We start from the raw sequence: 144,179 nt of genomic DNA, 5'->3' as shown, positions 1-144,179 counted from the left end.
TTCCGTGCTCAGCTTTCTTCATAGTACAACTCTCACATCCATATATGACTACTAGAAAAACCATAGCTTTGACTAGATGGACCTTTGTTGGCCAAGTAATGTCTCTGCTTTTTAATATGCTGTCTAGGCAACCCACTCCAGTGTTCTTGCCTGGAGAATCCCAGGGATGGTGGAGCCTGGTGGGCTGCCGTCTATGCGGTTGCACAGTCAGACATGACTGAAGTGACTCAGCAGCAGCAGCAGCAGCAGCAGGTTGACCATAGTTTTTCTTCCAAGGAGCAAGGGTCTCTTAATTTCATGGCTAGAGTCACCATCTGCAGTGATTTTGAAGCCCCCCAAAATAAAGTCTCTCACTATTTCCATTGTTTCCCCATCTATTTGCTATGAAGTGATAAGATTGAATGTCATGATCTTCACTTTCTGAATGTTGAGTTTTAAGCCAACTTTTTCACTCTCCTCTTTCACTTTCATCAAGAGGCTCTAGTTCTTCTTCACTTTCTGCCATAAGGGTGGTACCATCTGCGTAGCTGAGGTTACTGATATTTCTCCTGCTAATCTTGATTCCAGCTTGTGCTTCATCCTGCCCATCACTTCTCATGATATACTCTGCATATAAGTTAAATAAGCAGGGTGACAATACACAGCCTTGACGTACTCCTTTTCCTATCTGGAACCAGTCTGTTGTTCTATGTCCAGTTCTAATTGTTGCTTCCTGACCTGCATACAGATTTCTCAGGAGTCAGGTTAGGTGGTCTGGTTTTCCCATCTCTTGAAGAATTTCCACAGTTTGTTATGATCCACACAGTCAAAGGCTTTGGTGTAATTAATAAAGCAGAAATAGATGTTTTTCTGGAACTCTCTTGGTTTTTTGATGATCCAACAGATGTTGGCAATTTGATCTCTTGTTCCTCTGCCTTTTCTAAATCCAACTTGAACATCTGGAAGTTCACAGTTCACATATTACTAAAGCCTGGCTTGGAGAATTTTGAGCATTACTTTGCTAGCGTGTGAGATGAGTGCAATTGTGCGGTAGTTTGAGCATTCTTTGGCATTGCCTTTCTTTGGGATTGAAATGAAAACTGACCTTTTCCAGTCCTGTGGCCACTGCTGAGTTTTCCAAATTTGCTGGCATATTGAGTGCAGCACTTTCACAGCATCATCTTTTAGGATTTGAAATAGCTCAACTGGAATTCCATCACCTCCACTAGCACTGTTTGTAGTGATGCTTCCTAAGGCCCACTTGACTTCACCTTCCAGGATGTCTGGCTCTAAGTGAGTGATCACAACATCGTGGTTATCTGGGTCATAAAGATCTTTTTTGTATAGTTCTTCTGTGTATTCTTGCCACCTCTTCGTAATATCTTCTGCTTCCATTATGTCCATGCCATTTCTGTCCTTTATTGTGCCCATCTTTGCATGAAATATTCCTTCGGTATCTCTAATTTTCTTGAAGAGATCTATAGTCTTTCTCATTCTATTGTTTTCCTCTATTTCTTTGCATTGATCACTGAGGAAGGCTTTCTTATCTCTCTCTCCTTGCTATTCTTTGGAATTCTGCATTCAAATGGTTATCTTTCCTTTTCTCCTTTGCCTTTAGTTTCTCTTCTTTTCTTTTCTCAGCTATTTATAAGGCCTCTTCAGACAACCATTTTGCCTTTTTGTATTTCCTTTTCTTGGGGGTGGTCTTGATTCCTGCCTCCTGTACAATGTCATGAACCTCCATCCATATTTCTTCAGGGACTCTATCAGATCTACTCCCTTGAATCTATTTGTCACTTCCACTGTATAATCGTAAGGGATTTGATTCAGGTCATACCTGAATGTTGTAGTGGTTTTCCCTGCTTTCTTCAATTTAAGCCTGAATTTGGCAATAAGGAGTTCATGATCTGAGCCACAGTCAGCTCCTGTTCTTATGTTTGCTGACTGTATAGAGCTTCTCCATCTTCAGCTGCAAAGAATGTAATCAATCTGATTTCGTTATTGACCATCTGGTGATGCCCAGGCGTAGAGTCTTTTCTTGAATGAGGAGAGTGAAAGTAAAAAGAAAAGTGTCCTCTTTGATTACTTTCACTAGTGTTTTATAGTTTTCTATGTACAAGTCTTTTGTTTCCTTAGGTAGATATATTCCTAAGTATTTAATTCTTTTCGTTGCAACAGTGAATGGAATAGTTTCCTTAATTTCTCTATTTTTTCATTATTAGTGTATAGGAATGCAAGGGATTTCTGTGTGTTGATTTTATATCCTGCAACTTTACTGTATTCATTGATTAGCTCTAGTAGTTTTCTGGTAGAGTCTTTAAGGTTTTCTGTGTAGAGGATCATGTCATCAGCGAACAGTGAAAGTTTTACTTCTTCTTTTCCAATTTGTATTCCTTTTATGTCTTTTTCTGCTCTGATTGCTGTAGCCAAAACTTCCAGAACTATGTTGAATAGTATGCGGGATGACCCAGAGGGAGGATAAGGGGAGGAGGGAGGTGGGAGGGGGGTTCGAGAGGGGGAACTCATGTACATTCAGGGCGGATTCGTGTCAATGTATGACAAAACCAACTAATATAATATTGTAAAATAATTAGCCTCCAATAAAAATAAAAATTAAAAAATTAATAAATAAATAGAAATTAAAAAAAATAAAAATGCCAAAAAAGAAAAGTGAGCGTCCCTCAGTCATGCCTTACTCTTTGTGATCCGATGGACTGTAGCCCACCAGGCTCCTCTGTCCATGGGATTCTCCAGGCAAGAATGCTGAATTGGGTTGCCATTCTATTCCCCAGGGGATCATCCCAACCCAGGGATCGAACCTAGGTCTCCTGCATTGCAGATGCATTCTTTACCATCTGAGCCACTAGGGAAGCCTGAAGAGAATGAAAGAGGCCAGAAAATAGAGAGCACAGAAAGGCCAGAAAGAATAAAAGAGGAGAGATCATTGCATGAATCATTATGACTGTAGGTAACAAAGGTCCATCTAGTCAAGGCTATGGTTTTTCCAGTGGTCATGTATGAATGTGAGAGTTGGACTGTGAAGAAAGCTAATTGCCGAAGAATTGATGCTTTTGAACTGTGGTGTTGGAGAAGACTCTTGAGAGTCCCTTGGACTGCAAGGAGATCCAACCAGTCCATTCTAAAGGAGATCAGTCCTGGGTGTTCATTGGAAGGACTGATGCTAAAGCTGAAACTCCAATACTTTGGCCACCTCAGGTAAAGAGTTGACTCACTGGAAAAGACTCTGATGCTGGGAGGGATTGAGGGTGGGAGAAGGGGACGACAGAGAATGAGATGGCTGGATGGCATCACCAACTCGATGGACATGAGTTTGAGTGAACTCCGGGAGTTGGTGATGGACAGGGAGGCCTGGCGTGCTGTGATTCATGGGGTCGCGGAGAGTCGGACACGACTGAGCGACTGAACTGAACTGAATGAACTGTGTATCTCCTAATTCTGACCCCTAATAAGGCCAGAATTTGTCGTATTTATTATTCAGCAAACATTTATTGAATATGCTATATGCAGTGCATTGTGTTTGATGTGAGGCATAAAAAAACAACACACACTCTTTCAGGAAACTTGGAATTTCATTACATTCCCTAGAAGCCCACATGTCTCACACAGACATCCCTATAATCTTACCAAGTCTAACTGGTACACTGAGGAGGAGAGTGGCCCCTGACTTTCTGACTTTCTCTCATTTTCTTCAGCTCCAGGAAGATGCTCGGACTCGAGGTAAGGAGCAATATTTCAAGGTTTGGTTAAACCAAGGGTGAGCGGAGGGAATAAGGAGGAGTTCATATCAAAATCTCAACATGGGAGCTTCTATTTGGCTGAAAGCTGGAGTCTGGGCCCCGCTAATCTCTCCTCTTTCTGGTCCAGTTATCTGGACAGGAATAGCAGGATCCCTTTCTCCCTTGGAAGGGCTGTTGAGGGCCAGAGGACACTCTCAGCCCTGTCAGACATGGCACTTGTCAGGAGAGGAGAGACAACAGTCGGAGGGAAGCTTCCCAGCTCTGTGTTTAGGGTTTAGGAGGCACTGAAGAGTAGAGTGCTAGGAGGATTGGGGGTGGGAGGAGACAGGGACAACAGAGAATGAGATGGCTGGATGGCATCACCGACTTGATGGACGTGAGTTTGAGTGAACTCCGGGAGTTGGTGATGGACAGGGAGGCCTGGCGTGCTGTGATTCACAGGGTCGCAAAGGGTCGGACACGACTGAGCGACTGAACTGAACTGAACTGAAGAGTAGGGAAGCCAAAATGGAATGACTATTTAGGGTGGTCAAATTATAGTACTCAAATGACCATATGCAGCTTTTAAGTTTCAAATTAAAACATGCAGGTGCTGTGCTTTGTTGCTCAGTCATGTCCAACACTTTGCAACCCCATGGACTGTAGCGCACCAGGCTCCTCTATCCATGGGGATTTTCCAAGCAAGAATACTGGAGTGTGTTGCCATGCCCTCCTCCAGGAGCCTAGAATTAAAGCATAAATTTAGCCATAGTTGGAGTTCCTTCCTTTCCAAAAAGTAACTTATAAATCAGGGCTTTTCAAACATTTGAATGTATACAAATTACCTTGGTACTTAATTCAATAGGCCTGAGACTCAGTTTCTTTATTTCTAAGAAGCTGTCATGTGATGCCGGAACCTGTGGTTCATGAATCAGACTTTGAATACCAAGGATATAAATGAGTTCACTGAAATATCCTCTAATGTCAAAAACACACACTACTATATATAAAACAGATAACCAACAAGGACTTACTGTATAGCACAGGGAACTCCACTCAAAATTCTGTAATAACCCATATGGGAAAAGAATCTGAAAAATAATGAATATATGTATACATATAACTGAATCACTTTGCTGTACATCTAAAACTGACACAACATTGGAAATCAACTACTTTTTTCATTTTTAATTCTATGTATATTATTTTAATATTTGTCCATAAGAACATTTATAACTGATCATCTAATTTGGGTTAAATGTATCACTGTGCTTAGTCGCTCAGTCATATCTGACTTTTTGTGATCCCATGGACTATAGCCCACTAGGCTCCTCTGCCCATGGGATTCTCCAGGCAAGAATACTGGAGTAGGGTTCCATTGCCTACTCCAAGAGATCTTCCTGGTCCAGGGATCAAACCCATGTCTCTTATGTCTCCTGCACTGGCTTGTGGATTCTTTACCACTAGTGACACCTGGGAAGCCCCAAAGTATCACTACTCAGTTTTGTCTTTTGAAGTGTTCTCCAAACAGGACTTGCTCAGTGATGTAAGCTATTTTGTTATCATTCTGTAGCATATGATATCTCTGTACAGTTTGGAGGTGATCTTAGCTTTGGAGGTGCACATAAGATTAATAGCATTCAGTGAGTGGTATACTGGAAGTATCCATAAGTTACCACCCAGGAATCTCTGCTGAATTCTGAGTATCAGTTTCCATTCCTGGGGCCCATGCAGGGCAGCAGACAGGACCAAAAATACAGAAATATGGCCAAGGAGAAATCATGAGGTACAGGGAAAACTTCTCTTGGCTGCTGAGCCCTAAGGGTCAACAGGTCAAAAGGGTTAAGTTTATCTAAGCTTGAAAGATGTTCTCCTTTATTCAAGGAAGGCTGTTTTCCAAATAGGTCACTACAGGCCCTGGAATACCTGCTTGATGACCCAATGTAAAAAACATGGATTTAGGATCTTGATTGTTGTTGTGGTTGTTTTCTGCTTCCTAAAAGGTGGGTGGGTGTGGGAATTCAGAATAAGATGAGAAGAATTCATCTCATTGTATTTTCCATACTAAAAGAGGAGACAAGGACCTAATCTAGTGTCAGTGCCCTGGGACTGAGGAATTGGACTAATTCCAAATGCCCAGATCTGGTTAAACAGGGATCTGGTGGCCATGATTCGATATATACTTTGTAAGTGACCAGATGTCCAGTGTCACGTTCTGCAACTGCCTCTCTGACAGGCCTATAGTTCTTTAGCTTCTCCACAAATTTTCGTCTCTCCCACTTTGACTGGCCATACTCCAAACTAAGGATATGAGCAGGGCTCAAGGCTCCTAAGGAGATACTTTCAGAGCCCTGCAATGAAATGATTCGTTCTTGTGTCCCACTCAGGGATGAGCTCCACGACACCCACATCATCTGCATCCAAGACTGGGTAAGTGACCCTCTTTTGAGAGTCCCTAAGGGAGATAGCATCCACCTGGATATGGGTGTAGTGACTAGGAATACTGCCGTCTCTGAGCCTTGAGTCTTCAGAACACTGTACTTTCAACATATCTCTCAGGAGATGGTCCCCCACCACTCTCAATTCATGGTGAAATACAGAGCCAGGGCTTCCTCTTTCATCCTCAGCCTCAACAGAAATCTCTGGAATTTCAGGATCAGTCTGTACCTCACCATACAGGTTTTGGGAGATTCTATTCACTCAATTTAAGGGGAACAAAGGAGATGCAGAAAGAATGACAGATAAGAAAGGAAAGCCACACACACACAAAAAAAAGTAAAATGAGGAACTTAGAAAGAGAAGGACTTAGAAAAAGAAAATTTTAGAAACTTCAAAGTCCAATGCCTCAACATCGGGAGATGTCCATTTATTTTCCATCCAAAAATAAAAGACTAGGAGAGAAAACATCAGGCTATACCACCAGAGATTTAATTTAGACACTAGGAAAAACTTCATGATAGTGAAAACTGAAAAGCAGAGTACTAGGTAGTGAGATTGCAGCAGCATGTTCTGCACGGGACTTCGGAAATACTTTTAAAAACCACTTTGACCTGTTTCAGATATGGTTCCACCGGAACCAGGAAATGGATAAGGTGAACTTTCTAGATCCCTGTTTCAACCCAATTTGATCCTATTCTAGAGAGTTGACCCTAGTGAAGTAAAAAAAGCATTCCTCTTAAAAAGATATATCACTATAGTTTAAATTGACCATTGCTGAAACCATGAAAGGAATAATGGACTGGCGGTCTCATATTTACATAAATCTTAAATGTAATTATTATAAACCTTTATATATGAGGAGTACTTTTGATTGGTCAAAACCATATTGGATCAATGATTTTACTTTATTTCAGTATTCCTCTCTGAGGCAAACATGAGAAATTTACCTGACTTTCCTGATTAAAACATAGGCTCTGATAACTTAAGACACATCTCCTAATCCCATTAAGGGCACTCTCTTATAGGACACAAGATCATCAGGGAATTGCAATTCCCAGAGCTAGTGATGCCCATTCCTGGTGGAGTCTGACAACAAAATAAATCCTTAAGGACAGTGGAGGCCAGGGAGAGGGCCCCAGGGATGGGATCTCTCTCCCTCATACATTCACAGCCTCCTCTTATTTGGTATAGAAGCACCAAGACTTCAGATGCTGCAACGACCCCAAAGTTGGGAAGGCTGCTGCCAGGCACTGGAGAGCAGCCATCAGGGATCCAGGCCCAAAACCTGAGAGGACAGTCCTCTGATCAGTCAGCTTGCTACCCTAGACCCTAATCCAACAATCCATGAAGAAGACCACCTTCAGGTATTTCATCGAGGTCTTTCCCCTGAACTCCACCCTTCATATCCTCAGGAACCCAGGCCTCATCAAGTCCTCACTCCAATATGGCAGAGTAGCAAACTCCATCCCCTCTTCAAAGCTGGGGTTACCTGAGGAACAATCAATTGAGAAGGTAGAAGCCTGAGGGCAGGGCCCAGCTGGAATCTTTCAGTTTCTTGATTGAGGAAGAGCCAGACAGAGTGTCAGGTACAGATAGTTCTGTATAGGGAGGAGTGTTCAGAAATCGAGAGAGACAATTATGGGATCCGTTCCGTTCCGTTCTGTCGCTCAGTCGTGTCCGACTCTTTGCGACCCCGTGGACTGTAGCCTACCAGGCTTCTCCATCCATGGGATTCTCCAGGCAAGAATACTGAAGTGGGTTACCGTTTCCTTCTCCAGGGGATCTTCCCGACCCAGGGATCGAACCCGGGTCTCCCGCATTGGAGGCAGAGGCTTTAACCTCTGAGCCACCAGGGAAGCCCAATTATGGGATAGAGAAATGGAAAGACAGAAAGTTTAAAAACACACTAAGAAACATGAGGCCCATTATCCGCTTCAGCAAAGTGCTCTGGAAATCTACGTTATTTTGAGGGCTTAATTCAGAATCAAGAGTCAAACACTGTAGGTCCACAATAGACTCCAATGTCAGGAGTTTCATTAATAAAGCAGTTAAGTAAACTGCCCTCAAAGGAACTGCTTAAGTGATAGACCATTTCCTCAACCTTTCAAACTCCCTGACTCTTTAGTTTCATCTGATACCTAATCTCATATGGAGAAAAAGACCATTCTCAGATATTTATCTGTTTCACAGACTAAGCTAGCGATACCCTCCCTATAGCCCTATATAAGGCTTACTGGGAATTCCTGAAAACAGAATCTGAGTGATGAATGACAGAGAAACTCAGGTTCATCTGCATGTGTCTAAGTACAGTGACTCTGTGTATTTTCCTGAATAGTCCCATTTCAAATATTTTATCTCATTTCCCCCATATAGGATCAAAATACAAAATGCCCCAATATTTTGGCAATAAGATCACACCTTTCTGAAAGAATATATACACTCACAAAACCTCTGTCATCATTCAAAACTCACTTTTGACTCAGAAATTAAGGCAGAAAATTTCCTTTCTCCTCAGTACAGCATAGGCAGCAAGTGTAGGGCAGCAAAGCGTGGGCACCTACACAGAAAGAAAATGGTGTGCAACCGGTGGGTCTCCTCCCTTAGTGTGTGTTTGATATCCTGGGGAATAGTCATGAGGGCAGAAGTATCATCTGTAGGACTGATTTTAGTTTCAGTGCCATCTTCCTCATAAACTAAATTTATTTTATTCTCATCCATATGACTGCGACATCTAGGGCACAGCTTTGGTTGCCTGAAAAACAAAGTTATTGGGCAGGCATCACCACTGATCTGGAAGAGGGAGTGATACCCATGGGCAGAGATGCCAAGGTCTATGTCTACAATTGGGAACCTGGAAATCAAGTGAGACCCACACACATCAGAACCGCCAAGCAAAGAAACCAGCAAACAACAGCTGATAAAAATAAATGTGGTGTAAAAGACGTCTATCCTATTGGCTCTTACTGGGTAGTGGAGTGTAGTGCTTGAATGTCCAAGTATGGTCTTGCATTTGGCTCAGAGAACAACAGCACAGATTAGGAGAAGATCTGGATTATAAAGTCACAAACCCATTTTAACTTTACCCAACTTATGGACCTATAGGTCTCAGTTTCCTACCCTATAAATAAGGAAACATAACTACAAAATGCTGAAGCCTTCTTTCATTTCTAATATCTTGTGATCTGACTGGCCTCACAGTCTATGACTCCAACATGGCTATCCCCCGAAACTATAGAAAAAGTCAACTAGTCCAAAAATACTTCCTTCAAGAAAAAAACTACTTAGGATATTTATCAAAGATGTTGCAAACACATATAAAGCATATATCATGACATAAAAGGTGGAGTTTTTAATTCTTACTTGTTCTTTTCCCAACAAAAATTTAGACAAAAAGAAAATAGCATATTAAAAAATGATACAACATAGAATTTAAAACCAGTGGTGAGAATTTGTCACAATACCAGTAAAATAATAAATAAAAATCCATTATAACAATAAAATAAGTTTTAAAAAGCATCACCTCATTAGATACTGACTTGGTATTTGTTGAGAGACAAATGTTGAGTCTTTAAACTGAGACTACAAAAGTAATGGAAATTTTTTCACATGATAGAGAGACCCCATAATTTCAGGGTTGTATTGAAAACAGAAACTACACAAGGATCCCTTATATTTTCACGCTAATTCAGAAGTATTTAAAATGTTTTCAGTGGTTTTCCAGTTCCCAGAGCAGATAAATATAAATCCCTGTAAGACATTTTATAGAAGTTGACAGACAGCAAAATTCATCAAGAAAAATAGGCAAAAAAAAATCTTAAAGAGTATTGATAAAGTTACCTTCAAAATTTTACTTCTAAAAGTCAAGAGAATGAGAAGACAGATTGGCAGAAAATATTTGCAAAAGACACATCAGATAAACAAAAATATACCAAAAAATAATTAAAACTCAAGAGAATGAGAAGACAGATTGGCAGAAAATATTTGCAAAAGACACATCAGATAAACAAAAATATACCAAAAAATAATTAAAACTCAACAATAAGAAAATAAACAACTCAGTTTAAAAATTGAGAACAGACTGCTCGCTAAAGAAGATATACAGATAGAAAACAAGCATATAAAAAGACACTCAACATCAATGTCATTAGGGAACTTATAACAATTAGATACCATGAGACACCTATCACAATGGCCTAAATCTAAAAACTGACAATAAATAGCTGGTTAGAATGTAGAACAACAAGAGCTCTCAGTCACTGCTAGTGGGAATGCAAAATGGTATAGCCACTTTGAAAGACAATTTGGCAGTTTCTTAGAAAATTAAACTTGCTTTTACCATATAATTCAGCAATCATGCTCCTTCGAATTCCCCAAATGAGTTGAAAAGTTATATCCACACAAAAATGTACACATTGATGTTCACAGCAGCTTTATTCATAATTCCCTGAACTTGGAAGCAAACAAGATTTCCTTCAATAGGTTAATGGAAAAATTAAGCTACATTCAGACAATGGAACATTCAGTTCAGTTCAGTCGCTTATTCAGCCCTAAAAAGCAATGAGCTATCAACTCATGGAAAGACATGAAGGAAATGCATATTACTAAGTGCAAGAAGCCAATCTGAAAAGGCAGCATACTGTATGATTCCAAGAATATGGCATTCTGGAAAAGACAAAACTACAGAGATGGTAGAAAGATAACTTTGGTGTGGGGTGTTGATAGGAGAGGAAGTTGTGCATGAGTCAGGGAAGGAGTATAAGGCCTGTACTTTGTGCTCAATTTGGCTTTGTATCTAAAACTTGTCTTAAGAATATTTTTAAAAGTATAGTGGACCACATTGTCATGAGGCTGAAGACCAAAAGAATGCTACCCAGGGTGAGGAAAATGCTAAACCCTCTTGGCTAGCTGACTCACATTTCAAAAGGTAATACAACATCAAAAATGTTAAATTTGCAGGTGATAGTTTCTGAAGACCACGAGGCTGTAGAAGAAGTTTTTTTAATACCTATTAAGTGTTACACAGGGAAAGGGTTATGTGGAAGAGAAAGTTTTCAACACTGATGAGACTGACTTGTTTTACAAGGATGTTGGCAAATTAACATATATAATAAAAATAAACTCCAAAGCCCCTGGTTTAAAATCATTTAAGACTGTGCAATTAATTATTTGTAAGTGTATATAAGGTGTCTTTAGGCAGAAACACATAAAACAAAGTTATGTACTGATCATCTGGTGAAAATGTGGACTAAAGGTTTACAGGAATCTAATCCTGTATTTCCCCTAGGAGCAAAAAGTCTGTATTCACTAATTCAGTGTTCACAGTGACTTTACAGAACTATCATGAATAATTAGAAGTGATTGTGCTTACAGTTGTATAAAAACCAGAAGCAACCAAGATGTTCTTCAGTAGTTGAATGGATAAACTAGGGTACATTCAGACAGGGATGTAATTCAGTGATAAAAATAAATGAGCTATCAAATCACAGGGTCTTCCCTTGTGGCTCAGCTGGTAAAGAATCTGCCTGCAATGTGGGAGACCTGGGTTCAATCACTGGGTTGAGAAGATCCCCTGGAAAAGGAAAAGGTTACCCACTCCAGTATTCTGGCCTGGAGAATTCCATAGACCATATAGTATATGGAGTCATAAAGAGTTGGACACAACTGAACAACTTTCACACACTTTATCAAACCACAGAGGGGGAAAAAAAACACAAATCTTAAATACATATTGGTAAGTGAAAAAAGTCAGTCTGAAATGTATGGATGTGAGAGTTGGACTGTGAAGAAAGCTGATAGCCGAAGAATTGATGCTTTTGAACTGTGGTGTTGGAGAAGACTCTTGAGAGTTCCTTGTACCTCAAGGAGATCCAACCAGTCCATTCTAAGGGAGATCGATCCTGGGTGTTCATTGGAAGGACTGATGCTAAAGCTGAAACTGCAATACTTTGGCCACCTCATGCGACGAGTTGACTCACTGGAAAAGACTCTGATGCTGGGAGGGATTGGGGGCGGGAGGAGACGGGGACGACAGAGAATGAGATGGCTGGATGGCATCACCGACTCTGTGGACTTGAGTCTGAGTGAGCTCCAGGAGTTGGTGATGGACAGGGAGGCCTGGCGTGCTGTGATTCATGGGGTCGCGGAGAGTCGGACATGACTGAGCGACTGAACTGAACTGAACTGAACTCTATTTTCTATTTTTATAATCTTTTAGAAAAGGCAAAACTATACAGGCAGTAGATATTAGTAGTCATTAGTTTAGGGGAAAGTGGTAGGGGGCTGAATAAGTGAGGCACAGGACTTTTAGGGCAGTGAAACTATTCTGTATGGTACTATAATTGTGGATACATCACACTAGGCATCTGACAAGGCCCTCTGAACTTTACAGCAAAAAAAAAACGGAAACTAATATATACCAATTTAAAAATATATCATTAGCATGATGGAAAGCAGAATATAATCAAGCAATTTAACTATATTATAAATGTATGAAACAAGTTCACTGAACTTGTTATGGGGAAAAGGGGCTGATCTAAATAGCTCTGGAAATTAGTAGAATCTATAAGATGTATGACTAAAGACAAAAGCAACTATACATAAGCACACAGTACCTTAACTGACAAACTTGTTTCCCACAGTGGAAATGGGTTAACAATTCTGATGCTGCTATTCATGTATACTGGAATTAAATAAATAAACAGCAGGTGGTAGGAACCAAGATTCTCACAGTTGAAATGGGAGATTGCAGATAAGCAGGGAAGACTAGAATGATCCATATGATAATAGAGTTGGAAACACCAATATGAACTCATGTTTAGCTTAATACAGTTGCAAATGGTTTCATATAAAAATATTTATAGGTATGTTTATACAGATGGGTTAGAATGCACACATTTATTTTTTTGCTATCAACTGATAGGGCCCGAACATATTAGAAGCAACAAATCACATCGACCTCTCAGATCTTGGTTTCTAGTATCAGCAGCCATTGCAAAGAACCAGGGCTCCTTGAAGAAATGGCTTATTCTAGGGATAAAACAGGGAATATATATACAAGATGAATTTGAAGCATCTTATGGGAAATAGATGGAAAAACAGTGGAAACAGTGTCAGACTTTATTTTTTTGGGCTCCAAAATCACTGCAGATGCTGATTGCAGCCATGAAATTAAAAGACGCTTGCTCCTTGGAAGGAAAGTTATGACCAACCTTGATAGTATATTAAAAAGCAGAGACATTACTTTGCCAACCAAGGTCCGTCTAGTCAAGGCAATGGTTTTTCCCGTGGTCATGTATGGATGTGAGAGTTGGACTGTGAAGAAGGCTGATCGCCGAAGAATCGAAGCTTTTGAACTGTGGTGTTGGAGAAGACTCTTGAGAGTCCCTTATACTGCAAGGAGATCCAACCAGTCCATTTTAAAGGAGATCAACCCTGGATGTTCATTGGAGGGACTGATGCTAAAGCTGAAACTCCAATACTTTGGCCACCTCATGCGACGAGTTGACTCACTGGAAAAGACTCTGATGCTGGGAAAGGTTGGGGGCGGGAGGAGAAGGGGACGACGGAGAATGAGATGGCTGGATGGCATCACCGACTCTGTGGACATGAATTTGAGTGTACTCCGGGGGTTGGTGATGGACAGGGAGGCCTGGCGTGCTGTGATTCATGGGGTCGCGGAGAGTCGGACACGACTGAGCAACTGAACTGAACTGAACTGATAGTACCAAAGAGTATGAAAATGCTAAAAAACACAAAGACACACACACAAATAAATAATGGGTGTTTGTCAAAGGATCACAGGAAGCAACTGAAAGAGGTCTCAATGACCAAAGCCAGAACAATTTGAGCAAAAAATAAAATAGTACTGGATTAAAACACAAAATATGTGATCACAGTGATGTAAATACTGAACAGATAAATGGTGAAGAAGAAACAAATCTCCCATGCGTAATTTCAAATAATTTATGCAAATACATCACCCTCAAGGAGCTGAAGAATAACCTCATTCCATAATTATAAGGTGTGCATAGTAACTTCCTTCCAAAGAGAATCATATGGGGGCGGGGGAAGCCAACTTGGAGGAAATAAGAGTAACTACAAGGTGTAAATTTCAAAAGCGCTAGCTGAGACACATGAGCTAGGTAACCTTCAGCAGTGATAAGGTTTGTTGGCTGTGTGTACTCTTGATATGACATGATGAAAATGGTACTTTACCTCTGTGATCTTCCTCCCTAAAACCTTTAACCCCAGTCTAATCATGAGGAAAACATCAGACAAGCTCAAATTTAGGGATAGTCTTCAAAATATCTGACCAGTATTCATTGGAAGGACTGATGCTGAAGCTGAAGCTCCAATACTTTGGCCACCTGATGCGAAGAATCAACTCATTTGAAAAGACCTGATGCCGGGAAAGATTAAAGGCGGGTGGAGAAGGGGATGACAGAGGATGAGATGTTGGATGGCATCACCGACTCAACGGACATGGGTTTGAGTAAGCTCCAGGAGTTGGTGATGGACAGGGAAGCCTGGCGTGTTGCAGTCCATGGGGTCGCAAAGGGTTGGACATGACTGAGCAACTGAACTGAACTGAACTACTTAGAACTGTCAAGATCATAACAACAAAAAAAGCCTAAAAATCTGTCACAACCAAGTAAGTCTTATGGCAACATGACAACTCAATATAATAAGGTATCCCTGGATAGGACCCTAAGGCGACCAAAAAAGAGGACATTATGTAAAATCTAAATAAATCTGAACTTTTAAACTATGGAGCTCAATGAATAATTTTCAATATTGTTTCATTAATTCTAACGTATACTGTATTAATGTAAGATGTTAATAGGTGAAACTGGATTCAGGGAATATGAAAAATATACTATCTTTTCAATTTTTCTGTAAATAGTTACTTCAAAAATAACTCTTCCGAAAAATAAAGTTAATTTAAATATTAAAAGAATAATATTGACAGTTAATAGGTTTCTCACTGTAAATTCTGAAATGTATTTTAGAATTTTTTGTATACATTTTTACATTTTACATTGTAAAATGTATTTTTCTATAGATTTTACAAATGTATTTCTAAAATACATTTTTTATGTATTTTAGAATTTTACAAAGGATGTGGAGACAAATAGGAGCCAAGGTTCTCACTATTAGAAAGGAGAATACCAAATACAGAAAGGCCGAGACAAATCTGTATGTTTATATAATACATTTACATAAATGTGTTTATAATTATACACAAACACATTTTTCCTAGTTCTATCTGCTAAGAGTCTAGAGGCAATGATATAACAGTGACATAATTATGACTCACCTAGGATCCAGATCTTATTTTCTAAATATATTTTCCCTTTAAGAAACCAGGGTATCTTGGAATAAAGACTGATCCAAGGCTAGGGCAAGAAAAGTACAAGATGAATCTTTCTGTGATCCAAAAGGAACTGATTAAGTAATGATAAGCTTGTTAGTCACCCAATCATGTCCAACTCTTTTGCGACCCCATGGACCATAATCCACCTGGCTCCTCTGTCCATGGAATTCTCCAGGCAAGAAGTGGAGTGGGTTGCTATTTCCTTCTCCACAAGTAATGATGGGACACAACAAAAGGAAAGAGAAGCCAACTTGGAGGGAAACCCACTGGGCATATCCAGGCAAGAACACTGGAGTGGGCTGCCATTTCCTTCTCCAATGCATGAAAGTGAAAAGTGAAAGTGAAGTCGCTCAGTCGTATCCGACTCTTAGCGACCCCCTGGACTGCAGCCTACCAGGCTCCTCCATCCACAGGATTTTCCAGGCAAGAGTACTGGAGTGGGGTGTCATTGCCTTCTCCATATCTGAGATAACTTTAGCATAACAATAAATAATAATAGTAATTGATTATAATCTATGAATAAAATAAGAACCCATGAGTATGTACTGAGAAAATGAGAAAAGAGACAGAGATAGGAAGAAAGACTACAATTGCAGAAGAATATAAACTAATAAAGAAGGAATGAAGAAGTTAGGAAGTTATTAAACTATTTATCTATGGGGTAAAAGTTTAATGGGACTTCCCAGGTGGCACTAGTGGTAAAGAACCCACCTGCCAATGCAGGAGACATAAGAGACACAGGTTCTCGTATAGGTTCAATGCATGATACAGGATGCTCGGGGCTGGTGCACTGGGATGAACCAGAGGGATGGGATGGGGAGGTTGGTGGGAGGGGGGTTCAAGATGGGGAACACATGTACACCCGGGGCAGATTCATGTCATGTATGGCAAAACCAACACAATAATGTAAAGTAATTAGCCTCCAATTAAAATGAATAAATTTTAAAAAATAATAAATAAAAATAAAAAAAAGAGAGAGAGACACGGGTTTGATCCCTGGGTCAGGAAGATACCCTGGAGGAGGGCATGGCTACCAAAGAACAAGATATTTATATAGTTTCAAAATACCTCTCCGCAAATTAATTACAAAAGAAAAGGCTACTTTACAGTGAAGAAACTATGTAACACCATACTATACATTTTTAGGTTTTATACACACACACACACACACACAAAGGGGCTTCACTGGTGGCTCAGATGGTAAACAATCCACCTGCAATGCAGGTGACCTGGAAGATCCCCTGGAGAAGGGAATGGCAACCCACTCCAGTATTCTTGCCTGGAAAATTCCATGGACAGAGGAGCCTGGCAGGCTACAGTCCATGGGGTCACAAAGAGTTGGACACAACTGAGCAATTAACACTTTCATTTTTCATATATAAATACACACAAATATATATCTAACATATGTATGTAATACTTATATATATTTTATACATAACATATATATTCTAATTTACAATAAAAACACTTTTATAAAACAAGCAGGATAACTTGAAGAAAATAAGTGCTAATACTTTATGTGCCTGAAATGAATTAACGAACCTGATTACAAGTTGTGAAAATTAAAGGAAAAAATTAAAACATATCTAGATTATTTTTTTACATTTTATCTTTATGGTATACACATATTTTCTACCATAATTATATTAATCCCATTATATATAAATTTGACATGTAGGTCATTTAGATTACACTCTATGTTAATTAGAGAGAATAGAAATAAGACTAATCTAGAGAGTTTGAGGGATCCAATTTGGGGTCAATATTAGAATTTTTCGATAACAAAATGCTCTGCCTTAACTAGAAAACCAGTGGAAGGGATGCAAAAACAAAGCATAACTCTATAGAGAGTGATCTTTCCAAAATGAAATATATTTAACACCCCAGCTTACTGCACTTCAGTGATGCTCCATCACCCACATAACCAAGTCCATGTTTCTTTCTTTTTTTTTTTTACATAGATAAAGAACACTTGATTACCATGTGGTCCAGTCTAAATTTCTACGCTCATAATATTCCTCACCACTCTGTCAAAAATTCCCACTGCAGGCATGACAGGTTACTCTCTGTTCTTAGAAGAGGTCACATTTTTCATCTTGGGACAATGTATATAGAGTGCTATTACTCTATCCTCACTTGGAATTTAGTTCAGTTTTCTAAACCTTGGCATAACTCCTACTTATCCTTCTAGTCTATCTCACATATCACTTTCTCAAAGAAGCACTTCCTTATCTGCCAAATTGGAATACAATTCCTAAAATACACCCTACTTACAGTGATATATTTCTTATGAAGTTATGTTTTGTAGTGCTTGTATCTATGGGCTCTGGATAAGGCTGCCTTGATTTGAATTTTAGCTTTCCTTTTTAACAGCTGTGTAATGTAGTGCAACCAAGGTCCGTCTAGTCAAGGCTATGGTTTTTCCCGTGGTCATGTATGGATGTGAGAGTTGGACTGTGAAGACAGCTGATCGCCGAAGAATTGATGCTTTTGAACTGTGGTGCTGGAGAAGACTCTTGAGAGTCCCTTGGACTGCAAGGAGATCCAACCAGTCCATTCTAAAGGAGATCAATCCTGGGTGTTCATTGGAAGGACTGATGCTACAGCTGAAACGCCAATACTTTGGCCACCTCATGCGACGAGTTGACTCACTGGAAAAGACTCTGATGCTGGGAAAGGTTGGGGACGGGAGGAGAAGGGGACGACAGAGAATGAGATGGCTGGATGGCATCACCGACTCTGTGGACATGAGTTTGAGTGAACTCCGGGAGTTGGTGATGGACAGGGAGGCCTGGTGTGCTGTGATTCATGGGGTTGTGGAGAGTCGGACACGACTGAGCGACTGAACTGAACTGAACTGAACTGAATGTAGTGCAAGGTAGCTTGGCATTTCTCGTCTTAAGCTTCCTCACCTAAAAAACATAATTATTATAGTCCTTATAGTCATACTGTAATATATAGTACATATTCCTCATATTTTGGCCACCTAATGTGAAGAGCCAACTCACTGGAAAAGATCCTGATGCTGGGAAAGATTGAAGGCAGGAAGAGAAGGGGACAACAGAGGATGGATCGCATCACCAACTCAATGGGAACTGGAGCAAACTCTGGGAGATAAACAACAGGGAAGCCTGGCGTGCTGCAGTTCATGGGGTCGCAAACAGTCAGACACCACTTAGTGACTGAACAACTCCTCATATTAGACTCCTCATAAAGAGTACTGAAATAATACATGTACATGTAATAAGTGATAATCATAGTTCATAAGAGGATGCCATTCTATTTTAATATCCATAAAAGTAGATATAAATAACTTTTGGACCCCTGACACTGCTGTGATGAAACAATCTAGCCTAACACGGCAGCTCAGCTGGTAAAGAATCTGCCTGCAATACAGGAGACCCCAGTTTCATTCCTGGGTTGGGAAGATCCTTGGAGAAGAGATAGGCTACCCATTCCAGTATTCTTGGATTTCCCTAGTGGCTCAGATGGTAGAGAATTTACCTGCAATATGGGAGACCTGGGTTTGATCCCTAGGTTGGGAAGATCCCCTGGAGGAGGGCATGGTAACCCACTCCAGTATTCATTATGGGTTCCTGGTGGCTCAGACAGTAAAGAGTCTGCAAATCTGCATGCAATGCAGGAGACCTGGGTTTAATCCCTGTGTCGGGAAGATGCCAATCTTAAGTGAAATCTCAATGAAATTTAACATGGTAAGAGAGTTTCCTTAAGATTAAAGATCTTGGTGGCTCAGATGGTAAAGAATCTGCCTGCAATGCAAGAAACCTGAGTTCTGTTTCTGGGTTGGGAAGATTCCCTGGAGAAGGGAATGGCAATCTACTCCAGTATTCTTACCTGTAGAATTCCATAGACAGAGGAGCCTGGTGGGCTACAGTCCATGGAGTTGCAAAGAGTTAGACACATCTGAGCAACTGCATTTTCACTTTGAAACATTCAAAATCATCTTATAGTTTCTTTAAAGTCAATGTTTTTAATAGAATTTTAGGGTTTTTTTAAATGTTATTAGAATAGTATAAAATGAATGCATTGGGTAAAATTACACACAAGGGTGTTTAAATAACAGTTCTTGACAGTCTGGGGTTTAGATAATTCTCTTTTCTAACCAATCAATACTTTATAATGGAATTCAATTGAACTTGGCAGTCTTTGGCTAAATTGTAATAGTGTACCTGGACATTCAGTATATAAAACAGAAAACACTTCTGTTTTCATTTTTTATAAGTAAAAGAAAATGAGAAATTGTCAAGGATTTCTTTCCCCCCTTCACCATTTTTTTTTGTATTGCTGAACTGTAGAAAGTATTTTTACATTTATGATCTGCAGAAAATTTATAAACCCGTATGTGATGCTTTTAAAAAACCTATAAATAGAAGTCTGCTTTTCCAGATCATGGATTTAATACAATGTGGTTCTCTAGGATACATTCTGCATAAAAGTCTTACAATCCTTGGGGCAAACATAGCACCAGTTTCGTAACAGTGAAGAGCAAATCTGACTCCATATGAGATCTGTTTCTTTTACTTTAACCTTTGTATTCTATTGCCTTTGCTGCCAGATAAGAATGCTGCCTATATCCTGAAATATATAGGATATCCCATTCTCAAGATTCTGACCTTTTATTTTTCCATTCATCCAGAGATAAAAAGTTGCAAAATAAAGGATAATATTAGTCTTGCTGAAAGTTTACAAGTACATTATGACCTGACCTGTGGGGGTAGCTGTAAGAACAAGGGATTCCCCCACCAAGAAGTTTACAACAACCAACCCTCCTTCTCCTTGCTTTTAAAAAATGTTTTGCTGAAACCCTTTTGGGTGTTCAAGGTTTTGAGGGACATGAGCCACCAATTCTCCTTGTATGGCCCTGCACTAAACCTTTCTCTATTTCAAACTCCAATATTTTAGTTTGTTTGGCCTCACTATGGATTGAGCACATGAATTTGTGTTTAGTAAGATTTTTCAAATCAGAAATAGGAAGTTGGAAATGTGTCGTTATTGTTAACAGAAAATATTTAAAATATTGCAAGTATGCAAAAAAAGATACAGAATCTGAATAGCCACAGTCCAACAGTTATCTTGGCAGCAACTGTGTAGTACTTGTGCACACTAGAACAAATGCCTTAGGACTGTCTTTTGCTGAACAGTTCAGTTCAGTTCAGTTGCTCAGTCGTGTCCAACTCTTTGCCACCCCATGAATCACAGCACTCCAGGCCTCCCTGTCCATCACCAACTCCCGGAGTTCACTCAAACTCATGTCCATCGAGTCGGTGATGCCATCCAACCATCTCATTCTCTGTCGTCCCCGTCTCCTCCTGCCCCCAATCCCTTCCAGCATCAGAGTCTTTTCCAGTGAGTCAACTCTTCACATGAGGTGGCCAAAGTATTGGAGTTTCAGCTTTAGCATCGATCCTTCCAATGAACACCCAGGACTGATCTCCTTTAGAATGGACTGGTTGGATCTTCTTGCAGTCCAAGGGACTCTCAAGAGTCTTCTCGAACACCACAGTTCAAAAGCATCAATTCTTCAGCAAGCCTCAACTATATACACACAGAGAGTTGAATATTTATGAGAGAAATTAATAGAAGCAATCACTCAAATGTCATCTCTGAATAGGAAGTGGTACTTATCCTGAAATTCCTAAAGGACTTTGTTGAAAGATTTAGAAACCTGGGATATGAATACTAGGAACACTATCAATGCATTTAATTTTTCTGGGCATAAGAGAAAGGTGCAGAGGTGGACAGAGTGTGGTTTCCCAGATCCTTTCAAACCAGATTTTTTCGTCTTTCTTTCTCCTTCCCCCACCCAAATATCTGAAAAATGAAAAGATTTAGACTTTCCACTTTAAGTCACCTCACACTGCCCAATTATCACAGAGGTGAAGGTGGAGCATCCAGAGAAAAGCAACTAAGAGCCGAATGGTAGAGAAACAGAAGACAGCCCAAACTGAGACTTTGGGGGAAGTCAAGGCTTTCATTTAAAAGTTAGGCCATCATTCTAGAAATCTCTCATTTTCTGAGTTATACAGAATGTAGACACCTTACTTCTGATCATGCAGGGACAGCTTTATCTGATCAACATTCCCTTTGAGAACTAGAGAAAGATAAATGAAAAGGAAAATGCATTTGTTTGAAAGTACTGGAAAGTCTAACAAATCTGTCAAGAGTCAGAGAATAAGACCTCACTGGGAAGAGAAGAACACTGAGATGAGCTTGATATTCTGCATTAACTGTCTCCTCCAGGCCTTTGTCTATTTGTAAGTGGTACATAGCCAAGAGATGAGAAGCCTAGCAGAAACTGATAGCTAAGAGGCTGAGAACATTAGCTGAGCTTTTGGCAGTTCATGGGTATATGGACACAAAACCTGAAGTTCAGGGATACCAAAGCAGCCAGGATTTATTGGGCCAATATTCCCAAAAGAAGCAAAATGTTTGAAGGTGAGCCCAACATTCTGCATCAATTTTCCGCAGGAGATACGTTTGTGCCATATGCAGCACATGATAAGAGGATAATAAGCTGAACAGAAAGCAAAGGCCATGAGGCTGAGAAGCCAAGCAGATCTATCTGTAGAGCTGAGGACCCATCAAGAAGGGGTGAGTGGTAATTATTCCTTTAGTTAGAACCATGGAAGGTCATGGAAACACTATACCATAAGAGTAATAATGAAAGTGAAGTCACTCAGTCGTGTCCGACTCTTTGTGACCCCGTAGACTGTAGCCTACCATGCTCCTCCATCCGTGGGATTCCCCAGGCAGGAGTAGTGGAGTGGGTTGCCATTTCCTTCTCCAGGGATCTTCCCAACCCAGGGATCGAACCCGGGTCTCCCGCAAACACGAAATAGAACAAAGCAAAAGTCATTCTTTTCTGTACTAAGATAACATAAGAAAGAGTCTCAATTTTATTTCTAAAAATGTCAGATATTCCTTAAGGCAGGACTCAGTTCAGTTCAGTTCAGTTGCTTAGTCGTGACCGACTCTTTGCGACCCCATGAATCACAGCACGCCAGGCCTCCCTGTCCATCACCAACTCCCGGAGTTCACTCAAACTCATGTCCATCGAGCTGGTGATGCCATCCAGCCATCTCATTCTCTGTCGTCCCCGTCTCCTCCCACCCCCAATCCCTCCCAGCATCAGAGTCTTTTCCAGTGAGTCAACTCGTCGCATGAGGTGGCCAAAGTATTGGAGTTTCAGTCTCAGCATCAGTCTTTCCAATGAACACCCAGGATTGATCTCTAGAATGGACTGGTTGGATCTCCTTGCAGTCCAAGGGACTCTCAAGAGTCTCCTCCAGCACCACAGTTCAAAAGCATCAATTCTTCAGCGATCAGCTTTCTTCACAGTCCAACTCTCACATCCATACATGACCATGGGAAAAATGGGTCAAAAAAAGAAAAAGACCATGGGAACAGACTCACTGGAGATGTCAGGAGTTATTAGACATGCATTTTATTTTTTTCATATTAATTCATCCATTTGTTTGTTCAATAAACATTTGCCTTTTTTCCTGCCTTTATATAATTGACAAAGAACATAGTGTGAGTATAAAGCACACAGCAGGATGATTTGATACACGTGTATATTGTGAAATAATTACCACAATAACGGTTCCGTCCCTGGGTTAGGAAGAATCCCTGGAGTAGGAAATGGCAACACACTCCACTATTCTTGCCTGGAAAATTCCATGGACAGCAAAGCCTGGTAGGCTACAGTCTATGGTGTTGGAAAGAGTCAAACATGATCAAGCGAATGAGCACAGCAAGGTTAATTAACACATTCATCACGTCAGGTAATTACCATTTTGTGGATATATGCTGAGGACATGTAAGACCTACTCTGTTAGAAAATTTAAAGAATGTAATACAATGTTAACTGGTCACCATGCTGTACATTAGATTCCCAGAATTTATTCATCTTATAATTCGAAGTTCATACCCTCTGACCAGCAACTCATTTCCCCCGATCCTCAGCCCCGGCAACCACCAATCTGCTCTCTGTTTCTAAGAGTTTAGACTTTTTAGATTATATGAGTAAGATTATACAGTATTTTTCTTTCCCTTTTTGACTTATTTCACCTAGCTTACTGCCCTCCAGGTCCATCCATTTTGTCACAGATGGTAGGATTTCCTTTTTGTGGCTGAATAATATTTCATTCTATAGATATACCACATTTTCTCTAACCATTCATCCACTGGCATAAACTTAGATTGTTTCCATGTCTTGGCTCTTGTGAATAATCTGCAGTGAACATAGTAATGCAGATATCTCTTCAATTAATTATTTCTCTTCCTTTGGGAATATACACAGAAGTAGGATGCTGAATCATACATCAGTCCTATTTTTTTCATTTTTTGAGGACCCTCCATATCGTTTCCTATAATGGCTATATTAATTTATATTCCCAACAACAGTGCACAAGGGTTCCTTTTTCTCCACATCCTTGGCAACACTTGTTATCTATTCATACATGCATTTTTTAATGACTTTGACTAATATGTTCAAAAAAATATATGACAAAATGGAGAATGTCTCTAGAGGACTGGATTCTATAAAATATAACCAACAGTAAACTCTAGAATTGAAAAATATAATAACCAAAATTAAACAGATTAGAAACAGAAGATAATAAAACTAGAAGGTGGGTCAACAGAAAATATCCTAACTGAAAGAGATTTTTTAAAAGAGAAATATAGCATAAAATCATCAAAGTCTTGTGGGAAATAGCAAAGATCCAACATATTTAGAGTTATAGAAAGAGGACAGAATGGGACAGAGCAATGTAATTTAATATGGAAACATAGTTAAATAGAAGTTGAGAAATTAGAAAAGTGAAAAGGAACATTATGGTAATACAGAGTAATCATAGGAACTGGGGCTAAGGGAACAAAGATAAGAGGTTGGATCATCAGCAACTTCAAGTCTGCAAGAGATTCTCTGTGAGCTGGGACTCAGATCCCTAACAGGGATGCTGTCCATCTGTGCTGCCATCTCAGGAGCTCAGAGAAGAGGGTGTCTTATGGAGCTGGGAAGGGGTGCTTTCTTGCTGCTGCTATGTCTGAGAGGGCATGGGGAGACTAGTTCCAGGAGTGCTGATAAAAGCTAAGCTGGGACCCCAGCTATTGCTGTGGTGGGCACGGGAGGTGATGTTAGTAGAAACATCAAGTAATCTGCCTTTAGTGCCACAACCTAAGAGGAGTGGTATGTCCAAGAAGAAATATACTTTCCATATTCTGCACATCACAAAGCATAAGAGTGGATTTAGAGACAAGAGTAGTTCAGTAACCACTATGAATCTCCAGAAAGATCAATACAACAGAAACCACATCTAGGCATTCGTAATAAAATACTGAAAACCAAAGACACAAAGAACAATTTTAAAACAGCCTGAGACAAAAGACAAATTGCCTTTAAACAGTACAGAGACAGGCTGCGACCTGGGGACCTTTGCTGCAGTGTTTGCACCTGGACAAACATCTCCGCCAGTGACAGAATACATCAAGGACTGAAATTAACTGCAAGCATGTGCAGCTGGGGCAAATCAAGAGCAACAAGATACAAAAAGACCAAAACCCAACTGCTACATCTGAAGTGTCAGTAGCAAAACCAGGGTATGACCTAGGACCCCTGCAAACAGCACCATCAAGGGAGTGGGCAGACCATCTAAGTCACCCACTGGCCTGAGCCATGTGTCTGCCCCTGCCCTCAGCCCATTTAAGGGACTAGGTCACCCCACCATCTCATGAAGCGAGCAAGGGCCCCTGTTACTTGTTTTCACTTCCTCCAGCTGCAGCGAGTCCCAGTAAAGCCTTGCCTGAATTTCTTGTCTGACCTCGCATCAATTTGTATTGATTAAACAAAGAGTTTAAGAACCCAGGCCGGTAAGGGTACCACCTTTAGACGTGGGGTGACTGTGGTCCAGGCCTGAAACTGTGTTTTAGGACTTGTTTGACCTCCTTCCCCGCCTGTTATTCTTCACAGGGTGAGGGTCTTGCAGAGTTAAGTGGATACAGCCAACCACAACCAGCACACTCTGGCTCGTGCTCCAAAGATCTGGGCCTCAGAAATCTCTGCCCAAACAACCACAGGTCGCTTCTGGGTCTCAGGGCCCTCTTTCCACAGAAGCGCACACACCAGGCCAGAGGAGTGATTATCGAGCTCGATGGTGTGTGCTGAATTATGCAACCATGTACAGACTCCCTCACTTCATGAATGACCCAAGGGCCTCCATCTGTACCTTTTACTCGGGAAATAAGTAAATATGAGCCTGCCTTCCAAGGAGCCAACATTAGACTGAAACTGATTTCTGCCCACCTGGCGGCACCATGGCAACCGTGATGAAACTTAAAGCTGGTTTCTTCAAGCTGGTTCCTTCGGCATGGCACTAGCATAATGGAGGACAAGCTGATGGGAGTGGTGAGACCTGGGAGAGTGAGGAGCAGAAGTGGTGCGTGGCATCCTGAGAATCATCAAACCCCGCAACCAAGTGCTTATCCCATCCATCCCCATCCTGCGCCAGTGCGGCTCCTGGGAGGTCACTGAGGGCTACTGGGTCCAGCAGAGTTTAGCATTGCACGCCCTGCAAAGTAAGTAATGGTTAGTGAGAAGATGTGAGTGTAGATAAAGTAAAAGCTTTGGTTTGCCTGAAGACGTATAAATGTGTTGTGTTGATGTGCCATTTGGCGGTGCTAAAGCTGATGTTAAGATCAATCTCAGGAACCATACAGATAATAAAGTGGAAAAGATCACAAGGAGGTTCACCATGGAGCTGGAAAAACAGAGCTTTATTGGTCCTGGAATTGATGTGCCTTCCCCAGTCAGGGCCACAGGTAAGCGAGAAAATGTCCTGGATTGCTGACACTGTGCCAGCACCGTTGGGCCCTGAGATATTAATGTACATGCCTGCTATTACTGGTAAATCCATCAGTCAGAGTGGCATCCACAGAGGTATCTCTGCCACTGGTCATGGTGTTTGCCATGGGATTGAAAATTTCCTCAATGAAGTTTCCTACACAGGCATTTTACGAATGACACCGAGGTTTGGAGATAAAACATTTTTTCAGAGATTTGGCAATGTGGACCTATACTGCAAGGCATATTTACATCATATTGGTGCTAAATGTGTTGATGGTGGCGAAGTCGATGGGAGCATATGAAATTCAGATGGCACTGACCCAAAGGAACTAGAAGACTTCAGATTGCAAGATGAATCAATTCTGGACTTTCCCAAGGCAAAACCCTTGGAAGGAAGCATCTTGGAAGCAGACTGTGACATACCAGTCCCTGCAGCCAATGAGAAGCAGTTGACCAAATCCAGTACACTGAAAGCAAGGATCATTGCTGAAGCTGCCAGTGGGTCAACAACTCCAGAACCTTAGGTTTTTCTGGGAAAGAACAGTATAGTTATTTTTGATCTCTACTTGAATGCTAAGGGCTTCCCTGGTGACTCAGACAGTAAAGAATCTGCCCACAATGCAGGAGACCAGGGTTCAATCCCTGGGTCAGGGAGATCCCCTGGAGAAGGGAATGGCAACCCACTCCAGTATTCTTGCCTGGAGAATCCCGTGGACAGAGGAGCCTGGCAGGCTACAGTTCATGGGGTCTCAAGAGTTGGACACAACTGAGCGACTAACACACACTTGAATGCTAAGGGAGTGGCTGAGGAATATAATCATGTCAGCTATGGCCATTTGACCTTCAAATATGACAGATTCTAACCACCACTTGCTCACGTTTTTTCAAGAGAATTTAGAAAGAAAATTTGGAAGGTGCGGTGGAAATATTCCCATTGTACCCACAGCAGATTCTAAAACAGAGTACCAGGTACATCCAAGAAAGATATTGTATAGTTTGGTTTAGCCTACACTATGGAATTTTCTGCCAGGCAAATCATGCCCACAGCCACAAAGTATAACCTAGGATTGGCTGCCTATGTCAGTGCCATTGAGAAAGTCTTTGGGGTATACAATGAAGCTGGTTAACTTCTTCACTACCCTATTTATCTATAACTTCTGCTAAACTATCATAAGTTCTATAACCACAGATATCTTTTTCTGTTACAGACATTATTCTCAACAAGTCAACCCAAATCAGCCCTTTAAGAAAGAAGTTAAGGTTTAGAATATCATCGACAGGTTGAAGAGTGTGAAAGTATTACAGAAATTAACGGTGCCAGAGGGCTGTTTGGGATATTATACCTTTAAATAAAAAGACTCTTTTCATCTAGTCACGCTCCCTTGCTCCATAGCTTATTCTCAATATGTTGGTTACCTGTTGTTTGACCTCAGTAATCAGTTGATTGCAATATTTTGCTCTGGCCAAGTCTGAGATGGGACTGTAACTCTGCATTTAAGAAGCGAGTGTGTAGCATTTACAGAAAGTGGTATGGTCCTTAAGTGAGTTTTATTACTTCACGTCAGCAAAATAACTCAATTTCACAGGTTGCAAGAACAGTTGTTTCTCTTTATGCAATCTATTATTTTAGAATGAAATAAGGACACTATGCTGTAATAAAATTGCCTTTAATCACTTAAGCCTATACTGAAAGCAATGAATGCTTATGAACATGAATTTAGAAAGCTAGCATTTTTATGATATCAGCAGTATTATTTGTAGCTCATCAGTTCTATATTGTTATCCTGCAAACATAAAAAGATAGATGGATAATTGCTACATTTTTGAATATAACAACTATCCATCTATAGAGAATAGATGGTGGAAGCTGTTTTTGTTATGGCTCTTTGAATTTGCTAAATGCAAATATGACATGCAGACAAATAATGCAGTAATCTCTTTATCATGTTAATTAGCTTTTCATTTCTCTAATTATCTATTGAATTCAAATAAAGTATAATAATTCAAGTAGAGTAACCCAGAAAAATACTGCTTAGTCTCCTTGTCTGGAGTCTGCCTGGCAGCTCTAAGCATTGCCAATGCCCCAGCCCTGCCTGATTTTGTATCCCTTTTCTTTAGAGGCGTCATATGTACACACAAACTTAATTAACACAGTGGAGCTTAAAACATTGAGTTGAGTGTTTTGTTTGAGATTTTTTGGTTAAGGCTTTTTGAACAGCAGAATATCAGTGAAATACTAGACGTTATTTATGTAATGAGTGAGTCATGTTTTAAAAACAGTCATTCTCTTTCAGAAATTTCTAATTACTTTGTCACTATATGACTTAACCTGGTAATAAAAATAACTGTTTAAAATTTACCTTTTCAAAACAAAACAAAAAATGAAAGGGAAATATTTTCAGACAAGAAATAGCTGAAGACATTTGGCACCAGTATACTTTCCCAAAATTCTCCAAGCCAGGCTTCAGCAGTATGTGAACAGTGAACTTCCAGATGTTCAAGCAGGTTTTAGAAAAGGCAGAGGAACCACAGATCAAATTGCCAACATCCGCTGGATCATGGAGAGAGCAAGAGAGTTCCAGAAAAACATCTATTTCTGCTTCATTGACTATGCCAAAGCCTTTGACTGTGTGGATCACAATAAACTGTGGAACATTCTGAAAGAGATGGGAATCCCAGACCACCTGACCTGCCTCTTGAGAAACCTGTATGCAGGTCAGGAAGCAACAGTTCGAACTGGACATAGAACAACAGACTGGTTCCAAATAGGAAAAGGAGTACGTCAAGGTTGTATCTTGTCACCCTGCTTATTTAACTTATATGCAGAGTACATCATGAGGAACGTTGGGCTGGAAGAAGCACAAGCTGGAATCAAGATTGCCAGGAGAAATATCAATAACCTCAGATATGCAGATGACACCACCCTTATGGCAGAAAGTGAAGAGGAACTCAAAAGCCTCTTGATGAAAGTGAAAGAGGAGAGTGAAAAGGTTGGCTTGAAGCTCAACATTCAGAAAACAAAGATCATGGCATCTGGTCCCATCACTTCATGGCAAATAGATGGGGAAACAGTGGAAACAGTGTCAGACTATTTCTTTGGGCTCCAAAATCACTGCAGATGCTAATTGCAGCCAGGAAATTGAAAGACGCTTACTCCTTGGAAGGAAAGTTATGACCAATCTAGATAGCATATTAAAAAGCAGAGACATTACTTTGCCAACAAAGGTCCGTCTAGTCAAGGCTATGGTTTTTCCAATGGTCATGTATGGATGTGAGAGTTGGACTGTGAAGCAAGCTGATCGCCAAAGAATTGATGCTTTTGAACTGTGGTGCTGGAGAAGACTCTTGGGAGTCCCTTGGACTGCAAGGAAATCCAACCAGTCCATTCTAAAGGAGATCAGTCCTGGGTGTTCATTGGAAGGACTGATGCTAAAGCTGAAACTCCAATACTTTGGCCACCTCATGCGATGAGTTGACTCACTGGAAAAGAGTCTGATGCTGGGAAGGATTGGGGGTGGGAGGAGACGGGGACGACAGAGAATGAGATGGCTGGATGGCATCACCGACTCTGTGGACATGAGTTTGAGTGAACTCCGGGAGTTGGTGATGGACAGGGAGGCCTGGCGTGCTGTGTTTCATGGGGTCGCAAAGAGTCGGACACGACTGAGCGACTGAACTGAACTGAACTGATACTTTCCCAACAGAAATAACTGAAAGTATTTATTTATACAGAAGGAATAAGTTCCTAAATGGAAACATTTTGAAATAGAGGAATGAATTTAGAGCAGCTGAAAGTTTGAACATGTAGGTAAATCTAAATGGCTATTGATCTCATAATAACAATAATGTCTTGAGGCATTATACACACATGTACATATGTATACATACATACACACATAATCAAAATACATGATAACTTTACAAAAGACTGGAGAGGGGCAAAAGTTTAAAACTATGCTGAGATCCTTGTGGGATTTTCTTTTTTGCAGTGATTAAAATAGTCTGAAGAGATCAGGCAAATTCAGGGTAGTATGTCCATAGACAAGTGATTAAAATATTCTGAAATCGGATAGTGATGATGGTTATACAACTTTATGAAAATACTAAAAATCACTGAATCATATACTCTTAAATGGTGGATATTATAAAATGTAAATTAAATCTCAATAAACTGTCAAAAAAAAAATAAAACTATGCTGAGATCTTTATATTGTCCCCAAAATACTATAAAGTATTCATTACGGGATGCATATGCCAATATGGGACTTCCTAGGTGGCTCAGTAGTAAAGAAAATGCCTGCCAAGCAGCAGACACAGGTTTTATCCTTGGGTCAGAATTATCCCCTGGAGAAGGAAATGGAAACCCACTCCAATATTCTTGCCTGGGAAATCCCGTGGACAGAGGAGCCTGGTGGGCTACAGCCCATGGGGTCACAAACAGTCGGACATGATTTAGTGAAACAACATCAACATATGCTAATATCCAGGGTAACAACTAAAAGAAGCGTAAAATTTGGTCTCTTAACAGAAAGAAATTTTCTCTTTAATCTTTTTAAAGATTGTTTTTGAAAAACAAAGGTTAATCCAAAAGAAAGTAATAGAGAAAAAGGATATCAAACAGGTATGACAGTAGTAAGGTGAGAAGTTAAGTATATTAAATGTGATGGACTAAATACTGACTAAAAGAGATTATCAACCAAATTCTGCTTTAAAGAGTTACATCTAAAATATCAGATACAGAAAGTTTGACAACAAAAGCACAAAAAAATGCTACATCTTCCAAATTAAAAAAAAAAAGCTTGTAAGGCAACAATAGGGGCTACCCCTGTGATTCAGCTGGTAAAGAACGTACCTGCCAATGCAGGAGATGCAAGAGACTCAGATTCATCCCTGGATAAGGGAATGGCAACCCACTCCAGTATTCTTGCCTGGAAAATTCCACAAACAAAGGAGCCCTTGGGGTTGAAGAGTCCAGCATGATTGAGCATACACACACCACCACCACCAAGGCAGCAATAAGAACTTGGTCAAAGGCTCTCCTTTGTCTTTTTCCAAGGAGAGATGTTAGAGTCAGAGAGGTAAATCTGAGATTATTGAAGTGGGGTGGCACTTACAATCAATTCTAGCTTGTACACATGAGGCAATATCAATAACCTACCCAGAGGTGCTTTTGGAAAATATGCAGTCTAATTCAAAAGAATAGCTGTTGTTCAGTTGGTAAGTCATGTCCAACTCTTTGCAACCCCATGAACTACAGCATGCCAGGCTTCCCTGTCCTTCACTATGTCCCCAAGTTTGCTCAAACTCATGTCCATTGAGTTGGTGATACCATCCAACCATTTCATCTCCTGTTGCCCACTTCTCATCCTGCCCTCAATCTTTTCCAGAATCAGGGTCTCTTACAAAGAGTTACCTCTTCACATCAGGTGGCCAAAGTATTGGATCTTCAGTTTCAGCATCAGTCTTTCCAATGAATATTTTATGTTGATTTCCTTTAAGATTGGCTGGTTTGATCTCCTTGCTGTCCAAGGGACTCTCAAGGGTCTTCTTCAGCACCACAGTTCGAAAGCATCAGTTCTTTGGTGCTCGGCCTTCTTTACGGTCCAAAAAAATAGAGATAGTAGCATTTGAAAAGCAATATTCTCTTTAGCTCAAACATACAGATATAGTCCTGGGCCTGGGATCACTGGAGCTGCTAAAAATAAAATTAAATGTTTTTAAAAGCCCAGTGTCCAAAAATCTGTTTTAAAAGGCTCCACATTTACCACTCCTCATTTTCAGCTCAGACACACAATGACTTAACTGAGTTAGGAAGCCTTTTATGATCCTATCATGTCTTTAATTAAAATGTCTGAATTTCATATTCTAATTGTTCAATTAAGTCACTGCTTTATGGATTTTAATGGGTCCTTAAAATACCTGTTTCCAGGACCTTGATAGTATTTCAGCTGCTGTTTCAGTTAAAGAGTAAGCAAAGTACCAAGGAGAAATAAGTGTCTATTTTTACTGAAATCTTTTTTGAATCTTCCATAAACATTGGGAGTGGCCCTATGTCAACTACCTTTTAGCACTATGTCATTCTTTGTTCTTGGGAGATTCTCTCCTAGGCCAATTTTGAGTAGTTTTTCCTCCTGTTAACATCCGGGATATTGCATTAGTAACTTCCACAGCAGAGACTTTGGTGAGTGACAGGAGAGTATGTTTTTGTAACAGGCATTGTTGCATGGCTTGGACACTTCCATTCCTATTTATAGCATGTATCCAACTCGCTGCCTTCAGAAAGCAGAGACATCACCTTGGTATGCCAGTTCTCTGAGCCAGTAATTGGGTTATTTTGCTGAGTATCTATGTGATCTACTCTAATTTTCTTTCTAAAATTCCATAGGTCTTCCACAACTGTTCTTTACACACAGCATTCTTTAATTGTTCATCCATCAAACGTTTATTAGCTAGACCATTGGGTCACTGGCAATGGCCTAAGTCTGTGATAACCTGACTTTTTATGTACCATTTTACCAATTAGGACTTTGTTCTAGAGCAAAATTATTTTTGTACTGCTAGTGAACTGCTTTCAGTTCAGTACATTGTGCAGAATACTTTTACCTTTTCAACTAGGGATGTACTCCACTGGGCACATAGCTGGAGAAGGAAATGGCAACCCACTCTAGTATTCTTGCCTGGAAAATCCCATGGACAGAGGAGCCTGGCAGGCTACAGTCCTTGGGGTTGCAAAGAGTCAGAAAAAAATAGCCACTGAGCAGGCATGCATGGCCACATAGCAGCAGGCTTCTATAAGAAATGTCATTTTTCAATACAGGAGCTCCCACTGGTGGAGCAAGCAGACCATTACACTTCAATGAGAAGGGGATCATAAAAGTCAGATCATTCATATCCTACCAATAGGGAGGCTACCTACTCATGAATATGAAACCATGTACAAGCCACTGTGTCCTTGTCTTTTGAAGTAAAATGCTGATTCAAGAATTAATGATTGGGAAATGTGAAGATACAGAAACAGAATAGTTGTTGGACTAGGGAACTGATAACAATTTAAACTAGAATTCTGCCACATAATAGTATTAACAAACACCCAGTTCCCTGAAAGATAGAAAGGCCTGACACACATTCCTAAGTTGTTTTACAGAAAGCAGACTCCCCTCCAGATGAAAACTGCTGACCACAAGAACATACACCCTAGACTGGTTGAAACCAGGAGGCTGATGATGCTTGAAACTTCACCTCAATGCCAACCAATCCCAGAACTGTCCACGAGCTGATCACGCCCTGCTCCCTGGACATTATAAAACTATTCGCTACCTCCTCCGGGGTGGGTCAGATGGTCTTCAGGGAATTAGCCCACTGCAGCCCCTTTTCCCTGGCAAAGCAATAAAAGCTACTCTTTTCTATTTCACCCAGAACTCTGTCTCCATTTCTATTTGCCACCGGTGAATAGAGGCTGAGTTTCAGCAACAAACAAGGTACACTAACTCCATTTCAGCATATTCCTAAGTAGAGCATTTACATTTTTTCAAAGAATTTTGTTGTACAGTGCTCTCTTTATATGAATGTCTTCCTTAAATCACTCATATCTTGATAATTGCTTGTCCTTCAGCCAAATGGGTTGTTTTCACCAGAGCTTAAAACCATGCTAGGAGTTGTGTGTGAAGTGGGTTGTACTTAGTCACAGCATAATTTTCTAATTGAAAACACCACAAACTGCCATTGGGTGGCAGAATTAGACTTTTGCTAATAACTTCAGTCTGCCTGAATGTTAATACTAGACACCTGTAAAATCATTGGTCCATTAGTATTATATAGTCACAGAGGTGAAACTTGCCTTTGAATATCCTCAAAGATATCCTTTGTTCCAGTTTATTCATATTTAGTCTTTTTCCCTAGTTAACTCTATGAGAGATGACAGGATACCCAAATGTGGTGTGTGTCCACTAGAACCTATAGCTCCACAAGACCTTGTCCCTTTTCTTGTTACTAGGACCGACTACAGATAACAATTCATTCCTTACTATTTATGAAATGTCACTAGAGGCCTCAACTTGGTATATCTCCAAATATTTGATTTGTTTCAGCCCTAAATCTGTCACCTTGACTACTCCTTCACACGGTAATTTCCAAATTCTCTTAGCTTCCTTTTCCAAAGAGGAAATTTTATTAGCAATAATATTAATAATAATAATATTATTATATTAATATATTAATGATATATTAATTAATAGTATTATATTGATAATAATATTGAGGATATTATCAATATCATGAACCAACTTACTTTTGGAAGTGGTCATATCTAAATCTCATCAGGTTGTGACAGTGACAGCACGATGCATAATTCAGGTACCCTTGTAGAAGGGCAGTAATTGAATAATGAACTCCATCTTGCAGGAAGAGGAACTGCATTTGACCTGCTTTACAGAATGAGGTATAAAAAAACCAAGTCACTTTAAGCAAAGCATTTGACCTTTAACCTGCTGAACTATCCCCATATCTAGCATAGCCAAGGTTGTGGATAGAAGCACTTAAAAATTCAATAGTCAATAGTCAGCTGTTCTATGTTTTCCATAAGCCATACAGTAATATTACAGAGAGAGTTAGAGGAGACTTGCACTTCTATTCTAATGCTTCTTAATAAGGGCTGAGGTTCGCTGTTCTCTTGTACTCAGGTATTGACTAGTAATTACTATAAAAGAGGGTGCAGGCAGTGCTAATGGATCCCACTTAGCATGTAATTGGAACCAAGCAAAAGGTGAACTTTCCCAACATTTGGCTACAAGCTGATAATAGCAAGGCCCTCTACTTAAGTACCTCCTCTCTTCAACACATCTGGGCCAATGTGATGTCACCTCGAGATGTACATCTCTCACTTCTCATTTCCTATCTACACTTCTACTTGACCTTGGTACCTCCTGCCACAAAATCAGCATACCACCTCAAGGTTTATTTTGGGTCCCTGGACATTGCTTTCTGATTTCCCTGTAAATACAACAGACATCATGTAGCAGAATTCCTAGAGAAGTTACTATGTTTTCAGTGTTAAAAAGCATGGAGGTTATGATAATACTAATTTGGGGATGATCATGGACAAATTTAAAAGATGAGATCAGAAAGACTGGAAATGAGGTTATAATGCATATACACAGAACTGCCAGAGCCAAGTATCTTCAACAGCCATATGGTTTTCAATTTTTAAAAAAAAAATTTTTTTTGCTTAATAAGCTGAGATTTGGAGAATTGATATTCTTTTCCACACTGTAGCAGCTAATGGTGCAATGTACTGTGTTCAGTCACATGTGTCTGACTCTGAAACCCCATGGACTGCAGCCTGCCAGGCTCCTCTGTCCATGGGATTTTCCAGTCAAGAATACAGGGTAGAGTGGGTTGCCATTTCCTTCTTGAGGGGATCTTCCTGACCCACAGTTAGAATCTGCATCTCCTGCATTGCAGGCAGATTCTTTACCACTGAGAAGCCCAGTCACCTGGGAAGCCCTCTATTTCTTATGCTTATATACAAAACTGACAGAGGGAGAATGAAAATCACTAGGAAACACTGCAGTCTGAATGATAACATTACAACACATCATAATCTATTATGACTCAACACATGATCCATTCAACAAGTAAATACTTCTTTAAATAAAATCTTAATCACTAAGCCTTGAAATTGTTCTATAGCTATTGCAAGGCCTGAGTATATATAGATTCATCATACTACAAAAAGTTTACTGGGAAGTTTAAGCAAATGACTGTTTAGTGAGTTTTTCTCCTTCAAGTTTGTCATAATTTTCTACTCATTTTATCTTCAACTCACACGTACTTTGGAGTAGGAAATGGCAACCTACTCCAGTATTCTTGTCTGAAAAATCCCATGAACAGATGAGTCTGGTGGGCTACGGTCCATGGCGTTGCAAAGAGTTAGACATGACTGAGCATGCACACACACACACACACGCATGCACCTGTTCTAAGTCACTTCAGCCATGTCTGACTCTTTGCAACCCCATTGGCCAGAGCCCGCCAGGCTCCTCTGTCCTTGGGATTCTCCAGGTAAGAATACTGGAGTGTGCTGCCATGCCCTCCTTTAGGGGATCTTCCTGACCCAGGAATAGAATCATGTCTGTTACATCTCCTTCATTGGCAGTCTGGTTCTTTACCACCAGTGCCACTTGGGAGACCCACACACACATATACATAGTGTCAACTGAAAAATATTTTTTATAAGGAAAATAGTTAAATACCCTCTGCCTCCTCTTTTCCTATGAAATCCTTAGCAAGAGTTCACATTTTGTAGTTCTGGTCATTGCTTCTACTTAGAAATTCCAAATGCCACATTTAAGGGAGTCCCATTGACACTACTGACTACAAAGTCTTAACTCAAGTTCTCACCACAGGGAATAACTGGCTCTGCTTCAGCCATCCTCTGGGCAACTGATGCCTTGGAGTCAAACTCCTACTACCTAAGCACAGCTGAGGATCAATTAGACTGATATATTCTATAAATGGTTGAGACTAACCATTTAGAAAAACAGGTACAAATGAAGAAGTGGCAGGATGATGGTGTCTCGGACAATCTGAGAGAATTGCCCTATATTATTTCACTTTAACAATGAAGAATACAAGAAAACATTATCAGTAGAATTTTATAACGTCAGTCATAAAGCCAGATGTAAAGCAAATATTTTCTCCAGACTATTTTCATTCTTAGCAGGTGAATCAAACATAAGCCCTGCAGCCACACTGGGGAACAGACTGTCTTCTGAAGCAGATGTACAGGTAACATACATTTGGGTACTGGGAAAGGACTTGGGATGTGTTCATGACTGAACAGCTGAAAAGTAAGGACTCAAAGTCCCCCTTAGATGGGTTATGAGTTTATTGGGAAGAGGGCAGTAAAGGAATGGCCAGGGACAGAAAAATAGACTCAGCCACTATGACAAGTCATACAAATGACCCAAAGGTTCAATTCTAGCACATCAGACCAAAGCTGGAACTCACAGATAACATCCAGTGTTCAAATAGAGTATTCTGTATATCAGACCTGAGTGAGTAAAAACCAAGTCAAGGGACACAGAAAGGTCTTGGTACTGGAATATTGAGAAAAGTATATTACAATGAAAGTCAAAGGATAAATCCAAATATCTGCACAATTGAGATATATAGGATTGAATGCTCGCTCTATTTCCCTCCTTAGGAAGCCTTCTTAGGGGAATTAACATATACACACTATTATTTTTAAAATAAGCAACAAGACCTACTGTATAATACTCCAGTGCATGCATGCTCAATCATGTCCAACCCTTTGCGACCCTGCAGACTGAAGCCCGCCAGGGTCCTCTGCCATGGAATTTTGCAGACAAGAATACTGGAGTGGGTTGCCATTTCCTCTTCCAGGGGATCTTCCCAACCCAGGAATTGAACCCACGTCTCCGAAGGAAATGGCAACCCACTCCAGTATTCTTGCCTGGAGAATCCCATGGACGGAGGAGCCTGTTGGGCTATAGTCCACGGGGTCGCAAAGAGTCGGATACGACTGAGCGACTTCACTTCACTCACTCCTGCACTGCAGATGAATTCTTTACTGGATGTACTGTATAGTACAGGGAACTATATTCAATTTCTTATAATAATTTATTATAGAAAAGAATCTGAATATATGTATATATCACTGTATATCACTGAATCACTTTGCTATATACCCAAAACCAACACACTGAATTAACTGTAGTTAAAAAAAAATACATAAAATGTTTATAAAGAAGCCTTAGAATGAGCACAGAAATATTATTTAGTAAGGATTTCATCTTGTGCCACAGGAAACAGCCACAGTTGGTGATTCCAAAATAATTTAGGTGTCCTGGCAAGCTCTCAAAGTTCTAGGAACATGGGACCCTGCCCTGAATGCCTGCTCAGTCATGTCCAACTCTTTGCAATCCCATGGACTGTAGCCTGCCAGGCTCCTCTGTCCATGGGATTTCCCAGGCAAGAATACTAGAAAGGGTAGCCATTTCTTTCTCTAGGAGATCTTCCCGAGCCAGGGGTCAAACCAACGTTTCCTACATTGCAGGCAGCCGCTTTACCACTGAGCCACCAGGGAAGCCCACTTGGGTCCCTACTTTACTACCGTGCCCAAGTGAGTGGTCCACACCATGGACCCTGGCACAGTACTCCTTTAAATCACCTCTTCCTTATTCGAGTGGAGGCCTGACACTTCATGGAAAACACATCCACCCCAGAAAGTAATTTTAGGATGGGAGCCAAGGATCAATGTTCTCTTTTCCTTGTCATTTCTTGAGTCTGGCTGCCCTTTCCTTCTAAACAATGCTGCCCTCAGTGACTTCAAGTTATTTGATACTTGGACATATCAGTGTGATTCCAAATGCCAGACTGTCTTCCAGTTGGGAGATGGGAAAAGGAGAACAGCTATGTTTAATGATTTTTTAATGACTTTATTACACCCCCTGTGGTAAGGAAGAGGATCAAAAGTGGAAAGAACAGCTATAACTCTGATAGGGGATCATCCCACCTGAGGATATTATTTTTGTAGGCTAAATTATAATTACAAATAATAATGATTATTACATTGAGTAATACTATATAGAGTTTTTAACACACTTCATGTGTTATCACACTTAACTCTCATAACAACTCTAACAGAGTAGTCTATTGTTACCCCAATTTTCAGCAAGGAAACAGAAATCTAGGAAAATTATGTAACATGCACAGGGTGGAGCTGGGATGTGATCCTAGTCTAATGCAAAAGCCTATATCTTTAGTCATTGTATGAGGTTTTTGACCCATATTCTGAGCTCTAGCTATTAAGAAATGTCCATGTTTTACCAAATATATCTTGCTGCTTCTCAACCCTAAACCTCCTAGTACACAGCTTTGCTGTTGTTCAGTTGCTTAGTGGTGTCTGACTCTTTGCAACTCCATGGACTGCAGCCTGTCAGGCTTCCCTGTCCTTTGCCATCACTCAGAGCTTGCTCAAACTCATGTCCATTGAGTCAGTGAGCCCATCCAACCATCTCATCCTCTGTCATCCCCTTCTCCTCTTGCTTTCAATCTTCCCCAGCATCAGGGTCTTTTCTAATTAGTCTGCTCTTCACATCAGGTGGTTAAATTATTGAAGCTTCAGCTTCAGCATCAGTCCTTCCAACGACTATTCAGTACTGATTTCCTTTAGGATTGACTGATTTGATCTCTCTGCAGTCCAAGGGACTCTCAAGAGTCTTCTCCAACACCACAGTTCAAAAGCATCAATTCTTCAGCACTCAGCCTTCTTTATGGTCCATCATCCATACATGACTATTGGAAAAACCATAGCTTTGACTAGACAGACTTTTGTTGGCAAAGTAATGTCTCTGCTTTTTAATACGCTGTTTAAGTTTCTCATAGCTTTTCTTTCAAGGAGCAAGTGTCTTTAATTTCATGGCTGCAGTCACCATCTGCAGTGATTTTGGAGCCCAAGAAAATAAAGTCTCTCACTATTTCCATTGTTTCCCCATATATTTGTCATGAAGTGATGGGACCAGATGCCGTATTCTTAGTTTTTTTGAATGTTGAGTTACTACAGCATCTAGAATGCAGTAGTTTTAAGCCAGGTATTTCACTATCCTCTTTCACCTTCATCAAGAGGCTCTTTAGGTCCTCTTCACTTTCTGCCTTAAGGGTGGTGTCATCTGCATATCTGAGACTGCTGCTATTTCTCCCAGCAATCTTGATTTCAGTTTCTGCTTCATCCAACCCGGCATTTTGTATGATGTACTCTGCATTTAAGTTGAATAAGCAGGGTGACAATATATATCCTTGACGTACTCCTTTCCTAATTTGGAACCAGTCCGTTTTTCCATATCTGGTTCTAACTTGCTTCTTGACCTGCATACAGGTTTCGCGGGAGGCATGTCAGGTGGTCTGGTATTCCCAACTCTTTAAAAATTTTCCAGTTTGTTGTGACCCACACAGTCAAAGGCTTTAGCCGAGTCAATGAAGCAGAAGTAGATGCTTTTCTGGAATTCTCTTGCTTTTTCTATGATCCAACAGATGTTGGCAAATTTACCTCTGGTTCCTCTGCCTTTTCTAAATCCAGCTTGAACATCTGAGAGTTCTTGGTTCACATACTGTTGAAGCCTAACTTGGAGAATTTTGAGCATTATTTTGTTAGCTTGTGAAATGAGTGCAATTGTGCAATAGTTTGAACATTTTTTGGCATTGCCTTTCTTTGGGATTGGAATGAAAACTGACCTTTTCCAGTCCTGTGGCCACTGCTGAGTTTTCCAAGTTTGCTGGCATATTGAGTGCAGCATTTTCACAACATCATCTTTTAGGATTTGAAATATCTCAGCTGGAATTCCATCACATCACCTCCACTAGCCTTGTTCATAGTGATACTTCCTAAGGCCTACTTGACTTTTTCCAGGATGTCTGGCTTTAGGTGAATAATCACACCACCATGTTATCCGAGTCATTAAGATCTTTTTTGGTTAGTTCTTCTGTGTATTCTTGCCACCTCTTAATATCTCCTGCCTCTGTTAGGATACCGTTTCTGTCCTTTATTGTGCCCATCTTTGCATGAAATGTTCCCTTGGTATCTCTAATTTTCTTGAAGAGATCTCTAGTCTTTCCCATTTTATTGTTTTCCTCTATTTCTTTGCACTATTCACCTAGGAAGGCTTTCTAATCTCTCCTTGCTATTTTTTGAACTCTGCATTCGGATGGTTATATCTTTCCTTTTGTCCTTTGCCTTTCACTTCTCCTCTTTCTCAGCTATTTGTAAGGCCTCCTCAGACAACCACTTTGCCTTTTTGCATTTCTTTTTCTTGGGAATAATTTTGATCACTGCTTCCTGTACAATGTTATGAACCTCCGTCCACAGTTCTTCAGGCACTGCCTATCAGATCGAATCCCTTAAATGTTTGTCACTTACACTGTATAATCATTAGGGATTTGATTCAGGTCATACCTGAATGATCTAGTGGTTTTGCCTACTTTCTTCAATATAAGTCTGAATTTTACAATAAAGATTTTGTGATCTGAACCACAGTCAGCTTCCAGTGTTGTTTTTGCTAACTGTATAGAGCTTCTCCAACTTCAGCTGCAAAGAATATAATCAATCTGATTTTGGTATTGACCATCCAGTGATGTTCATGTGTAGAGTCATCTCTTGTATTGTTGGAAGGTGTTTGCCATGACCAGTGTGTCCTCTTGGCAAAACTCTGTTAGCATATGCCCTGCTCCATTTTGTACTCCAAGGCCAAACTTGCCTGTTACTCCAGGTATCTCTTGACTTCCTACTTTTGCATTACATTCTCCTATGATGAAAAGAACATCTTTTGGGGGTGTCAATTCTAGGTCTTATAGGCCTTGAAGGTCTACACAGCTATCTCAGTGTAAATGTGCTTACGTTCCATGCCTCCATAGAGAAATGATATTTATCCTTAACAATTTTTCTCCATTACCTTAAATTAGATGATATCACCGACTTTTCTCTAAATCACAGAGTTCCCATTGCAGTTAATCACACTGTTTCCATTATTTACCTTTATTTTTATATTCTTTTTTGAACTACTGCCTTTTAAAAAATTAGCAATGAATCTTATTCTCTATGTTCCATGAGACTGACACTAAACTTGACCCAAGTTGAAGTCATATTTCCTGAATGCTTGTGATATTAAAAGACAATCAGTGCAGAATGAAAACTGCTTGGAGGAGGATAGTTGAAAGTTCACTGTCATGCTTTTCTTTATCCTATTTAGGGACAAGTCTCTATAAATGGCCTTGAGAAACCACAGCACCATCATGGAATTTATCCTCCTCGGGCTGTCTAGTGATCCCCATGTCCAAGCTCTGCTCTTCGTGCTGTTCTTGCTGGTTTACCTCCTGACCTTGACAGGAAACGTGACAATGATGCTGGTAATCGGGGCCGATTCTCACCTTCACACCCCCATGTACTACTTCCTGAGTCATCTCTCCTTCTTAGACCTCTGTTTCTCTTCTGTTACTGTGCCGAAGATGTTGGAAAACCTCCTTTCTAAAAGGAAAACCATCTCAGTAGAGAGCTGTCTGGCTCAGGTTTCCTTTGTGTTTATCACCGCAGGGACTGAAGCCTATCTACTCTCAGTCATGGCCTATGACCGCTACGTCGCCATCTGCCAACCACTACTCTACGGCCAGGTGATGAGTAAACAGCGGTATGTACTGTTTGTGTGGGGTTCATGGAGCCTGGGCATTCTGAACACACTCATCAATGTCCTTCTGGCAACGAAAATGGACTTCTGTGATACCCATATCATTCCACACTATAGTTGTGAACTGCCCTCGCTCTTCCTTCTCTCTTGCTCAGATGTTTCCACCAACCTCATTGTCATGTTCTGTTCCCTCATCCCACATGGCCTTGTAACTTCCCTCTCAATCTTCTTCTTTTACGCCAGCATAGTCTCCACCATCTTGAGCATCACCTCTACCTCTGGCAGAAGCAAAGCTTTTTCTACACGCTCCTCCCACCTCACCACAGTAATCTTGTTCTATGGTTCAGGTTTTCTCCGTTATTTCATGCCAACCTCAGGATCCTCTCTGGAGCTGGTCTTCTCCGTGATGTACAGTGTAGTCATTCCCATGTTGAATCCTTTCATCTACAGCCTGAGGAACAAGGAGGTGAAAGCAGCTCTGCAAAGAACACTGCGAAAGTATTTACAACGTTTTCAAAGGCAGAATACAGAGAGATAATGACAAGTAATTGTAAGAGAAATACATAAAGCAAGATATCGCATCACTGACAGGAATTTTCTGACTGCTCATAATGTCAAATTTGGAAAAATTAATCAGAAAGGACTAAAGAAAAAATAATATACATCTATTATACAGTGGATCATTCAGTTCAATCTTCTCAGAGGCAAAAAATTGATTAAATATTCATGTGACACTGTAAAACTTTGCTTAGAACATATTCATCAATATTTCCCACTTGTTCTCATATATGCATATTAAGGTGAGCTTGGTGTAAATTACATATCAGAATTTGCAGCTGAGTTTGCAAAAGGCACTGAAAGCTATAGTTTTCCTAAGCAGAAAATTTCCTGAATCTTTGAGGCACAAAGGTCATAAGTTCAGAGGGCCATTGGATAATGAGTTCAGATTAAAGTTACAGGGAGATAAATGAGTGAGTCATCATAATGGGACTAAAAATATCCCAGATATTTTCTCTTACAGGGAGCTTAAGTTGGGAACTAGGCCTGTGGAGAATTCTTGTGTGTGTGTGTGTGTGTTCTCTATACAAATTTAAAAGGAGGTTTCTCTTAAAATACTGTGTTGGTTTCACCTGAAGTTAACTATTCTTAAACCTTGAGTTAACCAATGCATTCTTCTTATGGAAATATTGGTCTTAAGCTATGTTAATGTACTATGCATTTACCCCAAACTCTGTCTTCAAGTCTGTTCTGCCTAATGGCATAGAACCTACTTGACAAACCAGTATGTTACACTCAGATATTGTTCCCCTAATCTATGTAAACAAAACTATTTGTATGGTAATCTGTCCTTCTACAAGATTCAAGTCAATCGTTTTATGGCCTGGGATGAATCATCTGGTGCCAAGATTATCCCAAAATGCATTTTATGGATGAGGGACCTGGTGCCATTCTGAGTTTTAAGACATTCCTTTCTTTCATTAACAGACTGCTTGTGATTATATAACATCCAGCTGAAGACTAGCAGGGGGGTACTCTTTCTGCCCCCTTCTGATACCTATGTCAGAAGCTTTCTCTATCTCCTTTATACTTTAATAAAACTTTATTACACAAAAGCTGTGAGCAATCAAGCCTCCTCTCTGGCCCGGGATTGCATTCTCCTCCAGAGGCCAAGAATCCTGGCATCTTTTCGTTCAGCAACAACTTTTCACCAGGGTGAAGCACTCCTGTTTCTAAAATGAGCATACAGAAGTTAGGTTCTGGACAGAATTGCAAAGCGACATGGTCAGTGGCTTCTTCCTTTCCTTTGTGGATCCTTTCCAATCCTTGATGCCTCTTCTGATCTAAGTGCTCAGGGCAACATTTTTATTCCCTGAAGGAATATCGCATTTCCTTAGGTTAGCAGTTGAAAAATAACTCACCGAAACTGAATATTCCTAAATGTCCTTAATGGTACATTTCTATAGTAATACACTCATTTAAATTCTATCATCAAAATATTTTAAAATTTCTTATAGGAGAAAAACATTTGAGCACCTATAGTATTTTGAGATGTTTTTCACTTGGTGTAAGGTCGGACCTCGGTGGCCATCTTGGCTTCTTCTTCTTCTCCTCTTCATTTCCCGCCGGCGGGAAAAAGTCCCGCCAAACTGCTGAAGAGTCTCTGATGCAACAGCTCTCCACCGAAATCAACCCTCCCTCCTAACCTCCAGAACAACCAACCCGGTCTCGCCACCTTCACTAGCTGACCTATGAGAGACCGCCACTCCAGACCTCGCCTTTTTTAGGAAGAATTAGGATGCTCCTTACTAAGAGGCTATATAAGTCCCTCTCTGCGTTTGTTCAGCGCGGACTTCTCGACCTTGCTCTGTTAGGTCTTGGGGTTCTGCCCGGGGGCACCTGCCATTAAAGCCTGCTACATTATCTATCTGGCGTCTGGGTTCCTTTATTAAACAGCATGGGCCATTTTGACCTTACACTTGGTTTTTGGATAATGTGAAGGATTACTAGCCAACTGAGAAAAACCATTTTATGTTTAAATCATTTTAAATGCTTATCAATAGGCCATCCTTAACATACAATTCATCAAGTATGCATTTTAAAATTATTTATCTTTTTTCTATTCATTCATATTTGTATACACATTATATCACAAGAAATTATAGATCAATTTAAATGCTGCTCAGTATTCATTTCTGAATAATGAGGTATTGCTCTGTGGACAGCAAATGTGACAGATGGTAGTAGCTACAATAAAGCATTTGCTGTTAAGTTTCCATTAACTTTTCACTATATTCAAAATAAAATGTTTTGTTACTATAGCAAGTAATACACATAACCATGAACCAATTTGAAAGAAATAGAATTTATCCAAAGTTTCCAAACAGAGAAATGACAGATCAGTCACCCCTCCTTTCATGAATCCCTATGTTTGTAAGTAAATTTCTTGGTGCTTCCTTTACTTGAGTCATCCATGTCTCACCTACAAGAAGGAGAGGAAATGTTTGTCCATCAAACATACTTTGGAATTCCGCACAAGGACAAAAGCATGAAAGCTCACTTTCCCGCCTTGAAGACCTCAGAATTTCTTTCACGTGTTGTTCAGTGTGTGTTAGAATGGTAGTATCAGATCTTTCTTTATCACCTGTTAGATGGAGGAGCCTGGTAGGCTGCAGTCCGTGCGGTCGCTAAGGGTCGGACACGACTGAGCAACTTCACTTTCACTTTTCACTTTCACACACTGGAGAAGGAAATGGCAACCCACTCCAGTGTTCTTGCCTGGAGAATCCCGGGGTTGGGGGAGCCTGGTGGGCTTCCGTCTGTGGGGTCATACAGAGTCGGATACGACTGAAGTGACTTAGCAGTAGCAGCAGAAAGCTGAAGGGAAAAGGATCTAATCACAGTTGCTGACAGTTTTATTTAAAATGAGGAATTTAGCATTTCTTCCACTGTGAGCACAATAAATACATTTAATCTGGTCTGGCATAGCTGATTCCAACTTGTATATTTTCTTAGAATGTCTTTTAATACCATGGGCTTCTTATTTTTGATAGAATGTTAATTTTTATGCATTCAAATATGCTTAACTTCTTTTACAAAGATTCTTTTTTCCCTAAGCTTATAAAATGCTTTCATTAATATGAGGTAAACAATAATATCAAACACATTTTCAACATTTAATTTGTCTCAGAACTCAAATACTTTACATTCACCCTCCCATTAATTATTGACATTATACCTTATTACGTATAAGGTAGAGTTTGATCAGCCATGTTAGATGGACAAGGAAACTGAGAATGAAAGAGGTTAATAAAAATAACTCAATCATCCATATTAAATGGTGTAACTCTGAATCAAACTAGGCAGCTCAGAATCTAGAGACCATGTTCTAAACTAACGCAAAACAGACAAACTGAAACAAATGTGACTTGATATAAACAATGACTTGCTCTAGCTTTCTGTATACACACATGCAGACACACACAGACACTTACAGAGAACTATTTGTTGTCCACTTGTACAAGAAAGCAAAGTTCAAGTCTGAAATGCTACAAAGAAGCTTTGCAAAATAGAAATTTCTGTTCCTCGTAGAATCTTCATTGTCTGATGAGGAAAACTTTTTTCCAATTCCTTTTTATTTTCACATCCATTCTTCTTAAGGTATAAGGGTGCATGCATTTGCAGAACACAGGCTACATATAGTAGCCCAGACTAGTCGTCTGGTTTTGTTCTTATCTTTAGTGGGTCCTGAGACCATCTTTGTGGTTCTCTCTATCAAATAGGCAACTAGTGAATGTTTAGTGCATGCTATGTTAGATGATTCTAATGCCAGTGCTTAAGTCTGCTACAAGAAGTCATGTCTTTCTAAAAATTACAAATACATTTTAACATGGCTTTGCATATTTCATTTATATTTAAACTTATCTGACTTACTGTTATCATAAATTCCCTTGGACTGCAAAGAGATCCAACCAGTCCATCCTAAAGGAGATCAGTCCTGAGTGTTCATTGGAATGACTGATGTTGAAGCTGAAACTCCAGTACTTTGGCCACCTGATGCGAAGAGCTGACTCATTTGAAAAGACCATGATGCTGGGAAAGATTGAAGGCGGGAGGAGAAGGGGACGACAGAGGATGAGATGGTCGGATGGCATCACTGACTCAATGGACATGAGTTTGAGTAAACTCCGGGAGTTGGTAATGGACAGGGAGGCCATGCTGCAGTCCATGGGGTCGCAGAGTCGGACACAACTGAGCGACTGAACTGAATGACTGTTATTATGTGAAAAATGATACTAAAGGAATCAGAATTTCCAGAATTATTTAATGTCAATTTATATCTTTCTCAAGCCCCATTTACAAACTCATATTTAAAGATTTGACTTGAATAATGGCCTTTTTTACTCTTTTGGTATCTGACGTCCTTCAAGTGGAGTCTTTTCACAATCACTACTTTTAAAAAATAAACAAGTAAACAAACGAAAAATTCTGAAAGCTTTATAAACTTCCATAGAATGTTCCAGGTGTCCACCTAGTATGGGACAGTTTAGGGTTGCCAGATAAAACTGAACTTTAGGGCCAGTCAAAAGGGAATTGTTATTTATTCTCTTGATGTTTATTTTGGTGAGCAGTTTTTAATTGTTATGGGGCTTTCTAGGTGGCTTAGTGGTAAAGAATTCACCTGCCAATGCAGGAGACACAAGAGGCAAGGGTTCGATCCCTGGGATGGAAAGATCCCCTGGAGGAGGAAATGGCAACCACTCCAATATTCTTGCCTGGAAAATCCCATGGACAGAGGAGCCTGGTAGGCTACAGTCCATAGGGTCATAGAGAGTAGGCCAAATTCAGCAATCTTTCCTTTTATGTTTAATTCTTGCCTGGAGAATCCCAGGGAAGGGGGAGCCTGGTGGGCTTCTGTCTCTGGGGTCACACAGAGTCAGACACGACTGAAGTGACTTAGCAGCAGCAGCAGCATTTTTCTTTCTAATTTAAGAATCATTTCATATCTGAAAATCATAAAGAAATTATCCTTTTTCTCTAAAACATTTATTGTTTTACCTTTGTTTGTGGCTCTGTAATAAATCAATTTGATTATGAGTCAGGAGTCAAGGTTTACTTTGTATATAATATATTTGACTTGTCAAAAAGACTGTTAATACTCCCCCCACTGAATTTGAATATAATCTTTGCTATAAATCAGATGATTTTATATGAATCAATATGTTTCCAGACTCTCAACTCTCTACAGTTTGTCTATTTCTCTCTCCACCAGTATGACTCCATACTCTAAGCTTTAGACATTCTTGTTTTTAAGATTGTTTCTAGGCTGTTCTAGGTTCTTTGCATTTTTATATAAATTTTAAAACAATGATGTCAATTTTTATACAAATAACCTGCTAGACTTTTACATTAGAGATCAATTAAAGGAGAAATGACAGCTTACATTTAAAGAGTCTTCCAATACATGAACATGGTAGGTCTTTTAAATTTATCTCTGCGAAGTTTATAGTATGATGTGTAGAAGTTGTCTGCGTCTTCTGTAAAATTTATTCCTAGGAAAATGACTTTTTTATTCCATTGAATTAGAATTATTTTTTATTTTTCCAACTGATTAACTAGTAGTTATGAACAAAATAGACTTTTGTATATAAAGCCTATATATCAGCTACTTTAAATTTACTTGGTTCTAGAGGGATGGGTGAGTTTTAGGCTTGTTTTTCTACATTCACATTTATATCATCAGGTGGTTTTATTCTTCATTTCCAGGTTGCTATGCACAAAGTTTCTTTATCTTATTTTATTGCATTGACTAGGAACTCTAGTAAAAATACTTAGAAGTTCTGAAAGTATTAATGGACATCCACTTAATTTTCCTAAATTCAGAGGGAAAAGTTTTTAGCATTTGATCCTTAATAATTTTACCTGTAGATTTTTGGAAATGCTTTTTATCATATTGAGAATGTGTGCTTACATTCCTAATTTGTTGAGAATTATAGTCATTATTGAATGCTGAATACTGTAAGTTGCTTTTCATAAATCTATTGATATGATTTTATATTTGTATTATGTTTTTAATTTGATGAATTACATTGATTCTTTAAATTTTAAACTTGTGATAAAATAGTCATGACACAAAATTTGCCATTTTAACCATTTTCTAGTGCAAATTCAGTTCACAGGCATTAAGAACATTACATTGTTGTGTAACCATCACCACAATCCATCTCCAGGACTTTTTCATCTTCCAAAACAGAAACTCCATAGCCATTAAATAATAACTCCCATTTCTCCTTCCCTTAGTCCATGACAACTACCATTCTACTTTCTATTTCTATGAATTTGATTATTCTAGATGCCTCATACAAGTGAAATCATACAATATCTGTGACTGGTTTATTTCACTTAATGTCATCAAAGTTCATCTTTATTGGCACATATATCAGAATTTCCTTTCCTTTCCTTTGTAAGGTTGAACAATCTTCCATCTATGTATATACCATGTGTTGTTTATCCATTCATCCACTGATGGATATTTGGATTTTTCCTCCTTTTGGCTATTGTGAATAATGCTGCTTTGAACAATGGGGTACAAGTACTTGTTTGAGTCCTCACTTTTGATTCCTTTGGGTATATACTTAGAGGGAGAATTGCTGGATCACATGATAATTCTGTGTTTAATTTTGTTTTGAGGAACCATCATACTGTTTTCCACAGTATTTGCACCATTTTAGATTCCCACCAACTTACAGGATTCCAATCTCTCCACATCCTACCTAACACTTCTTATTTTCTGGGTTTTGTTGTTTTGCTATTATAACAACTATTCTAATGGATGTGAAGTGTTTTCTCATTGTGATTTAGATTTATTTCCCATTGATTTTTGACTACTATTAGATTAATCTAGTATCCCCAAAATGCACTCATTATAGTAGGTTATCTTTTTTAATGCACATACTTCTGAAACTTTTTAAGATTTTATTTTGAAATATATACTTTTTAAATTTTTTATTTTTATTAAAGTGCAGTTGATTTACAATGTTTCAAGTGTACAGCAAAATGATTCAGCGATATACATGAATATATATATTCTATTCTTTTTTAGATCCTTTTTCATTACAGGTTGTTATAAAATATTGAATATGGTTTCCTGTGCTATACAGTACGTTCTTGTTGGTTATCTGTTTTATACATAGTAGTATCTGTTAATCCCAAATTCCAAATTTATCCCTCCTTTCCCTTTTCCCTTTGGTAACCATAAGTTTATTTCCCATGTCTGTGAGTCTAATTCTGTTTTGTAAATAAGTTTATTTGTATAACTTTTTAGATTCTACATCTAAGTGACATTGTATGACATTTATCTTCCTCTGTCTGACTTATTTCACTTAGTATGATAAACTCTAAGTCCATCCATGACCTGATAAAAAGACATTATTTCATTCATTTCTATGGTGAGGTAATATTCCATTGTATATATATTTATACCACATCTTCTCTACCTATTCACCTGTCAGTGGACATTTAGGGTGCTTTCATGTCTTGGCTATTGCAAATAGTGTTTCCATGAACATTGGGGCACATGTGTCTTTTCATTTTTTTTTTTTCTACAGCTCACAGAAAACCAACAAAGGCACGAGATACAGACCATTCACTTATGAATGTTAAAACTCAAAAAAGTCCACATCACTCCTACAACATGTTGAAAGTGCCTCAGAATTCACACAATACCAACTTTCTCATGGTTCTGGTTAAATTACATATACCAGTTTATAACAAATGGCAAAATCTGTAACTCTGTTGTCTTTTGTTGTCTGTTGTAACACATATGTCTTTTCAAATTAGAATTTTCTCCAGGCATGTATGCCCAGGAGTGGGATTGCCACATCATACGGTAACTCTATTTTTAGTTTTTTAAGGAACCTTCATACTGTTCTCCATAGTGGCTGCATAAATTTATATTTCAATAGATGCAGGAAAAGCTTCAGATAAACTTCAACATTCATTCATGATAAAAACTCTCCAGAAAGTGGCCGTAGAGGAAACACACCTCAACATAATAAAAGCCATATATGACAAATCCACAGCTAACATCATACTCAATGGTGAAAAACTGAAAATATTCCCTATAAGATCAGGAACAAGACAAAATGCCCTCTCTCACCACTTTTGCTCAACATAGTTTTGGAACTTCTAACCACTGCAATCAGAGTAGAAAGGAAATATAAGAAATGCAAATTGAAAAAAAGAGGTAAAATTGTCACTTTTGCAGATGACATAATACTAATACATAAAAATACATAAAAAATCCTAAATGTACTATCAGAAAACTGTTAGCACTCATCAATGAATTTGGGAAAGTTGTAGGATACAAAATTAATATACAGAAATCTATTGCATTTCTATACACTAACAACAAAAGAAACAGTCCCAGTTACCATCACATCATAAAGAATAAAATATCTCGAAATAAAGCTACCTAAAGAGGCAAATGAGATGGCTGGATGGCATCACTGACTCGATGGACATGAGTTTGAGTGAACTCCGGGAGTTGGTGATGGACAGGGAGGCCTGGCATACTGTGATTCATGGGGTCGCAAAGAGTCGGATACGACTGAGCGACTGAACTGTACTGAACTGAACTGAAAGAGGCAAAAGACCTATACCCCAATACTTATAAGACAATGAGGAAAGAAAATGAAGATGACATAAACAGATGGAAAGATGGATTGGAAGACTCATTACTTTATAATGTAAAGTAATTAGCCTCCAATTAAAATAAACAAATTTTTAAAAAATTAATAAAATAAAATGAGCATACAACCCAAGGCAATCTACAGATTCAATGCAATCCCTATCAAATTACCAATGGCATTTTTCAGAGAACTAAAACAGAACAAAATATTACATTTGCATGGAAACATAAAACACCCTAAATAGTCAAAACAACCTTTAGAAAGAAGAATGGAGCTGGAGGAATTATGCTCCCTGACTTCAAATTATGTTGCAAACATACACTAACAAAAACAGTATGGTACTGGCACAAGAAAACAGACACGTAGATCAATGGAAGAGGATAGAAAGTCCATAAATAAACCATGCACATATGGCCAATTAATATGCAACAAATGAGGCAAGAATATAAATATGAATAAGGTGCTTTAATAAGTGGTGCTGAGAAAACTGGACAGCTACATGTAAAACAATGAAATTAGAACATTGTCTAACACCATACACAAAAAATAAGCTCAAAATAGATTAAAGGCCTAAATGTAACATCATATGCTATAAAATTCCTAGAGGAAATTCTTGCACATAAAACACAACAAAATTGTTTTGATTCATCTTCTCAAATAATGGAAATAAAAACAAAAATAAATAAATGGGGCCTAATTAAACAAAAGATTTTGCACAGTAAAAGAAATCATTCATAAAGGGAAAAGAAAACCTATGAAATGGGAGAAAGTATCTGCAAACAATGTGACCAACAAGGGATTAATTTCCAAAATACACAAATATCATATGCAGTTCAATATTTTAAAAAATTAAAAAATAGGAAGAAGACCTAAATAGATATTTCTCCAAAGAAGTCCTAGACAACCAACAGGTAAATGAAAAGATGCCCAACATTACTAATTATTAGAGAAATGAAAATCAAAACTATAATGAGTTCAGTTCAGTTCAGTCGCTCAGTCGTGTCCAACTCTTTGCGACCCCATGAATCACAGCACGCCAGGCCTCCCTGTCCATCACCAACTCCCGGAGTTCACTCAAACTCATGTCCATCGAGTCGGTGATGCCATCCAGCCATCTCATTCTCTGTCGTCCCTGTCTCCTCCCACCCTCAATCACTCCTAGCATCAGACTCTTTTCCAGTGAGTCAACTCGTCGCATGAGGTGGCCAAAGTATTGGAGTTTCAGCTTTAGCATCAGTCCTTCCAATGAACACCCAGGATTGATCTCCTTTAGAATGGACTGGTTGGATCTCCTTGCATTCCAAGGGACTCTCAAGAGTCTTCTCCAGCACCACAGTTCAAAAGCATCAATTCTTCGGCGATCAGCTTTCTTCACAGTCCAACTCTCACATCCATACATGACCACGGGAAAAACCACAGCCTTGACTAGACGGACCTTGGTTGGCAAAGTAATGTCTCTGCTTTTTAATATGCTCTCTAGGTTGGTCATAACTTTCCTTCCAAGGGGTAAGCATCTTTTAATTTCCTGACTGCTATCAGCATCTGAAGTGATTTTGGAGCCCCAAAAAATAAAGTCTGACACTGTTTCCACTGTTTCCTCATCTATTTCCCATGAAGTGATGGGACCAGATGCCATGATTTTCGTTTTCTGAATGTTGAGCTTCAAGCCAACATTTTCACTCTCCTCTTTTACTTTCATCAAGAGGCTTTTGAGTTCCTCTTCACTTTCTGCCATAAGGTAGTGTCATTTGCATATCTGAAGTTATTGATATTTCTCCCAGCAATCTTGATTCCAGCTTGTGCTTCTTCCAGCCCAGCGTTCCTCATGATGTACCCTGCATAGAAGTTAAATAAGCAGGGTGACAAGATACAACCTTGATGTACTCCTTTTCCTATTTGGAACCAGTCTATTGTTCCATGTCCAGTTCTAACTGTTGCTTCCTGACCTGCATACAGGTTTCTCAAGAGGCAGGTCAGGTGGTCTGGTATTGTCATCTCTTTCAGAATGTTCCACAGTTTATTGTGATCCACACAGTCAAAGGCGTTGGCATAGTCACTAAAGCAGAAATAGATGTTTTTCTGGAACTCTCTTGCTTTCTCCATGATCCAGCGGATGTTGGCAATTTGATCTCTGGGGCCTTGCCTTTTCTAAAATCTGCCTGAACATCTGGAAGTTCACGGTTCACATATTGCTGAAGCCTGGCTTGGAGAATTTTGAGCATGACTTTACTAGCGTGTGCTTCTACTGCTACTGCTAAGTCACTTCAGTCGTGTTCGACTCTGTGTGACCCCATAGACGGAAGCCCACCAGGCTCCCCCGTCCCTGGGATTCTCCAGGCAAGAACACTGGAGTGGGTTGCCATTTCCTTCTCCAACTAGCGTGTGAGATGAGTGCAACTGTGCGGTAGTTTGAGCATTCTTTGGCATGGCCTTTCTTTGGGATTGGAATGAAGACTGACCTTTTCCAGTCCTGTGGCCACTGCTGAGTTTCCAAATTTGCTGGCATATTGAGTGCATCACTTCCACAGCATCATCTTTCAGGATTTGAAATAGATCAATTGGAATTCCATCACCTCCACTAGCTTTGTTCGTAATGATGCTCTCTAAGGCCCACTTGACTTCACATTCCAAGATGTCTGGTTCCAGGTGAGTATTCATGCCATCGTGATTATCTTCGTCGTGAAGATCTTTTTTGTACAGTTCTTCTTGCCACCTCTTCTTAATATCATCTGCTTCCGTTAGGTCCATACCATTTCTGTCCTTTATTGAGCCCATCTTTGCATGAAATGTTCCCTTGATATCTCTAATTTTCTTGAAAAGATCTCTTGTTTTTCCTATTCTGTTGTTTTCCTCTATTTCTTTGCATTGATCGCTGAGGAAGGCTTTCTTATCTCTCCTTGCTATTCTTTGAAACTCTGCATTCAGATGCTTGTATCTTTCCTTTTCTCCTTTGCTTTTCTCTTCTCTTCTTTCCACAGCTATTTGTAAGGCCTCCTCAGACAGCCATTTTGCTCTTTTGCATTTCTTTTCCATGGGGATGGTCTTGGTCCCTGTCTCCTGTACAATGTCACGAACCTCCATCTAAAGTTCATCAGGCACTCTATCTATCAGATCTAGTCCCTTAAATCTATTTCTTACTTCCACTGTATAATCACAAGGGATTTGATTTAGGTCAAATGAGTTATCACCTTACAAAAATCAGAGCAGCCAATCATAAAACCTATAAATGATAAATGCTACATTTAGTGTGGAGAAAAAGGAATCCTCCCACACTGTTGGTTGGAATGTAATATGTTATCTTTCTAATATATTGCTAGACTATATTTGCTATGTTTTGTTTGCAATTTTTCCATTGACTTTCATGATACATACTATTTTCTTTTCTTTTCTATGTTCGTGTCAGATTTTAGTTTCAGGGTTGTTACTGACTTCATAAAACAGGTTGAGAACAGTTCCAACCATCTCTATTCTCTCAATAAATTTGTGTATAAAACTGAAAAGATTTCTTTGCCAGGAAAATTATGAGTTTCTAGAGTTTCTTTATGGAAAATTTTATAATTACGTATTTAATTCACTTCACCTACTGCAGTAATCAAATATATCTCTTCTTATGTTATATTTTTTAGGTTGAATTTCTCAAGGAATTTGTGTATTTAATATGTTTTCGTATTCAACATTCAAATTTCATACTTCATATTTCAACATTGAAAAAATGAAGATCATGGCATCCAGTCCCATCACTTCACGGCACATAGATAGGGAAACAATGACAGACTTTATTGGTGGGGGGGGCTCCAAAGTCACTGCAGATAGTGACTGCAGCCATAAAATTAAGAGACCCTTGCTCCTTGGAAGAAAAGCTATGACCAGGGTCCCTTGTACCGCAAGGAGATCCAACCAGTCCATTCTAAGGGAGATCGATCCTGGGTGTTCATTGGAAGGACTGATGCTGAGGCTGAAACTCCAATACTTTGGCCACCTCATGCGATGAGTTGACTCACTGGAAAAGACTCTGATGCTGGGAAAGGTTGGGGGCGGGAGGAGAAGGGGACGACCGAGAATGAGATGGCTGGATGGTATCACCGACTCTGTGGACATGAGTTTGAGTGAACTCAGGGAGTTAGTGATGCATAGGGAGGCCTGGCGTGCTGTGATTCATGGGGTCGTGGAGAGTCGGACACAACTGAGCGACTGAACTGAACTGAACTGAACTGAACCTAGATAGCATATTTAAAAGCAGGGACATTAGTTTGGCAACAAAGGTCCATCTAGTCAATGGTTTTTCCAGTAGTCATGTATGGATGTGAGAGTTGGACTATAAAAGATGCCTCGTGACCTGCAACCAGGACTAAAAAAAAAAAAAAAATGGATATAATTTAAAGGACTGTCTCCAAATTGGATGGAAGGACTTTTTTCAGAAGAAACTACACTACACCAGGATGAGAAGACGACAAAATCAGAGGTAGACAGCTTGCCCAAGATGCTGGACCTGATTCATATGATCATTAATAATGTTTTTTTGACTTCTTAGCCCTCTACATATAAATCAAATGCTTTTCTACCATAGGCCTGACCCTATGCTAGTTTTAGACATTAATCCAATTGTTGGGTTTGTAGACATGTAAAAGCTCATTCTGCTTATACAAACACTCTGTTAGACTTGTGCCATCCTAATGCCAAAGCCTTTGACTGTGTGGATCACAGTAAACTGTGGAGAATTCTGAAAGAGATGGGAATACCAGACCACCTGACCTGCCTCTTGAGGAACCTATATGCAGGTCAGGAAGCAACAGTCAGAACTGTACATGGAACAACAGACTGGTTCCAAATAGTAAAAGGAGTGTGTCAAGGCTGTATATTGTCACCTTGCTTATTTAACTTATATGCAGAGTACATCATGAGGAACACTGGGCTGGAAGAAGCACAAGCTGGAATCAAGATTGCTGGGAGAAATATCAATAACCTCAGATATGCAGATGACAGCACCCTTATGGCAGAAAGTGAAGAGGAACTCAAAAGCCTCTTCATGAAAGTGAAAGAGGAGAGTGAAAAGGTTGGCTTGAAGATCAACATTCAGAAAACAAAGATCATGGCATCTGGTCCCATCACTTCATGGGAAATAGATGGGGAAACAGTGGAAACAGTGTCAGACTTTATTTTTGGGGGCTCCAAAATCACTGCAGATGCTGACTGCAGCCAGGAAATTGAAAGACGCTTACTCCTTGGAAGGAAAGTTATGACCAACCTACATAGCATATTAAAAAGCAGAGACATTACTTTGCCAACAAAGGTCCGTCTAGTCAAGGCTATAGTTTTTCCCGTGGTCATGTATGGATGTGAGAGCTGGACTGTGAAGAAAGCTGATCGCCGAAGAATTGAGCTTTTGAACTGTGGTGTTGGAGAAGACTCTTGAGAGTTCCTTGTACCACAAGGAGATCCAACCAGTCCATTCTAAGGGAGATCGATCCTGGGTGTTCATTGGAAGGACTGATGCTAAAGCTGAGACTGCAATACTTTGGCCACCTCATGAGATGAGTTGACTCACTGGAAAAGACTCTGATGCTGGGAAGGGTTGGGGGCGGGAGGAGAAGGGGACGACCAAGGATGAGATGGCTGGATGGCATCACCGACTCTGTGGACTTGAGTCTGAGTGAGCTCTGGGAGTTGGTGATGGACAGCGAGGCCTGGCGTGCTGTGATTCATGGGGTCACGGAGTCAGACACGACTGAGCGACTGAACTGAACTGAACTGAATGTCCTTAAACCATGGCAACAGTATGCTTCTAAATTGGAAAATAAAAACAATAGCTGGAAATCAGAGTCAGGGCTATGGGAAATCCAAGATGGCTGCTTGGCTTTTCCCAGCTCCCTGACAAACCTCATTTTTTATTTGATGGGTTAAAGCCTCCCTGGCTACAGGGCCTCCATAATGAAAAATCACGGAATATTAAGTTTTGTAAATTGTTAAATTAAGTTTCCTGTTTTGTTAATGTCTATGGCTGGATGGCATCACCGACTCTGTGGACATGAGTTTGAGTGAACTCCGGGAGTTGGTGATGGATAGGGAGGCCTGGCGTGCTGTGATTCATGGGATCGCGGAGAGTCGGACACGACTGAGCGACTGAACTGAACTGAGTGTTTACTAAGACTCACTGCTGAGACAGTTCCTTGTTACGTGATACTGCTAAAAGATTTAATTAAGTTATTGAAAAGGACACTCTAGGTTAGTTTCTAAGGCTTATCTCAGTAACCAATCTTCAGATAAAGGTCAGATGCTCCATAATGTACAACCAGGAGATTAACACCAGACTATAATCATTTAACGAATGAAGTCAGGTGACTTGGGGTGTACCAGGCTTTATCTAATGAAAGTTCTTGACTTATAATTCTTATTTGACTAATAACTGCTAGCTATGGCTATATTATTTTCTATGTCACTTGTTTCACTGAGCCTGTGATATAATCCTGAACTGACAGTTCCATATGAGATCAATAATTGTAATAATGTGACTCTGGGTATGGGAAAAAGCAACAAGAGGAAATATTTTCCTGGACCAGGAGGCTAGTAAGACAGTGGTCCAGAGACTTTTGCTACTTGCAAGGCCTGCTCCAATTTTAGCACACTGAGTGGCCCATCACTTCCCTAGATCTGGGAATGAGCCTTCCCAGCACCGCGGGACACAATGGCCATGAAATGGTGTCACATGGTCAGATATGTGGATATGAAGGGACCCTGCTGACTGGAAGTTGGTACTTGCCAGCTGCCTCTGCAAAGATTACATCATGACCATTGCAAGCTGCTGACCTTCAACACCCCTGAAAGAAGTTCAGGGTGAAAATCAGGAATGAGGCACTCTGTGCTCTGAAAAAAAAAAAAAAAAACTGGCAGAACAGGGCTTCAGATAGTTATTTCTTTTCAGAAAAAGGTTTTATGAGTTCCAATTCTGGCATCTTCTTATACCTAGAAAAACACTGACGTCATTAATGGTGAAATCTGCCTTGGCTATTTCAAAATAGAGTAGCTATGGTTCAGACATCCTGGGAAATAACTATTTCCCAGATATCTTGAAAAAATGATATTACAGGTGTGATTTCAGATTAGACTCTGTGACCTAATGTAGAACTTAATGCTCCTGTAATGCATTTTTGCTTCTGTACTTTGCTTGCTGCTCGTAAAACCAAAGTTACTCCATTTTAAGATAAGGTTGTTTTTAAGTAAAGATTCCTAAAATTGTTTTTAAAAAATAAAATAAAAAATAAACCTAAAAAAAAAAAAAGGAAAGAAAGCTGAGTGCAGATGCAGAAGAATTGATGCTTTTGAACTGTGGTGTTGGAGAAGACTCTTGAGAGTCCCTTGGACTGCAAGGAGATCCAACCAGTCCATCCTAAAGGAAATCAGTCCTGGGTGTTCACTGGAAGGACTGATGCTGAAGCTGAAACTCCAATGCTTTGCCCACCTGATGCGAAGAGCTGACTCATTGGAAAAGACCCTGATGCTGGGAAATATTGAAGGTAGGAGAAAAAGGGGACAACAGAGGATGAGATGGTTGGATGGCATCACCGACTCGATGGACATGAGTTTGATCAACGTCTAGGAGTTGATGACGCACAGGGAAGACTAGCCTGCTACAATCCATCGCCTTGCAAAGAATCAGACATGACTGAGTGGCTGAACTGAACTGAATATGTTTTTTAAAGTATTTGGTAAATTTGTATATCATATCTTTCTAACATCTTTTTAGTGTCTGTAGGATTTGTAGTAATATAATCCTTACAATTCAGATTCACTAATTTCTCTTTCTTTCCTTTCCTTCCTCTTTCTTTCTTTCCTTCCTTGTCATCACTGTGAGGAGTTTGTCAGCTATACTAATTTTTTCATGAAATCAACTCTGGTTTTGCTTATTTTCTGCTGTATCAGTTCAGTTTAGTCGCTCAGTCATGCCCGACTCTTGGCAACCCTATGAACTGCAGCACGCCAGGCCTCCCTGTCCATCACCAACCCCAGGAATTTACCCAGACTCATGTCCATTGAGTCAGTAATGCCATCCAACCATCTCATCCTCTGACATCCCCTTCTCCTCCTGCCTTCAATCTTTCCCAACATCAGGGTCTTTTCCAATGAGTCAGCTCTGCGCATCAGGTGGCCAAAATATTGGAGTTTCAGCTTCAACATCAGTCCTTCCAATGAATATTCAGGACTGATTTCCTTTAGGATGAACTGGTTGGATTTCCTTGCAGTCCAAGGGACTCTCAAGAGTCTTCTCCAACACCACAGTTCAAAAGCATCAATTCTTTGGCACTCAGCTTTCTTTATAGTCCAACTCTCACATCCATGCATGACTACTGGAAAAAACATAGCCTTGACTAGATGGACCTTTGTTGACAAAGTAATGCCCCTGTTTTTTAATATGCTGTCTAGGTTACTCATAACTTTCCTTCCAAGGAGCAAACGTCTTTTAATTTCATGACTGCAATCACCATCTGCAGTGGTTTTGGAGCCCAAAGAAATAAAGTCAGCCACTGTTTCCCCATCTATTTCCCATGAAGTGATGGGACTGGATGCCATGATCTTAGTTTTCTGAATGTTGAGCTTCAAGCCAACCTTTTCACTCTCCTCTTTCACTTTCATCAAGAGGCTTTTTAGTTTTTCTTCACTTTCTGCCATCAGGGTGGTGTCATCTGCATATCTGAGGTTATTGATATTTCTCCCAGCAGTATTAATTCCAGCTTGTGCTTCTTCCAGCCCAACGTTTCTCATAATGTACTCTGCATATAAGTGAAATAAGCAGGATGACTACATACAGCCTTGACATACTCCTTTTCTTATTTGGAACCAGTCTGTTGTTCTATGTCCAGTTCTAACTGTTGCTTCCTGACCTGCATAGGTTTCTCAAGAGACAGGTCAGGTGGTCTGGTATTCCCATCTCTTTCAGAATTTTCCACAGTTTATTGTGATCCACACAAAGGCTTTGGCATAGTCAATAAAGCAGAAATAGATGTTTTTCTGGGACTCTCTTGCTTTTTCCATGATCCAGCGAATGTTGTATATATGCTTTATATTCTGTGTTTACTGTTCTTGATTATTTTTCTCTTTTCATTTTTCTACATATAATTTTTTGGTTATTTTCCCCAAAATTCTTGAGGCCCAAGTCTCTAACAGATTAATTTACAGAGTTTGTATCCATCTTAGCAATGCCATAGGTGCAACTCGTAGATTTTGTTACATCATTTTCATTTTCTTTTAAATCAATGTATTTTTTTATTTCCTTTGCAATGTCTCTTTTAACCCTTGTACATTGAGAAATGTATTGGAGACTTTTCTATTTATTTTTCCCATATTGATTTCTAGTTCAATATCTCTTTGCCAGAAAAGATATTTACTACATTTCATAATGATAAAATATGGTCTGTTTCAGTAAATTTGTTTTATTCAACTTTATTTATTCAAGCTATGTATTTCTAATTCTATTTTGTTATACAATTAGTTTGTATTTCACTCTTCTCCACCTCAGTTTTCCTTTTTCATTTGGCCCTTTTTGGCTTTTGATTGAAAACTACAGAAAATTTTACAAACCACTCAGAAGCACAGACATATCAATTAAATGTTTGCAAAATACGAACTATGTCCTTCACAATAGAGATATAGAATTGTATCAGTTCAGTTCAGTCATTCAGTTCTGTCGACTCTTTGCAACCCCATGGACTGCAGCACGCCAGGCTTCCCTGTCCATCCCCAACTCCAGAAGCTTGCTCAAACTCATGTCCATTGAGTCCGTGATGCCATCCAACTGAGAGGGTAACAGGCAGGAAGGCAAGGGGTCTCCCAACGGAGGAAATAGCCTGGAAGTGTCAGACATTTTTTATCTCTCAAGTGGCAGGAGGAAACAAACTACAAGTGTTAAGATTTTTTCCTCTTCTCTACACAAATTTAAAAAGAAGTTTCTCTTAAAATTCTGTGTTGCCATGACAACACCTGGCTCCACCTGAACTTAACTTTTCTCAAACCCTGAGCTAACCAATGTGTTTCTCTTATGGAAATGTATGTCTTAAGCTATGTTAATGAACTACGTATTTACCTTAGATTCTGACTTTCTTCAAGTCGGTTCCACCTAACATTCAGAACTGACTTGACAAACCTGTATGTTTTACTCATACATTGTTCTCCTAATCTATGTTAATGAAGCTATATATTTACTTGGAAAACTGACTTTCTTCAAGACACATGGCTCTGGATGATTATGGCCCCGGATGACTCATCTGGTGCCAATGTTATCTCAAAATGCCTGCTGTGGGTGATGGGCTTGGTGCCAGTCTCTGAGTTTTGAGACATTTCCTTTCTCTAAATAGTGGACTGCTAGTAGTTATATAACATCTGGCTAATGACTAGGAGTAGGGCACTCTTTCTGCCCACTTTTGATGTCTATGTCAGAAGCTTTCTCTACTTCTTTATTTTAATAAAATTTATTACACAAAAGCTCTGAGCAATCAAGCCTCATCACTGGCCCCAGATTGAATTCCTCTCCTCCGGAGGCCAAGAATACCAGCTTCATTCGTGTTTCAGCAACAACTTTCACAACCATCTCATCCTCTGTCATCCCCTTCTCCTCCTGCCTTCAATCTTTCCCAACATCAGGGTCTTTTCCAATGAGTCAGTTCTTTGCATGAGGTGGCCAAAGTATTGGAGTTTCAACTTCAGCATCAGTCCTTCCAATGAATACTCAGGACTGATTTCCTTTAGGATTGACTGGTTGGATCTTCTTGCAATCCAAGGGAATCACAAGAGTCTTCTCCAATACAACAGTTCAACAGCATCAATTCTTCATCATTTAACTTTCTTTATAGTCCAACTCTCACATTCATACATGACTACTGGAAAAACCATAGCTTTGATTAGACAGACCTTTGTTGGCAAAGTAATGTCTCTGCTTTTTAATATGCTGTCTAGCCTGGTCATAACTTTTCTTCCAAGGAACAACTGTCTTTTAATTTCATGGGTGCAGTCACCATCTGCAGTGACTTTGGAGCCCCCCAAAATAAAGTCTGTCATTGTTTCCCCATCTATTTGCCATGAAGTAATGGGACCGATGACATGATGTTAGTTTTCTGAATGTTGAGTTTTAAACCAACTTTTTCACTCTCCTCTTTCACTTTCATCAAGAGGATCTTTACTTCTTCTTAGCTTTCTGCCAAAAGGCTGGTGTCATCTGTATATCTGAGGTTATTGGTATTTCTCCTGGCAATCTTGATTCCAGTTTATGCTTCACCCAGCCTGGCATTTTGCATGATGTACTCTGCTTATACATTAAATAAGCAGGGTGACAATATACAGCCTTGACGTACTCCTTTCCTGATTTGGAAACAGTCTGTTGTTCCATGTCCAGTGCTAACTGTTGTCTCTTGTCCCACATACAGATTTCTCAGGAGGCAGTTCAGGTGGTCTGGTATAGCCATTTCTTGAAGAATTCTTTTCCACAGCTTGTTGTGATCCACCCAGCCAAAGTCTTTGGGGTAGTCAATAAAGCAGATGTTTTTTTGGAATTCTCTTTTTTTTTTCTATTATCCAACGGATGTTGGCAATGTGATCTCTGGTTCCTCTGCCTTTTCTAAACCCAGCTTGAACATCTGGAAGTTCTTGGTTATTGTACTGTTGAAGCCTGGCTTAGAGAATTTTGAGCATTACTTTGCTAGCGTGTGAGATAAGTGCAATTGTGCAGCAGTTTGAGCATTCTTTGGCATTGCCTTTCTTTGGGATTGAAATGAAAACTGACCATTTCCAGTCCTGTGGCCACTGCTGAGTTTTCGAAAGTTGCTGGCATATTGAGTGCATCACTTTCACAGCATCAACTTTTAGGATTTGAAATAGTTCAACTGGAATTCCATCGCCTCCACTAGCTTTGTTCGTAGTGATGTTTCCTAAGGCCCATTTGACTTCGCATTCCAGGATGTCTGACTCTAGGTGAATGATCACACCTTCGTGGTTATCTTGGTCATAAAGATCTTTTTTGTATCATTCTTCTGTGTATTCTTGCCACCTTTTCTTAATATCTTCTGCTTCTGTTAGGTCCATACCCTTTCTGTCCTTTATTGTGCCCATCTTTGCATGAAATGTTCCCTTGGTATCTCTAATTTTCTTGAAGAGATCTCTAGTCTTTCCCGTTCTATTGTTTCCCTCTATTTCTTTGCATTGATCACTGAGTAAGGCTTTCTTATCTCTCTTTACTTGCTATTCTTTGGAACTCTGCATTCAAATGGGTATCTTTCCTTTTATCCTTTGCCTTTAGCTTCTCTTCTTTTCTCAGCTATTTGTAAGGCCTCCTCAGACAATCATTTTGCCTGTTTGCGTTTCTTTTTCTTGGGGATGGTCTTGCTCACCTCCTCCTGTACAATGTCAGGAGCCTCCCTCCATGGTTCTTCAGGCACTCTATCAGATCTAACCCCTTGAATCTATTTATCACTGCATAATCATAAGGGATTTGATTTAGGTCATACCTGAATGGTCTAGTGGTTTCCCCTACTTTCTTCAATTTAAGCCTGAATTTGGCAATAAGGAGTTCATGATCTGAGTCACAGTCAGCTCCCAGTCTTTTTTTTTTTTTTTTTTTTTGCTGACTGTATAGACCTTCTCCATCTGTGGCTACAAGGAATATAATCAATCTGATTTCGGTATTGACCATCTGGTGATGTCCATGTGTAGAGTCTTCTCTTGTGTTGTTGGAAGAGGGTGTTTGCTATGATCAGTGTGTTCTCTTGGCAAAACACTGTTAGCTTTTAACCTGTTTTGTTTTGTACTCCAAGGCCAAATTTGCCTGTTACTCCAGGTATCTCTTGACTTCCTACTTTTGCATTGTATAGTAAATATCCAAAATTATATTCACCCTAGTGAATATAAAATGAAATAAAAATTTTATTAATAAATTATAAAATTAATTGTACTAGTCATATTCAACATTGGTGAAAATCTAAAGAGATAAGCATAATCATATAACCATATGCTTTAAGCCAAAGTGTAAACTGGTTCAATATTTCTAGATGTGTAGTTAAATGTATCACAAAGCTCATATTCTTTTCCCCTGCATTTATAGTTTCACTTAATAAGTCATATAGTGCATCAATATTTAGCCACCAGATTGCTTATCAGAATAATGAAAATTGTAAACTCTTTAATTGATATCCTAGGGAATGCACAGCTTGATTAAGGTAAATCCATTCTATTGAATACTGTAACCCATATTTTGAAATAACATTTAGAAAAGTAGTAGTCATGTATGGATATGAGAGTTGGACTAAAAAAAAAGCTGAGCACCAAAGAATTGATGCTTTTGAACTGTGGCATTGGAGAAGACTCTTGAGAGTTTCTTGAACTACAAGGAGATCCAACAAGTCAATCCTAAAAGAAATCAGTCCTGAATATTCATTGGAAGGACTGATGCTGAAGCTGAAACTCCAATACTTTGGCCACCTGATGCAAAGAACTGACTCACTGGAAAACACCCTGATGCTGGGAAAGTTTGAAGACAGGAGGAGAAGGGGATGACAGAGGATGAGATGGTTGGATGGCATCATTGACTCAATGGACATGAGTTTAAGCAAGCTCCAGGAGTTGGTGATGGACAGGGAAGGCTGGCATGCTGCAATCCATGGGGTTGCAAAGAGTTGGACACAACAGAGCATCTGAACTGAACTGAATTTAGAAAAATATCTAAGTAAAATTTACATATTAAAATCCACCATAAAAATGCTATTAAATTATATTTGGATGTAATCCACTGTTTACCAAGCTTTTATGCACTAATGAAGATGTGGTGAATGTAGACCTTAATTTGATAAAACAAGCACGGAGCCTAAGAGTCTGGTTTTCTAACAAATTCCCAGATGATGCAATTAATGCTGGCCCATAGACCATAGTTTGAGTTGAAAAGCAAGGGTGTAATCATTTTTGAGGGGAAAGTTGATGATAGATAGAGAAGTGGATATATGGATGGTAGATGGATGAAAGATGGGTAGAATTAAAAGAAAAATATTAATACTTTAATACTAGAATATTTACCTCTCTGGCAAATAAAGAGGGCTTTATATCAATGCAGGAGATAGAAGAGACAGGGGTCAATCCCTGGGTCAGGAAGATCCCCTGAAGGAGGAAATAGCCACCCACTCACAGTATTCGTGCCTGGAGAACCCCATGGACAGAGGAGCCTGGTGAGCTACAGTCTATGGCATCACAAAGAATCATATGTAACTGAAGCGACTTAGCACGCACCAGAGTATTTGTCTCTGTTGCAAATAAAGAGGGCTTTATACCTTCTTATGCTTTTATTTTACTTAAGCTTGCATTACTTTTATTCTGACACTTTTTATTTCCTTATTTTAGTAGATGCTCAATATAGAAACACAGAGAATCCCCTTAAAAAGAATAATTAATGAAACAACATATTGTCCATTAAGAGATAACTACTATTAATACTTGGTACATGTTCTGCAACACAGGCTGATACCATCACATATAAAAATATGCAAACATGCATGTAACAAGTCATTAACCATATTCTTAGTTTATATGCTTTTATAACCAGAGAAATAAATGAAAATTTTACTTTTTTGCATAGATTTTTTTCTAGAGAGAAACAGTAGTCTGTACCTGAGCTGTCCAATGTGGTAGCTACTAATCACATGACTATTTAAATTTTATTTTTAAGCTAAGTCACGTCAGTCGTGTCCGACTCTGTGCGACCCCATAGACGGCAGCCCACCAGGCTCCCCCATCCCTGGGATTCTCCAGGCAAGAACACTGGAGTGGGTTGCCATTTCCTTCTCCAGGGAATTTTATTTTTAATTAATTAAAATTAAATAAAATTAAAAATCCACTTCCTCAGTCTCACTGGCCATATTTCAAAGGCTCGATAACCACATGTGTCTAGTGGCTACTTTACTGGACAGTGTGTATATCAAACATTTTCCTTATGGTAGAAATTTCTCCTGGACCACACCTCTCTCTAGACAGAGAGGTGGACCTTAGTTTTCCAATTTTCTTGGAATTTTGTTTGCTCTCCTAATAAATATTAAGGATTACTTTTTATTCTATTGTATTATTAATAAGCTTAAAACTCATTTTAATAAATAAATGGAAATTTGTTTTATATCAGGAGCATGATAACTTAAACAAATGATTTGTCACATGATATCTCAATCTGTGGGCACTCAAACTTTAACAGAACCCTTAAGTGGACTGAATCTACACAGATGTATCACACAAAGGCAGTCAAACTGTTTAGAAAAATGATTGAGTTCACTAATTTTTTTCTCTTTACTAATTTGATAATCAACTTAGTGAGTCAGCAATTCACTTTCAAGTGAATTCCCATTGCCTCATGGGGACCAGTCAAATATTCTTGGTACAGTATATCTCCAATTAACTCCCTCTAGACTAACAAGGGTTCATGTGTAGTGCTTCATGGTCATTACATCAAGCCAGTAGTTCCATAGTAGTTCCACATTCAGGCATGCTTTCTGAATTTTAACTTGCTGACATTCTTGAGTACAGCTGCAAAAATTCTTCAGTACAAGATTGGCTTCAAATTGTGACTACTGGGAATAGCAGAGCTGTCATTCCTCTGAACCTCTAAAGCCAGGGAGTCAATGCTTAGGCTGTCTAAACATGATTGTTCTGAGAATCAGCTAGACAAGATAGACACATGTGTGGCTGAGACATGTTATAAAGAAATATGTGGAAATCCAAGTGAAGAAATGCCTGGAAGAAAGCATTTGAGATCATTTGAAAGAAGCCAACTGTCCTGTGGCTGTTTCATGTTGTTAAGTGTTGACTCCAGTAATACATCTAATGATCAATAGATTTCACAAACTTAACCACGTTTCAGGAGAAAACTACCTTCCCTAACTCATTCATCATCTTAGAAGCTAGCTTTAAATCATACTCCTCCACCTTCTTGGGCATCAGGTTGCCTTGTTGGACAGAATTTATAGGTAATCATAACTGTGGTTTTGAGAAGGGCTTTGAAGCCTGGATTGTGGATGAAGAATTGATAAGTAAGGGCTCCCCTTTACTAGGTATTTATGTCTGGGCCAGACCTTGCATAATCAGGTACCAAGCAACTCAGGACTAGGTAAAACCAGGAATCAATTTGGGACACCATGATGAATCTTGAGCTACCTAAAGCATAGGCCCTAGGCTAGACCAGAGTTGGAAACAGGGTAACAAAGTTTAACTAGACTCCCTGATGTTATAAACTAGTTATCAAGTCTAAGAATAAAAGAGGCTTCCCCAGTGGCTTAGTGGTAAAGAATCTGTCCGCAAGGCAGGAGGTGCAGGTTTAATCCCTGGGTTGGGAAGATCCCCTGGAGAAGGAAATGGCAACCCACTCCAGTGTTCTTGCCTGGAAAATCCCATGGACAGAGGAGCCAGGCGGGCTACAGTCTATTGGGTCGCAAAGAGTCAGACATGACTAAGTGATTGAACAACACCAACAAACGAAAAATAAAAGTAGATCTGAGGGCAGGAACATAAATGGGCATGAGAAAGGACTGGAACTGAACAGAGAAAGTGTTTAAGGATCAAAATCAGAGAGGTACACAACTGAGGTACATACAGGGCTGAATGGTTTAAGTATGCCTGTCTAGACTAGAGAAAGAAAGGTGAGATCCACTTTATCTGGACAGAGTAAACAGCAACTGGCAATTTCAACAGAAGATAGGGGCCCTCATTAAGCACCAGCTGGTACAGGACTAAGAGGGTGAGTTCCTGATATTCTCTTACATTCTCTCTGTTCTCCTCTGTTTCAGGAAACTGTCCAGAGTCTTGCTCTAGAGAGGATCTTCTGTCCCAGCTGCTCCTTTGAGTACTGGCATAATTTTCATTTGCGTCATTTGCTTCCTTCTTTGTCTGGAGTTTTCTGCCCAACTGAGCTATGCATCCAACCCAAAAGTAATATAAGGGCAAGTGCCAAAGATAAAGATACACCAAGCATCCCTAATACTCCCTGCCCTGTCTCATTACAGCTGCTCTGCCTTTCGAGAATAATCACATGCCCTCCCCTTCTGAATCAAACTGCCCACAGTGGTTTAGCTTTGGAGGACTTCCCAGGTGGCACAGGGATCCACTCCAGAGTGACTGCAAAATGCCAGTCTTCAGCTACCTTGGTGATCTCTACATGATTTTCTTTTTTTTTTTTAGGTCTCCATTTCTTCTCATTTTTTTAAAATTTTTATTGGAGGCTAATTATTTTACAATATTATATTAGTTGGTTTTGCCATACATTGACATGAATCCGCCCCGGGGTGTACATGAGTTCCCCCTCCCGAACCCCCCTCCCACCTCCTTCCTCCCCTTATCCTCCCTCTGGGTCATCCCTGCATACCAGCCCCAAGCATCCTGTAACATGCATCGACCCTGAACTGGCAATTCATTTCACATATGATAATATACATGTTTCAATGCCATTCTCCCAAACTCCTTTACAAAATAAGTGCAGTAATTATCATAGCGAAAATTTGAATTCCTGATGGCGCATCACCCTGCAAGAGGATTTATTTATTATGTGACTTCTGCCTACAATTGTAGCCTATAATAACAATGAAGATAATAATCATAACAGGTGAGTGTTATATAGCATTTTTCTAAATACTTTATCTATAAATATATTTTATTCTTACAGAAACCTTATGAGAGTGAAATAATTATTCCACATAGGCAACAAAACTCTCTTGCTTTCTCCATGATCCAGCAGATGTTGGCAATTTGATCTCTGGTTCCTCTACCTTTTCTAAAACCTGCTTGAACATCTGGGAGTTCACAGTTCACATACTGCTGAAGCCTGGCTTGGAGAATTTTGAGCATGACTTTACTAGCGTGTGAGATGAGTGCAATTGTGCGGTAGTTTGAGCATTCTTTGGCATTCCCTTTCTTTGGGACTGGAATGAAGACTGACCTTTTCCAGTCCTGTGGCCACTGCTGAGTTTTCCAAATTTGCTGGCATGATGAGTGCAGCACTTTCACAGCATCATCTTTCAAGATTTGAAATAGCTCAACTGGAATTCTATCACCTCCACTAGCTTTGTTCATAGTGATGTTTTTTAAGGCCCATTTGACTTCACATTCCAAGATGTCTGGCTCTAGGTCAGTGATCACGTTATCATGATTATCTTGGTCGTGAAGATCTTTTTTGTACAGTTCTTCTGTGTATTCTTGCCACCTCTTCTTAATATCTTCTGCTTCTGTTAGGTCCATACCATTTCTGTCCTTTATCGAGCCCAGCTTTGCATGAAAAGTTCCCTTGGAATCTTTAATTTACTTGAAGAGATCTCTTGTTTTTCCTATTCTGTTGTTTTCCTCTATTTCTTTGCATTGATCGCTAAGGAAGGCTTTCTTATCTCTCTCTTGCTATTCTTTGGAACATCTATTTCTTCATGGGAAATAGATGGGTTAACAGTGGAAACAGTGGCAGACTTTATTTTTTTGGGTTCCAAAATCACTGTGGATGCTGATTGCAGCCATGAAATTAAAAGACGCTTACTCCTTGGAAGGAAAGTTATGACCAACCTACATAGCATATTAAAAAGCAGAGACATTACTTTGCCAACAAAGGTCCGTCTAGTCAAGGCTATGGTTTTTCCAGTGGTCATGTATGGATGTGAGAGTTGGACTGTGAAGAAAGCTGAGCCCCAAAGAATTGATGCTTTTGAACTGTGGTGCTGGAGAAGACTCTTGAGAGTCCCTTGGACTGCAAGGAGATCCAACCAGTCCATTCTAAAGGAGATCAATCCTGGGTGTTCATTGGAAGGACTGATGCTGAAGCTGAAACTCCAATACTTTGGCCACCTCATGCAACGAGCTGACTCACTGGAAAAGAGTCTGCTGCTAGGAAGGATTGGGGGCAGGAGGAGAAGGGGACAACAGAGAATGAGATGGCTGGATGGCATCACCAACTTGATGGACATGTTTGAGTGAACTCTGGGATTTGGTGATGGACAGGGAGGCCTGGCGTGATGTGATTCATGGGGTCGCAAAGAGTCGGACACGACTGAGCGACTGAACTGAACTAAACTGAACTGAGGCAACAAAACTGAGATACAGAAAAGTTAAGTCATTTGTACAAGGTCTCAGAGGTAATTAGTAGTGGAGCTGAGATTTGAACCTACACTGATGCTTACCTGTAAGTACCACACTGTGCTGCTCATTCATACTCTACAGTCCCGCTATAAAGAATGATCCTATTTCCTGTCTTCACCTCTGATTCTCAATCTGCTGTTCTCTCAATCACTGTTCTCTCAGTCTGCATGTCTCTCTAGAGAAAGCTTACTCTTACTTTAAATCTTTTCTCAAAGACCTCAATATTAATTCATGAATGGCTCTTTCAAAAGTCACCTCTAGGACTCCCACTGCACTAATCATAATGGTTTCTAATAACCTGTATTCATATATGTATCTCACAGAAGTGTGATGTTTAAAATGAGCGAGACCATGCTTAGTTCCTCATCATATTTAAAGTGACTGATATAATATGTGGCTTAGTTTAGAACATAAATATTTATTTGCTGATTGACAGTATAATAAAAGAAAATCAACACAATGTGAAAAACTGATTGAAGGATAAAGAAAACATCACTGACATGACTTTTTGTATAATATTTAGGAAACAGCCTTTGTCAAAGACTTCGGGGAACCATAGCACCATCACTCAATTCCTCCTCCTCGGGCTGTCTACTGACCCACGCATCCAGGCTCTGCTCTCTGTGTTGTTCCTAGAGATCTACCTCCTGACGCTAATGGGGAACCTGATGCTTCTGCTGGTGGTCAGGGCTAATTCTCACCTTCAAACGTCCATGTTCTCCTTCCTGAGTCATCTCTCTCTCCTGGATCTTTGTTTATCTTCAGTCACTGTGCCCAAGATGCTGAAGGACCTCCTGTCTGAGACAAAAACCATGTCACTAAGGGGCTGCCTAGCTCAAGGCTTCTTTGTGTTTATCACTGCAGGGACTGAAGCCTGTCTGCTCTCAGCGATGGCCTGGGACCACTATGCCACCATCTGCCACCCTCTGCTCTACAGACAGATGATGAAGAAACAGCTGTGTGTGCAGCTTGTGTGGGGCTCATGGGGATTGGGTTCCTTGAAAGATTCTTATCAATATCCTCCCAGCTGCCAACCTGGACTTCTGTGAGAACCATACCTTTAGTCGCTACAGTTGTGAGGTGCCCCTCTCTTCCCTCTGTCCTGCTCTGATGTCTCCATCAACCTCATAGTCCTGCTGCGTTCCAGCCTGATGCCTGGGTTTTGGACCCTCCTCCCAATAGTCTTTTCCTATGCTCGTATTGTCTCCACCATCCGGAGCATCAGCTCCACCTCAGGCCGAAGGAAGGCCTTCTCCACCTGCTCCTCCATATCGTTGTGCTGAGCTGCTTCTACGTATCTGCTTTCCTCCGCTATCTCACACCAACTTCAGGATCCCCTCTGGAGTTGATCTTCTCTGTGCAGTATGGTGTGGTCACTCCCATGGTGAATCCTCTCATCTACAGCCTGAGTAACTAGAAGTTAAAGGCAGCTGTGAGAAGAACACTGAATATGTACTTGCTATGTCACAGATGAAAAAAAAAAAAAGAAACCAGAGGAAAATTGGGAATTAGAATAATATGACACTGTGAAAGTTCACAATCAGAAAACTTCCTGGCTCTACACAGTGTCAGATGGCACAAGGGAAATTAGCAGTGCATAAGAAATGAATACAAAGGTAGTAGGAAAGTGTTTGCTTGGGCAAAACAGAGGGAAAACTATGGGTTAAATAACCATCTGAATCCAGGTAATGTGGTCATGAAAGTATTAATTCTTCATTCTCATGTGTGCTCAGTTGCTTAGTCGTGTGTGACTCTGCGACCTTCTGAACTATAGCACCAGGTTCCTCTGTGCATAGGATTTTCCAGGCAATAACACTGGAACTGGTTGCCATTTCCTACTCCAGGGGATCTTCCTGACCCAGGAATCAAACCCACGTCTCCCTGTGTCTCCTGCAGTGGCAGGTGGATTCCTTACCTCAGAGCCACCTGAACCCTCATCATTCTCTGTACTTCGCAATAATCATTTTGGTCTTTACAAGGTAAAATACTTGTATCTTAAATTATTACCTTTTAGTGAACTTAGGGAAGGTAGTGAAAGCTGTAACTTCACTATTAAGAGAGTATTCAGATACTGAGTAAAGAGAATCATAGATTTGGGGATCAGGAAGTAAGAGAAAAATGAGTATCAACTGGAGTGGCCCTTGGAGATAAGCAAAAGGAAGGAGGTACAGGTTCTGAAGACAGAGTTCCCATGTTAGGACAGAGGCCAGGCTCAAAGAAACCTTCCAAGGACCATGCTATTTCTTGCCAGCACTGGGCTACGAAGAATTCCACATCTCAAGCTGCATGGGAGTTCTGATCATTCCCTTTTCCAGGCACTGCCTGGGGCACACTTCCCTGAAGAAGAGGACTCTCTTGGGAAGATGGAAAAAGGAAAACAGATCCACTGCTACAATTCAGAACTGCTGGTGACCTAAGCTGTGGTTTGTTTCAAGATAGTCACTGAACCAGCACTGGCATGGTCCCACAGGTTAAAGTCAGGCTTTCTCCTCAGAACTCCACAATAAGCAAATGAGACCCAGGACAGGATAAGAGGGATCAACAATAAGTTTGTGGGGGTTTTGTGCCATGCTCTGGCATATGGGACCTTAGTTCCCCAACCAGGGATGGAACCTGTGTCCTCTTCACTGAGCGCAGAATTAATTGCTGGACCACCAGGAAGTCTGACAGTAGCTCCTTTGAATATGGGAAAGTAGTGTGGGTTCTGGGCAGAATTTAAAAACCAAACAACATAAATGGTCTCTGTCTTCCTTTTGTGCACCCAGCTCCTTTTCATCCAGTTCTGTTCTCTACTTTCTGCAGGACTCTCCCAGCATCTCACTAGCTATCTACCTTTATCAACAACAATTTACTCAGGAAACATTAAAGGTCCTCTTTTCTAATAACAAATTTCTATCATGATAGAAATAATAATGCATATAGATACATAATGCATATATGCATTTTATATAGATACATTTTATCATGTTATATATATCTCCTTTGCATAGATAATTTTAAAAATTATTAACCAATTAGGGCTTCCCTGGTGGCTCAGAGGTTAAAGCGTCTGCCTGCACTGCAGGAGACCTGGGTTTGATCCCTGGGGTCGGGAAGTATACCCTGGAGAAGGGAATGGCAACCCACTCCAGTATTCTTGCCTGGAGAATCTCATGGACGGAGGAGCCTGGTGGGCTACAGTCTACGGGGTCGCAAAGAGTTGGACACAACTGAGCGACTGCACTTTCTTTCTTTCTATTAACCAATTACTCAAAATTATTAACCAACTGCATTTTCTCCTAAAAGCTATATTCTAAAAAGTGCTTATCGGCAAGCAGATATTGTGACATGATATATTTAAGTGTATTTTTAGATACTTCATTGCCTTTAAGCTTTTTATTCACATTTGATTATACTTATTGGTCTAGGAGCTTGTCAATCACAGCAACTACCACATATTCCTTTCTGTATAGTGAGATATTACTCTTTTGTCAGTGGAATCAGAATGCATACATTAAATTATTTGAAGTTGCATTTCACTTAATTTTCACTGTAATTAAAACATAATAATTCGATCCTCTAATACTAGCATGCTTCAATTTTTAATGAAAAATTTTTTTTCAAAATTCTATGAAGAGTTTTCATTCTACTGCATATGCATGCATGCTAAGTTGATTCAGCTGTGTCTGACTCTTTGTGACCCTATGGACTGTAGCCTTCCAGGCTCCTCTGTCCATGGGATTCTCCAGGCAAGTACACTGGAGTGGGTCACCATACCCTCCTCCAGAGGATCTTCCTAACCCAGGGATCGAACCTGCATCCCCTGTGGCTCCTGCATTACAGGCAGACACTTTACTGCTGAGCCACAGGGGAAGCCCCTTCATTCTACTGTACTTTCATTTATCTGTGACTTAGGTAGGGGAGGAAGGATTGTACAGCCAAATAAAATTATACTTTCCCACAGAATTAAGACACTATAGACTCCTTCGTTTTTCTCTTCCTTCCCAAGAGTTTTTACATAGCTTGGGAAATGTGTATAATGTGGCAGTTGATGATGGAAAATCAGTACTGACACCTTGTAAGTCAGACCAAAACCAAGGGTCTGTAATCAGTTGTTGCCAACTTTCTTTAAAGTATACGCCATTCTCTCTCTGTGAACTCTATTATCAATTCAGCATGGCAGGAAAAGTTCAAATCAATATTTTTTTAATGTTTTGCATTTTTTATACCCAGTAACAATCATACAATATACACAATAGTGTACCCAGATTTACCTACTGAGGATTTTTTTATGTTTATGCTAGTACACTGCCAACATTTATTTTAGTCAATGAATCACCACTTAAGACCCAGGCTCTTTTGAACCTCTGCTCTGGTACTTGGAGCAAGTGTTTGTGTATGAACACTTCAATAGTAGACTGTCTGAGACCTCTGACCCTTTAATCTCTGTGTGTGTGTTAGTCGCTCAGCCATGTCCGACTGTTTGCGACCCAATGGACCCCACCAGGCTCCTCTGTCCATGGAATTCTCCAGGCAAGAATACTAGAGTGGGTTGCCATTCCCCTCTCCAAGGGATCTTCCCAACCCAGGGATCGAACCCGGGTCTCCTGCATTGCAGGCAGATTGTGCATCACTGGCACCACCTGATCTTACTCTAAGCTCTGCTGATTTTCAAAGCCAGACATTATAGGGGCTCATTTTCCTGGTTCAAGTACCCCAGGATAGGGAGCCTGACATGAAACTTGAACCTCTCACTCCTTAGGAAAGACATCCACAGCGAGGAGAGCCCTCTTGTTTGTGGGTCACTGCACTGGTGGTGTAGGTTCTGATTAGACTGCATCTCTACCCCTCATACACATCCTGATGTGGCCTTTCTATTATATCCTTGAAAGTGAAAGTCACTCAGTTGTGTCTGACTCTTTTTGACCCCTTGAGCCCATGAGGCTCCTCTGTCCATGGGATTCTCCAGGCTAGAATACTGGAGTGGGTAGCCATTCCCTTTCTCCAGGGCATCTCCTTGACCCAGGGATCAAACCTGAGTCTCCTGAATTGCAGGCAGATTCTTCACTATCTGAGCCATCAGGGAAGCCCAGTTCCTCAGCTGCATAAAACCTGTTCTGCTAGTCTTCATGCTGTTCTCAGAGAGAGTTCTCAGGTTGTTCTATACGTAGTTGTAGTTTTGGCATGTCCATGGGAGAAAGTGAGCTCAGCATTTCCCTACTCTGCAGTCTGAATCCAATCCTTCCGGTAACCCTGTACAACATCTTCATCTATTCAACTATTGATGGACAGTGAGATTGTTTCCACATCTTTGTTCTTCTACATAGTGTTGCAGTGAACATAGGGGTGAAAATATCTTTTCAAAGTAGTGTTTGCATTTTCTTGGGACAGATATCCAGATGTGGAATTGCTGGATTATATGATAGTTCTATTATTAATTTTTGAGGAAACTCCATACTGGTTTCCATAGTAGTTATACCAATTCACATTCCACCAACAATGCACAAGAGTTCCACATGACTTCACTAACATGTAAAATCTAAAAAAACAAGCCAAACAAAACAAAACTCAGACTCATAGATACAGAGAACAAATTGGTGGTTACCAAAGGAGGGAGGGGTTGAGAGGGGTGAAATGGGTGAAGGGAATCAAGAGGCACAAACTTCCAGTTACAGAATAAATATCATGGATATGTAATGCCCAGCATGGGAGATACAGTCAATGTTATTTATTAACTTTTATGGAGACAGATGACTACTGAACTTATTATTGTGATCATTTCACAATGTATACAAATGTCAAGTCACTGTATTATACACATGAAACTAATACAATATGGTATATTGTTGTTCAGTTGCTCAGTCACGCTCAACTCCTTGTGACCCTATGGACAGCAGCATGCCAAGCTTCCCTGTTCTTTACCATCTCCCGGAGCTTGCTCAAACTCATGTCCATTGAGTCGATGATGCCATCCAACTATCTCATCCTCTGTCATCCCCTTCTCCTCCTGCCTTCAATCTTTCCCAGAATCAGGATCTTTTCAAATGAGTCAGCTCATAGCATCAAGTGGCCAAAGTAGTGGGGCTTCGGCATCAGCATCAGTCCTTCCAATGAATATTCAAGATTGATTCCCTTTGGGATTTATTGGTTTGATCTCCTTGCAGTCCAAGGGGCTCTCAAGAGTCTTCTCCAACATCTCAGTTCAAAAGCATCATTTCTTCAGTGCTCAGCCTTGTTTAGGGTCCAACTCTCACATCCATACATGACTACTGGAAAAACCATAGCTTTGACTATATGGACCTTTTTTGGCAAAGTAAATATGGTATAATCAATTATAATCAAATAAAAAGAATAAATAATTTAAGTGTGCAAATGACCAGTTATGATGTGTATATAAAATTATCTCATACTGATTTAAATTGTATTCCCCTAATAATGTTAAATGCATACTAATTTGCTTACTATTTTGTAATCTTTTATGAAAGGACAGTTTAACTGCCTAATTATAAATTTACTGTTTGACATTTTGTTATTTATTTAAAGGATATCTTTTTATACCCTACACTACCCTTATGGCAGAAAGTGAAGAGGAACTCAAAAGCCTCTTGATGAAACTGAAAGAGGAGAGTGAAAAGGTTGGCTTGAAGCTCAACATTCAGAAAACAAAGATCATGGCATCTGGTCCCATCACTTCATGGGAAATAGATGGAAAAACAGTGGAAACAGTGTCAGACTTTGTTTTTTTGGGCTCCAAAATCACTGCAGATGCTGATTGCAGCCATGAAATTAAAAGACGCTTACTCCTTGGAAGGAAAGTTATGACCAACCTTGATAGTATATTAAAAAGCAGAGACCTTAAAAGGTCCATCTAGTCAAGGCAATGATTTTTCCCATGGTCATGTATGGATGTGAGAGTTGGACTGTGAAGAAGGCTGATCGCCGAAGAATCAATGCTTTTGAACTGTGGTGTTGGAGAAGACTCTTGAGAGTCACTTATACTGCAAGGAGATCCAACCAGTCCATTCTAAAGGAGATCAATCCTGAATGTTCATTGGAGGGACTGATGCTAAAGCTGAAACTGCAATACTTTGGCCACCTCATGCGACGAGTTGACTCACTGGAAAAGACTCTGATGCTGGGAAAGGTTGGGGGAGGGAGGAGAAGGGGACGACGGAGAATAAGATGGCTGGATGGCATCACCGACTCTGTGGAAATGAGTTTGAGTGAACTCTGGGAGTTGGTGATGGACAGGGAGGCCTGGCGTGCTGTGATTCATGGGGTCGCGGAGAGTCGGACACGACTGAGCGACTGAACTGAACTGATATCTTATCACATATATGAACTATATTTATCTTCTCTCAGTTATTGTTTTATTTTCATGTTCACTTTTATTTTTACTTTCACTTTCATAATAATGACTTCCATAATTGTCATTCAATTAATAAATTCTTCATTTTAATTTCAATGAATCCCAATTAATCTTTTATTTTAGGAAATAACTGGCAAGAAAGGTATAATAGATGTCATTCATCATATTTTATTATACCAAAGACACCATAACACTTTTTAAAAAGTAATTTATTTATGGTTGTGCTGGGCATTCTTTGCTGCATAGACTTTTCTCTAGTTGTGGCAAGCAGGGGCTGCTTTCTAGCTTCAGTGTGCAGGCTTCTCATTTTGGTGGCTTCTCTTATTGTGGAGCACAGGCTCTAGAGCACGGACTCAGTATCTGTGGTGCACAGGCTTAGTTGCTCCATCGCATGTGGGATCATCCTGGATCAGGGATTGAACCCTTGTCTCCTGCACTGGCAGGCGATTCTTTACCACCGAGCCACCTGGGTAGCTATCATAACACTTTGAATCATGTTCTCTACACTTACACACACACACACACACGTGTGTGTGTAGATATAATTAAAAATTAATTCAAACAATTTTAATATGGGCAAATAATCATATCAAATATTCATGGAATATACACATACATGCATGTATAAATTCTTAAGTACATGAATAAATGCATATGGCCAACAAACACACGAAAAGATGCTCAACATCACTAATTATTAGAGAAATGCAAATCAGAACTACAATGAGGCATCACCTCACATTCGTCAGAATGGACATCATCAAAAAATCTACAAACAATGGTGGAGAGGATGAGGAGAAAATGAACACTCTTACACTGCTGGAGGGAATGTAAACTGATACAACCACTATGGAGAACAGTATGGAGATTCATTTAAAAACTAGGAATAAAACTACCATATGACCCAACTATCCCACTACTGGGCATATACCCTGAGAAAACCATAATTCAAAAGATACATGCACTCCAGAGTTCAGTGCAGCACTATTTACAATAGCCAGGACATGGGAGCAGCCTTGTCCATCGACACATGAATGGATAAAGAAGATATGGTGTGTGTGTGTGTGTATATATATATATATATATATATACATACACACATACATACAATGGAATATGACGCAGCCATAAAAGGAACAAATTTGAGTCAGTTGAAGTGAGATGAATAAACCTACAGCTTGTTATACAGAGTGAAGTCAGTCAGAAAGAGAAAAACAAGTATTGCATATTAGAGCATATATACAGAATCTAGAAAAATGGTACTGAGGAACCTATTTGCAGAGCAGGAGTAGAGACTCAGACATAGAGAATGGATTTGTGGACACAGCAGGGAAGGAGAAGGTGGGATGAACTGAGAGGGTAGCCTTGACACATATATACATTACCATGAGTGAAACAGCTAGCTAGTGGGGAGCTGCTGTATAGCACAGGAAGGTCACCTCGGGGCTCTGTGATGACCGAGAGGGCTGGAATGGAGGGTGGATGGGAAGGAGGCTCAAGAGGAGGGGATAAATGTACACTTACAGCTGATTTGTATTGTTGTATGGTGGAAAGCAACACAACATTGTAAAGTAATTATCCTCCAATAAAAATAAAGTTTAAAATATTATAAACAATAGAATAAATTAAAAATAAAATACTTTGCTGCTGCTGCGTCACTTCAGTCGTGTCTGACTCTGTGCGACCCCATAGACGGTAGCCCACCAGGCTCCCCTGTCCCTGGGATTCTTCAGGCAAGAACACTGGAGTGGGTTGCCATTTCCTTCTCCAGGAAGGAAATGCCATATAGTTAAGAAAGAAAATATTTATATAAGTGAACTTCATTATTTCAGACATTCACCAATTATACTACCACTGCTTACTTATTTAATTGATAAGTGATAGGAAAAATATTATGCAAGAGCAGTCTCATTTGACTAAAAACCTTATAGCTCATTGTAATAGAAAAGTAGACATTTTCACCTATAAAACAGTTTTTGTCCTACATAAGACTAGTATAAGCTTTTTAAACAAATACTTCCAAAAATACAACCAAATTTTGGAGCTCACAAATAATAATAGGGTCCTGTGTGGGAATCTAATTGGATCCATCAAAGGAAATAGAGTTGAATAGATATTTTAGGCAAATATTATACTATGTTTAACTTACTTTTTTCTTTTCACTTCTTTGATCAACAAATTACTTTTACCACCAAATTTAACTGGACATGATTTCACCTGAGAAATCCCACAGAGATGAGACAGCCTTTAGAGTGCAAATTGAAAACTTTTTTTTTCCTGCTTAGGGAGCCAGGCAAATACCCACTTGGCCAGTGTGCCTACTTTCAACTCCCACTAGATTCAGAAGAGTTTAGAATTCATGATTAAAGATCATTACATCACCCAGATATTCCAAAGGTCACACAAATATGAGATCCCTACTTCCTCAAAAAAGTCAACATTGCTAAAGTTCTTGACAACTTAGTCCAACTTCAAGTTGTAACTTTATAATATAAAAACCAATGCCCTTGATATTCATGACCTACCAGAAGGATGGAATCACATCAACAGGATAAACATAGCTGTTTTGCAGACTGCTTAAACCAAAGCAATAATACTATGTGTGACTGAGATATGATATCAGAAACAGGGAAAACTTAAGCATATTTGAGACTCCTTGGAAAAGGAACTGCTCTACAGTTATTTAACTTTACAAGTGAAATTGAGTAAAACATTTCATCATCACCAGGATTTTATAAACTCTACCATGATATGGGACTTAGAAGCCACATTCTTCAGTCCATCTTTCCTCCTAGTAGATGAATCTAAATAAAAACCCTGGAATCAAGTTAGAGAGCAGATTTTCTTATTAACAAGAAATATAGGTAAGGTGTGTTTGAAGTATGGGAAGCATTTTGAGTCCAGGATTACGGCTAAAAAGCTACTAAGGAATCAGAACTTCTCATTGGTTGAACTCTGGACTTACTGAGAAATGGATAGGACCAGGAAACTGACTTAACTACCAAAGTAAGTGCTATGGGTGACCATGGTCAGATTTTAGGGTGTAAAGTCAAAGCTGAGAATCATGAATAAACGTTCAGTATTTTAGGAAATACAGCATTGTAATCCACAGCTGAAGACTGATAAGAAACAGAGTTGAGAGATATAAACAGAATCTAGCCGTTAAAGAGAAATTCGGAATTTGGAGATGGAGGACCAGTGTCCCAGTATGAAAGTCAAAAAGTTCATCTAAACATCTGTACAAAAGAGGAATAGAAAGGGCTGAATGTTCTATTTTGATTTTAAACAGGTCTCTGAACATAAGCAGAGAAAAATTAGTAGATGGAAATTCCTTCCTCAAGAACAGAGAGCGGCAGCAGTGGGCGTCTCCAACAGAACGTAAGAACTCTGAGTTAAACTCTAACTGTCCTGTGGCATGAATAGACACACTTGCTTCCTGTGCTCTCTGGGAACAAGGTACGGAAAGTGTAGTAGTGGGTAAAGTCCTCTATGCTGGCTGCTCCTACAGCCAGGATACCCATTCCTTTATTGCTGGCATGAAACTTGAAAGGTTTCATTCCTCTTGGTTACTTTTCTAGAGATCTAGCCTATTCTAGGATACATATACATCCCAGTAATGCTTTTCTGGGTGGGTCCGAGGGGCTACACTGAGTCCCAGCACTTTCTCTCCCACTTGACATCCCTGCAGTTTGGCAGCTATTAGTGACACTAGCTGCCCTCCTTTCTGTGAAAATGAAAGAAAAGTGAAAGTGAAGTCACTCCGTCATGTCCAACTCTTTGCAACCCCATGAACTGTAGCCCACCAGGCTCCTCTGTCCATGGGATTCTCCAGACAAGAATACTGGAGTGGGTTGCCATTTCCTTCTCCAGGGGATCTTCCCGACCCAGGTACCCACAATAATTATAAAGTAAAGACAGGCTTCACTCAAATTATTATAAACCTCCAATTTATCTTACAATTAGGGTCATGAACAGACTAGGGCAGCTACTGTGAGTGATTTCAATGTGAATTTCTCACATCCATCTTCATAAAGGAACAGAAAAGGGACAAAACAGCAGCACTAGCAGCAATAACTTTGATCTTTGATAGCACCTCACAACATACTGGGCTTCCCAGTTGGTGCTAGTGGTAAGGAACCCACCTGCCAATGAAGGAGACATAAGAGACATGGGTTTGATTCCTGGGTCAAGAAGATTCCCTGAAGAAGGAAATGGCAATCCACTCTAGTATTCTTGCCTGGAGAATCCCATAACAGAGGAGCCTGGCAGGATACCATCCATAAGGTCACAAAGAGTTGGACATGACTGAGGCAACTTAGCATGCACGCACAACATATGAGAATGTATCTGACTTTTGCCTAGACACTAGACTCAATCTCAAGAAATAATAATAATGATTTTTCCATGAAAGATACACTTTATTTTAACTGACAAAATAAAATATGTATATGACTAAAAATAAAAGATGCAGAATGTTATAAAATTAAAAAGTAGTCAACAAATGTTTTTAAAATATGGTGTGTGTATGGATGGAGTGGGTGGGAGTCAAATATATATGACTAGATCATCAAGCAGGTCTTAACTCAACAGTTAATTATTTTTTCAATGTCTGTTTTCCCCTTTGCTTTATCAATCTTAGTTTTCCATCCCTTAATGATCCCTCAGAATTATTTCACAACTTCCCAGTTATTTGCAGTTATTAAAAGTCTGTGCACGCTGATATTTTAATCTCAAACTCAAGGCACACTGCATCTGCACAGGCTTGATCTGGGCTTTTGGGGGGATCTGCAGTGGGCAAGAGGGATTTTCAGTCCTTTGCTCCTTAAGGTTTTTACTCCTTTGCCCACTCCAGCACTTGAAACAAAGAAATATGGCTTTGTCTGTCTCCCAGACATCTTTTCCTTCTCCCACTTCTAAGCTGTAGATTCTCCACTGTTAGAGGAGAAAAAGACATTTGAATAAGAATGTTTGCTCTGCCGGGTGTGGATTTAATTCTCTGTCTGAGAGGAATACCTGTTCAAGCCCAGAGACCTTCTGAGTGTCCTTCTGATGCATCAGATACTCACACTTTTTAAAAACACCCTTCTTGGGATGCAGGCCTCTCCTCTGTTGTCACTCCACTCCTACTTCACTTTCTGTGCCCTGCCATCTGCTTCTACTCCCCTTTCTGGCTCAATTCTTCACTTGTCCAGGAAGAGAAGAACATCAGTCCATGGAGATGGAGCCAGTCTCTTAATCTTTTTCTTTCTCATTATACAGAGCAGTATTATTAATTATTGTCCAATAGGTTGCAAGACTTATTCATCCTACATAATTCAGTCTGTACCCTCTATGGGCACCAATATCTCCCCATTTCCCCACCTTCCTGTCCCTAGTAATGCTCCTTCTATTCTCTGACTCTATGATTTCACATTTTTAGATTCCACAGACAAATTAGATCATGCAGTAATTTTCATTCTGTGTTTGGTATATTCCATGTATCATAATGTCCTCTCAATCCTTTCATTTCGCAAAACTGCAGAGTCCCCTTCTAAGGCTAAACAATATTCCAATTATATGTTTTAATAAATATATCTAATGATAATAAACAATACTGTGTTATAATTTCTTACTGTCACTGAATAGTTTCTTGTAGGAATAGGTTCTTTTGAAGAGTTTTACATATAAGTTAATATTTAGGGACTTCTCTGTGGTCCAGTAGTTAAGAATACATGTTCCCAATACAGGGAGCCCAGGTTTGATCCCTGGTCGGGGAACTAGACCCCACACACCCCAGCTAAGTGTTCTCACACTGCAACTAAAAAATGATCCTGCATCCCGCAACTAAGGTGAAGTGCAGCCAAATTAAAAAATAATAATAAGCTAATATTTACCCCAAACTCTCCACAGTACTGCTATTTTTTTTCCCATGCTTCTAATATTTATTTTGATTTTTCAGACATCTGCTACCGGAACACATGTTGTCTTTCTTTCTTGTTTGGAAATATTAAGAATATTACCATAACAAAGATTTCAGACAAATAGGCAAGTCTGGCTGTCTAATCTTTAAAAGTTGGACCCAAACTGGTTTCTTATCCATTAGTAACTCAGAATTTATTCAAAATTCTCTACAGAACTTCCTCCCAGAAAACCATTGTCCACAATGCTATTATTAACTGCATTTTACACATGAGGCAAATGAGGCAAAGAGTTTTATGTATCTTATACAAAGTCACACAGCTAATCAGTGGTAGAGCTGAGATTTGAACCTAGTCCAAAGGACAAGCCTACATGGTTAGCCACAGATCAACAATGCCCACTCAAGCCCTGTTGCGGCTGCTGCTAAGTCACTTCAGTCGTGTCCGACTCTGTGTGACCTCATAGACGGAAGCCCACCAGGCTCCCCCATCCCTGGGATTCTCCAGGCAAGAACACTGGAGTGGGTTGCCATTTCCTTCTCCACCACTCAAGCCCTAGGCATTAGTTTTTCAGAAATGCTCATGTTTTTACCAAACATGGCTTGATTTTTTTCAGTCTTGAGCCTCAGTTCATGCAAACCATATGTCTCTGGTAAATATTTTTCAAGCTCAATCAGATACTTTCTTTAAAATTTTGCTCAAATATTCTCAATATAATGTCACTACTGAACCCTGTCAAAATCACAATTGTATTATCCATTACATAAATAATACTGTGTTATTACTGGGTTGGCCAAAAATTATTGGGTTTTTCCATACCAACTTATGAGAAAATCAAATGAACTTTCTTACCAACCCAATATTTATTGGTGTTAAATCCATATTATTCCATGGAGTGGGACCGTTTTAGGAGCTGAAACCACTCCCTGATGATCTTTATGTTCCAGATGCCTAGGTCTAACAGAGAGCAAAAATGTTTACTGAATAATAGTGATACAAGAAGAGAATAAATGCTTTAGAAAATCATTGGGCGATATCAGAACTTTGCTGTCACTTCTTTTTATGTTATTCTAGGGAATAACCTGTGCAAATGACTTTGGGGAACCACAGCATCGTCACTGAATTCCTCCTCCTCGGGCTGTCTACTGACCCACGCATCCAGGCTCTGCTCTTTGTGTTGTTCCTAGAGATTTACCTCCTGACACTAATGGGGAACCTCATGATGCTGCTGGTGATCAGGGCTGATTCTCACCTTCACTTGCCCATGTTCTTCTTCCTGAGTCATCTCTCTTTCCTGGATCTTTGTTTATCTTCAGTCACTGTGCCCAAGATGCTGAAGGACCTCCTGTCTGAGACAAAAACCATCTCACTAAGGGGCTGCCTGGCTCAAGGCTTCTTTGTGCTTATTACTGCTGGAACTGAGTGCTTTCTGCTCTCAGCAATGGCCTATGACCACTATGCTGCCATCTGCCACCCTCTACTCTATGGACAAATGATGAAGAAAGAGTTGTGTGTACAGCTTGTATGGGGCTCATGGGGTTTGGCTTCTTTGAATGCATTTATTAACACCCTTCTAGCTGCCAATCTGGACTTCTGTGAGAACCATACCATTAGCCACTACAGCTGTGAGGTGCCCTCTCTCTTCCCTCTGTCCTGCTCTGATGTCTCCGTCAACCTCGTAGTCCTGCTGTGTTCCAGCCTGATACATGGATTTGGGACCCTCCTCCCAATAGTCTTTTCCTATGCTCGTATTGTCTCCACCATCCTGAGCATCAGCTCCACCTCAGGCCGAAGCAAGACCTTCTCCACCTGCTCATCCCACCTCACTGCTGTGAGCTTCTTCTTTGGCTCTGGGTTTCTCCGCTATCTCATGCCAACTTCAGGATCCCCTCTGGAGTTGATCTTCTCTGTGCAGTATGGTGTGGTCACTCCCATAGTGAATCCTCTCATCTACAGCCTGAAGAACAAGGAAGTAAAGGCAGCTGTGAGAAGAACACTGGGAAAATACATGCGATGGTCCAGATGAAAAAATAAAACCAGAGGAAAGTGGAGAATCAGGATAAAATGATGCCAGTTAGACATTATGAGAGTTCTCACTAAGAAACATTTCCTGGCTCTATGCAAAGTGATATGTTACAAGATAATTTAGCAGTACATATGAAATGAACACAGACATAGCAGAGAGATGTTGGGGTAGTCCAAATACAGGGGAAATGATGGGCTAAATAACTATCTCAATCCAGAAAATGTGGTCATGAAAGTGTTGACTCATTGTTCCCTGCTGCTGCTGCTGCTGCTAAGTCACTTCAGTCGTGTCCGACTCTGTGTGACCCCATAGACGGAAGCCCACCAGGCTCCCCCATCCCTGGGATTCTCCGGGCAAGAACACTGGAGTGGGTTGCCATTTCCTTCTCCAATGTGTGAAAGTGAAAAGTGACAGTGAAGTCGCTCAGTCGTGTCCGACCCTTAGCGACCCCACGGACTGCAGCCTACCAGGCTCCTCCATCCATGGGACTTTCTAGGCAAGAGTACTGGAGTGGCTTGCCATTGCCTTCTCCGCATTGTTCCCAGTACTCCTCAAATATTCACTTTGGTCTTCTTATTAGGTAAAGTATTTGTATATTGAATCACTACTTTAAATTGAATTTAGAAAAATGTACTGAGAAGGTCTTCCCTGATAGTTCAGTTGGAAAAGAATCCGCCTGCGGTGCAGGTGACCCCAGTTTGATTCCTGGGTCGGAAGATCCGCTGGAGAAGGGATAGGCTACCCACTCCAGTATTCTTGGGCCTCCCTTGTGGCTCAGCTGGTAAAGAACCTGCCTGCAATGCAGGAGACCTGGGTTCTATTGATGGGATGGGAAGATCCTCTGGAGAAGGCAAAGGCTACCCACTCCAGTATCCTGGCCTGGAGAATTCCAAGGGCTGTATAGTCCATGGGGTTGCAAAGAGTCAGACACAACTGAGCAACTTTCACTTTTACTAACTTTACTATTAAGAAAATATAGATTATTAGATAAAGAGTTATAAACTTGGAGGTCACAGGAAGGAAAACAATGAATTTCAACTGAGCGGCCCTTGATATAAGTAAAAGAGATAGACGTTTTGAAGAAAAGTTGAGTTGGCTTTTAGGGACAGATGTTTCATATAAACCTTCCCCAAACTCTGCTGTTTTTTTGCCACCAGTGGATCACAGATTAATTTCAGCTCCTGAGGGGTCCTACTAATTTCTTTTACCAAGATTTACCTGGGAACACATCACTGGAGAGGGAAACACAGAACAAGAAAAGTCAGACTCATTGGTACAATACAGAACCACTAGCTACGGTTTGGGTCAAGATGGTTACTGGTCCAAAAATGCCTACCTGGATCTGCAACTGAAGGGCAGTCATTCTCCATTTGAGTTTTAAAAAGTCATTACAGTTTTTGAAAATATGGCAAAACAGCATGGGTTCTGGGCATAATATTTGGTGTTGTTCAGTTGCTTGGTCGTGTCTGACTCTTTGTGACCACATGGACTGCTGTACACCAAGCTTCCCTGTACTTCACCATCTCCCAGAATTTGCTCAAACTTATGTTCATTGAAGAGAAGCAGAAGATATTAAGAAGAGGTGGCAAGAATACACAGAAGAACTGTACAAAAAAGATCTTCACGACCAAGATAATCACGATAACGTGATCACTGACCGAGAGCCAGACATCTTGGAATGTGAAGTCAAGTGGGCCTTAGAAAGCATCACTATGAAAAAAAAAAGAAAAGAAAGCATCACTATGAACAAAGCTAGCAGAGGTGATGGAATTCCATTTGAGCTATTTCAAATCCTGAAAGATGATGCTATGAAAGTGCTGCACTCAATATGCCAGCAAATTTGGAAAACTCAGCAGTGGCCATAGGACTGGAAAAGGTCAGTTTTCATTCCAATCCCAAAGAAAGACAATGCCAAAGAATGCTCAAACTACCGCACAATTGCACTCATCTCACACACTAGTAAAGTCATGCTCAAAATTCTCCAAGCCAGACTTCAGCAATAGGTGAACCGTGAACTTCCAGATGTTCAATCTGGTTTTAGAAAAGGCAGAGGCACCAGAGATCAAATTGCCAACATCCGCTGGATCATGGAAAAAGCAAAAGAGTTCCAGAAAAACATTTATTTCTGCTACATTGACTATGCCAAAGCCTTTGATTGTGTGGATCACAAGAAACTGTGGAAAATTCTGAAAGAGATCGGAATACCAGGCCACCTGACCTGCCTCCTGAGAAACCTATATGCAGGTCAGGAAGCAACAGTTAGAACTGGACATGGAACAACAGACTGGTTCCAAATAGGAAAAGGAGTACATCAAGGTTGTACATTGTCACCCTGCTTATTTAACTTATATGCAGAGTACATCATGAGGAAAGCCGGGCTGGAAGAAGCACAGGCTGGAATCAAGATTGCCGGGAGAAATATCAATAAATTCAGATATGCAGATGACACCACCCTTATGGCAGAAAGTGAAGAGGAACTCAAAAGCCTCTTGATGAAACTGAAAGAGGAGAGTGAAAAAGTTGACTTAAAGCTCAACATTCAGAAAACTAAGATCATGGCATCTGGTCCCATCACTTCATGGCAAATAGATGGGGAAACAGTGGAAACAGTGTCAGACTTTATTTTTGGGGGGCTCCAAAATCACTGTGGATGCTGACTGCAGCCATGAAATTAAAAGGTGCTTACTCCTTGGAAGGAAAGTTATGGCCAACCTAGACAGCATATTAAAAAGCAGAGGCATTACTTTGCCAACCAAGGTCCGTCTAGTCAAGGCTATGGTTTTTCCCGTGGTCATGTATGGATGTGAGAGTTGGACTGTGAAGAAAGCTGAGGAGAGAAGAATTGATGCTTTTGAACTGTGGTGTTGGAGAAGACTCTTGAGAGTCCTTTGGACTGCAAGGAGATCCAACCAGTCCATAAAGGAGATCAATCCTGGGTGTTCATTGGAAGGACTGATGCTAAAGCTGAAACTCCAATACTTTGGCCACCTCATGCGACGAGTTGACTCACTGGAAAAGACCCTGATGCTGGGAGGGATTGGGGGCAGGAGGAGAAGGGGACGACAGAGAATGAGATGGCTGGATGGCATCACCAACTCGATAGACTTGAGTTTGAGTGAACTCCAGGAGTTGATGATGGACAGGGAGGCCTGGCGTGCTGTGATTCATGGGGTCGCAAAGAGTCAGACATGACTGAGCGACTGAACTGAACTGAACTGACTGATGTTCACTGAGTCAGCGATGCCATTCAATCATCTCATCCTTTGTCATTCCCTTTTCCTCCTGTCTCCTTTTTAAAATTTTAAAGTGAACAATTTTTAAAAATAATTTTAGAGCATAATTTTAAAAGTGAGTAATTTGATAACATCTGCCTACCCATTGTATAATTGTCCACTTCTTAGTGACCCCCTTTCATCCATTTCCATCCTCTGCACTTTGCAGAACTGTTCCAGGCTCTTGCTAGCTGCCCAATCTACAATAACAATTTACTCAAAAAGAGGCTTATTATATTCCTTTTCTTTAATAATAAATTTTGTCTATAACAATAAAATCAAACCAATCAATCCTAAAAGAAATCAATCCTGAATATTCATTGGAAGGACTGATGCTGAAGCTGAAACTCCAATACTTTGGCCACTTGATACAAAAGGCTGACTCATTAGAAAAGACCCTGATGCTGGGAAAGATTGAAGGCAGGAGGAGAAGGTGAATGACAGAGGATGAGATGGTTGAATGGCATCACCGACTCAACAGACATGAGTTTGAGCAAGCTCTGGGAGCTGGTGATGGACAGGGAAGCCTGATGTGCTACAGTCCATGTGGTTGCAAAGAGTTGGACATGACTCTGCAATTGAACTGAACTGACTGAATAATAAAATAATAAATAATAAATTTTACCAAATACATTGATTTGATAATATCACAAATTTTGCATAGAAACATATTATACCTTTTAATATCTTAGCATTTTTTCCCTTGGCATTTGATTAACTTCAAGAATAATTAAATTATGGATTTTATACATACATTTTCTCCTAGATGTCATATAGTACTAAAATTATTTATCAATATGCAGACATTGATGTATGACATACTAACTGTGGTTTTTTAAAAAATACTTCATTACCCATAGCTGTTTCTACTCACATTTGGTAATACTTTTTGTGACATAAGCTCATCAATTATAGCACCTACCACACACTCATTTCCTTATAGTAAGGGATTACTCTGTGACCAGTGGACTTAGAATATATACAGCAAATTATTAGAAGTTTATTTTATTTTCACTGTAATAATCACTTGATTCTATATGACTAATAAGGTTTTTCATTTCCCAATGTTAAAAACATAAATTTAAAATTATAAAATTTAAATTCCTCTACTTATTACAAATAGAGGAATGAGCTCTCATATTATACTACTAACAGTCATCTGTCTGATTTAGACATGGAAAAGATCTTATGGGAGGTAATTTTGTGGCCAAATCAAACACCACTCTTTTCCACATGATGAAGACATCATAGACTTCTGCACTCTCTCAAAATATCTTCCAGATTTCTTAGACACATTGGAAACAGGAGTGGCATAGTTAACACTGGCAGATCTGGTCTGGCAACTATTACCGAGGCCATAGAAAAGGCATCTGACCACAACTGTTGGTCATAAAAATATAGATGCTAGGAAAGATTGAGGGCAGGAGGAGAAGTGGGCAACAGAAGATGAGATGGTTGGATAGCATCCCTGACTCAATGGACAGGAGTTTGAGCAAACTCTGGGAGATAGGGAAGGAAGGGGAGCCTTGTGTGCTGCAGTCCATAGGGTCACAAAGAGTTGGACACGACTTGGCAACTGCACAGCAGCAAAAACAAAGAATATAGCTTTTACTTTGTGAGCCCTACTTTCAATTCTGGCATAAGAGGAAAAGCCCAAATCAATTTCTCATATAATATTCTGTACTTTATGCCTGGTAAAAATCATATAATTTGCACAAATGTGTATCCAACTTAAATACTTAATGTTGTAAGAGTTTTTCCATATTGATTCAAAGACACAGTAAACATTAAGTTTTAGTTATCTTAACATTCTACTATGCATCTTCATAGTTGACTAAGCCACTTCCTGAGAATGTCATTAAAAGCATATTTCACTGTTAATTTTTTAGAATTCACTTCTTTTCACTGTTTAGAGCACAATTTGAGTTAGACTTTCACCCGTACAAGTAACATTCTATTAGACTTCTTTGCACAGCATTTCCTCAGTTAGAATTACTCCTGAACTGGTTTAATGGATTAATTGGTAAGAATATTGATGAGTTTCTTGTCACAAATTGACAGACTGCTTTCTGAAAGGGTTGACCAGTTTAAAGCCAGAAATGATGCTAACAACTGTTTCTCCTTTGCCTTAGATACCACTGTCTTCAAAAAATAATGTACTAATTTGAAAAGCAAGAAACAATATGAATTTTATGATTTGTATTTCTTTGGTTATTAGTGATAATAAAACATTCTGCGCCTTACTAATTTATTCTTCTGTAAATATTTTCTTCATTATCTATTTTATCTATCTTAATATATAGCAGTCAATTTCTCAAGGTCTTTAACAAACTCACCTTATTACATTGGTCTGATCACAGTTTTTCTTAACTTCATCATTGACCTCCCTCAGGTGAAGCTTTTTCTTAATTGCTGTCAAAAACCAGAGTAAATTTTCTTAAAAATTCAATAAGCACTGTAACCCTCCATGAATGTACCTTCCATGAATAATAGGCTATTATATCTATTGCTTTCCTGGGCTTAAAGTGGGGCATAAAATCCATATATATGTGTAACTCCAGGAGTCAGCATTCCTTAGAAGATCTAGGTCATAGGGTGATCTGTTGTTATCACTCTGAAAGAGGCTGGTTATAGTCAGCATTCTAGTATCACTTGGATGACAGTGAATGAGAGAAAAAATACTAAAGACTCAGGCATATACCTTAACAAGGGAAAAGGAAAGGGCACAGTAGTATAATAGCATACAGGCAGTCCTATAGAATTCAAGGCTATCCTCTCTATCATATCTAAAGACTGTTCCTACAAGGCAGATGAAAATAGAGGCAGGACAGATTTTTTAGAGGAAATTTTATTTCATTTTATTGTTATATTTCATTTGGTGGGACGTTTTGGGATCTCAAGTCCAGGAGGCAGCAAGAGAGAACTATTCCAAGGAAGCTAGGGGAAGGGGACCCGAGATATACAGGAGTTTTGCAATAAAGGGCAGGTAGTCCAAGGAGGCCTTACAAATAGCTGTGAAAAGAAGAGAAGTGAAAAGCAAAGGAGAAAAGGAAAGATAAAAGCATCTGAATGCAGAGTTCCAAAGAATAGCAAGGAGAGATAAGAAAGCCTTCCTCAGTGATCAATGCAAGGAAATAAAGGAAAACAACACAATGGGAAAGACTAGAGATCTCTTCAAGAAAACTGGAGATACCAAAGGAACATTTCTTGCAAAGACGGGCACAATAAAGGACAGAAATTGTATGGATCTAACTGAAGAAGAAGATATTAAGAAGAGGTGGCAAGAATACACAGAAGAACTGTACAAAAAAGATCTTCATGACCCAGATAATCACGATGGTATGATCACTCACCTAGAGCCAGACATCTTGGAAAGTGAAGTCAAGTGGGCCTTAGAAAGCATCACTATGAACAAAGCTAGTGGAGGTGATGGAATTCCAGTTGAGCTATTTCAAATCCTGAAAGATGATGCTGTGAAAGTGCTGCACTCAATATGCCAGCAAATTTGGAAAACTCAGCAGTGGCCATAGGACTGGAAAAAGTCAGTTTTCATTCCAATCCCAAAGAAAGACAATGCCAAAGAATGCTCAAACTACCACACAATTGAACTCATCTCACACACTAGTAAAGTCATGCTCAAAATTCTCCAAGCCAGGCCTCAGCAATACATGAACCATGAACTTCCAGATGTTCAATCTGGTTTTAGAAAAGGCAGAAGAACCAGAGATCAAATTGCCAACATCCACTGGATCATCGAAAAAGCGAGAGAATTCCAGAAAAACATCTATTTCTGCCTTACTGACTATGCCAAAGCCATTAACTGTGTGGATCACAATAAACTGTGGAAAATTCTGAAAGAGATCGGAATACCAGGCCACCTGACCTGCCTCCTGAGAAACCTATATGCAGGTCAGGAAGCAAGTTAGAATTGGACATGGAACAACAGACTGGTTCCAAATAGGAAAAGGAGTACATCAAGGTTGTACATTGTCACCCTGCTTATTTAACTTATATGCAGAGTACATCATGAGGAAAGCCGGGCTGGAAGAAGCACAGGCTGGAATCAAGATTGCCGGGAGAAATATCAATAAATTCAGATATGCAGATGACACCACCCTTATGGCAGAAAGTGAAGAGGAACTCAAAAGCCTCTTGATGAAACTGAAAGAGGAGAGTGAAAAAGTTGACTTAAAGCTCAACATTCAGAAAACTAAGATCATGGCATCTGGTCCCATCACTTCATGGCAAATAGATGGGGAAACAGTGGAAACAGTGTCAGACTTTATTTTTTGGGCTCCAAAATCACTGTGGATGCTGACTGCAGGCATGAAATTAAAAGACACTTAGTCCTTGGAAGGAAAGTTATGACCAAACTAGATAGCATATTAAAAAGCACAGACATTACTTTGCCAACCAAGGTCTGTCTAGTCAAGGCTATGGTTTTTCCAGTGGTCATGTATGGATGTGAGAGTTGGCTTCTGTGAAGAAGCCGATCACCGAAGAATTGATGCTTTTGAACTGTGGTGTTGGAGAAGACTCTTGAGAGTCCCTTGGACTGCAAGGAGATCCAACCAGTCCTTCCTAAAGGAGATCAGTCCTGGGTGTTCATTGGAAGGACTGATGCTAAAGCTGAAACTCCAATACTTTGGCCACCTCATGCGAAGAGTTGACTCACTGGAAAAGATCCTGATGCTGGGAAGGATTGGGGGCAGGAGGAATAGGGGATGACAGAGAACGAGATGGCTGGATGGCATCACCGACTCGATAGACTTGAGTTTGAGTGAACTCTGGGAGTTGACGATGGACAGGGAGGCCTGGTGTGCTGTGATTCATGGTGTTGCAAAGATTTGGACACGACTGTGCAACTGAACTGAACTGAGTCTGAATATCTAAAGATTATTGTTAATTAATATATATATATATATATATCTTACGTAAAGGAATTCAGCACTTTTCTATGTTGGGAAGATGCAAGAGCCTGGGCTCACTAAAATCATTTCTTTTATAAGCTCCCTAATTATGTGGAGCCAGTATCCTGTGTTTTCACATCCTGAGTTTCCTCAGGGCTCAATGTAAGGAGTGGCTGCAGTCTGACGGCTGCTAGATGGAAGGTATTCTTTCCTTCCTCAGTGAGAGGGACTCTTTTAAAGTAACCAGTTCGTGATGATGTTTCTCATTTAAATATAATTTTTACACATTTTATCTCTTTATTGTTGAAGTATTAGTAACTTAATTTTTTGTTATTATGTTAAGTAATTTAGTTGTAAAAGAGGATACAGTTTAAATAATAATTTTAAATGGACAAACAACAGATTCTGGTGTGTGTATAACAGTATTTCATTGTGGTTTAAATCGCATCTCCTTTTCTTGGGCTCCAAAATCAATGCAGATGGTTACTGCAGTCATGAAATTAAAAGGCACTTGCTCCTTGAAAGAAAAGTGATAACAGCTCTAGACAGCATATTAAAAAGCAAAGACATTACTTTGCCAACAAAGGTCTGTCTAGTCAAAGCTATGGTTTTTCCAGTAGTCATGTATGGATGTGAGATTTGGACCATAAACAAGGCTGAGCACTGAAGAACAGATGCTTTTAAACTGTGGTGTTGGAAAAGATTCTTGAGAGTCCCTTGGACTTCAAGGAGATCCAACCAGTCGATCCGAAAGGAAATCAATCCTGAAGATTCATTGGAAGGACTGAAGCTGAAGCTGAAACTCCAATACTTTGGCCACCTGATGTGAGGAACTAACTCATTGGAAACGACCCTGATGCTGGGAAAGATTGAAGGCAGGAGGAGAAGGGGACGACAGAGGATGAGATGGTTGGATGGCATCACTGACTCAATGGGTTTGAGTAAGCTCTGGGAGTTGGTGATGGACAGGGAAGCCTTGCATGCTGCAGTCTATGGGGTCACAAGGAGTCAGATACAACTGAGCAATTGAACAACATACATGAATAGTCTTAAAGACATATAAGACAAAGGTGGTAAAGAGAAAATAAATATAAAATTGGAATTCCATATAGATTAACAAAAAATTGAATGCCTAAAAAACAGTACATTTATTATCCCAAACATCTATTATATTTCTTTTGCTTACTAGTTTAATTGGCAAGTGACAGTAGGGAATAATTATTAGGTCACAAAAGTCTAGTTTGAAGGAAAACCTTTTAACTCACTGTAACAAACAAATAGAAATTTTGGTTTATATGAGATTATTCCTACTTAAGACTATAATAAACTTATTAACAAGCATTCCCCTAAACGCTCCCAAACATGGGAGCACACAAATTTTAACACAGCCCTGCTTAAGAATCTAACTAGATCTATCAAAGTAAATAAAATTAGAACAGACAGTTTAAGAAAATGATTATCCTTATTAACTTTTTTTGTCTTTTTACTTAATTTGATCAACAAAATACTTTTACACAGCAAGCTTAACTGGAGGTGATTTCACCAGAGAGAAGACATAGCCCTTGGAGTGTCACTTGTAAACTATTGCTTTCCTGCTTGGGGAGCCAGATAAATACCCCTTTGGCCCTTCTTATCTCTAACTCCCACTAGCCCAGGTGATTTTAGAATTAATATTTAAAGGTCATTGCATCACCTAGACATTCCAAAGGACACACCTAAGAGACCCGTCTTGGTCCTTACAAAACTCAGTGTTGAAAACAGTTCTTGAAAACTAAGTCCAACTTCAGATGGTGACTATGTGATATAAAAGCTGTGCCCTTATCACCTCCTGGGCTGCTAAGGGCAAGGAATCAAACCAGCCAACTGCCTAAACATAGCTGCTCTGTGGAATGGTTAAACTCGAATAATACTGTGTGTGGCTGGGATGTGACACTGGACACAAAGAAAACTAAGGTGTATTTGAGACCTACTGAAAGAAAACTGCTCTCTGGCCACATAAGTTTATTAGTGTAGAATTCAGTGAAACATATCATCACTGGGATTTTATAAATTCTCCCATGATACAAGACTTAGAAACCCTTTACTTGGAAGATGAATCATCTTCCTTCTTAATGCTGCTGCTGCTGCTGCTAAGTCGCTTCAGTCGTGTCCGACTCTGTGCGACCCCATAGACGGCAGCCCACCAGGCTCCGCCGTCCCTGGGATTCTCCAGGCAAGAACACTGGAGTGGGTTGCCATTGCCTTCTCCACAGATGAATCTAAATAAAAGTTCTGCAGCCACACTGGAAAGCAGAGTGCCTTATCCAACAGGATGTACAGGTAATCTGCTTTGGGGAAGTGGGGAGGATTCTGAGGTGGGTTTATGGCTAAGGGGTTAATGAGTAGGAATCAGAATCGCCCTTTGGCTGAGCTTTGGACTTGCTGGGAATGGACAGGACCAGGAAACTGACTGAGCCACCTCTGAGTCCTGTGGGGAACCGAAGACCAGACTTCCAGGTGTGAGGACAAAGCTGGAAATCACTGGTAAAATATTCAGCATTCAAGTAAAAAGAGCCTTGTTGTAATCAAGACCCAAAGACTTATGAGAAACAGAGTTGAGAGTCATGAACAGAATCTGGCCATGGAGGAGAAATGGGATATGGAGAGTGAGGACAGTATCTAAGGACGAAAGACAGAAGTTCATCTAAATATCTGTGCAAAAGAGGAATATGAGTGAATGCTCTATTCCTATTTTAAACAGGCCTCTGAATGTTAGCAGAAAAAAATGGGTAGAGATTTCCTCCTAAAGGACAGACAGTAGCCGCAGCAGGTATTTCCAATAGAAGGTAAGATCTCTGAGTCAAACTCTCACTGTCCTACAGGATTAATTTCCAAACCTGTTTGCTACACTATATTGGAGGGAGGTCTAGAATGTGCGATACTGGGAAGAGTCCCCTTTCCTGGCTGCTACTCTTTCCTACTATTTCTTTTCCTCTCAAGCACTCCTCTTGCTGACTTTCCTAGAGATTTCAACCTGACCTGGGAACACATCCATCCTAGTAATGCTCCTCCAGGTGGGCCCAGGGGTTCACACTGAGTCCCACCCACTTTTTTTCCCCAGTCATCTCTTTAGTCTTACAGCTATACTTACAGTAAAAAATACTTATATATATATATATATATATATAGCGGAAATACTTTTATTTCCTCCTTTCTGAGTGAAAGTACCCACAGTAATTACAAATTGCTCTCCTTCAAAATAATTCTAAAATTTACTTTACAACTGTGTTCATACACTTCTCTTGGTAAATGTATATAAAGTATATACAGGTATGTAAAGTTAAGTACAACAGCAATATTAACATAAACAACTTGAGTCTTTAATAGAGTTTCACCATATGTAAGAATTTAGGTGACTTTTGTCTAGACTTACAATCTCAAATAATAACAGTAATGGACAGTTAGGAGTAGATGCTTTTAAGAACTTTATATATAATCTCATATTTAATCCTAGAACCTTTCTCAGTACTGTTATTAATTTGCATTTTCAGTTCAGTTCAGTTCAGTCGCTTAGTCATGTCCGACTCTTTGCGACCCCATGAATCACAGCATGCCAGGTCTCCCTGTCCATCAACCAACTCCCGGAGTTCACTCAAACTCATGTCCATCGAATCGGTGATGCCATCCAGCCATCTCATTCTCTGTCGTCCCCGTCTCCTCCTGCCCCAAATCCCTCCTAGCATCAGACTCTTTTCCAATTTGCATTTTAGTTATATGCATCGTGTACAAAGTCATGTACCTAATTAAAGACAGAGCTGAGATTTGAGCCTAGTCTGATGCAGGAGCCCACATTTTTAGCCACTGTCTCTGATGCCCATTCATTCCCTAGGTGTCAGCATCTTAGAACTGATTTTGTGCTCAGTTACTCTGTCGTATCCAGCTCCTTGTGACTGTAGCCCACTAGGTTCTTCTATCCATGGAATTTTCCAGGCAAGAATACTGGAGCAGGTTGCCATTATGTTAAACCAAATATAACTTGATTTTTCTCTGAGTTTTTGAATACAAACTTCATGTTCATGCAAACTAAATATCTGTCAGAAACATTTTCCAAGGGCAATCATATTGCTTTCTTAAGAATACTGTCAGGTTCACTCAGTGTAGTGTCATTACTGGCCCTCACTAAATCTCAATTTGAGTTCCCATTGTAGTAATTACAGTTATATATTTACTCTTCATATGTATATTCTTCAATGGATATAGTATCTTGATCATCTTTTTGTTTCAAGCGATTGACACAAACTGAGGTCATAATAGAAAGCAAAAACATTTACAAATAATAGTGATATGAACAGAGGACAAATACAATGGAAAAATTCCAGTCTATCCTGAGGTCACCGAGGAAAACCCCCTGTTATCAGAGGAGGGGAGAGGTCTGGGGAAATAGACTTTTGACTCCCATGCCTGTTTACATTATTTCTAGGGAAAGGCCTTTGTAAATGGACTTGAGGAACCACAGCACTGTCACAAAGTTCATCCTCCTCGGACCGTCTGCCAACCCTCACACGCAGGCTCTGCTCTTTGTGCTATTCCTGGGGATTTACCTTCTGACAATAATGGGGAACTTGATGACGCTGCTGGTCAAGGTTGATTCCCACCTCCACACGCCCATGTACCGCTTCCTGAGCCACCTCTCTTTCACTGACATCTGCTTCTCTTCAGTCACAGTGCCCAAGATGTTGGAGAACCTCCTGTCTCGAAGGAAAACAATATCAATAGAGGGCTGCCTGGCTCAGGTCTTCTTCATGTTTGTTGCTGCAGGGATCGAAGCCTGCCTGCTCTCAGTGATGGCCTATGACCACTATGCCACGATCTGCCACCCTCTGTTCTATGGACAGATCATGAGTAAACAGCTGTACATGCAGCTTGTGTGGGGCTCGTGGGGCCTGGGCTTTCTGGACGCACTCATCAACATCTTCCTAGCTCTGAACATGATCTTCTGTGAAGCCAAAATCATCCCTCACTACAGCTGTGAAATGCCCTCTCTCCTCTCCCTGTCCAGCTCTGATATCTCTAGAAACCTCATTGCCTTGCTCTGTTCCACTCTGCTGCATGGGCTGGGAGCCTTCTTTTTGGTCTTCCTATCCTATGCCCGCATTATCACCACCATCCTGAGCATCAGCTCTACCTCAGGCAGAAGCAAGGCCTTCTCCACCTGCTCTTCCCACCTCACTGCAGTGACACTGTACTTTGGCTCAGGTTTGCTCCGCCATCTCATGCCAAATTCAGGATGCCCTGCAGAATTGATCTTCTCTGTGCAATATACTCTCATCACGCTCATGCTGAATCCCCTCATTTACAGTTTGAAAAACGAGGAGGTGATGGTGGCTCTGAAAAGAACTTTGGGAAAGTATTTGCAGCATATCAAGTGCTGAAATGAAAACATAGGATAGTGAAGAACTGGAATAAATCTGCATAGAAAAGGACATTAGGTGAGTTTGCAGTAGTAAGAAGCTCTCTTGAGTACTTACAACGTCAGATGCTACAACCTACATTAGAAATGACATGAGAGAGTGGCATAAAGTTATAGGAAGGGAAGCTCCCTTTATTTTCTCTTAAAAGAAAAGCAAATTGTTAAATAATCACCTTAATCTAGAAAATTTTGTTATGAACAAATTGATCCATTTTTCTCTTTCTGAAACATCTGTTTTAGTAAAATTATTAGTTTCATGAATCTATCATTATTTTTACCAGCTCTGGAGAATATGCTAAAAGCCATACATTTGATAAGAACGTAGGGTCCGGATCTTTAAGAGAAAAAAGTCATAGGTAAGGGTAGAGGGTTGAAAATAAAAGAAGTCCAACTGGGTGGATATAGAAGACAGGCATAAAAAGCTAAAAGTTCTGCAGAGAGACAATGAATGTACAGAGATGGAGCTCAGACTTGGATAAAATTTCTAAGAACTCATGTATGTGCAGTGAAAAGTGAAAGTGAAAGTCGCTCAGTCGTGTCCGACTCTTTGCAACTCCATTATACAGTTCATGGAATTCTCCAGGCCAGAATACTGGTATGGGTAGCCTATCCCTTTTCCAGTGGATCTTACCGACCCAGGACTCAAACCAGGGTCTCCTTCATTGCAGGTGGATTCTTTCCCAACTGAGCTATCAGGAAAGCCCTCATGTATGTGCATTCAGTTCAGTTCAGTTCAGTCGCTCAGTCGTGTCCAACTCTTTGCGACCCCATGAATCACAGCACGCCAGGCCTCCCTATCCATCACCAACTCCCGGAGTACACTCAAACTCATGTCCATCGAGCTGGTGATGCCATCCAGCCATCTCATTCTCTGTTGCCCCCGTCTCCTCCCGCCCCCAATCCCTCCCAGCATCAGAGTCTTTTCCAGTGAGTCAACTCGTCGCATGAGGTGGCCAAAGTATTGGAGTTTCAGCTTTAGCATCAGTCCTTCCAATGAACACCCAGGACTGATCTCCCTTAGAATGGACTGGTTGGATCTCCTTGCAGTCCAAGGGACTCTCAAGAGTCTTCTCCAGCACCACAGTTCAAAAACATCAATTCTTCACCGCTCAGATTTCTTCACAGTCCAACTCTCACATCCATACATGACCACGGGAAAAACCATAGCCTTGACTAGATGGACCTTGGTTGGCAAAGTAATGTCTCTGCTTTTTAATATGCTATCTAGGTTGGTCATAACTTTCCTTCCAAGGAGTAAGCGTCTTTCAATTTCATGGCTCCAATCAGCATCCGCAGTGATTTTGGAGCCCAAAAAAATAAAGTCTGACACTGTTTCCCCATCTATTTCCCATGAAGTGATGAGACCAGATGCCATGATCTTTGTTTTCTGAATGTTGAGCTTCAAGCCAACCTTTTCACTCTCCTCTTTCACTTTCATCAAGAGGCTTTTTGTGAGAGGCTACAAGGAGGCTCTGTGGCTCTGGAAACTTTATTTCTCATATAGTCATTATTCAGACTTGCATATTCTCCAATTAGCTGATTTCATCAAGATCTTCCCTGTGTAGAGTGTAGGCAATGTGCCTTAGACAAATAATTTGATCTTATCACATAGGAGTCCTGAAATCATCTTTGTCCCTCACCTCTCAGCTATCAAACAACTGGTCACTGTGTAGGGGCTGATGGTTTGCTGGTTTTAAGGCACTGCATCAATCTCACATAACTCATTGTTACCTATAAGACATAAGACCTATAAGATATAAATCAATTCTCATGCTGCTTCTGCTTTGTTTAATCTGTATTTTGCAATCATCTAAATAACTTTAAAATGAAAAAGGGCAAAAACTAAGCAAAAAATTTTAAATTTACTTAATATTAACTTGCACATTTCTCAGGCCTCTTTCATAAACTCAGTTCCAATTGTCTGATGTAAAGGCTTTTCAACCTCATCTAGCCATTTTTAACTCATAATTGTGGCCTCTTTTCAATTGATTCTCCAGAAAACTCTACATGCATTATCACCTTCCACATGCAAAATATTCAAGGCCTTATTTGGTTTCTTTAACTTAAGGTGAAGCATCAGCTAAACCTCCAAGGTCAGGCTTCTAATGGTGAAGGAACTGCACCCTGGGATGAAAGCTAGTTTTATAGTCAGTGCACAGATGTCACAGGATGACAGTGCTTGAGAGAAAGATACCAACAAACTCAGTCAAATCCTCTTTAGTATAAGTAAAGACATGAACTTAACTGCATGAAGACAGCCCTATAAACCAAGAGGCCCAGTACTGTCCTCTCCTTTGGAGGGGCCATGCCCTTGAACTTCAATGACCATAATGTTACCCCACTGCTTACTAGACTGCCTGATCAGTGAAAGGATTCTGTCTAGGCCTTAAAGAAGCTCTTCTTGCCATTCTCTTAGGGTTTTTTTAATGTCCATCTGGCCTCTAGAAGTTTGAGAAGACCTTGCTCACATATAGTCTTCCCAAGAGGTATAAGTAACTGGTAACAATCCACCATATACCTGCTGCTGCTACTGCTGCTAAGTCACTTCAGTCGTGTCCGACTCTGTGTGACCCCATAGACGGCAGCCCACCAGGCTCCCCCGTCCCTGGGATTCTCCAGGCAAGAACACTGGAGTGGGTTGCCATTTCAGGTTACATTTATGCAGAAATTCTCAGTATTAGTTTACCAGGAACACCATTCCCTTAGTAGACCTGAAGTTTCTTCCTTCAAAAGGTGACCCAAAAAGGCAATAAATATGCCAGAGAATGAGACTCACAAAGTGACAACTCAAGACAAGTTTTTCAATTTTACCTTAATTCATTATGTCCTTTGCTTTTTTACTGTTAAAATCTTTGCAATCTATTTTATTCCTTTTATCATTTTATCTTAAAAATCACACAAAAATGTACAAAACACATCTGTACAAGTTAGAATAATTATGAAATGAACGCACATGTACTCACTCCTCAGCTTAAGAATGTATTCATTTTACAATCTCTTCGCCATGCCTCACAACTGACACTACTCTGAATTTTTAATTAATCCCTTGATTTTCATTATGCAATTTAGTTTAACCTGTTTCTGAATTTAAATAAATAGAATTAAGACATGTATTTTGGAGACTTGAACCTTTTCATCACATGAAGTTATCACCTCTCAGAGATTTTGGCACTCACTTGTGATGTATCTAAAATTACTAACATAGTCTGCTGCCTGTCTTACTAAGGGGTTCTAAGTTTTGGCAACTTCCTCAGGTTAGGGGCTTAGAGACCAAATGTACCTTCTTATAAGACCTACAGAAGTATGTAGAAGAACCGAAATGATGACCTGAATAATTCAGATGGTAAATTCCAACATCCTGGAAATTTTCAGATTCTTAGAAGAATTAATTTAGTTCACTATTTCATTTTGATATGATAGGATCAAAATTCAATAGAATTTGAAAAACCCAGAGATTAAAATAGTTCCTTAAAATTGACCAGTCACTTTTTCTTTGCCTCTGACAACTTAATTGGGTTTAACACCTGAGGCTGAATGTTGCCATTCTGGTCAGAATGCAGATATTCTGGACGTATGAAGAGATGAGAGGATAGGACATTGAATGAGTATCTAACAGGAATTTTATGGGAAAGAGAATGAAGAACTGAGAAACTCCCTGGAATAGCAGGACTGGAACTTGTTACTGTGGGTTCAGAGACTCAGAGTTTGTGTCGTTAGCCAAGGCCAATACTATGAACAAGCCTCAGAGTTCTGGTAGATAGGTCAATATATGGTTGAGAGGCCACCTGCCAATGAGGTCACAGTGAGGAGCGCAATCTGAGCCACAGAGCAGGGTTAAATCTTGGCACACAAAAAAATGAAATGACTTGGATACTTGGATACTGCCACAGCTGGTGTACTGGTTAAGTGATAGACTCTAAAGTTTTGATTGTAGCTTTATCTCTTAGAGCTATGTAACCTTGATTTTTAAACCTTCGGTGAACTCATTACATATTTTTATGGGGAATCAATGTGTTAATACTTAGTAAAATATTTAGATGTGACTGCAACATACACTGTATTATACAGGTAGTTTTTTACATATTTATTTATTTACTTTTGGCTGTGCTGGGTCTTGATTGCTGCACAGGCTTTTCTCTGGTTGTGGTCAGTGGGGGCTACTCTCCAGTTATGGTGTGCAGGTTTCTCATTGCTGCGGAGGCTTCTCTTGCTGCAGAGCCTGGGCTCTAGGGCACAGGCTCAACAGTTGTGACACACAGGCTTAGTTGCTCTGGGGCATGTGGGATCTTCCCCGACCAGGGATTAAATCAATGTCTCCTGCATTAGGAGGCAGATTCTTTGCCACTGGGCCACCAGGGAAGCCCTGTTTTTTACATTTTTAAGTTCCATGTTAGCTCAACAAAGGCATATAGAATTCTCTGACCTGTGTGTGCTTTGTAAGGTATCTTATACATCAAGAACTCAATAAATAATTTTTGAAATAATCAATACTTAGTACAACTCATTGCTAAAACAATGACTAGATATCTGGATAAGGGAAGGAGGAAGGAAGAAGAGGAGAGACGTATGATAAGTGCCGCGATAGTTTCTTGGTGGTGCTGATAGCTTTTCCAATGCATATAGGTGAAGCTCACTAAGTGACATGGAATAAAGTCATCTAGTGTCAAACCAACAGTGCAAGATTCAGAGAATAAGTCTGGTACATTTCAGATTTAGGAATGACAATGAATTGGGGAAGAAGTGCCTGCAGGGAAGCAGAGAGCCAGCCCAGTAAGACGCATCACCCTGAAGCAGAGGAGCATAGCCAGAGAGAAGGATGAATAAGCAGTCTGCTACCAACTGCTACTTGGGAATGCAGTCAGTAAATTTCTTGTAAAGGGAAATTCAGTGCATCAAATAGGTAACTATTCATATAATTTATATATTTCAAGAAGACAGCTGTGGAAAGAATAAGACATAGTATGAGGAGAAGAAAAAAGGAAGCTGAAGATCAGGGATAAAGATATGAGTGGAAAGGAATGGTTCAATTAAGGTCAAAAGTGTGAAAGGAGGATAAACAGAAAGTACAAAAAAAGGATGTTAGAAATTAATCCAAACAATGGTAATCATAATAGATAGAAATGGCTTAATAATAGAATAAATGGCTTACATCCACAGTTAAAAAACAAAACTTATAAGCTGTAGAAAAAATATATATTGTTTAGAGGAGATACCTCTAAAACATAAGGATAAAGAAAATTCAAAAAAATCAAAGAGTGGAAAAAGGCATAAGAGACAAATATAAACCAAATTATTACATTATATCATAGAAAACAAATATGACTAAAGAATTTTATGAGATGAAATGTGTCACCCATAATGATAATAGTTCAAGTGATTTATTAGAAAATGTAATTTTAAATTGGGTCAAAAATTTTAATCTACAGGGAGAAGGGAATCAAAACTGTAACTTAAGGTCACAGAGGAAAACCCACGATTATAGGGTAAGAGGAACAGAAAAAGTCCTATATACAGGAAAAGGGCAGGGATATTATTAGTCAGCCAGAGGGAAAAAAAGATACCCTATCTATAGAGGACCATTTTCTTACACCACATGCAAAAATAAACTCAAAATGGATAAGACTTCAAAGCATAAAACTCTTAGAGGAAAACATAGGTTGTAACCTCTTTGACCCTGATCTTAGCAGTATTTTGGGGGAACTGTCTCCTCAGGCAAAGAAAACAAAAGCAAAAATATATGTCAAACTAAAAAGTTTTTTGCACAGTGAAGAAAACCATCAACAAAGCAAAAAGAAAACCTAGTGAATGGGAGAAGAGATTAGAAGATGATATACCCAATAAGGTTTTAATATCTAAGATTTATAAAGAACTCATACAATTCAGTATCAAACAACAACAGCAAACAATTGAAAAATGGGCAGAAGACCTGAATAGACATTTTTCCAAGAACGACATACAAATAAACGGCCTGTCGGCACATGGAAAGGTACTCAACATCACTAACCACCAGGGAAATGCAAATCAAAACCACAACAGGCTAATCACCTCGCACCTGTCCGAGTGACTGCTATCACAAAGACAAGAAACAACAAGTGTTGGAAAGGATGTGGAGAAAAAGGAATCCTCATGTGCTGTTCGGAGAAGGCAATGGCAAGCCACTCCAGTACTATTGCCTAGAAAATCCCATGGATGGAGGAGCCTGGTAGGCTGCAGTCCGTGGGGTCGCTAAGGGTCGGACACGACTGAGCGACGTCACTTTCACTTTTCACTTTCATACATTGGAGAAGGAAATGGCAACCCACTCCAGTGTTCTTGCCTGGAGAATCCCAGCGACAGGGGAGCCTGGTGGGCTTCCGTCTATGGGGTCACACAGAGTCGGACACGACTGAAGTGACTCAGCAGCAGCAGCAGCAGCATGTGCTGTTAGCGGGAATGTAAATCGGTACAGTCACTACAAATAACAGTATGGAGGTTCCTCAAAAAGCTAAAAATAAATTCAGCAATTCCACTTCTGAGTATCTATCTGAAGAAAATGAAAACACTAATTCAAAAAGCTATGTATATCCCTGTGTTCACTGCAGCACTGTTTATAATACCCAAGATATTGAAGCAACTTAAGTGTCTGTCAAGAGATGAAAGGATAAAGAAGGTAGGTTTTATACACACACACACACACACATATACACACAATGGAATAATATCCAGCCCTAAAAAAAATAAATCTTGTAAACTGTGGTGCCATGGCTTGATCTGGAGGATATTATCTAAGTGAAATAAGTCAGTCGGAGAAAAACAAATACCATATGACTTTTTTAATATATGGATTCTGAAAAACAAAAAAAAATGATCAAAGAAAACAGTAATAGACTAATAAATACAAAGTACCAACTGGTGGTTGCCAGAGTTGGGAGACAGATGGAATAGGTGAGGGGAGTAAGAGGTATAAACTTCCAACTACAAGATAAATATGTGTGTGTGTATGTGTGTGTGTGTGTCCAACTCTTTGTGACCCTACGGGCTGTAGCCTGCCAGGTTCCCCTGTCAATGGAATTTTCCAGGCAAGAATAATGGAGTGGGTTGCCATTTCCTCCTTCAGGGTATCTTCCCTACCCAGGGATTTTTTTTTTTATTTTACAATATTGTATTGGTTTTGCCATAGATTGACATGAATCCACCATGGGTGTACATGTGTTCCCCATCCTGAACCCCCTCCCACCTCCCTCCCCATCCCATCCCTCTGGGTCATCCCATTGCACCAGCCCCAAGCACCCTTTATCATGCATAGAACCTGGACTGGCAATCTGTTTCACATATGATAATATACATGTTTCAATGCTATTCTCCCAAATCATCCCACCCTCACCTTCTCCCACAGAGTCCAAAAGACTGTTCTATACATCTGTGTCTATTTTACTGTCTCGCATACAGGGTTATAGTTACCATCTTTCTAAATTCCATATATATACATTAGTATACTGTATTGGTGTTTTTCTTTCTGGCTTACTTTACTCTGTATAATAGGCTCCAGTTTCATCTACCTCATTAGAACTGATTCAAATATATTCTTTTTAATGGCTGAGTTAATACTCCATTGTGCATATGTACCACAGCTTTCTTATCCATTCGTCTGCTGATGGACATCCAGGTTGCTTCCATGTCCTGGCTATTATAAACAGTGCTGCGATGAATATTGAGGTACACATGTCTCTTTCAATTCTGGTTTCCTTGGTGTGTATGCCCAGCAGTGGGATTACTGGGTCATATGGTAGTTCTATTTCCAGTTTTTAAGGAATCTCCACACTGTTCTCCATAGTGGCCTACCCAGGGAATGAAGTCACGTCTCTTGCATCTCCTGCATTGGCAGGCAGATTCTTTACCACTAGCGCCACCTGGGAACAATGTGATATACATACAGGGAATGTAGTCAATAATATTGTAACAACTTTGTATGGTGACGATTGGTAGTTGGCCTTATCCTGGTGATTATTCTTGCCTGGAGAATCCAAGGGATGGGGGAGCCTGGTCCCCATGTCCTCTATGAGGTCGCATAGATAGGACACAACTGAAGCGACTTAGCAGCAGCAGCAGTGGTGATTATTTCATAATGTATAGAAATATCAAATCACTATGCTGTACACTGAAAACAAATATATGTTAATTATAACAATAAAATAATAAAATAGTATGTGAAATGAGCACAACTATATGTTAGTTGAGAAATGGAAATCAAAACTAGAGTGAGGCAGCACATCACACTAGTCAGAATGGCCATCATTGAGAAGTCCACAGATAATAAATGCTGGAGAGCATGGAGAAAAAGAGACCTTCCTACACTGTTGGTGGGAATGTAACTTGGCACAGCCACTATGAAAAATGTTATGGAGGTTCTTCAAAAAACTAAAGATACAGTTGCCATATCTAGCAGTCTCACCCCTGGGCATATACCCAGACAAAACTATAATTCCAAAAGATACATGTACCCCTATATTCATGGCAGCACTATTCACAGTAGCCAAGACACGGAAAAAACCTAAATATTCATCAACAAATTAATGGATAAAGAAGATGTGGTACATATTCACAATGGAATACTATTCAGTCAGAAAAAATTATGACATAATGCCATGTTGCTTTCAGCAACATGGATGGACATAGGGATTATCGTATTAAGCAAAGTAAGTTAGAAGGAGAAAGACGAATACCATATGATACCACTTATATGTGGAACCTAAAATGTGACACAAATGAATTTATCTACAAAACAGACCTGCAGACATAAAGAAGAGACTGCTGATTGTAGTCAGGGAGGAAAGGTTGGACTGGAAGTTTGAGACTAGCAGATACAAGCTATTAAACATGCTATGGATAAACAACAGGGTCCTATTGTATAGCACAGAGAACTATATTCAATGCCTCATAATAAATCAAAATGGAAAATAATATGAAAAAGAATATATATAGATAAAACTGAATCATTCTGCTGTATATCTGAAACTAACACAATATTGTAAATCAATTATACACAATAAACAATTTTTAAATATAAAAATATATACATAAATAAAGAGTATCATAAGATCTTAATCACTGTATTATGAATGATAAAGGGCAAAAAGTAACATGTATCAAATAACATGTTTAAACCAAAATGCATCTTTACATTAATATTAATTCAGGTATCAAAATATATTTGGTTCTATCAATAGTAAGGAATGGCATAATCCCAATTGAAAATATAAGCCAAAACATACATACAAAAACAAATACATACAAAAAATAACCCCCAAATAACAATTGAGCTGTTTATTACAGTGTGAAAGCAGGAGAATAATAAATACGTGAAATGTGTCCTGTCTGCTTGCCCAGAGTCATCCTCCAGAGCTGGGGCACAGTCTTCTATCAGAGCTTAGATTTTGCTTTATCACTCACCCCTCTGTTTCTTTTATATATCCAGCTCCTCTTCAGCCTACAAACATTCCTGTGACAGACTTTCAGTTCATCTCCTCCATTTGAGGCCAGTTAACAAAAGGACAAAAACCAAATTTTGAAGCCTGTCGTTTGAATTTCAATCCTAACTCCTCCATTTAATAGCTGTGTGAACTTGGCCTAGATTATCTCACATTCCTCTGCCTCCATTTCCTCACCTGTAAAGGGGATAGTGCAATACTCTACCTCATAGAGTTGTTGTGCAGAAATAGTTAACATGTCAAAAAGAAATAGAACAGTATCTGGCTTTTGGATAGTAATTATAAATAGGGGTTATTATTTTGTTACTGCCCTGGTCTTATTCCAAAAATGAAAACATACTAGTTCTTCCTGCATTAATGCACAATCTAATTCTTCTTCAATCTGACTAATACTCCCACTCTTCCTTCTTGACAACAATAAAACCAACTCCAAAATCCAACTAATATTTTTCAGGTCTGTTCCTTCAAGATGCAAATGCATTTGTCACTGTTTATGTATCATTCAGTCCCTAACACCATCTACTCCATTGGCTTTCACGGTCCACATTCAAATGTTTCCCTGAAAATCTCTCTGATCATTGACAGAAATGATCACTAAAATATCCATCTGAGAGATGTTTATGAATTCAAATCATATGAACAAAGAAAAATAACCTGACGGTCAGTTAAAGATCAACACACAGCTTCCTGTGGCATCCCCAAATGTGATATACTGAGAGTAAGTGCATGAAAGACATTGTGACCCACCTTATCTCTTTACAAATCCCGCTAGACAACCAAGAGTTTTTATCAGTCAAAGCTTCAACACAGAATTTCCAAAAGTCCAAATTAAATAAAATACCCAGAGGCTTTTAGAAATTTCCTTTTGTTTTGTTCAAAAGTCTAAAGTTGGGCTTCAAGCTGTGACTCCAGAGAATAAAAGACACTGACTACTCTGTCTCCTGTGCTTCCAGGCTCAGCAGCCAATTCAGTTCAGTTCATTTCAGTTCAGTCGCTCAGTCGTGTCTGACTCTCCGCGACCCCATGAATCACAGCACGCCAGGCCTCCCTGACCATCACCAACTCTCGGAGTTCACTCAAACTCATGTCCACAGAGTCGGTGATGCCATCCAGCCATCTCATTCTCCGTCGTCCCCTTCTCCTCCCGCCCCCAACCTTTCCCAGCATCAGAGCCTTTTCCAGTGAATCAACTCGTCGCATGAGGTGGTCAAAGTATTGCAGTTTCAGCTTTAGCATCAGTCCTTCCAATGAACACCAAGGATCGATCTCCCTTAGAATGGACTGGTTGGATCTCCTTGCAGTCCAAGGGACTCTCAAGAGTCTTCTCTAACACCACAGTTCAAAAGCATCAATTCTTCAGTGATCAGCTTTCTTCACAGTCCAACTCTCACATCCATACAAGACCACGGGAAAAACCATAGCCTTGACTAGACGGACCTTGGTTGGCAAAGTAATGCCTCTGCTTTTCAATATATTATCAAGGTTGGTCATAACTTTCCTTCCAAGGAGTAAGCGTCTTTTAATTTCATGGCTGCAATCAGCATCTGCAGTGATTTTGGAGCCCAAAACAATAAAGTCTGACACTGTTTCCACTGTTTTCCCATCTATTTCCCGTGAAGTGATGGGACCAGATGCCATGATCTTTGTTTTCTGAATGTTGAGCTTCAAGCCAACCTTTTCACTCTCCTCTTTCACTTTCATCAAGAGGCTTTTGAGTTCCTCTTCACTTTCTGCCATAAGGGTGGTGTCATCTGCATATCTGAGGTTATTGATATTTCTCCCGGCAATCTTGATTCCAGCTTGTGCTTCTTCCAGCCCAGCGTTCCTCATGATGTACTCTACATATAAGTTAAATAAGCAAGGTGACGATATACAGCCTTGATGCACTCCTTTTCCTATTTGGAACCAGTCTGTTGTTCCATGTACAGTTCTGACTGTTGCTTCCTGACCTGCATACAGGTTTCTCAAGAGGCAGGTCAGGTGGTCTGGTATTCCCATCTCTTTCAGGAGCCAATTACTGGTGCCTAATGCAGAAGATACCACCCTTATGGCAGAAAGTGAAGAGGAACTAAAAAGCCTCTTGATGAAAGTGAAAGAGGAGAGTGAAAAAGCTGACTTAAAGCTCAACATTCAGAAAACTAAGATCATGGCATCTGGTCCCGTCACTTCATGGAAAATAGATGGGGAAACAGTGGAAATAGTGTCAGACTTTATTTTTGGGGGCTCCAAAATTACTGCAGATGGTGACTCCAGCCATGAAATTAAAAGACGCTTACTCCTTGAAAGGAAAGTTATGACCAACCTAGATAGCATATTAAAAAGCAAAGACATTACTTTGCCAACAAAGGTCCATCTAGTCAAGGCTATGGTTTTTCCAGTGGTCATGTATGGATGTGAGAGTTGGACTGTGAAGAAAGCTGATCGCCAAAGAATTGATGCTTTTGAACTGTGGTGTTGGGAAAGTCTCTTGAGAATCCCTTGGACTGCAAGGAGATCCAACCAGTCCATCCTAAAGAAGATCAGTCCTGGGTGTTCATTGCAAGGACTGATGCTAAAGCTGAAACTCCAATACTTTGGCCACCTTATGCAAAGAGTTGACTCATTGGGAAAGACCCTGATGCTGGGAGGGATTGGGGGCAGGAGGAGAAGGGGACGACAGAGGATGAGATGGCTGGATGGCATCACTGACTCGATGGAAGTGAGTTTGGGTAGACTCCGGGAGATGGACAGGGAGGCCTGGCGTGCTGTGATTCATGGGGTCACAAAGAGTCAGACATGACCTACCAACTGAACTGAACTGAATCTATACCTGCCCTTCTAAAGGCTTATATCTGGGAATCACTCACATCATGCATTCTCTAGCACAGAATTTAGAATCAGAGAGGAATCTAAATAGATGTCCAAGTAGCTGGGCTTAAGATCATCAGAAAGAAACTCCTCATAACTTTTGTTAAGGGTTTGGGAGTCCTAGAGGCTAGAAGGAAAGAAGCAGGACCAAGCCAGAGCTCATAGGATGCATGTCCTGAAGTTTTAGGGGTAAACATTTGTGAGCTAGCAACAAAAGCAAATGCTCTCAAGTTCCTGCAGTTGGATTACAAAAATATTGGTCCCTATGAATACAGAGACCTCTCAGCCTCAGGAAAGATCATCAAAGCAGGGTGTCTTCTGAGTCATAAAAAGCCCAAAGCTTGGTAAAGTTCTTCATGATTCTCTGAAGCTTTCCCTCTCTCTCCCGACAATTTCTTTCACTCTCCTCATATGACCTCCTTCTGGTTCTCTGAGATCATTGGGTCTTCTTTCCACCCTAGGTTTTTCTCATAGACTCTCTATCTGTGGAAACCAATCCCCTAAATTTAGACAGACTTTTATCACTTCCTTGCAGTGAGGTATTTGTTTACCTCTCTGAGCAGTCATGCGACGAGCTGACTCACTGGAAAAGACTCTGATGCTGGGAAGGATTGGGGGGGCAAGGAGAAGGGGACAACAGAGAATGAGATGGCTGGATGGCATCACCGACTCGATGGACATGAGTTTGGGTGAACTCTGGGAGTTGGTGATGGACAGGGAGGCCTGGCGTGCTGTGATTCATGGGGTCACAAAGAGTCGGACATGACTGAGTGACTGAACTGAACTGAGCAGTTACTTGAGAAACACTCACTGTTCTTGGTGACTTTTGTTGGGCAATGGGAATGGGATTTCATGCACTTTGGGTTCAATCCTTGCATTAGCCCAGGCTTTAGAATTTGGCAACCCACTCCAGTATCCTTGCCTGGAGAATTCCATGGACAGATGAGCCTGGCAGTTTAGTCCATGGAGTCGCAAAGAGTCAGACACGACTGAGCAACTAACCACCACCGCTGCAATTATAATGAAAGCCTGGAACAGCAGCAAAGCTAACAGGGGAGAAATGGAGAGAGTATACGGGGATAGACAGTAGGGTTTTAGTCCTTCCTAGGGCCCAATCATATGTACCTAGATGGTTCACTTTTCTGCTGTTACAAACATTATCTTCAAAACTGATAAAACTAATATAGATATTGAAGCATAGGAGAGAGAGGCAGAAGCCAAGAAAAATTTAAGAAAAAAATTTAAATTCAGTGATGTTATTGTTCCATACTTGCCTACTTTTATCCCACTTTCTAGTCCTAGGGCCTCCCAGACACCCATGAAGTTTTCCTACTTCTGACTATCCAAACTGTCCCACTTGGAATCACATAGTGCATGTTTCCATGCTCAGTGCGCAGAGGAAACAATGAGCCTCTCTGTGCCCCTTCTTATTAACCCATCAATCCCAAGACTTGTGACACTAACCCTTTTGTATTAAATATGTATGTGGCTAGAAAACTGTTAAGAACATTTTGTTATATGTTCCATTCTCAAGGAATATTTCCCATCTACCTGTCTCCTTGAAAAGGATTCAGTAAGGCACATGCCAGGCTACTGAGCTCAAACTCCAACTCCACAATTTTAAAACTTTGTGATTTTGGCAAGTTGCCTAATCACCTTCTGCTTCAGTTCTTCAACTATTTTTTTAAGTAAAAGGATGAAGGATAAAAACAGCCATGATCTCATGTGATTTATGTGAGAAATAAGTAGGTTAATACATGTAAAGTGCTTGAAGCAGTGTCTAACATCTTCATCTCATCAGCACTATCACCATTTTTCATTGAATCTAGAGGTATTGAGTCTGGTTAGAAATGCCATCTAATATTTAAATACATAATTATCCTAGTGATAAAATGATAAAACAGAACAACTATTAAAATAGCCCCCAAAATACAACATCCTGCTGATCGGTAAAGTGATACTGGGCAAAAAGTGTTCTCATATCACCATTTCTACAAACTAATAAACCCACTTCCCATTAAGAGCAGCATTCTAACTAACTCTTTTTTCTCCCTATAAAGATGAAGTTCACCTCTTCTATTAATACTACGCTGGATCTGGTCTCACTCACTGAAACTTCAGGGTGAACTGGAAGCACTGTGATCTCTCTGGAAGGGTAAGTGAGCACAAGGAAGCCGAAAGACTGCTGTGGAATAACTGAAGCAATTATCTGCCTAACTTCGCACAGAAAATTTCGAACACAGAAATGTTCAGATTCTTGCTGATAGTGGCCTCAATTTCTTTTGTTGCTTTGTTTCAGTTATACTAGTATAACTACTAGTTGGAGAAGGAAATGGTTACCCACTCCAGTATTCTTGCCTGGAGAATCCCATGGATGGAGAAGCCTGGTAGGCTACAGTCCACGGGGTCGCAAAGAGTCAGACACGACTGAGTGACTGAACAGAACAGAACAGTATAACTACTAGAGAAACTGTTTCCTTCCAACAGAATTTGACAAGTACAGAGACAAAGGGACTCAAAATTTATTTTGTTCCAGCATGCTGTTTCCTTTCAGTGTTGAATTTGAATATTGGCTCAGAGGTTAGGGCGTCTGCCTCCAATGCAGGAGACCCGGGTTCAATCCCTGGGTTGGGAAGATCCCTGGAGAAGGAAATGGCAACCCACTCCAGTACTCTTGCCTGGAGAATCCCATGGACGAAGGAGTCTGGTAGGCTACAGTCCACGGGGTCGCAAAGAGTCGGACACAACTGAGTGACTTCACACACATATATACCACATATTGGCATAGTGGGAATACCTGAGATGTAAACTGACCCTAATAAGGTCCCATCATCTAGGAAAATGTATGAATGTTCAATATTAACAGTGGCAAAATGACCAGAAGCAACAAAGACTGAGAAGGTGACAGCTCTATAAGATGTAACTTGTTGTGAATCCTTTGGGCAACACCAAGGTCAGACTGTGGTATCAGGACAAAGTTTGGTAACATAGGGCAGATTCATAAACCAAGAGGACTGGTCAGAAGGCTGTATGGTATAACGAAGCAAGGCAAGAGTTTTCATGAATAGGCACAACCTAAATCAGTTCAGTTCAGTCGCTCAGTCATGCCCGACTCTTTGCAACCCCACAGACTTCAGCATGCCAGGCTTCCCTGTCCATCACCAACATCCAGAGCTTACTCAAACCCATGTCCATCAAGTCAGTGATGCCATCCAACCACCTCATCTTCTGTCATCCCCTTCTCCTTCTGCCTTCAATCTTTCCCAGCATCAGGGTCTTTTCCAATGAGTCAGTTCTTCACATCAGGTGATCAAAGTATTGGAGTTTCAACTTCAGCATCAGTCCTTCCAATGAATATTCAGGACTGATTTCTTTAGGATGGACTGGTTGGATCTCCTTGCTATCCAAGGGACTCTCAAGAGCCTTCTCCAACACCATAGTTTCAAAAGCATCAATTCTTTGGCCCTCAGCTTTCTTTATAGTCCAGCTCTCACATCCATACATGAATACTGAAAAACCATAGTTTTGACTAGATGGACCTTTGTTGGCAAAGTAATGTCTCTGTTTTTTAATATTCTGTCTAGGTTTATCATAGCTTTTCTTCCAAGGAACAAGTATCTTTTAATTTCATAGTTGCAGTCACCATCTGCAGTGATTTTGAAGCCCCCCAAGAAATAAAGTCTGTCACTGTTTCCATTGTTTCCCCATGTATTTGCCATGAAGTGATGGGACCAGATACCATGATCTTAGTTTTCTGAATGTTGAGTTTTAAGTCAACTTTTTCACTCTCCTCTTTCACTTTCATCAAGAGACTTTTTAGTTCCTCTTCACTTTCTGCCATAAGGGTCGTGTCATCTGCATATCTGAATTTATTGATATTTCTCCCGGCAATCTTGATTCTAGCCTGTGCTTCTTCCAGCCCAGCTTTTAACCTGATGTCCTCTGCATATAAGTTAAATAAGCAGGGTGACAATATACAGCCTTGATGTACACCTTTCCCTTATTTACAAAAAGGGATTTACAAAAATCAAGCCTCTAAAATTTACTAGAAAATAAAACAAACAAACAAAAATACCAAGACTATTTCATAAAATAGACAATGTAGCAGAAAGACATTTTGCTATTGAACAAGATGTTAAGATACAAGAGGATAAAGCATGGTTTGAGGAGGTAAAGGGCAGATTTCAGTTAACAACTGAGTCAAAGTGGAGAAAAACAGAATTAAAAATCCAAACCAGCCAGACAATGCAAACCACTAATTAAGTTTTAGGTATACTTGATCTGGTCAAAAAACAATGACTGCTTGGTGCTGCAGTGAAAGATGAAAGTTCTCCCTAAAATTCTCCTGTAAGACACAAGACTTGGCCTCTAGGATGAAACAGATTTAGGCAAAGAGGCTCCAAAGTATGGGACTCAGGTTGATGCTCAGCTTACATGTATAACAAACTAGTTGTCTTTCCCTTCTCTTTCTTTGCCCTTCCCTCTTAAAAAAAAAAAATTACTTATTTATTTTCAGCTGTGCTGGGTCTTTGTTGCTGAGTGCAGGCTTTCTCTAGTGGGGAAAGCAGGGGCTACTCTTCAATCGTTGTGCAGGCTTCTCATTTTGGCTTCTCTTGTTGCAGAGCACAGGTTCTAGGCATTCATGCTTCAGTAGTTGTGGCATGTAGGCTTAGATGCCCCACAACATGTGGGATCTTCCCAGACCAGGGATCAAACCCATGTCCCCTACACTGGCAGGCAGATTCCCAACCACTGGACCAATAGGGAAGTCCCTTTCCCTTTTCTTGATGCCCTTTTTCCCACCCAGGCACCCAGTGCCCTCAAACTCCTCTTCAGAATTCCTCTTCCATAATCTCCTTGAATTTAATAATCAGAACAAACGAGCTAAGTACAACTGAACAGGAGGAAGTACCCTCAGATCAGCCAAGATGGTGGAGAAGAAAGATCCTGAACTCACCTCCTATCATGGGCACATCAAAATCACAACGATCTGCAAAACAACCAACCATGAAAAAGATCAGAACCTACCAGAACAGATCTTCTACAAGTAAAGACACAAAGAAAGAACCACAATGAGATGGGTAGAAGGGGTGGACTCACAATATAATCAAATTCCATAACCCTGGGTGGGAGACTCACAAACAAGAGAATAATTACATCACAGGGATTCTCCCAAAGAGGTGAGAAGTCTAAGTCCTATCTTGGACTCACATACTAGGGGTCCTGCAACAAGAAGACACACCCCCAGAACATTTAGTTTTGAAACCCAGGGGGCTTACTTTTGAGAGTACCAGAGGGCTTGGGGAAATAGAAACTTCCTCTTAAAGGGCACACCAAAATCTTATATGCTGTGGCACAGAGGCATTTGATAGGAGCCTGGGTCAGACGTACCTGCTGATCTGGGACCCCCAGAGACAACTGCAGCTCATCCTGGGAACACAGACACTGGCAGCAGCCATTCTTAGAAGCTCCTTCTACCACAGGACACAAATGCTGCAAATGCCATTGTGGAATCTTCCCTCTAGTTTATTAGCTTATAAGCCCCAGGACCCAGCCCTGCCAGGACCCAACAGCCTGTAGGTGCCAATGCTGGTATGCCTCAGGGTAAACAATTAACTGGGTAGGGACACAGCCCCAGCCATCAGCAGACAGGCTGCCTTAAGACCTCCCTGAGACCACAGCCACCTCTGGACAAGCCCCCCTTTCCCCCCACCAGAGGGCTCAGGACCAGCTCCATCCACAAGTGGGCAGACCAACCCCAGAATGCCTTGGAGCCCGGCCCTGCACTCCAGGAAGCCTGCTCCAGCCTCTGGTCCAGCTTCAGCCACCAGGGGGCAGACACCAGGTGCTAGAAAATCCTAATCCCACAGCCCGCTGACACAGATGGTTTAACAGCAGGCCAGATTCTGCCCTGGGACCAGTTAGGCCCTGATTCTACCCACTAGCAGGTCAACACAAGCTTCAAGACCCCCCAGACCCAGTACTCAACTGTCTCAGAAACTGGCATCCCTTCCCTGCAACCAGACTCCACCCACCAGTATGCTGGCACTAATCCCAGGGCCTAGCTTCACCCACAAGTGGGCAGGCAACAGCACCAGAATCTTCTGGACTATGATCCCACCCACCATGAGCCAGCACTACCCCAAGGCCCCTGGGGTTCTTCAGGAGGCCACCTCTCGACCCAATCCCACCAACCAGTAACCAATGGCCTCCATATGATGCAGGGCCTGGCAACAAATTGGACTGGCACCAAACAAAGTTACCAGACTGCCCACACAGTCAGCTTGCCACAACAGAAAGACCCATATAATTCTCATAGAGGGAACCCCTAGAGCATATAGCTCAGGTGACAAGGGGGGAGTGCACTGCTGGGGTGCATAGGATATATCCTACAAAAAGCCACTTCTCCAAAGTCGGGAAACATAACTAACCTACCAGATACCTAAAAATACAAACAGCAACTCTGGCAAAACCAGGTGACAGAGGAACACGATCCAGATGAAGGACCGAGATGAAACCACAGAAGAAGTACTATGTGAAGTGGAGATGGGCAATCTACCTAGGAAAGAGCTCAGGACAGTGATCAAAGAGATGACCAAAAGACTTGGGAGAATAACAATGTACAGAGCAAAAAGTTAGAAATTTCCAACAACAAGTTAGAAAATATAAAGGACAACCAAACAAAAGTGAAAAATACAATGTGTGTGCTTAGTTGCTCAGTCGTGTCTGACTCTTTTTGACCCTATGGACTGAGCCCATCAGGCTCTTCTGTCCGTAGGGATTCTCCAGGCAAGAATACTGAAGTGGGTTGCCATTTCCTACTCCAGGTGGACATTATGCTAAGTGGCAAAGTGACATAAGTGAGACACATAAAGTCAAAGATTGTATGATCTCATTTTTATGTGCAAATTTTAAGTCAACCACAGAGGACAACTGTGGCTGTTAGGGGATGGAGGATGGGGAAATGAGGAGATTTTGCTCATAGAGTACAAACTTTCACTTTAAGATGAACAAGTTCTTCAAGGGACCTTATATAAATTACTGTGACTATATTTAAGAATATTGCATTTTATACATAAAATTTTCCAAGAGAGTATATCTCAAAAGAGTTTCCACTTAAAAAAAGACTTTTTTAAAAAAGAATAGCTATGTGACGTAATGGATGTGTTAGTGAATCTGATGGTGGTATTTGACTCACAATATATGTGTACTTTAAATCATCACCTTGTACACTTTAAAAATTCAACTTGTACAATTGTACAATATATACAATTTTCATTTATGAATCATACCTCAGTAAAGCTTGGAGGGGGGGACAATTTACCCACAAAAAATAAAATATCTTCTTTCAAAAAAATAAAATTTAGCCAACAACATTAGTCATTGGTACAATATAAACTGAAACCATAATGTATTAACTATCACTAGAAAATATAAAATGACAGTAACAATCAGTATCACGGTGATGTAAGATGTCCCTACTTTGGATCCTTCTTTTTTTAACAACTAATTAAGCACTTATCCACAAACAAAAGTGCCACTGTGGAAGTTGAGGAATCCAACAATATATACCAAAGGACCCAGGAAGAGTCTTCCCCACCTGTGTCTCCAATGATCGGCACACAGAACTTGGAACAAGCTGCAGAACCAGCAGAAGTAGGGAAGCTGTTCAACCCCTTCTGGCCACAGTTGTGCTGACTTGGACAAATACCAATAGACAAGGATGAATTTGTTCTTGCCTGGAGAATCCCAGGGACAGGGGACCCTGGTGGGCTTCTGTCTATGGGGTCACACAGAGTCGGACATGACTGAAGTGACACAGCAGCACAGCAGCAGCCTACCTGAGGGAAGATATATAGACTAAAGGCAGCAGAGATATTAAAAAGAACTTTGCCAGCACTGCCGTAGCATAAGGAGACACAGAGATGACCTCTCATGCAGGAAAAAAGGAGAGTGATGAGAGAGGGTCTACCCAATCCAGTATAGAACATATTTTTCTCCTGTTGGAGAAATCTGTGCTTCTTCTGCAGCATTCAGAGAGTACTGAGGCAAGACCTCCATGCCTAAGGGAGAGGAAAGATCAGGAAAAAGGCAGTTAAGAAAATCAAAGGACAGGAGATGAACACAGTTCCTCCTGACTGCACTGACTTCAGCAAGAACTCCACCCTTAATCCTCTGGGAGAAGCTCACCCAAGATACAGAGGCACTCCTGATACTCCAAGTGCTAAACCCACACTTCCCTCCACTTTTTAGCTGTCTCCCTGTACACAATCCTGAGTGCAGTGGTGAGAATGAGTTTAGTAAATGGAATGCTACCAGAAAAACAGACCAAGATGCGGGCAAGGGAGAAACCACAAATTTGAGCTATAGCACCTCCTTCTGGAAAACAAAAGAGAGATTTCTGGCAGTCAGCCAGCTGAGTGATAAGAACCAGAGAAGACATGTTTAAAGATTCTGCCACAAGAGGGAGGAAGAAGTATGGAGCAGGTGTGAAAACAGAAGGTCAGAGAGAACCCCAGATGTAAAAGGACCAATGAACAGTAAACCTAATCCAAAGGCAAAAAGTAAAGATTTGAGGAAGTGACTGCTTCCTCCAATGGAATGCATCAATGCAAAACTAAAAGGAACTTGAAGAATTAAGAGAACTTTATCATCAAAAGATAATTATAGATAACTATAATTCTTCAATAGCTGAACTCAAAGTCATTGAATCTTGTGATCTAGTGAATAAAGAATTCAAAATGGCTGCTTTGAGAATTCAATAAGCTATAAGAAAACACAGAGAGATGATTCAATGAAACCAGAACAAAATATAATAACAACATGAGAAATTTACCAAAGATACAGAGATCATAGAAAAGAACCATACATAAATTCTGAGGCTGAAGAATGAAATAAAAATGTGATAGAGAGCATCTGCTGTAGAATAAATCAAACAGAAGAGGGGATAAGTAACCATGAGGTCAGGGATTTGGAAATAACCCAAGGGGCTTCCCTAGTGGCTCAGATGGTAAAGTATCCTCCTGCATTGCAGGAAACTCAGATTCAATCCCTAAGTCCAAAAGATTTTCCTGGAAAAGGAAATAGCTATCCACTCCAATATTCTTGCCTGGAGAATTCCATGGAAAGAGGAACCTGGCAGGCTACAGTCCATGCAGTCACAAAGAGTTGGACATGACTGAGCAACTAACATTTCACTTCACTTTTCAACCAGAGGTGAAGAGAGAAAAAAAACAAAGAAAAGAGTGAAGAAAACCTGTGTGATCTACATACAGGTCATAAAAAATCATCAATAAAACAAAAATTAAAATAATCAGAATTCCAGAAGGATAAGAGAAAGAGAAGGAAGTGGAGGCTCATTTAAAGAAATAAAGCTGAGAACACCTCAAACCAAAAGAAAAACTTAGACATTCTAGTTCACAGAGCCAACAGATTACCCTGTGATCTCAATGTCAAAATCTTTCTAAGACATATTATACTGAAACTGTCAAAAATCTAAGCTAAAGAAAGAATCCTTAAGGCACCTGGCACAGGAAAAGATTGTATGAAGGAACCCCATCAGGCTATCAGCAGATATCTCAATGGGAGAGACTAGAATGACACACTCAGTGTTGGAAGTTACAGTTATCTGTCTGTCAAAGTTAACCTAGCTATTTGTCAAAGTTATCCTTCAGATATAAAGGAAAAATAGTTTCCCAGATAAACAAAAGCTGAGGAAATCCATTACACTAGGCCTGCCTTTCCATTTCAACTTGAAATGGAAAGATGCTTATTAGTAGCATGAAAACAAGAAAAAGTATACAATACACTGGTAAAGGGGGAAATGTACAGTCAGATTTCAAAAACTAATTCAACATTATAAGCATGTGTTAACCACTTAGCTATAGTATAAAAGCTAAACAGAGTGTTTAATAAGTATAGCTACTATAATTCGTTAATGAATACACAGCATAAAATGAGGGAAATTATGGCAAAAAAATATTTTAAAAGGGGCAGGAAACAGTGGAGACTCTGTAGGCAATCAAAGATAAGTTGTCATGAGTTTCAAATGAACTATTTCGTTTATAAGATATCTTATGTAAGCCTCATGGTAACCACAAAGCAAAAAATCTAGAAAAGATTCACAAAGATTTTAAAAGGAAAAACATGGCATATCACCATGGAAAAACTACCAGTTTACAAAGGTAGGCAGAAACAGAAAAATAAACAATGGAAATAAAAAACATCCAGCAAGCAATCAACAAGACGGCATTAGTAAGTCCTTCAGTTCAGTTCAGTTCAGTTCAGTCGCTCAGTCGTGTCCGACTCTCCGCGACCCCATGAATCACAGCACAGCCAGGCCTCCCTGTCCATCACCAACTCCCGGAGTTCACTCAAACTCATGTCCATAGAATCGGTGATGCCATCCAGCCATCTCATTCTCCGTCGTCCCCTTCTCCTCCCGCCCCCAACCTTTCCCAGCATCAGAGTCTTTTCCAGTGAGTCAACTCATCACATGAGGTGGCCAAAGTATTGCAGTTTTACATATCAATAATTATTCTAATGTAAATGGACTGAATTCACCAATCAAAATTTACAGAGTACTGGATACATTAAAAAATAAGATTGAACTATATTAAGCCTATAAGAAAGTCACTGTAACTTTAAGGACACATATAGGGTTAAGTACAGGGATGGAAAAAGATATCCCATGCAAGTGGAAAAAGTGGAGGATAGTGATACTAATATCAGGCAAAATAGAGTTTAAGCCAAGAATGGTAACAAGAGACAAAGAAGCCATTATAAAATGTAAAAGAATCAATTCAAGAAGAAGATAAAACAATCCTAAATCCTATATTGGCTTTAAATATATTCAAACCCAACACTGGAGCACCTAAATACATTAAGAGCAACACTATCAGATCTGAAGAGAGAAACAGACAACAATATCATTAACATTAAGGAACTTTAAACCTATTTTCATAAATGGACAGATCATTCAGACAGAAAATCAACAAGGAAATTATGAATTTGAAAAACACAAGAGACCAATGGACCTAACAGATATCAGGTCATTCCATCCAAAAACAGCATAATACACAAAGGTGTATGGGACATTCTTCAGGATAGATTTATGATGGAATACAAAATGAGTCTTAGCAAAGTAAAAACACTGAAATCATATCAAATATTTTTTTCCAGCCACAGTGGTATGAAACTAGAAATCAAGAAGAGGAAACCTGTAAAATTTATAAGAAGGCGAAAACTAAATGACACTACTAAACAACAAACATGTTAAGAAATCAAAAGGGAAATCAAAAATACCTTGAAAAAAATGACAATGGAAACATAGGTATATACCAAACATAAGTGTAGAGCAAAACCTATGCAATACTGCAAAAGGATTTCTGAAGGGAAAGTTTATAGGAACTTAAGAAATTAGAAAGATTAATAATAAGTGAGATCAAGATGGCAGAAAAGGAGCACATAGACTCATCTCTCCCAACAAATACACCGAAGATGCATCAACACGTGTAACAACTCTCACAGTAAAGCACATGGAAACTGGCAGATCTCCTATGAAACCAAAGCTCCAAGAAGATCTCCACATAACCAGGTAGGATGGGAGAAAAAAGCATCAGGATGGGACCAGTGCCCGTGGAGGGATCTGTAAGGGAGAGCAGGTCCAACATGGGCAGACCCTGGGGAACCTCCCAGCTTCCTGGAAAACTGTTGGGATGGATAGAAGGGCTGGGGAAGCCAAGATTCTACTCACAATGAGTATGAACAGGCTGGCAAGCTAACCATCAGGGCAGAGAGAGACCTGTGCTGGTAGCTGCCACCTCACTGCTCTTTTCAGTCTGAAGGGGTGAATGCTCCACACTGCAGTTTGGCACAAGATCAGGGCAAAGATTTGGTCTAACTGCACAGACAGATCAGGGTGCCTGTGGTGTGATCTGGGCTGAACCCCAGAGACAGTTGTCAGAGCACACGTGAGGGCAGTGGATCCAAAAGAGAGGACGTTGTCAGCATGCATCCTGGGCAATGGCTAAGTGCTGCATTTCAGGAAGACAGGACCTGGCAGAAGATTCAATCTAGCTGCAAGAAGACAGCCCAGAGGGCCTGGGGTGTGATCCAGAAGGGAACCCTGGAGCCTACCGTCAGTGTACACAGCAGCACAGGCTTTGACCACAGAGCCCATTGTCAAGTCACGCTTGGCAGGGCGGGTCTGGCAGCACAGATATTGGCAGTGCACACAATGAGCAGTGCCACAGATATGCACAGTGTCTGGACACTAAGTCTCGGAGGGACAGGCCCTGGACAGAAATGTGCTGTTTTGCTTTCCCAAAGGGAATGCTCCAACTCTGCCCACTCCACACCACAGTCTGGAGCCAGATCTAGAGTGGACAGGTCCCAGGAGACGTCAACAGAGGTAGCCCAGGTCCCAGGTGACAGCACAGCCACCTTGATTTCTGCAGCCAACGATCTTCAGCCAACAGTCCCAGTCAATCCCATGCCACAGCCTAGCATAAGGTCTGGGACAGACAGAGAAAGGGACGCAACTCTGAGCTGTTTCTGGGCAAAACTGCAGGCATGTACATGGGAGGTACATAGATTCACTGTGACGACACAGGCCTCACTTGCTTCGGTGATCACCTCCTTTGTAGGAGGGCACACACTCAAGGGCAATGAGCCTGATTAAATGTAACCTTCAGCGTTGCTACTTCAACTGGGGGGCTAACCCCATTCCACAGAGCAGAAAGGAGGCCACACTTAAGATGCAGTATGGGCTCTGGACACACGACACTAATCATATGCCTTATCTAGAGGATAACAGCCAGCCCACTCTGAGGAAAGACATGTTTGGCATCCATACTAAAACCAGCCTTTGCAACAAAAGTATTGGACTCACACATTCTACACAGAGATGCTCCCATATAAATATATCCCTTCAAGACCATAGAAGATAACTGTTTCTCCCAAATTCATTGAGACAGAGAAACTTAAAATTAAAAGGCCAGAGAACTACTCTCAGTTACAAAAACAAGAGAAATCCCCTGAAAGAACAATTAATGAAACAGTCCTGACCAGTCTACGAGACCCCAGGTTCACAAAGGAGGTAATAAAAATGCAAAGGAAATTCAGAAAGATTACCAACAGAAATGCAGATTACCGTAACAAGGAATTAGAAACTATAAAGATGAACCAGTCAAAATTAGATAATCAATTGCCTAGATAAAACCAACCTAGAATCAATGAATTGCAGACTAAATGACATGCTACTAAAAAACAGTAGGTCAACAATGAAATCAAAGAAAAAAGAATTAGAAAATACCTGGAGACAAATGGCAATGACAACACAATCTTACAAAATCTCCGGAATGCAGCAAAAGTAGTTCTAAGAGGGAAGTTCATAGTGATACAGGCCTTCCTCAAGAAAGGAAGAATGCTGCTGCTAAGTCACTTTAGTCGTGTCCGACTCTGTGTGACCCCATAGACGGAAGCCCATCAGGCTCCCCCTTCCCTGGGATTCTCCAGGCAAGAACACTGGAGTGGGTTGCCATTTCCTTCTCCAAGAAACAAACCTAAACTTACCTAAAGAACCTAACTTACCACTTACTAAACTTACTTACTTACTAAAGAACCTAACTTACCACTGAAAAGTATCAGAAAAAGAACAAATAAGACCCAAGTTGAATAAAATTCAAATAGCCATGAGAGCAAGAACAACCAATGAAAAAAGGAAATGTCCCTTCAACAGACAGTGTGAGGAAAACTAGATAAACACATATAGAAAAGGAAACCGGAACCCTATCTTACACAACTCACAAAAATTATCTCAAAATGAATCAAAGGCTTAAATATATAGGCCGAATACCATAAAACTCCTAGAAGAAAACATACGGGTAAACACCTCAACATTGGTCTCAGCAATGATGTTTTGGATATGACACCAAAAACACCCACAAAGGAAAAATAACAAATGGGACTACATCGAATTAAAAACCTTCAGCCCAGCAAAGGAAACCATCAACAAAATGAAATGGCAACTGATAGATCGGGATAAAATATTTTCAAACCAAATATCAGATGAGAAGTTAATATTCAAAACACTAAGAATTCATATAACTCAATGGCAAAATCTTAATCTGATTTTTAAATGATCAAAGGAGTTAAATGGACATTTTTTCCAAGAAGACATACAAATAGCCAACAGGTACACAAACAGAGGCTCAACATTATTAATCATCAGGGAAATGCAAATCAAAACCACAATGAGGTTATCACCTCGAGGCATCACCTGGCACCTATTAGAATGCCTATTGTCAAGAAGCCAAGTGATAACAAATGCTGGTGAGAATGTGGAGAAGAGAAAGGCTTTGTATATTACTGGTGGGAATATAAATTGGTTCAGCCAGTGTGAAAACAGTATGGAAGTTCCTCAAAAAATTAAAATAGAACCTCCCAACAAAAAAGGTCCAAGATCAGAAAGTTTCACCAGTGAATTCTACCAAACATTCATAAGAGATTTAGTATCAATCCTTCTGAAACTCTTCTGAAAAACAGAAAAAAGGGAATGCTTCCAAACTCATTTTGTAAGGCCAGCATTACCCTGATACCAAAACTAGAAAAAGATGCAAAAGAAAAGAAAATCACAGGCCAATACCTGTGATGAACATAAATGAAAAAGTCCCTAACAAAATATAAGCAAAGAAAATTCAACAATACATTAAAAGAATGGTATATCATAATCAAGTGGGATTATTATTGCTGGAATGAAAGGATGGTTAACATCCACAAACTAATATGACACACATTACAAAATGAAGGATAAAAATTTTATGACCATCTCAATAGATGAAGAAAAAACATCTAACAAAATTTAACATCCATCTATGATTTAAAAAAAGTGGGTATAGAGGGAACATACCTCAACAAAATAAACGCCATATATGACAAGCCTGCAGCAAACATTATAGTAAATGGTGAAATTTTGCTATAAAATCTTTTCTTCTAAGATTATAAAAAAAAAAGAGAAGGACTCCTACAGTTGCCATTTACATTCATCATTAAAAGTCCCAGATAGAGACATTAGGTAAGAGAAAGAAATAAATGTCATCCAAATTGGAAAGAAAGAAGTAAAACTGTCACTATTTGCTCACAACATGAGATTATACATAGAAAATCCTAAAGACACTACCATAAACTATTAGAACTAATTAGAGAATTAAGTAAAGTTACAGGATACAAAATTAATATACAAAAATCTATTGCATTTCCATATGCTAAAAAACTATCAGAAAGAGAAATGAAGAAAAATAATCCCATTTACAATTTCATCAGAAATAATAAAATACCTAGGAATAAAGTTAACCAAAGAGGTGAAAGATTTATATAATGAAAATTACAAGACATTAATGAAAGAAATTGAAAAGGATACAAATAAATGAAAAGATGCTTTGTGCTCATGGATTGGAAGAAATAATATTGCCAAACTCTATAATACCCAAAGAAGTCTACAGATTCCATGCAAATCCCTCTCAAAATACCAATGATACTTTTCACATAACTAGGGAAAATAATTCTAAAATTTGTAAGGAAAAATGAAACACCTCAAATAGCAAAAAAAAAAAAAATCCTTGAAAAAAAAGAATAAAGCTGGATGCATCATGCTCCCTAATTTCAAACTATATTAAAAGCAGTGGTGGGCTTCCCTGGTGGCTCAGTGATAAAGAATCTGTCAACCAATGCAGGAGACATGGGTTCGATCCCTGATCTGGAAAGATCCCACATGCCATGGAGCACCACAACTATTTAGCCTGTGCTCTAGAGCCTGGAGAGAGAAGGCACTGGCACCCCACTCCAGTACTCTTGCCTGGAAAATCCCATGGGTGGAGGAGCCTGGTGGGCTGCAGTCCATGGGGTCGCAGAGTCAGACACGACTGAAGCGACTTCACTTTCACTTTTCACTTTCATGCATTGGAGAAGGAAATGGCAACCCACTCCAGTGTTCTTGCCTGGAGACTCCCAGGGACGGGGGAACCTGGTGGGCTGCCATCTGTGGGGCCGCACAGAGTCGGACATGACTGACGCGACGCAGCAGTAGCAACAGCAGCTAGAACCTGGAAGCCATAACTAGAAGTCTGTGCCACAACTACTGAAGCCCACATACCTAGAGCTCGTCCTCTGCAACAAGAGAAGCCCACACACTACAGCTAGGGAGTAGCCCTCACCCACTGCAGCTACAGAAAAGCCCATACAGCAATGAAGACCCAGCATAGTCATAAATAAAATAAAATTATATTTTAAAAAAGCAACCCCATGGACTATAGCCTGCCAGGCTTCTCTGTCCATGGGGATTCTCCAGGACAGAATACTGGAGTGGGTAGCTGTTCCCTTCTTCGGGAGATCTTCCCAACTCAGGGATCAAACTCAGGTCTCCCACATTGCAGGAGGATTCTTAACCATCTGAGCCATGAGGGAAGTCCTTAAAAAAAAAAAAAAGCAGTAGTAATTAAACAGTATAGTATAGGCATAAAAACCGACACACAGATTAACAGAAGAGAACTGAAAGCCTAGAAATAAACATATGCACATATGGTCAATTAATTTACAATAAAGGAGTCAAGAATATATAACAGGGAAAGTACAGTCTCTTCAGTAAATGTTGTTTAAAAACTGGACAGTCATATGCAAAAGAATTAAAACAGACCACTAACTTAGGCTATACACAAAAATTAACATGAAATGAATTAAAGATTTGACTGTAAAACTTAAAGCCATAAAACTCTTAGAGGAAAACAAAGGCAGTAAGCTCCTTGGTACAGGTCTTGGCAGTAAAGTTTCGAATCTGACACCAAAAGCAAAAGCAATAAAATAAAAAATATATAGTGAGACTACATCAAACTAAAACCCTTTTACACTGCAAAGGAAACCATCAACAAAATGAAAAGTCAACTTACTAAATGGGAGAAAATATTTGCAAATCATGTATTTGATAAGGGATTAAAATCTAAAATATATTAAGACCTCATACAATTCAGGAGCAAAAATAATCTGATTTTTTTAAAGGGCAGAGAATCTGAAAAGGTATTTTTTTCCCAATAAGACTCACGGATATGCTAGCAGGTATTGATTGATACATGAAAAGATTCTAAAATCACTATTCATTCAGGAAATGCAAATCAAAACTACAATGAGAAATCACCTCACACCTATCAGAATGGCTATTATCAAAAAGTCAAGAAATAACAAGTGTTGGTGAGGATATAGCAAAAAGGAAAACCTCCTGCATTGGTGGGGGGAAAGTAAATCACTGCATCCAGTAGCAAAAATATTGGATTGGCAAAAAAGTTCATTCAAGTATTCTTTTTTCTGTAAGATATGAAAAACTCAAACTTTTTGGCCAACCCAATAATATGGAAGTTTCCCCAAAAAACTTAAAAAAAATAGAAAATAGAACTATCATATGTTGCAACAACTCTACTTCTGGGTCAAAACAATGAAAGTGTCCATCAAGGAATAAACAGTTAAAGAAGATGTGATATCAAGATATACAGTTGACTCTTGAACAAGGCAGGTTGTTCAAGTATAACTTAAACCAACACCACAGTGAAAAATCAAGTGTAACTTTACAGTCTACCTTCTATATCCTCAGATTCAACCAGCTGCAGATTGTGTTGTAGTGCAATAAGCATTTAGTGAAAAAGAATCCATATTAAGTGAACCCAGGCAGTTCAAACCCATGTTGTTCCAGGGTAAACTGTGTGTATTGATATAAATAGATATAGATGGATGTAGATATAGATAGATACTGTGGCCAACTTGGATCCACTTGCCCAGTGTGCGGAAAAGCCAATCCACTGGGTTGTGGTGAAGGAAAGTACAGTGTTTATTTCAGGGCCAAGCAAGAAAAATAAGTGGCTAATGCTCAAAAGACCCAAACTCAGTGGCTTTCAGGGAAGGGTTTTTAATGGCAACATTAGAGGTAAAAGTTGTGCAGTACATGATCAGCTTATGGACATCCTTCGGATTAGTTGATGATGAGGTAACAGGATAATATTTTGGGAATCTCAATCACCAACCTTCTGATTCCAACAGGTCTGTGGTCTATGTGCTGGGGGTCAACATACAATTAACTTCTTCCACCTGGTGGAGGTTTTAGCATCTGATAAACAACTCAAGGACATGACTCAGAATATTATCTATAGCCATTGAGGAAGAATTAAGGGTCCATGACATTATTCTATGGCTAAAATTTTTATTCTTTTGCCTTGCTTGATTGTTTTCCTTTGCTTTTGCATTTTCTTACTTCTCTGACTAAATTTGCTCTTTGGAACTCAGGGATGGCTTAGGAGGCTAAAGCTTTTCTATAAATAAGAGGCAGGGAACATGGAGCGGATGTCTCTCCTGGAGAAGGCCCCACAGGGTCCTGTCCATTTTCAAGATAGAGATATTATTCAGTCATCAGAAAAAAAGGAAATCCAGGCATTTGCAACACCATGAATGAACCTTGAGGATATTATGCTAAGTGAGATAAGTCAGACTGAGAAAGACAAATATTACATGGTATCATTTATATGTGGAATCTAAAAGTCAAACTCATAAAAACAGAGAGTAGAATGGTAGTTAACAGAAGCTGAGGAATAGTGGGGAATAGTGGAATATGAGAGATTTTGTCTAACAGTACAAACTGGTAACTAGTAGATAAATAAGCTCTGGAGATCTAATGCACTTTATAGAGATTATAAACAACAGTACTATATTATAAACATCAAGCTTGCTAAGGGACTAGATCTTAATTGTTCACAAAAAATATACTTATGTGACTTGACAGATGTGTTAACTAATGCTACAGTGGCAATCATATTGATACATATATACTTGTATCAAATCAATAGAGTATATAGCTTAAACTTACACAATGTCACATATCAATTATATCTCAATTTCATTTTTTAAATAACTGAGCTGACTGACTGATCCATTTAACATTTACTGCATATTTCCTATGTGCCCAGTACTACCTGAAGCTAAGTGCTCGGGATGTTGATGTGGATAAAAGAAATAGTTCTGCCATCTTTGGCCTTGTATATTAATGGACATGACTCAGGAATTAGTATGAGTTCTGTTTGTATACAAGGAATATGTTATTACACAAGGCATCTCTTATTCATAAGGGGTGCTTTAAGTTCCTCTACTGATGATAGTGATCACAACAATCCGGAATAGTCCCACCTAAACCAGTGAGCCACTCCTACCACAAAATGATTGTTTCCTGACACAGTGAAAGTCTGAACCATCAGATTTAATGACATCAACAATGTAAAGAAAACCAGTTGGTGCTGGTTCTCCTTTCATGGAGTATGATGGTAAGAAATTCTGGGTAGCTAACTGGTTTGTCCACAGTCAGAAATTTCTATTTTGTGAAGTTCCTTTACTTTAAAGGCGAAAATTTCCCAAAGAAAATACTCTAAACCACCGCAAAATAAACTCTCCTTATAAATTAAAAAAATAAAGTAAACATTTCACATAAACTGAGTTGATTTTCATTACGGTCCAACAACTCATTCCCAGAGATGAGGATGCCTCCACGAGAAGGTGACTGTGCTGATCTGTACACTGCTTTTCTTAGCACTGTTGCATAAAATACGCTTTCGTAGACGCATTCAATTCAATTTGGGTAGTGTCACTGCTAACTGTTTCTGATTTTTTTTAATGGATTTAGTAACCAAATTGTTCATCCCAGGTGTGTTTAAGCCTGTCCAGTTTCGATGCATGAGACAGGGGATGACCCTGAGGGATCGGATGGGGAGGGAAGTGGGAGCGGGGATCAGGATGGGGGACACACGTACACCCATGGCTGATTCATCTGCTGCTGCTGCTGCTAAGTCACTTCAGTCGTGTCCGACTCTGTATGACCCCACAGACGGAAGCCCACCAGGCTCTCCTGTCCCTGGGATTCTCCAGGCAAGAACACTGGAGTGGGTTGCCATTTCCTTCTCCAATGTGTGAAAGTGAAAAGTGAAAGTGAGAATGTATGGCAAAACCCACTACAGTATTGTAAAGTAATTAGCTTCCAATTAAAATAAATAAATTTGCAAAAAAAAAAAAAAAACCACTACAGTTCCTTGTGAATATGAGAAAGTGAGCTGTCAGGTAAATTACATCTTGCTAAACACCTTTCTTGATAATTTCCTAATAAAGTACCCCTCCAGTAAATGGCCAACAGGCAAAGACTTCTCAGCTTGCCTACTTTTCTTTTCTCAGCCATACCTCAAGACATGAGGGATTTTTGTTCCCCTGCCTGAACCCACACCCTCTGCAGGGGAAGCGCAGAGTCTTAACTGCTGGACTGCTAGGTAAGTCCCTCAGCTTGCCTACTTTTAAAACCCACAATACTCCAGGGTTTACAGTAAGAACTTCAACCCTAAAGTTCTACAGCTTATATTTGTGAAATTCCCCTAGGAGTTCTACAGCCTTCACTCTTCTAGTTAATAAGTTCAAAATTTGGCTTCAGATTTGACCTCAGAGACTACAGCTCTCTTGCACTGCTGAATTTCACCAGCTCCACCAGCCTCTCTGGCTTCCCTTCAGAAGCTAGATTATATCTGAAAATCATTTGCTCTGCTGACATTCTTTGCCTGGTATATAGCCTCACAAAGAGTGTTATATGAAGAATAGCTTCTGTGAATTGGTTTGGGATGACATGAGAGAAATTTCTCCTGTGCTCCTATCAGAATTTGAAAGTGGCAGGACCAAGGCCAGTTTTCTCTCCCTTGTGATATTTGTAAATAGAAAACCTTAACATGTACACTTTATGGAATTCACCTATAGAATTATTGATTTCCTTGTGAGGAGTGGTCACCTGACCAAAGATGACTTCTTATGTCACAGTGAGACTAGAGTCAAAAGATGAGCTTTATGCCACAAAAACCCAGACCTCTATGATTTCTCTAAAATTTTCCTTCATTCCACCTGGGACTTCAGTTTCTGATTTCTTTTCCTTCTCCGGCCTTCTGCACCTGGCTTTCCCAAGCACCTTCTTTTATCTTAAGTTCTCCCATCATCTTTTCCTTGTGCTGAGTTTCACACACTAAGAACTTTATGGGTGTCTCTCTCCTTCGAACCTCTTAGCATCTACTAAATAAATCCTATCTATGCTTTTCAGAGTAAAGCACAAACTGGTTATGTGATCTGCATTGATCTGGGGAGCTTAACGCAAGAGCCTGAAGATCCCCACTCTGGGAAGGAATAGGGAAAAGCATAACATAGTTGATAAACTTTAGTAACCTGACACCCTCCTCCTTTTAGACTCTAAATACATGTGCTAAAAATAGGTCACCTTTCTGCTATTATTAAGCACCTTAGTCATCAACAACATTCTGGTCATCAACAAAATTCATGGTTAAAGGAGACCAGGAAGAGCAGGATCCAGTGAAGATTATAAGGAGAATATTAAGGTATGCAAAGTCTGTCTTCCATGAATACAAACCACATGTCCTGCCTCCCTTCTGTCCTTTTCATGGTGTGCTTGGGATACCCATATTCTGTATACTCTTCTGAGTTTCTTATATTCCCAATAATTGTTACCCAGACCATTTCTGCCTTCCAACACTAGACTTGTCTCTCATTCTATTTTCATTAACCTGTCCATCAAGTCATTAATGTAATTAGCTGATATTTTGTGTGTGATTATACTTAGTAGCCTGGAGAAGGAAGTGGCAGCCCACTCCAGTGTTCTCGCCTGGAGAATCCCATGGATAGATGAGCCTGGTGAGCTACAGTCCATGGGGTTGCAAAGAGTCAGACACAACTGAGTAACTTTCACATACACTTAGTAGATAAATCTGGAGACTGTTTTCTTAGAATATCTTTTTGGGAATGATGTAAAATCATTGGATATAAATGAATTAATAATTTACAATGGCATTTATGTTCTTTTGCTTTCAGAATTTGTTGAATTTTAAATTTAGGCAAATGTTAATTTAACTTAAATGAATTCACAATAGTGTAAACACAAGTAAAAAATAATAGGGTAGGAAGTGATAATTATTTTTTATTTTTCTTCAGTGATCCAGAAATGAAATACCTTGCTCTTCTTCTCTTTAAGATAATATCTGACATGAACATTTATAAGATATTAAGAGCTGATCTATTTTAAGAAGTGCTCACACACAGTTACCCAGCAAATTGGTAAATAGCACATTTCTATTAAGAGGATCACCTTGAGCATTATGTTCTTATCTTCCTCTCTTCTCTATGTAAGCATCAAAACTTCTCTCTACCTTTTTCTGAATTTCAAAATAAGCATTCAACTTTAATGTGAATTGAAGCCACTGTGTTCCCTTTCAAGGTAAGTGACAAGAATTTGAAATTAGTGTATAACCTTCACTGCAAGGTTGAAATGAAGTTCTGTCTTTGCTTGCTCACAGTCAGAGGATCTATGTTGGGAGTCAGAGGGAGAAAATCATAGAATCTTACAACTTGGGCTTCCACCTGCCTTGCTGATGGGCTTTGTGAGATGTTAGCAGAGGACAGAGGTTTTCAAATACTGGATCTCTCACGGTTTCTCCAAAGTCCTTTGGGTACCCTAGAGTTTTCTCAGGCTGAGTGCTGGAAACAAAACTTGGATAGTAACTAGGTCTACACTGAGAGCAAATATGGAAAAACTGGAGAATAAATATGGAGCAAATGTGGCCAAACTGTGTCTGACCAAAATTAGACAGTAAATTACAAATTTTGAGAAATTTTCCAGTTAAAGTGAATGGACTGGATTTACTACTTTGCTACTGAAGAACACAAAGAATTGCTTATTTCTGTAAGATTTTACAAACTCAAAGACAGGAAAACTTGACTTTCCCATTTGGTTATCATTCCATTATTCATCTTTACTGAAGAGTAAATATTAATTTAGGTCACTATGTTGGATTACAACTTACTCATCAGATAGAATCAAGAGGTAATTTCAATATGGCTTCTGATAAGGGGTGAAAGTATAAGAACTTGTCTAAACAGAAATAGGAAAAGAAAGGAAAGTTAGGAAAAGCAGGGCATTGGCTAGACCAGCAAGAATTGAATCTATTCTGGTGAGTTCTTTGGGCAAGAACAACTGAGACTTTGGTGAGATTCCCCAGGTGAAAGCTTGTGGAATTCATAGTTGATTCCCAGTTCTAGTTGACAGATCAAGATTTCAGTAAGGAGTTATCATACCAGGAAAGAGCACTCATGACAGAATAGAGTCTGAGATTTCATGTTGGGTACAAAAAATTAACCAGTGCAAGACTCAACCCTGGGTTCTGGAAAAATGTAACTGGAAAAACAGGACTAATAAGTGTATTTACACAACAATTCAGCAAAGGTTAAGCAAGGTCTTTTTGCCCAATCTATTGTAAGTAAGCCTTGAATGAAATAAATCTGTAATACTTTGAATAATTAGATAAATGACAGAATTGATAAGTAATGCATAACTGAATGAAACATGAATACATTGCTGAATTGACAGGATGGAAAATGGAGTGGACAAATGAAATATTAAGTGACTAAACAAATTAGTGACTGATCAACAAATTATCTGATGGATAGATGAATAACGGTCATGTTTTTAAGCAACCTTCTGAATGTGGCCCAAAATGAGCTAGTAGGTACTCCCTGGATGGAATGAATCTTTAGGTGCCAGTTAGTACAATAGAAAGTAAGTCCTCTGCAATCACACAACCCCACAGAGCCTTCCTTTTCTTTACAACTTCCCAGTCATTTTCAAGTTGTTTATTTCTGGTACCAGAAATCAAACTGGTATGGGGGAGGGCAGGGAGGAGGTGGGTATTCCTCAAACAAAGCACACACAATACATTCTAAACTAGTGTCATTATTTCTATATTCAACAAATATTGAGCACCCATCATATGCCTCTCATTCTGCTGTAGTTCAAGATTTAAGATAATAAAGATGATTGAATAACAAATCTGTTCTCCATAAGCAAGCAATACACTTGGAGAAAAAGGAAATAGTACTCACACATTCTGCTGAAAACCAGAGCAATAGATATCCAAACGAAGGTCGAAAGAGTTTACAGAATAAGGAGTAAAAGAGAACACAGAGTGGAGATGAATAAACGGGTTTAAGAAAATGGATATCATCTGGTCAGAACATAAAAATCAAAGATAATGATAGCTTCATAGACCTGGGATGAATATAAATCTTACCCACTCTCTTACTCTCTCAATAGCAGCAAGTTAATGCAACAGTTTCAGATTGAATTTTCTCCTTCTAAAATTTGATATAATTCAGCACCTATAGTTTTGTTGTGATCTTCAAGTAGAGGGAAAGCTAAATGTTTGATAATACCTAGACATAACTGACACCAAAAAAAAAAAAATGATAGGTATCATTCTTTTCTACAATCTGTGCAGGAAGAGAAGGAAGACATATACAATGGAGGAGGTAGAAATATAGCGAAGATTCAAGAGCAGTGGGATTTGGGTCAAAATTTGAAGAGAAAAAATTTCAACAGACTATCTGCTGAAGGCAGAGAATAGAAGAGTAATGAGTTTACCAGAACAAATACGATCTGACAATTGGTGCCCTGATTCTGCAACTGGAGGCACACCAGAACCACCCGGGTTTACTGGTTTTGACCAGGAGTGTTACAGAATAAAAGCAACAGATGGTAGGGAATTCCCTAGTGGTCCAGTGGTTAGGACTCTGCATTTTCACTGCAGAGGGTGTGGGTTCAATCCCTGGTCAAAGAACTAAGATCCTGCAAGCCATGCAGTACAGCTGAAAAAAAAAAAAAAGTCACAAGGCATAGTTCAAGATGAAACCAGTTAGTCATAAACTAGACTGAAAAATAAATAAAGTTCTCCAGAGCTATTTCGGTAGAGGAGACACAGAGGGAAAGAGCATAGACAGATGGAAGAATACCATATAATTCAGCAATTCCACTTCTGGGTATTTTTCTGAAGAAATCAAAAACATTAATTCAAAAAGATATATGCACCCTTATGTTCACTGAAGCACTATTTATAATAGCCAAGATACGGAAGCAACCTAAGTGTCTATGTATAGATAAATGGATAAAGAAGGTAAACAGATTCCACTTAAATTGGAATATTGTGTGTGTGTGTGTGTAACTAAAGGTACTCATGAAAGAATTTGAGGAAGATGCAAATAAATGATCAGACATCCCATGTTCATGGATTAGAAAAAATTAATATTGTTAAATGTCCATACTACCCAAAGACATCTACACTTTTGATCTCTATCAAAATTCCAAAGGCATCTTTCAAAAGAATAGACTTCTTATGGTAAAATTCATATGGAACCCTAAGTAGTCAAAACAATCATGAGAAAGAAAAATAGCTGAAAGCATCACATTTCCCGATTTCAAGCTATAGTACACAGTTACAGTAATCAAAAGAATATCATATTGGCATAAACATAGACACATAGATCAATGGAACAGAATGAAGAGTCAAGAAATAAATTCACACATACAGAGCCAGTTAATCTTTTACAAGGGCCCCAAGAAAACACAATAGGGAAAGGACAGTCTCTTCAATAAATGGTGCTGGGAAAACTAGATATCAACATGCAAAAGAATACACTGGACCCCTATCTTACACCACTAACAAAAACTAACTCAAAAGTGGATTATGGGCTTCAGTTCTTTCATTTGGTCTTTGCAATGATTTTTGAGTATGACGCCAAAAACACAAACAATATAAACAAAAATAAATAAATGTGACTACATCAAACTTCAAAGCTTCTGCATGTCAAAGGAAACAATCAACAAAAAAGAAAAGGAAACCTTCAGAATTGAAGAATATATCTGAAAAACATATATCTGATATATGGCTGATATTCAAAATATGTAAGTCACTTATCCAGCCCAATAACAAAATATACAATAATAATAATCCAATTATTAAAATGGGCAAAGTACCTGAGCAGACATCTTTCCAAAGAATACATCCAAATAGCCAACCAGGACATGAAAAGATATTCAACATCACTAATCATCAGGAAAATGCAAATCAAAATCATGAGAGATACAAGCCTTCACTTATATAATTAATAAGCTCTGGGGATCTGATAAACAGCCTGATAACTATAGTTAGTACTTGAAAACTGCTGAGAGTAGACCTTAAGCATTTCACCACACATACACACACATGCAAAAAAGGATAACTATGTGAAGTAATGGATGTGCAATTAACCTGATTGTGGTAACCATTTCATAAAGCATTCATATGTCAAATCATATTATATATTTTAAATATATTAAACTTTTAAAATTATCATTCAATAAAGCTAAAAAGGAAAGGAGAGAGGGAGGGAAGGATGGAGGAAGGGAGGAAAAGAAAAACCACCAGACACACAAGGGTTCTCATCCAAGAATTTCCAAAAAGATTTCAAAGTCAAAACAAAAGGCCAATATCTGGGGGAATCTCCTGTGGTTCTTACAAAGTGTAACTTCCCTAATTAATTCACATAATTTGGGCTTCAGGCTCTAACTCTAGGGAATAAAAGGCATTGGGCCACCTTTCTCTTAGTTCTCCAGCTCAGTCCACCAATAAACTAACTGCTTGAGCTGTACCTGCTTTTCTGAGAGGTTAAAGCTGAGATTCACTCTCTTGCCTGTTAGGTAGGTCAACAATATTTATAATCACAGAGGAAACTAAATGAGGTGCCCTGTAGCTGGGCCTGAGACCATCTGAGAGTGATCTCTCACCAAATTCTACTTACTGAGGACTCGAGAATCTTTTCACTGTGGCCAATGGAGAAGTTGATGACAAAGACTTCAGGACTGTCCAGATCTAGAATATTCTGTCTTCCTGTCCTCACTGTGACTCTCAACTGGAAGAATAAGTGTTGTTGTTTTCCTAGAGTTATTTTTACGAAAGTATTGGTTCTTACAACCCCAGTTAAGTTCCACTACCAGGAAATGGCAATGTTACAAAACATCTTCTGTGCCAGGACAATACAGGAGTGTGGTAATATTTTCTATGAGTTTTCTGAAAGTGTTCCCTAAATGTGTTCCAGGCACTTTAAAGTTTTATTAACATCTCTTTAACAGACCTTCTCTGTCTGAATCTCTAAGACATTCCTTTACACTTTCTCACTTTACTTTCCACATAATAGAGAGTAAACCTTTGCATTTCAAAACTCCCTAAACTGTATATTTCTTCCTATGTTCTAGTGGGCTTTTGTCCTCAAATTCTCTGACTAGATTATGAGGAGGTCCATATTTATTCAGTGAATAATGTTAATCATTGGGAAAGAGGACTCCTTGAATTTTGACAGAAAATACTTGTACCCTAAAGTATGCCTCCTTTTCCCATGTCCTTAATTCTATAATGTGCACAGAATTCATTTTTCTGTTATTATTACCCATGCCCAATCTAATCTCTCATCCCTGCTAAAATAATTGAAGAACAGCGGGGGACCTATTTAAAAGAATTCATTCTGGTCACCAGGTCTCTCCTATAAGAACTAAACCATTTCAGCTTCCTCTCCTTACTTAACTGTTCATTAATTCATTTAGTATCTCAACATTTTCTGAATAAGTATACCAAGACAACTATCAGACATCTATTGAACTGTCTCATATTCTGATTATTGAGCCTTACCTACTTGTCACATTGGAAAGCACTGATGGTCTCAATAGACCTAAAGTTTTGATACTTGATAACTGTCTCAATGTGCCATCCTTTCCAAAATTGCTTGATTTTACTTTAAACACATATGTACTCCATTAAAAGCAATCTCTGATGTTGAAACTTCGTAGAAAGGAAGATGGTGATTTTTTTTATGATGATACTTGAATTCAGGTCTATTATTTCACTTTATACAGTCTTGTAGCTCAGCTGGTAAAGAATCCGCCTGCAATACAGGAGACCCCGGTTCCATTCCTGGGTCGGGAAGATTCCCTGGAGAAGAGATAGGCTACCCACTCCGTTATTCTTGAGCTTCCCTGGTGGCTCAACTGGTAGAGAATCTGCCCACAATGCCGGAGACCTGAGTTGGGAAGATCCCTTGGAGAAGGGTACAGCTACCCACTCCAGTATTCTGGACTGGAGAATTCCATGGACTCTATATCCATGGGGTTGCAAAGAGTTGGACACGAATGAGAGACTTTCACTTTCATTTCACTTTCCTTAAGATGGTTTCTGGGGGGGAAGTAAAGTATGGGATGATGAATTTCTGTTTTCATTTTGAGTGTTCAAGGAAAATTGGTAACATAAATTGGTTTGGGGGGAATCCCTAGGGCTTCTCTTTTCTAGCTCTGCCTTCTCAGGAATTATCTCATGACCTCCCTACTCTCACACCCATTTTTAGATCTGGAACTACTCACTCAAACTTTGGGCTGAATTGAATTGAATTCACTGTGTTTCTTCTTGGAGGTAAGTGAGAAGATCTTGATATTAATAATTTGCCATTTCTTTAAAAATTAACGTGTAGATATTGTCCTTACTGTTCATTGGAAGGACTGATGCTAAAGCTGAAACTCCAATACTTTGGCCACCTCATGCGACGAGTTGACTCACTGGAAAAGACTCTGATGCTGGGAAGGATTGGGGGCGGGAGGAGAAGAGGACAACAGAGAATGAGATGGCTGGATGGCATCACCGACTCTGTGGAAATGAGTTTGAGTGAACTCCGGGAGTTGGTGATGGACAGGGAGGCCTGGCGTGCTGTGATTCATGGGGTCACAAAGAGTCGGACACGACTGAGCAACTGAACTGAACTGAACTGAAAAGAAGGTTACTAAAGAGGTTTGTGCTTGGGGCCTGGAGTGAGATGGGTCATGAATTTACATAATATAGCTGTCTCATTGATAAACTGGTACTTCCATTTTAAGATAGAAGTTCGCAGGTTTTGGATCCGTAATCAAAACTTCTCTAAAATTCTCTGAAGATTCTAGAGTGTTCTCAAGCTAGGACTTGGTCCTTATGGTCAGGTCTATATTACAGAGTAAACAGCGAAGAATTGGACCAGCTTCTATGATGAATTTTTATACTTAATCCCAAATTCTTAAATTTTCACATTCTTGAAAAGGATGACTTTTGTTCACTGTATTTTTTTGTTAGTACAAAATCCAGAGAAGTTCTTAACTTTCAAAAGTATTTTACAGACTCAGATAAAACTGACCTTTACAGGTTCTTCATTGATGAATCGTCATTATTTTGGGTCAACTCCTTGGACAACAGATCACACACTGGACAAAACTCACAGGTGATTCAGATATATATATTCTAAATAAGGGCTCAGAGTTTGGGAGTTATATGAGTCCTTGATAGGCACAGTAACAGGGGTAGGGTAGTATGCAATAGCAAGTTCAAGGACTGGGAAATTTACCTTCTGAGCAGGATCATACCTTTTACTGCAAGTCACAAAAGATACCAAAATTAGATTTGTCTGGTAGACACCAAAGCTAAAGATCCCAGGAATGATTCAGAGTTCAAGAGGTAGATTAGAGTTACTCTAGTAGACAGCAAAGCAGACATGAAAGCCCCAGTAAAGACTGAATCTGAACGTACAACTACATATCAGGGTTCTATTTAATGATGAGAAAAAAGCCTAGAAGGATTGATCACCTTGAATAATGGAGAACAGTCTCTCAGGTAGGTGCGTTCATACAGCAATTTAACAAGATTTACCGAAAAAACAAAAAAGAAAATGGTAATAGGATCGTATATATTGGTTATTACCTTAAATGTAAATAGATTAAATGCACCAAGCAAAAGACCCAGACTGACTGGGTGAATACAAAAACAAACATACGTGCAGACTTGTCTTCAACTGCATGTATAACACAGTACCTTAGAGTGAACAGACTCAAAACTACTTATTAAATAACTGATGAATGGAGGGCTTCCCTGATAGCTCAGTTCTTAAAGAATCTGCCTTCAGTGCAGGAGACACTGGTTCAGTTCCTGTGTTGGGAAGATCCACTGCAGAAGGGAATGGCTACCCACTTCAGTTCTGGCCTGGAGAATTCCATGGAATGTACAGTCCATGGGGTTGCAAAGAGTCGGACACAACTGAGCAACTCTCACTTTTGATGTATGGATAGATAAATGGATGTTGCATGTTAAGCAAAGTGTAATGTGATCTCTCTGAAGCAGGATCTGTAGGTGTTCATGATTTCAGAAAGAGCTAAGCTCTCTGTCAGTCTATTATAGCAAAAGGAGACAAGCAATCTACCTCTTCCCTTTCTCTCCTAATTTCAGGCTCCCTTAACTCACTTAACTCATTTCACAGGTGAGAAAATTTAAGCCCCAATATTATCTAACTTGTCTAGATCCCCACACTGATTAGTTCTTTGAACTACAACTTGAACATCTGGGCTTGGAAATAATCACCAAGAGTTTTTGCTATGTAATCTGTCCAGTTTTCTTAAGTTTTTGTCTTTAACAATAATTGATTGCAGGTTCATTATATTTTGATCTTGTGTGTGTGACTATAGGCATAGAAACTAACAGCCCAATTCCTGCCCTGTCATTGTAGAAACTGCACTCTCACTGTAGAGACAAAAATGACACACATATCACTAAGTGATGAAGATTTTAATACAGATGATTGAAAAACTTACAGTGTGTTGATGAACTGTTATATATCAAAGAGAAACAGACAAGGTTTTAAGTCCCTGGACTGCTGCTGCTGCTGCTGAGTCACTTCAGTCGTGTTATTTATCTTTATTTTCCTCATTTGAAAAACTGGTGTTAATAATTATTTCCACAGAGATTTGTTGAGAAATGAGCAGGAACTGATCAAAGAAGAACTCATGGAACAAGTGCACCACAAAATATATCAGCTTGAACCAAGTCAGAGAAAAAAAAAGGAAGGTTCACAGGGTGATCAGAAACAAGCAAAGCTATCTGACCTCAGCAGTGGGGCATCAAGAGAATCCATGGGTCATTAATGCTCTGAAATGCAACTAAGGAGTTTGGCCTGTTCTCTAAGTAAGTGGTATAGAAGAAAAGCCTTTGCTTAATAACCAAATGAAGCAGATTTAAATCCTTGCTGTTGAAAGAACTAATCAGTGTGGGGATCTAGACAAGTTAGATAACATTGGGGCTTAAATTTTCTCACCTGTGAAATCAGTTCACTCTCTTCTCTCACCATCCATCATGTACACACAAATATGTTTGTGTACATACACACAAACACACACCCCACAGCAGAAAATATGTGCAAGTCATTTGTATAAGATAAACTGCTACCCAAATACACCATGCTATTAATACCATTAATCAGTTAATGAATCAGTTTTAAATACGGCAGTAAAGACCAGGTAATAAAGGTGATTGGAGGTCTGCACCCTCTCCTGGATGTTTGTTGGAATCCCTAAAAGATGATGAGGAAAGCTGTGGAATACAAGGGTTCAGACGAAGGAGATGGTATAATATAGTCATAAAAGCAGTTCTCTGGTAGGCCTGTAGAGTGGATGATATCCTCACATTTCATCCTATTGGGAAAAATCTTGTGTGGCAGGTTCAGAGCTCACAGATGGCCCACCAGAAAGCCAGGGAAAACAACTCCATGGAACCAATGAAGGCAGATATGAGGGCTATGAAAATGAAGATCAGACCAGAGAGGAAGGAACATACAATTGCCTCTTGAACAGCGCAGAAGTGAGGGGCAGCAACCACCCTCACACCTTCCCACAAGTTGAAAATCTGAGTACTGTGATCTCTGCCTCAAAAATCAATGACATCAAGCAGGTCAAAAATATCTCTTGGTAAATGTCACATTGCACTTGAAAATAAGTGCATTATTTTCAAATATCTTTTGACATTGATCTCTAACCTAATTCTACAGTGATAAGAGAATAGACTCTGTATGATTTCAATACTTTTCAGTTCAGTTCAGTAGCTCAGTCATGTCCGACTCTTTGCGACCCCATGAATCACAGCACGCCAGGCCTCCCTGTCCATCACCAACTCCCGGAGTACACTCAAACTCATGTCCACAGAGTCGGTGATGACATCCAGCCATCTCATTCTCTGTTGCCCCTTCTCCTCCCACCCCCAATCCTTCCCAGCATCAGAGTCTTTTCCAGTGAGTCAACTCATCG

General features: G+C 39.8%; 4 protein-coding genes and 2 pseudogenes across 4 annotated transcripts in view; all 6 read left to right on the top strand.

Annotated features, from left to right (window-relative positions):
- Positions 1-7,488, top strand: part of LYLDT1 (lysosomal-lipid droplet tether 1) — a 14,897-nt gene extending 7,409 nt beyond the window's left edge. The window contains exons 3-5 of the mRNA XM_088836999.1: positions 3,693-3,717; positions 6,104-6,146; positions 7,347-7,488. Coding sequence (XP_088693125.1) covers positions 3,693-3,717; positions 6,104-6,146; positions 7,347-7,488 — 210 coding nt within the window. The remainder of the gene's footprint in view (positions 1-3,692; positions 3,718-6,103; positions 6,147-7,346) is intronic.
- Positions 7,489-22,086: 14,598 nt separating this feature from the next.
- On the top strand, positions 22,087-27,525 carry LOC129535996 (glutamate dehydrogenase 1, mitochondrial-like; annotated as a pseudogene).
- Positions 27,526-42,139: 14,614 nt separating this feature from the next.
- Positions 42,140-43,132, top strand: LOC129535995 (olfactory receptor 8S1-like). The gene has a single exon (XM_055394775.2). It carries the CDS (start codon positions 42,179-42,181, stop codon positions 43,130-43,132), a length of 954 nt encoding a protein of 317 aa, XP_055250750.2. The 5' UTR covers positions 42,140-42,178.
- Positions 43,133-71,401: 28,269 nt separating this feature from the next.
- LOC129536667 (olfactory receptor 8S1-like) lies at positions 71,402-72,375 on the top strand (annotated as a pseudogene).
- Positions 72,376-85,236: 12,861 nt separating this feature from the next.
- On the top strand, positions 85,237-86,172 carry LOC129536664 (olfactory receptor 8S1-like). The gene has a single exon (XM_055395706.2). It carries the CDS (start codon positions 85,237-85,239, stop codon positions 86,170-86,172), a length of 936 nt encoding a protein of 311 aa, XP_055251681.2.
- Positions 86,173-98,790: 12,618 nt separating this feature from the next.
- LOC129536660 (olfactory receptor 8S1-like) lies at positions 98,791-99,765 on the top strand. The gene has a single exon (XM_055395703.2). The coding sequence runs from the start codon at positions 98,830-98,832 to the stop codon at positions 99,763-99,765; it is 936 nt and encodes a 311-aa protein (XP_055251678.2). The 5' UTR covers positions 98,791-98,829.
- Positions 99,766-144,179: the final 44,414 nt, after the last annotated feature.

The sequence above is a fragment of the Moschus berezovskii genome, chromosome 6 (genome assembly GCF_049115385.1).
Source record: "Moschus berezovskii isolate FMDL1 chromosome 6, NW_MosBer_1.0, whole genome shotgun sequence".
In the NCBI taxonomy this organism is placed as follows: Eukaryota; Metazoa; Chordata; class Mammalia; order Artiodactyla; family Moschidae; genus Moschus; species Moschus berezovskii.
This window is presented reverse-complemented; position numbering and strand designations above follow the sequence as displayed.

Coding starts and splice junctions, on each gene's coding strand:
- LOC129535995 (XM_055394775.2), top strand. CDS start 42,179: ATGGCCTTGAGAAACCACAGCACCATCATGGAATTTATCCTCCTCGGG.
- LOC129536664 (XM_055395706.2), top strand. CDS start 85,237: ATGACTTTGGGGAACCACAGCATCGTCACTGAATTCCTCCTCCTCGGG.
- LOC129536660 (XM_055395703.2), top strand. CDS start 98,830: ATGGACTTGAGGAACCACAGCACTGTCACAAAGTTCATCCTCCTCGGA.